Source organism: Rhododendron vialii, chromosome 8a (assembly GCF_030253575.1).
Source record: "Rhododendron vialii isolate Sample 1 chromosome 8a, ASM3025357v1".
Classification (NCBI taxonomy): domain Eukaryota; kingdom Viridiplantae; phylum Streptophyta; class Magnoliopsida; order Ericales; family Ericaceae; genus Rhododendron; species Rhododendron vialii.
In genome coordinates this window covers 23,388,253-23,510,025 of record NC_080564.1, presented here as the reverse complement: position 1 = coordinate 23,510,025, position 121,773 = coordinate 23,388,253, and the positions used below count along the sequence as shown (strand labels likewise).

The 121,773-nt window shown below is 40.3% G+C and overlaps 6 protein-coding genes, 1 non-coding gene and 2 pseudogenes across 11 annotated transcripts; 5 read left to right on the top strand and 4 right to left on the bottom strand.

Moving 5' to 3' along the window:
* Positions 1–1,378: 1,378 nt before the first annotated feature.
* Positions 1,379–2,442, bottom strand: LOC131298665 (GDSL esterase/lipase At5g03980-like; annotated as a pseudogene).
* Positions 2,443–13,349: 10,907 nt separating this feature from the next.
* On the top strand, positions 13,350–20,963 carry LOC131299173 (phosphoserine phosphatase, chloroplastic). 3 transcript variants are annotated; one of them, XM_058324780.1, is made up of 9 exons: positions 13,407–13,478; positions 13,520–13,564; positions 14,057–14,292; positions 15,846–15,978; positions 16,059–16,166; positions 18,823–18,916; positions 19,891–20,040; positions 20,120–20,173; positions 20,671–20,963. In XM_058324780.1, exons 3-9 carry the CDS (start codon positions 14,067–14,069, stop codon positions 20,794–20,796), a joined length of 891 nt encoding a protein of 296 aa, XP_058180763.1. In that variant the 5' UTR covers positions 13,407–13,478; positions 13,520–13,564; positions 14,057–14,066; the 3' UTR covers positions 20,797–20,963. The 3 variants fall into 3 exon arrangements, with proteins under 3 accessions (XP_058180761.1, XP_058180763.1, XP_058180764.1); XM_058324778.1 differs by having other exon boundaries at positions 13,350–13,564; XM_058324781.1 differs by having other exon boundaries at positions 13,408–13,564; positions 20,106–20,173; positions 20,671–20,766.
* LOC131299366 (small nucleolar RNA snoR100) lies at positions 14,559–14,666 on the top strand. Its single transcript, XR_009190751.1, has one exon. It is a non-coding gene; the product is annotated as a small nucleolar RNA snoR100 (small nucleolar RNA).
* A 1,967-nt stretch (positions 20,964–22,930) lies between the features above and the next one.
* Positions 22,931–34,838, bottom strand: LOC131299172 (glycine-rich RNA-binding protein 2, mitochondrial-like). 3 transcript variants are annotated; one of them, XM_058324776.1, is made up of 5 exons: positions 34,681–34,838; positions 33,042–33,179; positions 32,894–32,962; positions 25,642–25,748; positions 22,931–23,692 (listed from the first exon to the last, which is right to left on the bottom strand). In XM_058324776.1, exons 2-5 carry the CDS (start codon positions 33,175–33,177, stop codon positions 23,174–23,176), a joined length of 831 nt encoding a protein of 276 aa, XP_058180759.1. In that variant the 5' UTR covers positions 33,178–33,179; positions 34,681–34,838; the 3' UTR covers positions 22,931–23,173. The 3 variants fall into 3 exon arrangements, with proteins under 3 accessions (XP_058180759.1, XP_058180758.1, XP_058180760.1); XM_058324775.1 differs by having other exon boundaries at positions 33,042–33,186; positions 34,681–34,819; XM_058324777.1 differs by having other exon boundaries at positions 34,641–34,759.
* Positions 34,839–39,719: 4,881 nt separating this feature from the next.
* Positions 39,720–41,439, top strand: LOC131299171 (presenilin-like protein At2g29900). The gene has a single exon (XM_058324774.1). It carries the CDS (start codon positions 39,992–39,994, stop codon positions 41,276–41,278), a length of 1,287 nt encoding a protein of 428 aa, XP_058180757.1. The 5' UTR covers positions 39,720–39,991; the 3' UTR covers positions 41,279–41,439.
* Positions 41,440–53,353: 11,914 nt separating this feature from the next.
* On the top strand, positions 53,354–58,582 carry LOC131299170 (replication protein A 70 kDa DNA-binding subunit B). The gene is made up of 12 exons (XM_058324773.1): positions 53,354–53,927; positions 55,376–55,552; positions 55,654–55,872; positions 56,118–56,295; positions 56,414–56,684; positions 56,792–56,894; positions 56,975–57,099; positions 57,188–57,266; positions 57,352–57,496; positions 57,713–57,873; positions 57,967–58,087; positions 58,188–58,582. The coding sequence occupies exons 1-12, from the start codon at positions 53,797–53,799 to the stop codon at positions 58,386–58,388; spliced, it is 1,911 nt and encodes a 636-aa protein (XP_058180756.1). The 5' UTR covers positions 53,354–53,796; the 3' UTR covers positions 58,389–58,582.
* Positions 58,583–59,815: 1,233 nt separating this feature from the next.
* LOC131299169 (glycerophosphodiester phosphodiesterase GDPD5-like) lies at positions 59,816–63,179 on the bottom strand. The gene is made up of 3 exons (XM_058324772.1): positions 62,778–63,179; positions 62,096–62,206; positions 59,816–60,159 (listed from the first exon to the last, which is right to left on the bottom strand). The coding sequence occupies exons 1-3, from the start codon at positions 62,949–62,951 to the stop codon at positions 59,917–59,919; spliced, it is 528 nt and encodes a 175-aa protein (XP_058180755.1). The 5' UTR covers positions 62,952–63,179; the 3' UTR covers positions 59,816–59,916.
* Positions 63,180–63,949: 770 nt separating this feature from the next.
* Positions 63,950–92,094, bottom strand: LOC131298663 (187-kDa microtubule-associated protein AIR9-like; annotated as a pseudogene).
* A 9,932-nt stretch (positions 92,095–102,026) lies between these two features.
* Positions 102,027–102,986, top strand: LOC131298662 (protein MAINTENANCE OF MERISTEMS-like). Its single transcript, XM_058324138.1, has 4 exons — positions 102,027–102,185; positions 102,237–102,377; positions 102,473–102,640; positions 102,726–102,986. Exons 1-4 carry the CDS (start codon positions 102,027–102,029, stop codon positions 102,984–102,986), a joined length of 729 nt encoding a protein of 242 aa, XP_058180121.1.
* Positions 102,987–121,773: the final 18,787 nt, after the last annotated feature.

The window sequence follows — 121,773 nt, the reverse complement described above, 5'->3', positions numbered from 1 at the left end:
GATAGGGTAATGTTCACTTTTTTTTAAAAAGGGTGAACAAAATTGCACTCCTTGTGAGCATTGGGCATAATCCAAAAGTTGTTGACAAGGAAATGGAGGGTTGGTCATTGGTCAATCTATGCGAGTACCGAAAAACTCTTCAACTAGTCCTATAAAAACCACACTTGATCTGATTTTTATCATGGAGTTTTCATCAGTTGAAAATGTTCTCTGATTTTCTTTTCCTTTTTTTTTTTTTTTTTGTTGAAAGGAGGTTCTCTGATTTTCAAGCAAACAACTTTATGACAAAAGATTGCTGTTCTTTTCGTACTGCACCCTCTCCACGTAATCATTATTATTATCAATCATCATTGACCACCTTTGACAACAAAAAACCATATAGGAAGGCAGCCCAAAAAAGGGTGAAGAATGGTTAGAATGGGAAAAGGGATCCTTTTGATGGGATACAAAGCAAAGCAGTTTGAAAGGCATAGGCCCAAATAGAGGGAAGCATGAAGGGAAAATGACGGCCCATGACGTGTTTTGATAATTAATATCTATCAAAGGCAAGCTAAGAACATTTGTTAATATTGAAAATGTCATTAACGGGTATTAATTATCAAAACACGTTATTGGCCGTCATTTTCCCAAGCATGTGAAAGAGGATGGTGAGAGAAGTCGAGAAAATACCGTCTTTGTTTTTCTACGATACCATTCTGTTACTGTTGTTAGGGGTATGTGGTGGACAAGAAAACTGGTGCCAAAATGCAATGGGTAGCCAGAAATTGAACTAAAGCAGTACTCCTAATAGTGTATCCACCTCCACAACCACTTCTTAGAAATTTGGGAAAATGACGGCTCATCACGTGTTTTGATAATTAATACCCGTTAAGGACATTTTCAGTATTAACAAATGTTCTCTCAGCCTGTCCTTAGCAGATATTAATCTTTAAAACACGTCCTTGACCGTCATTTCCCCTAGAAATTTCAAATGAACCTGCTAAACTGATCTGCGAAAGAAACATAGTATTCGTGTCCGTTAATGGAGGTAACAGGGCAAGGCCCCATACATCACTATGTACCAAGGCAAGAGGAGCATTAGCTCCAGAAAAAGGTGAACGATACATCTTTCCTAACAAAGAAGATTCGCAAAAACTTCATGAAAACTCATATCTAAGTGTAACAGCACATTCACAAATAAAGAATATAACACACTCCATTGTAAACTAATAAATGCATATTTATTATAGTGCAAAAGGAAACTGTGAGTTTCAAAAAATTCTAAGTACGATAAAAATCACCCCAAAAAAACCATCTATAAATCTGAGTAGTAAGTCTACAAAACTATTAATAGAATACTACAACTAAATCCCCAGTTGTCTACTAACATAAGATCATTTTAAATAGAACAATGAAGCTTCGGCATGATATCATGAATGAGCCATTTAGCCATTCTCTTATATGCCTCTTCTGTCAAGTGAACTCCGTCCCAACTAAGGAGTTTGCTTGGATTCTAACACACTGAAATTCTTGGATCTCCACACATTTTGTTGAGGCTGAAATTGTAATCACCACAGGTCCCGCAACAAGCCTTTTGAGTAGAGTTAGTGTCAAATCCTAAAATTCAACAGAAAAATACAGCATTAGCCATGATTAATGAATTATACTCTACTCCAGACGTGCTCTTCTTCTTTATTCTTGCAAGGGGTAAATAGACTCACCAAGATATGCAGCATTCTGGAAAAGCCATTGGAAGGCTTGGTAGTAATCACCATAAACGATTACTGTATTCGGGTACTCTCTTTGCAATTGTTGAATGGCTTCTTGTAATTTATCGTTGTGATAGTTTGAGAAGCCGTTGAGTTCCTTTAAGCAATGATGTTCATCATAGTCATTTGGGTTATTGCTATGAAATGCAGTGAGATAGATGGGGAAGCAACCTATTGGAAAATTTCCCGGGACTAACCACCCTAGCAGCTACATAACCAATGACTTGCTGCAACGCATATAGAAAGATCAAAAATAAATTGTATTGTAAAGTAATCTATCAGATCTTGATGAAAATTTAATTAATTTTTTTAGTAAACTTACCCTAACAGCATTAGTTATAGTTCCAACAACTTCAGGTACCATGCTTTTTACCTCATCAATATTTTTTCCTAGCAACCTTGCATAGTTATAATCGTTCCCGCCAATCTCTCCAACCATAAAAAAAAAAAAAAAAGAGTTCTTTTAGTTTCTCCAAACAATCTGTTACACATTGCATTGAAATGTGTAGACATCCAATCAAGTTGCACATTGAGTGAGCTGCTCGTAACCATGGTGGGGATAAAAACAAGCAGAAACACTAACAGAAAGAGATTTTGAAAAAGAGAAACCAATATATATAGCCTTATTAATCCGAAAATCGGGGGCCTATCGCATCTTAATCACGGCGGAGGGTGCTGTGATACCATCCGGCATCGTTTAGACCTCTTGCAAACTTTCAAAATCCCCAGACCTTCTCGATCTCTTGTTTGGATACCAGATAGGCTAGGTAACCTTTAAGACATGTTAATCTGCTTTCTTTCGAAAGCATGACGGGGCAGAAAAAAGCTTGCGTATATATATAACTTCGAAAACTTGGCATATTTACTTTATTTCATTTTTTTCCCAATTGTTAATTTTGGGTCAAATTTTTATGGATTATTAGTTCGTTTTGGCGAGAGAAATCAGTAAAGTAAAAAAAATTATTAATCAAACTCAAAATTATGTGAATAAAGACAAAAATAAGCTAAACCGACAAATATTTATCTTTATTCACAAAATTTTGAGTTTGGAATTGTAATTTTTTATTTTTCGATTCCTCTCATAGAGACGAACCAATAAATTCACAAAAATTCAATACAAAACTAACAAAGGAAAAATATATATGAATAAAGACGAAAAAAATCAACTGGCTTACTAAGACAAACCACCCACTAATATTATTGAAATCTAATTAAAAAAAACAAAAATAATGTTAAAAAGCATGTAAAGAAAACGAAGCACATGATTTCCGAAAAAGAGAACTTCTTATATTGAAGTGTACTTCAAGTTCTCAATTTCTTTCATACAGAAATTTATTCAAAACATGTTACCCAAAATTAACCTAATACAAAGAAAAACAACAAACAAAACAGCAGGTTAAGGAAGACCTTGATGAATAATAAAGTTTTACGCGAATCTCACTTAGTTTTATCAAACAAAGTTTTGCAAAATCATAAATTACATCCAACATCTCGATAAATTTTTAAAAGGTGCAAATAGAAAAAATGGACAATTTTTTTGGAATGGATGGAGTAGACTCCATTAAACAATGCCACCTTCCAAAAAAATTACTCTATGTGCAACGATCCTGATTTTTTTTGGTAAATAAAAATTTCGTTAAATATTTGAATTTTTATTTTAAATTACTTGGTTTCTTTTAAAATTCCTTTTTAATTCTAAAAATCCATCATAATTAGATTTTAGTCCTTTAAAATTATTTCTTGGCTAGAAATCCTACTTGGCAAGTAGAATTGCTTTTTAATCGATTAGTTAGACAAACCGAACTACCAATTTACCTGGTTACAATCTCTTAACCCTAAATAGACCTTTTGACCATCTTTGAGCATTGTGAACCTTTCCAACCCTAGACTAGAAAATCATTATATCTTCCAAGTTTTTTTTTTTTTTTCTCTTTCTTTACCCTTGGGTCACTAATTACTAGGGAAACTTTTATCTCTTGGACAAACCTAGACTTGTAGCCCTAAATCTAGATTTTCCACCAAAGGTACCATCCTAGATTGTTTAAGTACATATATAAGATTATATATAGTCCTATGTACTTCATAGACTATTATTGTAATATTCCAAATTTTAAAAAAAAAATTTGAAATATTGTTTCGATATTCGATTAAAATATTTAGTTCTTGTTAAGTTAATTATGATTTAATTAGTTATTGTGCGAGTGCTTTTATATCCACGAGAATTTTTTTTTTGTGACAGTTAAGATTTCTCCTTCGTACACCGAGGCTGCTGTTAGACTTGGAATAATTTCAACATGTTAGGGTTAAATTCTTAGATTTTTCAGAAATTGAAAACTAGACTGCCAAACACCACGGGGCACGACGTTTTCACGACAAAAAAAAAAAAAATTTCTTCCCTTAGTTTCAAATTGCATCAGCACGTTTCTATGAAACTCACCTCCACCGACAGTTAATATATATATATATATATATATATATATGTACACACACACACACACACACACACACCACGGAACCAGTGAGGGATCCCTTACTAGTCTACCGTGCGGACCTCCCCTTTCCCGATCGAATTGCGACGATCCGAGCAGCTCAATGTGTTCAGAACGTGATTTTAAGGGTACTCACGAGAAATCAGCAAAAAAAATGATCGAGAATGGCAGTAAAAAACTGCTCGGATCAAGCCCTTTCCGATCATTTTTTTTGCTGATTTCTCGCGGGTACCCTTAAAATCACGTTCTGATCACTTTGAGCGGCTCGGATCGTCCCAATTCGATCGGGAAATGGGAGTCCCGCACGGTAAGCCCGTGCGGGATCCCTTAAGGGAACCGGACTATATATATATATATATATATATATATATATATATATATATATATATATATATATATGTATAGTTATATATATATATATACATACACATATATATAAAATCCTACCATAGCATTTATTCACCTCCCTTTCCCCCCATCTACCCGACCAACAGCCTTGCCTTAACTCCATTAGAGTCAATCTCTTTCCCACAGTCAACTCATTCAATCCACACCATTTATTCACTCCAAAACAATCTTTCCTCACTCTCTTTATATACATACGTATACCTATACACTTCTTTCATACACTTAAGTTACAACACACACTCACACCATCCCTCTGCTCCATTCTGTCCACACAAGAGAGAGAGAGCGAGAGAGAGACAGAGACAGAGAGAGAGAGACCACCATAACTCCTACAGTTTTCCTTGGCCGTGCAACACTCCAACCGCCGCCCCCACCTTTTCGGTTCACCACCGGACCACCGAGCACCACCACCCAAATTACTCCGAACCCAAAAAAAAATAATAATAAAGGTAGATATCTCTTTCTCCATTCTCCCTAAGTATATTTAGGTGTATACGACTTAGATTAGGGGCTTGAACAAAGCCCAATAAAAAAAAAATTCAGTTTCGGTCGAAGCTGCGAATCAGAGAGTATTAATGCTTTGTTTCTTTCTTTTCCAAGTTCCCCCAAGACTTCCTTCCTAGTCCAGCTCAACCGAACATTTGGATAAATAGTATTTTAATGCTTTAATAGAATTACATCTTAGTTGTCGGTTCTCTTTTTAAAAAAATATTGTGAAGCGGTCGACGATTCCTATACTTGGGATTAGTAACTGATTTTACTAACCAGCTTAATATTAGTTGTTACTAAGCTTCCTAAATTGTTTAGTTATAATACCTTGTCCTCATTTATTTTGTCTGACATCTTGATCTTTGATTAGTATTGATTAATCAACTGTTAATTGGAAAGTTTGTTTATATTGTGACTGTCTCACCATAAGAGTAGAAGTTTTGCATAAAGATTTAAATGCCTAACATCATTATCATGTTACTCCAAAAATATATAATGACCATTTATATTTCTGTTCTAAAAAAAAAAAAGGAATTGTTCAATTCATTCATTAAGTCCTCCCATGAATTGTTAAGTTTCTAAAAATTCCGTGATTTCTATCCAATAGTTTACTTAATTTTCTAAGATTGCTAATTTAATTACTCTGTACATGACTAATTTAGAAGGTACGGTCGTAATTAGTCACATGCTGACATATGGTCAAAACGTTTCTTGTTACTATTGAGCCGCTAGTGAATTGATTGTTTATGATGGTTTATCAATAAATTGATGTCGTGTACGTGAACGTAGAATTGGACAATAGGTACACTGGGTGGTACTCGAGATTGTGACTAAATTGATTAGACGTTAAAAATTAAGGAAAGTGAAATATTGGAAAGTCATTGTGGTGACAGTTTCGGTCAGGAGAAAACCAAAGTGGCCGAGAGCCCGGTGGGTCCTGAAACCATGGTCAGCGGAATTGGCACTTGTGGTTAAGGCCGGTAGATTATTGATTCGAAATCCTGATTATGGCACTGTAGGATTTATCTTCCGGATATTACCGGGGATGGGTTTATTTGGTTGGAACCGGAGTATGGGTATCATTTCTCGCGGTTGGTTGGTTATCATCGCTCCATGTGATGGTACAGCCGAGTTCGACCCGACATATAGTTTGGTCTTATTCGTTTGGGACCCCTGGCTGGGCAAGCAAGGAGAGGGTAAATTTGCAGAGTTGCCATAGTTCAGAGATTATTTGGGAGGAGTATTTCTCATGGTGGAGAAATCTAGAATTCACTTAAGACAAGAAATTCATAAAAGGCTACTTATTGCTAGGATTTATTTATTTGCTTATTTTTATTCCTTGAAATGTCATGTTGTTATTTGTATTTTATGGGTTATGGGTTTAGGGATATCTACTGGGTGATTTAACACTCACGGATACGTTTGTATCCTGGCAAATCGATTGCTTCGGCGGTCAATTTGCCAGAGAGTGCAGGATTCGGCAACGTCGAGGAAGAGCCTTACGAGGCGGTTCTGTATAATACAGGAGAGATCCCAGGAGCGAAGACTGAGGCAGAGTATGCTTGGAATCCGTATCAGAACTAGAAGTCACTCTGGAGTTGATTTCTAAATAAATGTCAGACTTTTATGTTTGTTAATTCAGTAACTCGAAATTTGGGTCTGTAATAAATAAAATTTTATTATGTAATAATCGTACTCAATTATGGTTATGAAGTTTGTTTAAATTAATCTTTTTATGGAAAATCACTAATTAATGCTTTCGAATTTCTTGGAAAATCGAGGCGTTACAACTATAAGCATGCTTAAAGGACTTATAGTCATTCTAGGTATTATTCAAGTATATATTATCTCACCTCTTTAACCATTGGTCAATAAATGTTAGGAAAAACTTTACCCCTTGGGTAATAAAGTTAGTTTACCAACAAGTACTAGGATAAATTAAATACGTTACTTCCTAGAATTCTCATGTGCTTGTATACTTAAAAATATGTATATGTATCATATAAATTTATTACCATAGATTCACTAGGTGCACAAATATAGTATTCTAAGTGGAGCATGTGCCTATTGGACTATTTTATTAGGAAATCTTGATACTTGAAAATCCTACTAGATTACATAGTACCTTGTGTACTTCTATATATACTTGGACATATATAGATATATGTACCTTATAAGATATTTTACTAGATTTTCTAGGTACACAAATAACTTTATATATAGATACATGTACCTTATAAAGTTATTTTTCCTAGATTTGTTAAGTACACCTATATATTTATATATAGGTATATGTACCTCATAGCCATTATTTTATTTCTAAAGGAATCCTAGACCATACTCCTAACCTTTGCCCATTGGATAATAAATATTAGGGGAATTTTTACCCCATAGATAATAGAAAACCTAGACTTGCCATTGACCTCCAAAGATATTGTACTAAGATTTTTAGGTACACATATATGGTTATATATAGATATGAGTACTTCTTAGCTTAATTTATTTCTAAGAATCTTGACCATATCTTCTCTAGATTAACACTTGAAAGCCTTACTTTTTCCTAGACTAGATCACATAGTACTTAAATATACTTATATATGCATAGTTATATATATAAGTACATTGTACTAGTGAGAGATGGAGAGCTATGGGAGAGATTTGGAGAGTACATTGACATGATTTTCTTACATCCTCACAACCCAATCTTTGAACTATCACTTCTTCTTCCATCAAATCTTCCTAAAAACCTAACCCAAGTACAAAATTTAGTCTTTCAAGGTCATACCTTTCATAATTGCCCATTTACCCATTGGACAATAATTGCTAGGAAAAATTTTATTCCTTGGGTAATAGCCAAGAATTTTGCTATAAATAGCACCCCATTCTCACCATTCAACTCACACCTTTCATTCTTCAACTTCTCTCTCTAGAAAGTCTTGTATTCTTGCCTTGTTCTTATTTTGTTCTTAGTGTTCTTGAGGTTTTTCTTGAGTTCTTCAAGAAACTCATCATAGGCCGCCACTAAACCACCACTCGACCACCCTTTCGATCCAAAAAGTTTAAATAGTTTGGTCAAGAACTAGTTTCGAGAGAACCCTTTCTCTTTCAAAGCTACCGGAAGCTCACCGTAGGAAGTTACTCCGTCCGACGTACTTACTTTTTCCGTAGCTGTACCTACCGCCAGGATGAACGGTAGAATACCTCTACTTACTCACTCTACGTATATTGTATGTTGTTTGTATATCGAAATGCATGGAAGTATTCGTATTTTGATCTTAAGGATGGTTATGAGCATGTATATATGATTACTTGGATTACCATTTTGATGTGTGATAAAGCATAAGTGGTATCCACTCCAAAGGCGTCCGTACATGTGGCGTTATGCTTTAAATTGTGATATGAGCATGATAGAATAACATAGAGTTGGATGATCTTGCTAGTTTAATTTCAAAATTACAATGAATGATTTATGATTACGTATGAGAAAAGTCCTGCCGCGGAGTCTTTGCATGAAAACGAGACACGAATATTGAGAAAATAGAAACATGGCACCTAGGGTGTGTTAATAGCAAGGTATGTTTTGAAACCGCAATGTGGCCGGACGTGGTAGCGCATTGTGTGTAAGAAAACCCGCAATGTGGCCGGACTTGGTAGCCATAGTGTGGATTTGCAAAAATCGCAACGTGGCCGAATTTGGTAGCCCGTTGTGTGAATGAAAACTCGCAATGTGGCCGGACTTGATAGCCGATTGCATGGATTATGAAAACCACAATGTGGCTGGACTTGGTAGCCCATTGTGAAGATTGCCAAAGGGGCCGAACGTGGTAGCCTCATTGGTAATGTGGCTTGATTATTCGCGGAGAGGAGCCAATGCAAATTTTGTGTGCCAATGGGAACCTGGTACGGCAGAACCATTGTGAGGATACTCGGGAGACCGGAACAGCAAAACCGAGATTGGATGTGTTAAAACGATTTTGAAAATGTTGATTTAGTTAATGAAAGGTAAAACTAGTGACACGATCTACGAAATGACGCGTAGGAGAAACTCAGAAATCTTGGACACCAACGATAGTGAATGTGAATTTATCATTATTAATTGTTAACTGTTTAATACACGTGTACTATGTGGATCTCACTGATTCTATGCCCTATTATGTGTAAGTTAAGGGTTAGTGGGTATGAGATTGTTCTGCTGAGCTTTCGTAGCTCATGGTGTTACCTTTGGTGACTCTGACATATTATACTGGTGACGACGCTGGTATAATGTGTCAGACTTTGTAGATGAACAGGGAAAACTCTACACCTTGGAGACTTTCGAAGCCGAGGAGCTGGCTAGGATGGAGGAGCAGACGGAGTAGTAGTAGGAACCCTAGTTTCCCCTCCTTTTGTTGAAAAAAAGTACTCTTGTGAGAATTATGATGTAATATTGAGTCAGACTCTATTTAGATTTTTAATAAAAATGTCTATTTAACGTTCCCAAAATTCGGAACGTTACACTATGAAATTGAGAAATTGAAGTATACTTTAATTGACAACACAAACTCTCTCTCTTTTTCCCAGAAATCACGTGCTTCGTTATCTTAACATGCTTTTATTTTTTTTTATTTTTTTCAGTTAGATTTTCGATTATAAGTTTTGAAAGTTACACAGATTAACTAACATCTTAAAGTTGCCTAGCCTATTTGGTATTCAAACAAGGGAGAAGGCCAGGGGTTGGGAAAGTTTGCAAAATGGTGTCGGATAGCATCACGGCACCCTCTGCCGTGATTGAGACGCGGCAGGGCCATGAATGTAAAAGAAATACTCCTATAATAGAAAGAAAAAGAACAAAAACAATTACAGTATTGATTGCGGACAACCATTGCGAAATATACAACAGTTTAATCTGTATATTCGGTTAGCTTTTTTCTATTTCAAACTGAATTACCAAAAAAAAATTAAATTCAAGTTTTTTGTGCGCTCGAAAAACCCTACAAAAACAAACTTTAATTCCACAATCAATACTGGAAAACAATTCTGGCAGTGATGAGAAGAGAGATGCAATAGGGTTGAAAAACTAGTAAAATATTGCAGTAAAAAAAGAATATTTAAATATAAATCCTCTTTATTAATGTCATGTAAGAATTCATCCCACCCTTTTTTCATGCTTATGTTTTCATCATCTTAGTGTGTGAATTATCTTTCTTACCATTTTCACTATGATATAAATATATTATGTTTATTGCTTTCCTAATTTAGTGGGATTGAATTGGATTATTTTTCCAATTTAGTGGGATTTGATTGGATTATTTTTCTAATTTAGTGGGATTTGGTAAATTTAAATATGATTGATTACTTTTATTTTTTTATCCTATTACTTTTATATTTTAAATTAAATTGCATCGAAACAATCATAATTCATGATTTTTTGGTAATTTTAATATGATTGATTATATCATGTTTATTAAATCGGTTTCAAGCTAGATTATGAATGGTCATGAAACGTTGAAATCGGTAATTTAACCATGAAACGCTGATCACGATAACACCTATTTTGATGGTAATTTAACCATATTTCATGGAATAAGATCAATTAAAAATATAACCTTTTTGGTTAATATGTGAGCATTTTAACATGATCAATACATGCAAATGTGGTCAACTTATCATATTAATTTCATAAAACATGGCCATTTTATCATGTCTGGTTGGCCAATACCTATAATCCACAAAACTAAAATGTGGTCAACTTATCATGTTAATTTCATAAAACATGGCCACTTTATCACATAGAAGCACGTAATACAATTCTTATCCACGAAAACATAAGAATTAGATCACTACAAACAAACCAAAGACATACCCACACCCAATCTTTTCCCTGGTGTTAAATCCCTCTAAAAGCACCAAATCCTTTCTCTGGAGCTAAATGACTGTTTCTTCATCGCCGATATCGAGCGCCTTTCTTCAGCGTTCTTCTTATTGTAGATCGACGACGAACACGTGCCACCACATCTAGTCCGGCGACGGCTAGGGCGGTGGCAAACAGTGGGGCTTTTCAACCGAGTTCGACGGAAGAAATGGAGTCTGATAGGTTGGGTTTGGGTTTGGGGTAGCTTTGGGAGTTACGGATCGATCGACGCACGAAATGGGGATTTCGTTGAGGATTTTCATTGCCGAAACTGACTGTATAAGCAGCCGGGAGGGGACGGATTGGGACCTGCCGTCTCGGGTTCTCCGTTTCCTCGTTTTCCCTATTTTAAAGGATAAGGAATAGGGAGGTTTAGGTGCGTATTTATGGGATGGTGGAGACCTTCCATGGATAAAGGATTAGATTGCAATGGGAGGTGTGTTTCATGTGCCTAATTCATTGCCGGGACTTGAAATCTTAGGATTTCATCCCAAATTTCGGTGCTATATATATATATATATATATATATATAAAAGTGTTCAAAATGAGCAGGATGAAAACGTAAGTCAGTTGAGTTCTGAGGATGAATATTTAAGTCTCCCAAAAAATATTGCGGTTAATAAAAATCTGAAGCAGATTTTTTTTATGGTTAGAAAGGATAGTGTAATAAATAATTTTACTTTTCGGAGTATACGTACGTATATACCTTACTATTACAATATGCGTGTACTATTAGAAGATAGTAATTAAAACCGTTACTATATTGCATACCAATGAAGTTAATCTTGAGTCGGCCGTTAGAACAACGACCAGTTGCGTTCTTGAAATAAGTTTCGCCATACGATATTTGTTGTAGGGCACTTGACATGCATGCATAAAATTGTGTGTCCTAACCAAAATCAAATCTCCGATAAAAAGAAAAAGACAAAAAACCAAAATCAAATTTTCTTTAAATTGCTTTATTAATAACACTGGTTTTAAAAGATTGTCAAGTATTCAATCGCCTACCTTGAGTATTTATTGTTGTCCAAGCAGAGTAAATGACGTCTTGTTGGGTGGAGCTAGGATTCTATGCTATGCTTGGGTGCTCGTGATTTTGGGTAGGGATGCGAATTTGATCATCAAGACTCAAATTTCAAATAATTTAATGCCTCAAGTAATTCCAATTCAATGATTGGATTAATCCCGCAGTCTTATACATGAAATATATATTTTGAAAGTAATGTTTAAAATTATGATATGTTTAAATTTCTCGCATGTCAAGAACAAAGAAATTTGATAGAATAAGTATTTAACAAGAGTTTTTCTTTAAAGTTATGCAGAGCTCACATGATTTAGTCCTTTTTTAAGTTCCACCTTGTAAAGGAACATACATTGCACTTAAGTCAACATCACAAGATATTTAGCATAAAAGTGAAACAAATATTGAACACAATATATATGTGAAATAAATTCTTCAAGAACTATTGGGATCGATCTACCAGACCGATCATATTCTCATTACATTTTTCTTTCATGAAGTTATACTAAAGGTTTAGGTGTCTGATTGAAGTTTTTCAAAGTTTAGGTGATTATGACACATTTGGATGAAAGTTTAGGGGTTATTCTGCAACATAAACACCCAATTCATTCTAATTTGTTGTTTATTGGAGTAATTAATTTTCAGTGTACCAGAAATTTAACAGGGCTTCAAGATTGAGGCCCCATTCAAGAACACCTTCTTAAAAAATAAATACTTATTTTACATTTTCAAACTTAAAAATAATGTAAATGAAAAATAATTTTTTAATTTTTTTTGCACCGTATTAAAGATCTCAATGAGATCTATCAAACAAGATCCATATTGATAGGAAAATAATTTGCGTAAGCACATGATTTTTGAGCTTGAAATTGCCTTCTTAAAAAATAAGTACTTGTTTTCCTTTCCGGAACGGGGCCTGAGTCAAATACAACCCCAACAGGTTTTGGCAAATGATTATGAGTAATCAATAAGTGTTCTTTCATAAAGTCACAGGTTTCATTTCTATAAAGGTCAAACATTCCAAACTTTAGGGTCACTGGGAGTTATGTCCGGTCATTACATTTAGGGCTCCGGAATTAATTTAGATGCGCGTAAGATGGCCCGAATATCCAGTTATAAAAAAAAGATTGAGTCAAAATTTATCTCTTAAAGAAGCAAAAAAAATTAATAAGAAGAAGAAAACAAATATGCGGATAAAAAAAATAAGAAGAAAACAAATACTACTAATTTTTTGATCCACAAAAAATAAATACTACTGTAGTACTAATAAGACAGCCTTCAAAATGCAGGGGGTCTCTGTCCCTTACCAACCCCCATTAACATTTCACTGCTTAAAAGAGCAAGAGCGAGCGCCAGAAAGAGAGAGAGAGATTTGCCAATTCCATTCGTACAGACGAGAGAGAGAGAGAGAGAGAGAGAGAGAGAGAGAGAGAGAGAGAGGAGAGAGGAAGGGTGGATTGGTTAAGGAGCACCATTTCTACGACTGCCCCAATCGCCGTCTTTGCATTGCCATATATAGGTGAAACTCTCTCTCTCTCTCTCTCTCTCTCTCTCTCTCTCTCTCCTAGATCTCACCAATCTAAGCAAATCAACACGCGTTTCCAATTGAATACGGATTTTGATTGCAGTAACAAACTCAGAAAATCTTGCGCCATTCTCACGTTAAAATCACATGATTCGCATCGGCAGGCAGCTCTTTATGTTTCCATCTTTCTATTCTCTCTAATTGAATCCATTTTACTCCCTACATACTCATTCATTCCATAATATTAGCTCATTACGTAAAAATATGTCATTTCTTTAATAAAAAATTAATCAAGTCCATAAGTTTTCTATTTTTTCACACTGATTCAAAGATTTCAATGAAAGAACCAAAAAAAAATGACATGTATGTCGAAGTGTTTTATTTTGGCATGTGTGTGTGTGTTTGAGAGAGAGAGAGAGAGAGTCTGTAACACACACTATTTCATACCCTAAGTTTTGAAATATATGCGGAATTTTCTGATGGCAGATTATATCTGATGGAAGGGTTGATCACTGCACGAATTAACCCGGTTCGCCCTTACTGTAGAAGGCATCAATCTTATTTTGTTTCATCATACACTCCACAAGTAGCGAAAAGAGTGATAGCAACTCCAATTGGGATGATGAAAAAACATCCGAAACTATTGCATTCTGTTGCTGCTTCAGTTCAGCCCCTGGAAAACTCAGAAGCCGGTTGCCTTGATAACACTCTACCATCAAAAGGTTATATTTAAGATATAAGTACTTATGCAAATTTTGTGACATATGGCCTGCATGTTCCATTGCATGATCCTTGAATAGGGATTGAAAAATTAGGTCGGTGTTTTGCCATGAACTATATGGATCCTTCTATAACCATGTTGTGTTCATACTACGGACTGGGTCTAGCCACTGTTACTGCTCATGGTACTTTTGTATATGTGAAATGTGCATTGCAACTTCTGTTTTTTTTTTTTTTGTGCATACCGATGCTCTGGAGTTTGGACTATCAATGAAGGAAGCATGGTAATGTGCACATAAATTGAAATGGGTCTCTCGGTCTACCCTCTCTGATGTCATTCGGCTTTGATTTGGTGGCATGGTTCCGCAGCAAAACAAGTATAGGGGAGCCACTGTTTTAGTGGTATTTTGAGAGCAGCCACTTAGTGCATATTGCCAGAGGTTAAGTCTGTCTCCAATCCTCCCCCGCCTATACCCCCAATGATTGGGGACTACATGGGTTCTGCTGTTGTTGTTGTCGTCGTCGTAGTACCTCATTCAACCTTTCTTTCTTTTTTTGAAAACCACATTCAGCCATAATTGATGTTAGCTTTTTTATATGCTTGGCATGCTATTTAAACTTAGGTCTGTTGGTTCTTCAATGTACTGACAATTCAACTATGTTTGACTTTGTACCTTATGTTTGGAACAAAGTTGTGGTTTGTGTATCTGACCTTCATTTATGATTTAACTACTTCTTGCATTGGGTTTATAACCGTCAAATACGATGCATTTTTTACTCCAGGTCGAGTTTTAAAAATTACATTTTAACCTTGTAATGTGTGTCCTTAGCATGTTCCAAGAGTGTCACCAATGTGTTCTAGGAGTATCCAAATGTGTCTGAGTAAAAGAAAAAAAAAATTGGACTAGTATTTAGGCATGTCCGACGCGTGTCCGGAGAGTGTCGTATCTTATCCGTGAGTGACACGTGTCGGACATGGATACGAGAGGCCGGTAGACGTGTCTGTGCTTCTTAGGAATTGAGTTGAATGCTTCAGCCCGTGTTTGTGAACAAGGAACAAATTTTCGTTTCGTTTCATTTCCATTGAAACGGCAGAATTTTTTTTGCTTTCCTAGGAGACTGGAACGGAACATTTGTGGAAATTCAAAATTCAATGCTTCCATTGACACTTAGGAAACAGACAGAATCGTATCTAAGCTCAACAAAAGTTACTGACCCATAGAGTTGTTTCAACACAAATTAGGGTTAAAGAACAATGACATTTTAAATTTTCCCAAGTTGTTTGACATTTTCGTTATGTTCCGACTACATTTTTGAAATGCTTGCACACAAACACAGTTTAGGAAACGTTATCTTTCCCTACCTAACTGAAACATCATACCGAAACAAAATTTTAATCCTTGGTTGTGAAAGGTTTTATTTTGCTCACTAAAATTAAAGATTGGTGAAATAAGTAACGGTTTTTAAGTTGTTGAAGCTTTACCTTACTTCATGGTTCTTGATACTTCAATCTTATGGTGTTGAAATTGCTAAATCAGTTTTTCAAAATTTGTAGACGTGCTTGAGGTGTGGCGAAATGCAGATGCTGTATGCTTTGATGTAGATAGCACAGTCTGCCTGGACGAGGGCATTGATGAACTTGCTGAATTTTGTGGTGCTGGAAAGGCTGTTGCGGAATGGACTGCAAGGTTTGTTGTCCATGCTGTACAACAATTAGTTGTTAATTTCAGTAAAGGTCTTATGACTTTCAAATCTGATTCTTCTGCAGGGCAATGGGTGGTTCTGTTCCTTTTGAGGAGGCCTTGGCTGCCAGACTCTCTCTATTTAATCCTTCCCTCTCCCAGGTTCACGAATTTCTTCAGAAGCAGCCCCCAAGGTATGAGAGCTCTATTGATTCTAAACCTTTTTTGCTTTGCTTGATCAGCCCATTTATCACGAGAGGCGCTACAGGCCATAGTCTTCAATGGAACTTTTAAACACTAAAATGTCTTCTAATCTGCTGGCATTACCTTTCTAATTGGTAACTCATATGATTAGATGATATCAATAAGAAGGAAGTAGACTTATCCTAGTTGAACACAAGGAACACACATTTAACTAAGCACCTGACATCAAAATGTACTCATCCAAAGCAGGCGAGAGCAGTTAGGCAAATTGACCACTCAACCTCTTCATCAGTTAGACCTCCTTTGCCAAGCTGTCTTGGGAAATTAGTCTAACACAATTTTATGTATGATCTATTTGTTATCATTTTCTTCTGATTGATCCATTTTCAACGTGTTTAGTAGCATTACATATTGTCGCATGGTATCTCACACTTAGTTGCAGGGAGCTTCTAAAGTGGTGCCGCTCCCACCTAAGGAGCGCGCTTGTGCGCCCCCAATTAAGGAACTTGACGGGAGCCTGCTCCCATTGTAATGGGAGCACACTCCTAACGAAGATGGGAGCTTTTATACAATCCTTATATAGAAAAGCAGGGATTTAACCCTTGGTTTATTGATTAGTCTTTGATGAACTCATAGATGTAGCCCTAGTCATGATATTTTGAAAAGAAAACCATATATCGTGACACTAGCCGATTTCTTAATGCTTATGGTGGACTTGGCACATATTTTTACTCCCTGAACTAATTGTGCCTTTAAAGTATATATACTATATTCTATGCTACATTGTTTTCGTCATATATGAACACGCTCCTTTCACGCTCCGAACCTTGGGAGCTTCTATATTCCCGCGCTCCCCCGCTCCCACTTCGTGCAACTAACATCTCGCACAAGACCAAAACATTTGTGTGCATGATAAAAGATGTAGCGTAATTCTTGTATTGATTTAGGTATCTCGGTTCTTCAGATTAGGCTCAGAGATGGCTGAGAATTGTGAGATTTTATTTTTGTCCTTTCATGTTCCTTTTTTTTGGGGGGTGCTTGTTTCATGTTCTTTGCTACATCTGAAGTTCTGTTTTTGGTAGACCACTCTAAGCAATGTTTTACCATCCGGACAGGTCAGGAGGCAGGTCCAATTAGTTGGGTTGGCAACCGGTCCTGATTCTAGTCCAGATCAACTCACAAGAAAACGTTTCAATTTCAAAACTGGTGTATCTATTTAAAAAAACCCACTGAAAATGGCAGTTTAACTGGCAAACCTTACGTACCCGTGGCACCATCCAACCCAGCCGGGTCTGTGGGCAATGGCAACTCTAGTCTGGCTGCTGCTTGACTTGGCTTGCCGTGTAACACACAACACTCTGCCTAGCCTTTGCAAGGTTATAAGGCTTCACAACTGGAAGATCTGTCCTTGAGTAATCGATGTGGTACTTTGTATCAGAGCAGAGCTTAGTAACACCGCCTATGCATACACGGCCTATGTAATGCTTATGATTGATCGGAAAACAAAATCAGTTTTATGTGCACAAAGTCAATTGACGCCGTTGGTATGGAACTTCCACATTGCGAAGCTATAGTTAAGGTGCACAGGGTCTTGAAGTTAAGAATCTTAGTCCTCTAGGTGGAATTGAAATTTTATTCTGATGCACTTACTATTTCGTTTTCTTCTTCTTTATTTTGCAAGTGAGGAAAGATTGTTTATTGAGATCAAAAGATATTCATGGATCTAAAGAAACCTATACAACAAATTGACACCCCAAAGTCGAAGATATCTGTTGATATATGGATCAGCCCAATATAGTTGAAGCATTTTCTTCATTCTAAGACCCCCAGTCTCTTGTTTGGAATGAATAAATATGTTTTGTGGTAATTATGACATCACAGATTAAGGCTGACCTGCTGTTGAACAGGTGACCAGTCTACCCAGTCCCTTTTCTTGTTAGCCCACCGTTCTAGTTTTGGAAACATTATAGTCAAGTGCTTGTTGCCCACTAAACTAGTAATATAATGTCTGCGATTTTGGATTGAGTCAGGCAATTACATTTGGCAAGGTTCTTTAGATATTAGATGAATCATGGTGGCATATGTGTCATGGAATTATTGCATCAACCTTCTCCCCTTCTCTTCAAGGCAAGTCTCTGTAACATTGTGAGGATAAATATTCATATGCATGCATGTGTCTTTGTGCATATATTTCTGTGCAAATATATATTTTGCTAATGTATTGGCTATATGAAGTGTGGATTTCGGATGCTACTGGGTACTTTTTCTTTTTTTTTCAAGTGAGGACTTGTATTTACACTTTCTTGATTTCTGTTTCATTAGTTTAACATTGTTAAATTTTTCGTTCCCACAATGTGATATACACTTCCACTCAATTAACAAGTAAAATACGTCTGATTTATACTAAAAAAAAGTTGCGGGCTGAAATGTTATTGAAACATTGAATTGCAAAACAAACAAGATAGGCAGCTTGATCCCAATGTTTGAATGTACAAAAAGAGTGTTATGACTTGAGAACATGACTCAAATGGTAGCTATATGTTCTCGGAACAATACGTAATGCTATGGTTGGCTGCCAATATTTTTCATTTTAACTGCAGTCTTGGTTTAAATATGGTTTCCCATTCGTAACTCTCTAATGTGTAGGATTTCTCCTGGCATAGATGAGTTGATCAAGAAGCTGAAGGCTAAAAGTACCGCCGTGTATCTGGTCTCTGGAGGCTTTCGTCAAATGATCAATGTATGTTTCTGAATTGCTTCTCTCTTATTTTTCCATTTGTGTATGCATTCAATAGGGGGGAAAACTGTAGTGAAGTAGCTTGCACTAAGCTTAATTCATAATTTGTTGTGATTCAGGTGTCTAGAGCATTATGATTGACAGTTGATTTTGGATGAGCCGATGAGCTCTCTAGTTTAAGAGTTATTAAAAAAAAAAAATCTGAGATGCTACACCATTGTCATTTGTATGAGAACTAAAACGGCTGGATGCTGCTGCACCTTAAATTTCATGGATTTCATTCGTGCACATTCACTCACTTCGAGCTTTGCATTTAAACACTCATTTCACACCACGTTTCTTGTGCTCAGTTAACATTAGACTCTGAGGTCCAATATAACAATCCATATGATGGCCTCTTTTTGTATACAGGTGGCATTCCCTTAATGCCTTCTTTCTAATATATTTATTTACTTATGAAAAAAAAAATATAACAATCCATATGATGAGTGGCAGATTGATGCTGAGGAATTGACCGAGATGTTAGGTGAAGCCCACAAGGGCATTTATGCATGTAAGAAGATCTCTCGATGGTTTGATATATGCTGTTCTGCTTATAGTCCTTGTACTTTCTCCCTTGCATTGCACATTGCCCAAAAGGGATATACCGGCTCTCTGTCTGGTGAAAAAGTTAACTGAAAAGCTTACATGGTATCGAGCAAATAAAAAGGAGACTGCCAATTCTATGGGAATCTGTGAGCTGATTTGTTTTTACGTCTCCCCGTTTGGCTAAATAATGGTACTTGAGACCCTAATATTAAGGTTTAGCAGGGTCATATCAGGTAACACTGGGCTAGAAAGCTAGTTCTGTGTTTAAGTTCTATTAGAATTTAGAAGTGAAAATCCTTGCAAAATATGCATTTATGAATTTGAGTTGGACATATATATTGCATTTCAAATTCTCGCCCATACTACTAACCAGATTAATTCTTTTGAAGCCTGTTGCATCAATTCTTGGTATTCCGCCAGAAAACATTTTTGCCAATCAGCTTCTGTTTGGGAACTCTGGGGAGTTTAGGGGGTTTGATGCAAATGAGCCTACTTCAAGGAGTGGAGGGAAAGCCACTGCAGTTGAACAGATAAAGAAGGTCAGTATCATTGCAGTTCCTTACAATACATGTGAGGCATCTGAAGTACATTGATTCTTGATTAGACTCAATTTTGCAGATTCGTGGATACAAGTCATTAGTCATGGTTGGGGATGGTGCAACTGATCTTGAGGTAAGAAAATTGAAGTGCTACTACTTTCTATTAAAGAACTATAGAAGTCCCTAGGATGCATATAATTTTTTTTACATTTCTTTGCTTGAAGATATTTTTCTGCTTCTTACGTTTCAGCATTTATACTGTTTACCAATTTTCCCCATAATCTTTCCTGTCCTTTTCCTTTGTGTATTTGTTTATTTTTCGTCTTGGTTGTGCATTTTCGAATACTTTTTTTCCTATGTAATGTGCCGCTGTGAGATACATGAGAAATTGCCTCAAGGTCTATGTTATTAACTTGGACTAAAGTGAAGGGACCTTATGAATGCCTTTCCAATTTTTTTCCTGTCGATACATGATGGGGTTGGGGACAATTGTGGGGTACCCTAATCGAGCAGGCATTTTGACAGCAACCTTTTTTTTTTTTTAAGAAGTGATGACATTCTGATGGAAACATGTGTTTTATTTTGGAGTAAGAAGTTTCTTTTTTTATATGATTTTACTCTTCTTTGTAGGCTCGTAAACCAGGTGGTGCTGACCTGTTTATCTGCTATGCTGGTGTTCAACTCCGAGATTCTGTTGCAGCAAAAGCTGATTGGCTGGTTTTTAGATTTACTGATCTGATAAATTCATTGCAGTAGTATGAATTTGGTTCATCTATGCCTTTATCTTATATTGTTGCTGTTTTGGTTGCTGCTCGCGGCAACTTCATTTTATAGTTGTTCCGCTCTTATTCTGATATTGTGTTAGTGGAATGTGTTGAAAACTCATCAAAATCTAATACAGAAATTGAGCTTTATTTGTTGCTTCTGGTCTGTGAACTTTGTCTCTCTGTTTCTTTATACTCTGATTGCTTACATGTATTTCACAAGGTTTGGTGATTGTCAATATGTTAGGAAATTGATTTTCACACTCCCCTTTTGTCTTTTGTCTACGTGCACTACATTTTTTGTTTTCATTCATGTAGAATTACAAAATTACCTTTGATGCATTTTTTCCTTCACACATGAAAAGGGTAATCATGCAATTTCACATCACTACAAAACAAAAAAAGAAGTGCATTTGGATGAAAAGGGAGTGTGAAAATCATCCCCTTTGATGGTGTCCAAGATAAATGTGAAATTGACACCGGATGTTACATCATCTGTCACGTGTTCCCCTATTACCGCTTCTCACCGCCAGCTGCCCCACAATCTGCCGCCTCTATAGTACTTCCCCGACGAGGAGACCTCATAATCAGATTGAGGGAGCACATAAAAACAGCCAGTGGGAGGTCCAATAAAGTGAAATAAGCAGAGCGGAAGATCTTTTGGTGGGAATATTCGGATGGTGAAGTGGGAGGATGTCCTCCCCAAAACGAAGTCCAATTCTGCTAACCTGATTGTATCAAGGTATTGTGGCTCAGTTAGCATTCGATAGGGGCTCGGGTAATGATATAGAGCTTTTGAGCACTTTGTCAATTTTTCTCTTGTTTGTCAATGTAGACAGTTCAAATCGAACCATGTATGCTTAGTTTCTCTTTTGTTCGTGTGTGTGTGTTGTTCACTGTGGATGCTTCGACTGAGATGGAGCAGTGGAAATATACAATGATGAATTCATGAAGATGAATTAGTCTGATTCAACAAGAGGGCAAAAAACTATAAAATAAAATTAAAAAAAAGTCTTCCCACTCTTTGATCATAATGTATACCAGGTGAAAAATGGTCTAAGTATCACCACCAATATAATTCATTTTAAGAACATTTTAGAGGAAACGAAACTTATTAATCTTAGGAAGAACATTGGATGAGAGAATTTTATTGCTTTTTTTTCTCGGCGAAAGTCATGTTAGTTGTAGTTAATGAGGTTTGAACTCCTGTCAAATGCATGAGAATACATTACCACTCCACATGTGATGAGAGATTGCATCCTGTGGTGTTGATTTTAGTGGATATGGAAGTCCCATCTGGGGCCGTTGTTTTTCCATCATACGAGCCTTTGTGGTATTTCTTCGCCATGTGTGGCTGTTTTCTAACTTCTTGTCCATTGGCGCTTAATATAATTGTTGGAAATTCTCATGCGCTTTAACATTTGATAAAAAGAATCGCCAGGGAAGAATCCTTCATTCGCGGGATTCCAACTCTGATTATGTAAACATTTCGGCAGAGGTGGATCGAATATATCATCCCCTAATGGTATGTTTAGATCGATCCAACGCTATGAAGAAACAAGAGGATAACAGATAGTACATGGAAAACATGGTCCAATTCGTCATCTACCAGCAACAATTGTCATTTCAAAAGCACTGAATACTGATATACGCCCCTGATGGATGATGAGCAGAAACCAAAGCTCTTGTTTCAATGATACGAAGAGGGAACCCAAGGATACCATATTCCAAACCAACTTCGAGTTTTATTAGTACCCCCACGAGAGATGGAAATATGCTGATAAATCAAATTAGCTCGAAAACATACGAGAGGTTCTTCCCTAACCTTTAATTCACCCCTTGAAACTTCAAACCCATGCATACCACATACATGTAGTAGTGCAACTATTTTCTTCGGTGTTAGTAACAATTTCTTACCGGTCCTTTTAACCTGCATTATCGGGCCTTGTACATTCTAAACCCCGGAAGACAGAAAATCCAAACTATACTGTGGTATTAATCTGCTAAAATATCTTTTGCAGAGTACCAACTTTTGGAAATAATACCAACTTTTTACACTGCAATTTCCCAGGTTGGTTCATAATACACCGTTACCGATAAATTATTTTCAGAAAACGAACTATAAAAAAAAAATTGTATACCTGAACCACAATATTCTACCACCACTTGTCAATACAGAATCTTACAACCGAAAATTGCAGCAAACTCAAGTTTACAAAGTTGAATCCAGCATTAACAAATGTAGTTCAGAGAGAGAGAGAGAGAGAGAGAGAGAGAGAGAGCGCTAAGCCAGTAAACAAGAAACATGGAAGTTCCAAGTATTCACTGACTGTGTATTCTTGCCATTTGCAAGTTTTCCCAAGTAGTCTTTAGGCCCTTCTGTTGGCATAATCATCAGGCTCAGCATCATCATCATCCTCCTTGTAGTTTCCCTCAATGGAATCTTCTTGGGCGTCAAAACCCCCAGAAGCATCAGCAATGTTGCTGTTTTCAGTGCTACCAAAATGATCCCCACCAACCCCCAATCCTGTATTTCCACCATCACCACTAACAAAGTTATCACTGCCGCCAGCACCTCCATCAACACCAAAACCCTGGTTGCTGCCACCTCCATAATTACCAGGGCTCAAACTGTCTGAACCAGTTCCACTTCCATAAGTGCCACCTTGCGCAAAGTTGCCTCCTCCATAACCACCACCACCTCCACCTCCACTTGGATAGTTGTTGCCACCATACCCACCCCCACCGTACCCGCCTCCATAGTTACCACCACCGCCACCATAACCACCTCCTCCACCATAGCCGCCGCCGCCATAGCCGCCACCACCGCCAACTCTTGGTGCTCTATCGTTTGCAAAGTTCACCCTCACCCTTCGGCCATGAAGTTCCTGGCACAGACATTCACAAGGATTACTATCAACCAAAGGCAAGGACTACTGTTAAAAGGCTAAAGCAATACACCAGATACAAAAAGGATCACTTCAAGTTCTTGCTACTAGACAAAAAGTCGAAAACACCCGCTAACAGACACTCTCTCTTATTATACGGGTTATTTATTCATCAAACACAACAAGGAAAATGTTACTTCTATGTGAAAATCTCTCAAGGTCTAGTTCGCCCAATTTATCTGCATTACCTACTTGTTTAAACACTGCCTAACAGCAAATGAGAAAAATGATGCATAGAATACCTTTCCACCCGGACTATGAAGCATGGACACAGTTACCAGATAAGAATACGACGATATGCAAATCTTATACAGTAGAATATGGATACGGCCAAGAAACGATTGTAAATAAGTTGTCTTCTAATTCTTAGAATCATGTTAAACTGTACAATGTTCTGTTTTGGGTAGACAACTTGAAACAGTTGAGGTTTATACCAAAGTTATCGATTCCATACCGAGATGTACCATTCCGGCAAGAAAACGGGATACCCAACTCTATGTTCCATCTCGGTAGAAATACTGTTCTAATCCGGCTGTTTCGGACTGTTCCGGGCTGTCTCGGGAATTTTCAAGATTCCGTCCGGTACATGACTCACGACTCCGGCGAACTCCTCTGAAAGTTGTCAGAGAGAGAGAGAGAGAAATCTATGGGATGTTCGTAAAGTACAAACCTGGAATTAGATTGTCATCATTTACTAATTCGATATTCATTCGACAATCCAAGACATCAGATCTGATCGTCTTCAGTTACGTGATGGATGGAGGCTAGGGTTTTCCTAAGCTAAGGGATATGCACTTCAGTCGTGGGTACTGGTAACTGGGTACAACACTACACAAGGCTACAACCCTTTATTCCTGATGAACAGTGGAGATCTCTTACAGATCTATTGGGTATTTCTTTTGTTTTTATTTCACATTAATGTTTAAGGAGTATTTATTTTTTCCATTTTGAAATCTTTCATTTTTTCCCTAGAATTAATGGTGAGGTGCATAAAAATGTTAGAACTTATTTTATTTTTCTATTTAAATTTTTTTACATCATATATAAATATATTGGAGAACATATAAAATATTAATTGCGGTAAATCCGAAACAGTACCGAGATATACTCCGGTACCGGTACGTACCATTCCAGTAATGAAAACGGTACGTTGGCCGGTACGGGATTGATAACTTTGGTTAATACGCATGATCTGTTGTGTCAGTAGTTCCTCGATTTTTCTAGGTATAGGGGGGCCACTATTTTGGTAAAACTTCCTGAGAGCAGCCACCCATACCCCCATCATAAAATTTACAACGGAGGATACTAATGTAACGTTACTATTTTGTTCCCCCATACAACGGAATTACGTAACCGAAATATTAGAAAACTAGTCTTTTTTTGGTCCACAAAACTTGAAAAACTCATACAATTATCACAATCCCAACTCCATAAAAGGTCAGATGTGTAACTTGGAGTATGCCAAAAGTATCCGATACTTGTTAAAATCAAAGAGAATTAACTTCAAGTATTGGATACGTATGAGAAATATCAGATACATATATGGGAGTATCTGAGGAGTATTGGTATCCAAATCGGAGAGGACTCCCTTCTAGAAGTATTGATGCTTCATAGCTCCCAGAAGAAATATAGAAGGAATAGAGCATGCTAAATTTCAAATATAACGGAAATACCATATAACAATTCAGTTTAAATATGTGGAGTTTCAACTATGAGCTATGTTAAAGAGGAAGCACAGACATATTGAAGACCAGGGCATGCCAATAAGCTTATTGCTTCCACTTTCTAGAGAAATTCCACTACTTAAGCTCTCCCTTATGGCAAACAAATTCCATCACCAACCTTCAACTCTACCAGGAAGATAGATTAGAAAAAATAGAAATCATTACCTGTCCATCCAAGGCCTGGAGAGCAGCAGAAGCCTCCTCACCACTACTGTATGTAACAAAGCCAAACCCTCTGGACCTACCAGTTTCACGATCCATAATTATTCTTGCTGCAAAAAATATAAATCACATCAGTGTTGATAATCAAAATTTCCTTCTCCTCATCCCACAGAACTTGGCTCCTCAAACACATATCTCAACCAAGTCTATAAACCGAATCCAAAGCCTTATACATTCTGGACAGCTGTCCACTTGAAGCATAGAGGAATAACAAGGAGAAAGAAACAAGTTCACAAGACAACAGTTTGCCAAGGGCGATTTACTAATCTTCCAGTAAGCCAGAAGACTAGCAGGTATTTTAACTTTACCCTTGATTAGTATTAGCAAGTCATCATAGGAGTTCAGAAAGTCATGCTTGTTTTTTTTGCTAGTTTTTTCCCTTTCTGTTTTGGCTTTTCGGGATGGAGATTCGGGCTACAGTTCCCTATGTCAGAAGTTTGACCATAAGTTGGTCAATGATCTTTCCTTCTGCGGCAATCCACCTTATATATCCCATAGACATTACCTACTTTGGTCGAGCTTCAATCATTAGCTGTATCCATATTGAGTGAGCCAATTCTAGACAAGTGTCTTTGTATCCTCAGGTTTTTTATATGCTATAATAATGAAGCCCTTCTTTTAATAGAAATTCAGAGTTCAATCAACAGCAAGATTTGACTCTTATTAGTGAAAACTGTTAGAATATTGAGGAGTTAGCCTTGTCCCACATCGGTTAAATAAGTCTTGTATCGAGTAATCAGTTACTATAAGTAATATGTCTTTGTGTTGGGTTCATTAATACCCTACACACTTTTCCTAAACAACATAGTATCATAGCGGGGTCTTAACCCTAATCTTAAACCACCACAATAGCCACATTCATCACGTCAGCCATCACCACCATCTTGCCATCAGTCCTCGCCACTCTTTGCCCAGTCCCGAAATCACCAACCCAACTCTCGCCAGCCCTCACCCAGATCTCGCCAGCCGTTAGCCCTTACCCAGTTCCAACGACTCAAGTCCCGACGCCGAAAACGCTTACCCAGTTCCAACGATCTCTGAAAACACACACCCAACGCTCGTCGACCACTGGCGACCCACGCCCAGCCCTCGCCGGCCACTGCCATACATTTTCCGGCCTCCTGCGACTCTGCCTGCACTCGAACGACCTCGGTTCCATGATTTCTGACCTGGGTTTCCTGATTTCTGCTATTTTCAGACTCAGATCTGTGGATTCGTTGCAGTTTTACACGATTCTTGGGGTATCTCTTCTGTTTTCGGACGTAATCTGTTGATTTGTTACTTCTTTTCTTTTTTTACTTCATTACATGCTCAGCTTCTATCTCCGTTAATGGTGTTTCTACCTCAGTCTGGTTCAAGTTTTATTGTTCATCAGTGGTTTATGTTGGGCTGTTGATATGCTCCTTTATTGGTGGAGCCATTTGTGTTTTTTGGATCACATGCGATTATAGTGGCTGCCTCTCTATTTTCGGCTGTTTATTGATTGTTGGTTTCTCTGGCTCTTGACTTTATTTGCAATGGGCTCCGGTACTGAGTCTGTCTCTAGTTCTACATCAACTGTTAGTCGTTCATCTGGTTCTTCTCGAGCTCGTGAGTGGTTGTCTATTACCTCCACACTTTTGAATGGTAGGAATTATGCTATTTGGGCTAAGGCTGTTGAGGTTTATTATTTGGGTGAGACACAATTCCATTATCTCACTGATGACCCTCCTGCGAAGACTGCATCAACATATGGTTCCTGGGAAGCTTAGGATGCTCAGATTCGGGTTGAGTTGTGGAATGGAAGAAAATATTAAAAATACTTTGGTTTTCTTACCTACGGCCAAACTTGTGTGGAAACAGGCTCAGGGGTTGTTTTCTGGTCTTAATAATCTTCATCGCACATATGATCTTCACGAAACCTTCTTCTCTCTTAAACTTGGTAATTTATCATTGGAGGATTATTATGCCAAGTTTCGTGGGGTTTGTGAGGAACAACATTTGTGAGCCCATCTCTTCCGATATTCAGATTATGCAGAGGCAGCATAAGCGCTTGCAAGTTGTGCGCTTTCTATCAGGTTTACCTACCACATATCATCCTATTTGGTCTCAGCTTTTGGGCACTCGGGATCTACCTTCTCTCAGTGAGGTGTTTAGCCGCCTCCGCCAGGCTTCTGTCAGTGATACTAGTTCTATTGATTTGATACCTCCTGTCCGGTCAGCTTTGATTACTATGTTTCCGAGTGGTGGTGGTTTCTCTCATGGTTTTGACCATAGTTGTCACGGGCGAAAAGTGCACCGAAGCGCAAAGTCCTGTTGGGCCTGAGGCGAGAGGCGAGGCGCGCGCCTTTTTGAAGCGAGGTGCACATATGCGGAAAAAAATAGAAAAAAATAGCACACACTAATATTTCAAGCAAGCTAATGAGTTTACCATCCAAAAGATACATAAAAATATTCATAAAATGTCAAATAGCCACAAATACATACGTATTTCTTATTTTTATCGGGCAAAATCAGCCATCTGTTTTCTATTCTCCTATTTTTATTTTTTCCTTCTCTGTCATATACTAATAGCATACATATATATATTAGAATAAATATCCTTCTCAGAATTTCAGTCATATACTAATAGCATACATATTATATATATATATATATATATATATATATATATATTAGAAATTTAGAAAGATATACGAGAGAGAGAGACCTCAGGTCAGGAGAGAGACGAGAGACAGAGAGATGGATGAAGCAGAGACAGAGATCGAGGACAGCAGCAGTGAACGACCGACGGCAGCAGCAGTGATCGACCGACGGCAGCAGCAGTGAGAGATCGTCGGTAGCAGCAGTGAGAGATCGTCGGCAGTTCGCTGGCAGCTCGTCGGCAGTGAGAGGTTGTCTGCAGTGAGAGATGAGAGATCGAGAGCAATGAGAGATGAGAGATCGAGTGAGAGAGGCGAGAGATCGACTGAGAGAGGCACTCGGCTGAAACCCTTTTGTGTTTTTTTTGGTTCAAATCTAACGGCGAGAGTTAGATCTTCAAAATCCTATGGCTGAGATCAAATTTTAAAAGAAGCGCGCTTTTCGTGCGCCTCTCGCCTTGTCGTTTTTCCTCGCCTCCTGCGCCTTAGCTGCGCCTTATTGAAGCCGCTGCGCCTGAGCTCCCTCAAGGCGCAACAGGTGCGCCTCGCCTCGCCTGGCACCTAGGCGCGCTTTTGACAACTATGGTTTTGACCGTGGTGGTCGCGAGTCAGGGGGCGTTAGTCGTGGTAGTTTTGGTAGCAATACTGGCAGAGGTGGTCAGAATCAGTAGAAGTGGTTGTGCGCTAGGGGCGGTGGTCGTGGCCGCGGTTGTGTGCCTCGCTACTGCACATATTGCCATGGTGATAATCATATACTGTTGAGTTCTGTTGGATTCTACATGGATCCCCCCTACCCATCAGGTTAGAGTTTCTGAGGACGATGGATTGGCACTGCCTCATACATTGCCTAGTTCATCGACCGACTCTACTTCACGTATTGTTACTATTCCAAAGGATGAGTACCATCGCCTAATTTCTCCGCAGAATTATCATTTGCCTTCTTCGTCCAGTGCTATGTTAGCTTAGAAAGGTTCCTCTTTTGCTAGTCTTGCTTCTAATAATCCTTGCGTTATTGATTCTGGTGCTTCCGATCATATGACAGGCCTCTCAACTCATTTATCTGGGTCACACCCCCTTCCGCAGTCTTCTCGTGTTTCCTTGGCCGACAGTTCCACTACTGATATAGTTGGTTTGGGTTCTGTTCTTTTAAATTCCTCTCTTACATTAAACTCTGTTTTACATGTTCCTCATTTTCCACAGTCTTATGCCTGTCGGTAAACTTACTCAATCCTTAAACTGTTCCGTCACATTTTTTCCTGGTCACTGTGTTTTTCAGGATCTCCAAACAGGGAAGAAGATTGGTAGCGGGGTTGAGCGTAGAGGACTGCAGTGTTCTAAAACTCGGTATTCCTCGACGAGTACTCGCTCCAAGGTGCCTGGCCGAGGGGACTAATCCCCTACTCGGTGGGCATTACTCGCCAACTAACGCCGAGTACTCGCTCCAAGGTGCCTGGCCAAGCGAGTACCGAGTTTTAGAACACTGGTGGACTGTACTACTTTATCAATGGCGAGCTCCCTACCTCTGTTGCCCTTCAGTCCTCTATCTCCCCATATGAGCATCACTGTCGTCTGGGCCACCCATCTCTTTAGAATCTCAAACAGTTGATTCTATCTTGTCGTAGAATTGAGTCTTTACCATATGAAGTTTGTGAGTTCAGTAAACATCATCGTGTTTCCTTTTCCCCTAGAGTAGAGAGTCGCTCATTTTCATTTAGTTCATTCAAATATTTGGGGTCCCATACGTGTTCCGTCGCGTAATGATTTTCAGTATTTTGTTATTTTTATGGATGACTACTACAGGCTTACTTATGTTTATCTTATAAAAGAACGGTCAGAGTTGTACTCCATTTTTAAATCTTTTTACATGGAAATAAAAACTCAGTTTGATGTTTCTCTTCGTATATTTCGTTCTGATAATGCTGGTGAAAATTTCTATAATGCGTTGTCTACATTTTTGGATGAGCATGGCACTCTTCATCAATCCTCTTGTGCTCGCACTCCACAACAAAATGGGGTTGCTGAACGCAAGTTGAGACATCTATTAGAGGTTGCCCGTGCCCTCTTATTCCAGATGCGGGTACCCAAATCCTATTGGAGTGATGCCGTTCTTACTTCCACCTATATAGTGAATCATATGCTCTCTAGAGTTCTTGGGGGCCAAATTCCCTAGTCTTTTGCATCCCGAATTCCCAATAGCCCTCTGCATTCTCTACCTCTTAAAAATTTTGGGTGCACTTGCTATGTCCATGCGCTTGATCCCGGTCGGGATAAGCTTGATCCTCAATCGATCAAGTGTGTTTCTTGGTTACTCTCGCACTCAAAAAGGTTACAAGTGTTATTCTCCTACTCTGCGTCGTCAATTTATTTGTGTTGATGTTACATTTAATGAGTCGTTACCCTATTTTTCTTCTTCCTCTCCCGAAGAAGAGTCTAAGTCTATGCACATATTAGTTCTTTCAAGTCTACCCCCACCCTCGCAGGTATATGTTCGCCCTTCTAAAGTTCCACCGGCACCACCTCAGCCTACCGCTCCATCTCCTCCTCTGTTGCAAGATCCGGTTGCCCCTCCTCCAACTTCTCCTCCCATTGCTCTTTGTAAAGGCATTCGGACTTGTACTACTTCTCATCCTATTGCTAAGTTTGTTTCCTATGATCACTTGTCCCCCTCCCTCCGTGCTTTTACCACCACTGTTTCTTTTGTCTTTGTTCCTAACACTGTTCAGGAGGCCTTGTCTATTTCTGAGTGGCGGACCGCTATGGAGGAGGAGATGTCTACTCTACATGATAATGGGACTTGGGAGTTGGTCCCTCTTCCTTCTAAAAAGTCAACTGTGGGGTGCCGCTGGGTGTTTATTATAAAATATCACCCCGATGGTTCTGTTGAACGTTACAAAACTCGCCTTGTTGCTAAAGGCTACACACAGACCTATGGTGTTGATTATGCCGAAACTTTCTCTCCTGTTGCGAACTTGGTTCTGTTCATCTACTTATTTCTATTGCAGCCTATCTTGGTTGGCCCTTATTCCAGCTCGATGTCAAAAATACTTTCTTACATGGCGACCTTCTTGAGGAGGTTTATAAAGAGCAACCACCTGAGTTTGTTCCTCAAAGGGAGCGTTCAAAGGTATGTCACGTTCGGAAACTCTTTATGAACTTAAACAATCTCCTAGGGCCTGGTTCGGCAAGTTTAATGATGCCGTCTTGCAGTTTGGGATGCGCCGTTGTCAGTCTGATCATTTAGTTTTCTCCCTCACATCTGATCGAGGGAAAGTATTATTGATTGTGTACGTAGATGATATTATTATTACGCGTGATGATCACAAAGGTATTGATGAGTTGAAGGTATTTCCATAGAATCAATTTCATAACAAAGATCTCGGAAAATTGTGATATTTTTTGGGTATTGAGGTAGTGCGGTCTAAAGAAGGCATTAGTTTATCACAGAGAAAATATGTGCTAGATATTTTAGATGAGACTGGTTTATTGGGGTCGAGACCTGTTGATAGTCCTATGGATCCTAATGTCAAATTGTGCGTTGATCAGGGGGAGTTACTTTCTAGTATCGTCGCTTGGTTGGTAAATTGAACTATCTTACTATTACACATCCTGATATCTCGTTTGTCGTTAGCATTGTGAGTCAGTTTATGTCTGCTCCTCGTCTTCCACATTGGGAGGCCGTTCTTAGAGTTGTAAAGTACCTCAAGGCTCATCCAGGACGTGGTCTGTTTTATCAAGCGAATGGTCACTTACGTATTGAGGCGTTTCCTGATTCTGATTGGGCGGGAGGACCTTCTAACAAAAGATCCACTACAGGATATTATGTTTTTTCTTGGTGAAAATCTTGTTAATTGGAATAGTATGAAGCAAATAGTGATTGCACGGTCTAGTGCAGAGGCAGGATATAGAGCCATGGCCCACACAACATGTGAGATTGTGTGGGTGCGATCTTTACTTGAGATAGGATTCAGTGAGTGCAGTTACCTATGAATTTGTATTGTGATAATCAAGCAGCAATTCACATTGCATCCAATCCGGTATTTCATAAGAGGACTAAGCATATTGAAGTTGATTGCCATCTAGTGCGTGAGAAGTTAGCTGGTGGTATGATAGCTACTCCCTTTGTGTCTACAATCGCCCAGTTGGCTGACATGTTTACTAAATTACTATTCAAAGCCCTGGTTAGAGTTGTTATGTAACAAGCTGAGACTTTGTGACATCTATTCTCCAGCTTGAGGGGGAGTGTTAGAATATTGAGGAGTTAGTCTTGTCCCACATCGGTTAAATAAGTCTTGTATCGAGTTATCACTTAATATAAATAATATGTCTTTGTGTTAGGGTTCATTAATACCCTACACACTTTTCCTAAACAACATAAACTAGTTTCAAACTGTAGAGTCATGAATCACATGATTCTGGCCACCGTGAGCATTCATTTTATGCTCAACAGCAATTTTATGGCAAGTATAAATCATCCCGAAGAATCTCACAACAGTCCAGCAAACTAAGGACAAATCACATGAAATCCTCAGGCTAACATTTATGATGTGTCATCTACCAAATTCATATATACAAACCTTCAACAACTTCTCCATACTTCTCAAAAGCTTCTCTCAAACTTGTGTCATCTGTGGCATATGAGACTCCTGAAAGTCAAACAAAACCAATATTAGCACAACAAACAAAGATGGGGTAATAACTGGAACATCGCAGAACTGGATGCACCTCCAATAAAGAGCTTCGAAGATGACATGCATCGTATCATTTGGAAGATAGAAGAATTGGATCCACAAAGTTCAGTATTGATGTTCTTGCTCACAGTCTGCTTCAGTATATTCCCAACTTTACTAAACAGTGCCATTGCTGCGACCTCAGAAACAACACAAAACCTTTTAAGTTCCCCATCATTAACTTTGTAAGGATATAATATCTGCTATCAAGATAGAAGGACAAGAAATCCAGTTACCGGGCAAAGGCAGCTAATTCCAAGGGATTCACAAAGTACTTAGCAAATTCACATGAAATGGGTTAAAGAATTCACATCAAAGTGTTCCTTCTAATGTCTAAAGTACAAGACTTCGTTTTAAGTGTGCCCTTTTACCGTGAAGTGTAGCAAAAATCAAAGATTTAAACTGATCCCAAACTCAGCCACATGTTAATGGAAATCCTTGTACGACATGTACTGCTGATACACCTCCACGCTTGGAAATACAATCTTTCAGCTATAACTATCTAAGAGATATCATACATAAAGCACATACAAATCCAAACCTGAAAAGGCTGCAGAACCAAATGCTCATCAACTTCAAATAGGCAAATGAACTTCGAGAGATGGTAACATAAAAGCAAAAAAATAATCTAGTTCGAAAAGATATGAAGAGAGAGCTCCCTATCTAACATATACCGGATTACTTTAAAGTAAGAGTTATTATAAGTGTCAGCCTCTTTTCTATCACTGGTTCTCGGAGAGTTAGACTAGAGTCCCAAACAAAACCACCGTGTTAATCCACCCAATACATGTAACCCTCAAACTAAAGGCATTTTGACAACCCAAAACTTTACATGGTCTATCCCTCCACAATATACGGTCAACCAAAGGAGGGTCAAATTGGATAATTTGAGCATCCAATTTTATCCTTGGAGACAAACAAAGCGAAAAAATATGTAGGAATCAAAGCTACAAACGCGGACGAATTCCGTTCTGCAGTAACTTGAACTGGTATTTGATACCAATGTTAAGTTCCTTTTCATGGCTTTGTGACTCTTCCATTGTGAAGGTGCAGCAGGTGCTTTTGTAGACCAATAGCAGAAGTGCAAAAAGTGTTTGTTCATAATGATATCTGTCATCTCTTTATTGTTGGACTGCAATAAATTGCAGATGATTTTGTGCTTATATAAAATGTTGCCTGGTGCTGTGAATGACTCTATAGTATGTCCATGGAGTTTATGGGATACTAACAAACTGCATACAATTTATGATTAATTCAAAATGTCAGTGCGTTATTGAGTTTGTGGGGTCTCTCTCCAACTTGAAACTGGAGATACAAAAAGCCCCCTAATGATTAACAAAGAGGCAGGGCAAAAATGTATCGAAGCCTACAAAGGACTATCTAAAACAGACTACGGAAAACGGAAGCAAGTGTAAATCAACAACAGTTTATAAAACATATCGAACCCTAAGAACAAATCAGTCCAAAACAAACTATAGAAAATGAATCAAGCCCAAAGAGCTCAGAGCTATCTCTCCTTATAAACGAGCATTCGCACGTGTGTGTATGTATCGTGTACATACAGACATAGCAAAATCGGAGGAAAACAATTTACAGGAGACAAATATCGATTGTGTGGACCGAGAAGAATTGACCTTTCCGGTGAGTTCTGATACGATCGACTTCTTCTTCTCTCTGACTCTATGGGGAGATGCTTTAAACCCTAGAAATGGGGTGGGGTTTTACGAGAGGGACGTTTCGGGACTGAAATACTACTATAGGGAGTGTTGAAATAGTTGTGAACCGCTGGATCGTGTTAGGGAATGTGTAAGCCGTTGGATAAGAGGATGGGGGCAGGGGAGATTAGTATCATCATCAACGTTGGGGTTGATGTTTAGGAAAATTTTAGTATTAACCATACAATTCCAGCAAAACTAAACTCTTTCTTGGTGGAGTTTTTTAAAATCCGAACCGTCCAAGACATTTTTGGACGGTGAAATTGAGAACTGTAGAAAAGGCGGTGAATTTTGAGTGCTAGGCATAGACTTTCGCAATGGCAATCTATTTTCGTTTATTTAACTTGAAGCATTTCCGATTCTTACCCTTTTAATTTACTCTAAATCAAATCCGAGTAAAAGCCCTCAGGGCTTGATTGTTTGGGATGATTTGAGACTGGGTTGGATAATTTTTGAAGTTACTAGACTTTTCGATACCTAAATATTGAACGTTTCTGATTATCGAAACGAGCCCAAAAGGGACCCAAATAGGTGGGAATGTCAAAAATCCATCAAATGGACCGGAGATAATCCTAACTAGCCCAACAGGCCCAACACTACATAAAAATGGGGTTCTTCTATGGGAAATCTATTGACAACCCAATAAAATGGGTGTATAAAAAAAGAGAAATGCGGGTGCAAAGAATTGATCTTTAAAGTGTATATGAACGGTTCAGATGCATTGCACAGTGAATCTGAGCCGTTCATGTACACTTTAAGGGTCAATTCTTTGTCCATTTTCTTTGTCCCTAGCACTCCTCATAAAAAATACATACTTTAAATACACTTTTTACAATGCAATTGGACACACCTCTATATATAATACTAGTGTTTACCCGTACTTATAGCACTATGCATCCCGGTTGAAATTACTCGTGCCTACGGCACTTGCTACAAAAAAATGTGAAAGAGGATGACAGTTGTGTGATTTAGGTAAAAACCATAGGCACTTAACCAGGAAGTGGGAGGATGCATTACAGTCTTTGGATCAAATGAATCTGAACCGTTACAACAACTTGTCCCCACAACCTTGTATTTTATTATATAGACTAGCGGATGCCCGTGCATGAAGGCACAGCGCAGCGCATTCTTAACCCAAAATTGAATAAAATTAAGTAATAGATGACAATAGGTACCCCATTTGTTAAATTTCAAGGGAGCCCATCTACGTTAGAGCACAATCGAAGTCTAAGAAAAATCAAGTTCAACGTAACAATTTATTAACTCCAACACGTGCAATAAGACCACATGCGCGCCCTGGCCTGCACGTTTTATAGCTAGGCACAACACAAACAAAGATGCCAAAAGCCCCAAATTACCTTGGTAGAGAGGAGAGTCAAGTAACCCATAGCAGCTATATCAACTACAACTTTCCGGCAATTATCAATAAAGTAACATATTCATGTCATCAAATTGTTAGGGGTAACATATTCATATCTCTTTGAGGCATTGTCAGTATTGAGTACTCTCTGCAACTCCCTGCAAATGGGCAGTGGAGCTCTCAGGATTAGTTGAGGTGCTCAAAAATTGGCATGGGCATCTGAGTTATCAAAAAGGAAGCACATGAAAGGAAAATAAAAATGTTCTTTTTTTTTACTCCCATTAACAAATAACATCTTGGACTACAAAAAAAACTTCAAGTCCTTGCCCTTGATTGACCAAAACCGACAATGGGTTAGAATTATAATCAGAACCCCAACTATATTTGTAACGTCCCAATTCGGGTCGTTACAATATTAATCATAATTTAGCGAATCAAAATCTGACCGACAACCGGTCTCACAAATTCCTAATCCCACAATTAACTCATAATAAGTAGTAAAGCCTTCATTGTGGATAAGCAAGATTTGTATTAACAAAGAACTGGAAGACATGTGCAATTACGTAGGTCATACACCAAGCCATACACATTTATGAATATACAAATCAATATCATCACAAACCAAACCTCTAATTCAATTAATAGTAATACTGTCATGACCATAGAAAAGCTCCAAAAACAGTATCATGGATTTCGTGATTGCCCATGCCTAAAGGCACGACACAATACGCCGATTAAAAAAATAAGGCGCGACACAACATTTTTTATTACAACTTTAAAAAAAATTATCCATGGAGAGAAACAGTGTACTACTCCAGATAACATGACTCCAAATTGCCTCAAAACATCTAACCTAGAGAGAGGGAGAGAACATGTACAAACATTAGAATAACGAAAAAAAATAAAAAGATTTGATTACTTTTTGTTCTGACAAAGCAAAGGTAATGACCTTCTCTCTTTCTCCAATCAAGGTAGAAAGGAAGTTGATTTCTTCTCTTCTTAGAGAAACTTATGAATTAGATTATTAAGGAAAACGTAGATTCATTGTTGAAGGAAAACGTATGTGAATGCTACCCCATTTTAAAGAAACAACAATTATCAACTTTAAAAAACAAAGAATGTTTCTTTTTAGTGTATGAATCAAAAAGTGTTTGTTTCCTTTTTGAATGTAGAAAAATCAACCTAAAAGGAAATTATTGAGTTGGATGTAAAAAATTTAAATAGGAAAATCTTGTTAAGGAAATAACGTAAAATCAATCAATTGAAAAGATTTACCGGTCATAAGGTTAGGGGAGTTTAGATTAGGAAGTATCCTCTCGATCGGACGGCTACAACTAACATGAAATATTGATCGGACGGTTGTAGAGGGTGCTGGGTTTATATGTATAGACAAAAACCGCTCTATTTTATAATATAGATTTCTCACTTTTTAATACACTTTTCATACTTCAGCAACATCCCAGTGAATTTTTAGCGTTTTCCATAAGAAAATGACTTGTTGCAGTCCACATGCAGTCAAAAATGGTTCGGACTTGTCAATGAATCATTAATTGTCGAAATGAACGGCTGAAATTCAACTGCATATGAGAATGCTAATTAAGCCAAATAGAGTATTGCTTAGGCTTGGCCAAACTCCCTTTCACACGTGTTCAAAGCTCTTCAAGCTTGAAAATTTTTGAAGACTAATTATTCAAACTTGGGTTACATTTAAAGTTTTGTGATCGTAATAAGCTTAGCTTGGCTCATAAAATATGCAAGTCAATCTTGAGCTTTCAGGTCTGAGCTTAAACTTGTAAAATTTTGAACTGTCAAATCTGAACAGCTGAACTTAAGCTCGTGACGTTCCAAAAGAACAAAAGTTACGCACCAGAACAAAAATATTGTTCCATAGAAATCCTAGCCATGAGAATGCGATGGCAGGTCCGTGTTTTTTCCATAAACCCCTATGAATTGTTCCAAAGATTTTTGTCAGTCTATAAACCCATTTGTTTTGAGATTTTAGATTTGAATTTGTAGGTAATGAGTGTAGAGAAAAATAGAGCAGTGATTGAAAATATGAGTAACGATTGGAGAGACGTAAGGAGAAAAATGATAGTAATAATTAAAAAAAAATATAATAATAATTAGAACCCAAAATCCAAAATCCTAAAATGAACGGGGTCATATCTCACTTACAAAGTTTTCAATGTGGATGCAAAACTATTAGAAACGTATCGGTGATTGGTGAAAATATGTAAATGGAAGGGAAGATTTAACGTATTTGGAATATTTTTTGATTTATTCTTATTTTTGCAAAAGATTAAATTATTTCCACCGATAGTGAAAAATCCCATTTTTCCACCGCTCCCTTTTTCGGTTCTACCGTGTGTTTATTATTGATCTGAACCGTTCATCTTGTAGACCCCACATAATAGTATATCCATGCAAAAAATAAAGTTGATCGGACATCAATAGGAATGTCAAAAATTTAATTTTGCTTTGTAAAATGGACAGTTTTTGGATGTGGTCAAGAGGGTAATTCCACGTACCAACTCACCTAGGCAATTGCTGTAAAATGGACAGTTTATCTTTATTATTATTGACAAAAATCAGATCGTCCATTTTATAAACCAAAATTTAAATTTTGATATATTTATCGACTTTTGATGAAGCTGATTTTTTGCATGGCAATACTATACTGCGGGTCTTATAATATGAGCAATTCAGATTATAATAATAGGCGCTCGATGGGGCCCATAATTTAACGGTGGTAAAAAAATGAGATTTTACACCGGCAGTGGATAAAATTTATTCTCTCTTTGCAATATTACGGGATGACCCTTTTTTCACGAGCCTATCAAATCAAACACTCATTCGCTCAAACTTAGGTTGAATTTATAAACAAACAATAGGTGATTGAGTTTGGCTTATTCTTTGTTTCAACGAGGTTAACTGAGGCAAAAGTCGAGCCTAGTATACTACAGTATTTGGTTCATTTTGACTTTAGCAACGGGAGCAGATAATGCCAAAATCATTTTTGTTCCAACCAAATCCCTTTTTGTTTCTGCCAAAACTCATTCATTGCATGACTTAATTGCCCTTCACTATATTATTTACTTTACGAAAATGCCCCTTCAAATCCAGAGGATTATTTTTATTTACGTCTCTTCTCAAATTACCTCTAGTTTTGCTCGTGAGTTGCATTTTTGTTTGATGTCTAATTTTTGTTTACTTCTCTTCTAAAATTAGCTTTAGAATTTGCTCATGAATCCTTGCATTTTTGCTTGAAATGTGGATCTGGAGAACGCATTGCACTTATGGGATTTTAAAAGGTATTTTCGTAAAGCAAGTGATGTAGTGAAGGATAATTAAGATATGCAATGAATGAGTTTCACAGAAACAAAAAAAAGTTGTGACAAAAACTAAAAGGGTTTTGACATTATCAATTACCTTAGCAGCCCTAAATTTGCGAACAGATAGAATCCTTAAAATAAAAAAAATAAAAAACCCACATGTCCTTGAGCCATTTTGGATACTTGAGGAGGCAAAGTTACCTTTTGCCCTGACCAGAAAATTGATCTTTGATTAGAACATTGGTACCCAAGTCATTTTCATTTGAGACGTGAGAAGTCGTATATCGTATATCGTATATCTATCTCTCGATCAGGCGCTCTCTCTCTCTCTCTCTCTCTCTCTCTCTCTCTCCCGATTTCTGCAAATCTGCTATTGCCCATCGCATACTTCTCCCACGCTCACCCAAACTTCAATCAGGCATGAACAATACCCAACCCTCTCCTTCTACCCTCCAAACTCCCACCAAATCTTAACTACCCATTAACTAATAACTAACCCCCCAAAACACCACCAATTCAGATTTGACCCCCCCAAGAAATGGACCAAAACCCAAGACCCAAAAGCCTCCTCGACTCCGTCGGCGAAGAAATCATCAGAATCGTCACCCCCGTTTCAATCTGCATGCTCCTGGTGGTCATTTTAGTCACCGTACTGAGCGACGACTCTGAATCTCTATCATCCTCAATGACCACCGTAGCCACCGTAGCCTACACCGAGGACAGCTCAGACTCCACCTGGGACAAATTAAAAGGTGCCCTTTTGAACTCTCTCGTTTTTGTTGCTGTTGTCACTGTCGTTACCTTCATTTTGGTCCTCCTTTTCTACCTTAGATGCACTAAGTTCCTTAAATACTACATGGGTTTCTCCTCTTTCCTTGTCCTGGGTTTCATGGGGGGTGAGATTGTCTTGTTCTTGATCCAAGATTTTAATGTCCCTATCGATTGCATCACGTTTGCGCTGGTTCTGTTTAACTTCACTGTTGTGGGTGTTTCGGCCGTGTTCTTGTCGAAGATGCCAATCTTCTTGACACAAGCTTATTTGGTTGTTATTGGGGTGTTGGTTGCCTATTGGTTTACCCTGTTGCCTGAATGGACCACTTGGGTGCTTCTGGTTGCCATGGCATTGTATGATCTTGCCGCCGTTTTGTTGCCCGGTGGGCCGTTGAGGCTCCTTGTGGAGCTCGCGATTTCTAGGGACGAAGATATACCAGCTTTAGTTTACGAGGCTAGGCCAGTTATTCATAACGATTCGGTTCCGGGCGGGGGTGTAGTTCAAAGGCGAGTATGGAGAGAGAGGAGCAATGTTGGTTCAGAGGGGATTGGAAATGCAAATTCTGGCAGTAATACTTCTGATTTGAATGTCGGAACATTTCTGGGTATTGGAAGTGGCCAAAGTGAGACCAATTTGGTCGATGCCAGGGAGGGGCTGGTTTCAGGGGAGGACTCTCAGCTCACCGCACCATTAATTGAAAGAAGAATAAACATTCATATGCACTTACAAGAGGATACCTCGTCCACGGAAAATTTGGCTCTCGAGGGAATTGGGCTGGCATCATCTGGTGCTATTAAGCTGGGACTGGGGGACTTTATATTCTACAGTGTTTTGGTTGGAAGGGCAGCAATGTATGATTTTATGACGGTTTATGCGTGTTATCTTGCAATTGTAGCGGGTCTTGGTATTACTCTGGTGCTCCTGGCATTTTATCAGAAAGCTTTGCCTGCTCTTCCGGTGTCTGTCATGTTAGGCGTGTTGTTTTACTTATTAACTAGGCTGTTACTTGAAACTTTTGTTGTACAATGTTCTGTGCACCTCTTGATGTTCTAGGCATGTTAAAGTAGGAATGGAATACATTGTTCTTTTGCAGCAATTTAATCCCCCCATGTGCAAATTATGGGTAATCCAATTTGTATTGTACTCAATGATGTAAACTGCAAAGTTACTTGCCTTCCCTTTGGATGTGATTGCTTTAGTCTGTTAGCATGTCATTTTTTTCTCGCATTGCTTTGCCAAAGGGCTAAAACCAAATAACAGTTATTTACAGGAGCTTTATTTGGTTATGTATAGGAGCTAGAAATTCACAGGCGTTCACAAAAGAAGAAAAGAACTATTCTTTGTTCTGGAAAAAAAATAAAATTAAAGAGAACGAAGAAAAAGCAATGCATGATGTAAAATCATGGTATGTTGTACAAGTGGGTTTGGGAGACAACAGGTGCTAAAAAACTGTGACCTTTTATGTATTTGTCATGAGTAATCTAAATTGTGGACATTTTGAGTATTCTTGTAACCTTTTAAGGAAAAGTTCAAGAAAAAAATGCATTGGCGGGGAACTGTGGTGGATCTTAGCTCTTCACTCTTATGTTAATCTAAAGTTTTTGTGAGCAAGATCTTCCCAAGTTCTTCGAGAGGTATCTATCAATCTTCAAGTTTTGGAGAAATAGAAGGTGGGATGTGAGATGGTTTCAGGAATGATACGGAGGTCATGGAGCAGATGAGAGTTCTTAGGTTGAAGACTGTTTTCTAGGGGTCCAAGTAGGCTTTTTTTAATAGGAAAGTTCTATCTACTCTTACTTGTTTTTGCTTGCACTTCACTATTTCTAGTTGGGGTTTGGGAAGCTGCTGCATTTGGAAGCTAATTTTCTTAGGTCGTATGGTGCTGTTATAACCAGATGTTAAATTGTTGATAAACTGTGTTACTTGTATCGACTTGTGATATCTGTGAAAGCATCCAACTGAAAACTAATTGTCAATGAGTGGATAGGCAGGCCGTCTAAGCTAGTATTCTTGTTTTGGAGGTGATAACTATACACCGAAAAACTTCAATACTCCCCTACACGCGCGACCGTTGACTCATATGTAGAGTGGTTAAAAGAAGATACAGAACATAGGGATCCCAAAACAAAGTAAACTTTTGGCTCAAAGAAAGGGGGAATCAATCTAGAGAGTATTCGACTCTCGGCTAAAAGCCTTCTGAATTACTAGCTCTCATTCCAAAGCATCCAACTCAAAGCTAATAGGCAATTCGAGGAGAGGCCTCTCTTAGTTGATACTGGTATTAGGGGTAATAATCAAGCGATATCGGACAATCTCTAACAGTGTCTATGTACCATATAAGTTGTGTTGCAGGTCTCCTATTTGCTTACTATGTATTTGAGTTTGAGTACAATCTATCTTTTATGTAGCATTACAGAGATGCTTAGTAGCCGTATGGTAATGATAGTGAAGCATTAGGGTACTTCAGCAGAGGATATGCTTAGACAGTTTTTGAGTTTGAAGCAACTGTGGGATTGTGAGATGGAATTTAGTTACAGGGTTCATGCCTCTGAAACCTGGTGCATTGCTTATAGTTTCTTGTTTCTTCTTAACTCTTGATGCTGTAAGCCTTCAATGCTCTAGAACCAGATTGTAAAAAGTGTGTTCAACCCAATAAACCATCTCAGAACTCTAATTCATTCCATTAGATTAGACAATGCCTATTCCATTAACCTAAAAGAACACACACAAATTTACCTTAAGCTCTTTGCAAAGGCATTGATGAAGCCATAAAGAACACTCAGAAAGCCTTATGTTTATGTTGTAATGTTCAGAGCACCCAGAACAACCCCAAGATTTATGTATTTTCTTTCTCACAGCCCTACCCTTTTGCTGCCAGATATAAACCCTAAAATCCTCTTGATATCTACCATCTTAGCCACAAAAAGCAATTGCAATCAGCACAAGCCTCCTTTTTCTACATTCATTGAGGTTCACTATGTGGGAGAGTCTTTAACACATTCACCCAATATCAGTATCTCCAGAAATAGTATGGAGTTTATTTATGCAGCTAAACGTACAATGCATCGAGTTTCAGACTGTTAGTACAATCCCTCAACTTTATCCCCCAACACAAATTTGACTGTATTGAGGTCTTAGTTTAAGTAGTATCTGCTGCCACCCCACAAGAGGCTGCTGCTGGCTTACTGCCTGTCGCATCACGTGTTGTATTAACTATGAGAGATATGGGGGAAAATGTCTGCAAAAGTATTGTTTTGCAAACCATTCACTTTTCTCTAGGCTATCTATTTCTAAGGTGAAGCTCTAAAAGGGAATAATTTGGAATGATGATGTACTAAAGACCATCAACTTAACATCAAGAATCTTTGACCAAGTATTTTAGTAGAACTTGTTGCATTACCAGATCAAACAGGTAGATATCTGTTTAATGAATCGTCTCCTTACCCTTTCAATGATGATAAATATTTGCAGATGGGGAAAAGAACTGAACATCAAATTAGTCAAAGCCTTGAATATAGACATTATCATGCCCTCACTGTCCTTGAGTAGTTAGTATGCAGGGAAAAAGCCCTTGCTGTTCTTACCTGAAGACTGAAGTTGATTTGTAGGACACAGTGTTTCATAGTGTATACTGATGGTATCCTAAGTGATTGGAATGTTAGCATAACAAGAACAATACGAATGAGTTGTTTGGGTAGTTCTTTGAACAGTCTTGCCTTAGTCAGTAAGCTCGTCAAGTGTAAACATTGTTAGACATTGTTATAGCTTTGGAGAATATATCAAATGTTTTATAAAGTCATGGAGCTCGTTGTGTATACAACTTTACTTTTTTTTGCAGCACTACAAATTAGTTACAAATATCAGTACATTGGCCCCCTAGGCAAGACTATTAACAATGCAAGTGCGTTTTGTATTTAGATTGAGATGTATTTAATTTTGGGTTTTGATTCTTCAAGTTGTGACTGTGTTGCTCAATTTTGTAGGGGTGTGGTGATGCTTTGACTTTAATTTTCTGAGAGTTTTATTAGTATGGTTTGTAACAGGTCTGTCATATCTAGTAGTGGTGACCCTGTGTCCTTTTGACATGTTCGTTGGATGAATCTGACATTAAGACATTTAGACATTTAAGGTTCAAAATTACTGGCTTGTATATTAAACTTCGTCGAGTTTCCATTAAGCACCTACTAGCTATGAAGCACTAACACTTCTAGAGGCCGGTGTTCAACACGGGGACACGGCAAAATATGTATGGGACATGCCACGTGGCATGTCCATTAAGTTTTAGGGGGACATGCGGGGAGATGGCAGGGGTTAAATATGCAATTTTAAAATTTTTGTTGAGAGTAAATGTGTATTACTGCGCGGATCAAAAAAAAAAAAGTGTATTACTACATATATTATGGGTTAAAACTTAAAAGTGTAGCATGATGTGTATATGATGCTTGTTTATGTATATTGATGCTTCTTTTTTTTTGAGATGGTATATTGATGCTTCATGATTCTATATATAACTATATTTCCATTGGTATAAAATAAATATTTATTTTTTCCATGTCCCCTACCTTGTCTGTGTTCCTATTTTTTAGGAAATCCCGTGTCTGTGCCCGTATCCGTGCTCCATAGGCACCTAAAGTAAATGCCTTATTCTCTTACCTAAGCAGTATTGAAGTTTGATTTACCATTTGAAGTTTGATTGCATTACTTGACAAAGTTAGTTACTCATTTTATTTGTCTCCCGATGAACGTGGCTTGCTTTATGTCCATAAAAAACTTGTACGTTAAATCCTTCATCTTTGTGGTTGAGGTTTCAAAAGCTATATGATTGTAAAGACAGGGCAATTTCCAGAATGTAGATAACTTTTTCTTTCTGTGAGATACAGACAGAACTTGATAGTATTTCAAATGTAGCAATATCCAACTTTAGATTGTCTGACGGGTTTGATCCTTGAAATGCTGTTGGAGAACTTTCATTTATGGTCATGATTGCTCTAGTGCTCGATTGAAATTGAGGCTCAGGGTCATCTGTACCTATTTTTGGTTTGCTCATGATCCTACGCATTTTTTGCCATTAGATCGTGTCTCAAGCTTATATATTACAGTAGCAATGTTTAAAGATTTTCAGCTGATGTAATGAAAAAACAAAAAATACGTTTGCCGTCGGTCTGTTGGAGCATGGGTACACCAAAAAACTTGTATAGAGAACCTTGAGCCATCAAAATCACACAGTCGTACCAAATGTACCAATTGCCAGCAAACTTGTCTTTTCACAATATGTGTACATAAACACAATTGCACATGAATTTTTGCCATAGCGTAATATGAAAATGGGCATTATTCTCTATGCATTCCTAGTTATTTGATTCAAGTAATTAGCAAGTATCGGTGGCCAAACTTCAATCTTGCAATTGAGATACATTCTATGCTATAGTCATGTTAATATAACTCTAAACCAAACATGCACGTATATGGTGCAACCGATTGCAAGTTGATGTTTTAACTAGGATTGATCAATACGCACAATTCGAAACAAGACTGAGCAGTTGCATATTCCATCACCATATCGAACAATTTGGTTACTTGCAGGTTTACGGCTAGTGATGGAAAGATGAATCTCAAAGCACTTCTATAATCTTCTCTGTCATCTGAAGTTGATTCAGGAAATATTCGGAACTTGGGTCTCATTTGCATTCTTGATTACGTGATCTATGAAAGAGTGAGAAGAGAGAATCACTAGCTCCAGACTGTGACCCAAAAAAAAAAAATCATATCTTCCACTACGCTTTTGTGGGATTGAAGTAAATGGAAAACATCGTGGACGTTCTACTTTTTTGGCAGGTTTGTAATTGTAACTAAATGTGCGATGATATCTCTGCTCTTGAGGCAGAGATTTAGGCTGAGGGGAAATGGAAGAATCTGGCATTGTTCTGAAACCAAAGCCAGAAATTTCTGTCACAAGCGCAAGGGCAGAGGAGCCACATAGTGTCAACTGTCAAGCGTGATCAACTCACTTCAAAAATTTCTCAAATATTGTTATAGATTTTGATTATTTATATGAATTCGACCCCACAAATATCAAACGATTGCCCCCAAGAAATCCATTTAAATTACAACAGCTGTAATTTTTTTTGAACATTGCTTATGTTTTGACCCCATTGCTTAATAATTCTAGCTTTGCCCCTGCACAAGTGAGGTTTATGTTGGGATGGTTCAAATCCCAGATTAATTAAAAGTCTTGCACATGGTTTTTTGTCTCTGGAACCAAAGTGATGCTGGTGTTGGCTGATTTCCTTCATTGCCGTGTGACCTTCCAACTTCCTTGATGAGAACATGTAATATGTTATTAATGCATGGGTTAATTGGTATGTGGTTAACTGATTATATAATGGCATGAGAAGTGTTTTTCGGTAACAGAGAGGAAAAGAAAAACAGTGTGTGCAAGTGTAAGTCAAGTCTTGTACTTGGTGTGAGAGTGGGTTCTTGGTGAGAGTGGGTGTATAAGGGGTTGGGTTTGGGTTTTCAAATTCGGGTGTTCTCTTGTACTAATTCTCTCATAGTGAAAGAACGAGATCCTCTCCGTGGAGTAGGCGTGTTTTGCCGAACCATGTAATTCTTGCTTGTCTCTCTCTATTCTATTTTTTCATTGTACTTCCATTGGTTGCAATTGTGGTTGCGTTTCGAATCTCTATTCTTGGGTGCTTCCGCGTTTAATCCCAACAGTTTACAGTTAAGAGGCGGGCATAATTTTGAAGCCAAAGCTGGAATTGGTAGTGATTAAATCGGCTGTTCAGATAGTGCATGAATACAATGGGAAGTATGTGAATGCTCGATAACGTGCACTTTGCCTCCTTGACAGGCAACTCAAAATCGGTTCTAAAATTCTACATTGACAGCGGGCCTCGGAAGGATTAGTTGACAGCGGGTCGGCCCAAAATCGGTTCTAAAATGCACTGGCTCACGAGGGTCGGCCCAAAGCCAGTGCATTCACTATAACTGGAGCATAAGGCTTGCTTGCTTCACTTGTTGCTCATTTTGAACCATGCTCTTATGTTAACGTGATTGCCTGTCTAGCTAGGGCTCCCGATTTTAGGCTTAAATAAAGGGTTCTCAAATAAGTATTCAATCAATGCTCCTGTGGCATTGCCAAGTGTTACCTCAAGCCCTTTAACACCATACGATTATGTGGGGTCAATGCCCAAGTGTGTGGATCCCACATGAATGAATGGTGGAGGAGAGGCTAGAGACATCACGTGATGGTGTCCCAGAGACATTAAATTATTAATCGCATTAAACATGTTATTTTATTGCAATCATGCAGCGACGGATGGTTTGTAAGTGGATTGCATGATACATGACATGTTACGAATTTTGTTGTTGCATTACCGGATTTTTTCAGGTCTGATCTCCTACGTATGGAACAGAAAACCAATACGTATACCCTCGTCGATCATTAACAGAATAAATACTTGTAGACAAAGCTTTTAGAATGGGTGTTGACGTCAACAAGATGACTCTTTACATCGTGGACAATATTGCCTTTTCATACTTTTTTGTTAACGGAGTAAGTAGGAGCGAGTCTGATATCCAGTAGTTCAGTTCAGGGGGTCATATTGGTTTATTAACTTTATTTCAAAGATGATCAGGGTGGTTATGCAATTCTAGGTGATAGGTTAGTGGGTGTCTGGAAAATTAAGCCAATGTTTTACTATTTGTTTAGTTACTAAGAAAGTTGTAGGATTCATAATTTCAACTTTCCCATTGAGAAATACTTTCCTGCAAAATAGGTTTTGCCAAAATGAAAAAATTCTTGTTTTCCTGCAAGATTTCTATCAAGCGAACAAACACAAGAAAATAAATTTCATTTCATTTAATTCACCTCACTTCACTTTTTATAGGAACCAATTTCTCACACAATATTTTCGACAATTGAATGGAGCCTTAGGGCCTAATGTTAGGCAAAAATACATGTTTAGAGTCTGGCCTTGTTCTTTATGGTTCTAGTTCAGTGCATAAGGTTGCAAAATACGTCATTAATTATTTTGAAATGGTTAAACACATTATTTGATTTAATTTATTCCGAATAGTTGAAGTTATTTTTTGCCTCAAATATAAATGACATGTATTTTTAAACTTCTTAGGAACATGAAAAACAAAATCGTATCGTAATATTTTAATTCGTGGGTTTATTTTTATTTTATGTTTTCTTACTCGTCATTCTTTCAATCCAAGTGGAACCCGAGGAAGATGGATTTGGAAGATGTATGCTGTGTTTGGATGAGTTTTTGAGAATTTTTGAGTTTGATTTTTAGCATAATGAGTGAAGAGAGAAATATGGTAATGATTAGAGATAAGGGTAATGAGTGAAGATAGATAAAAAAAGAAATGAGAATAATGATTGAAGAGTAGAGACAGAAATGAGAGCAATAATTGGAAGTATAAGTAATGAGTGTTTTTTTAGTTGAATTTTTTTTGCCAAAAAGGAAACCAAATAAAACAGTAACATAAAAAACAAAGGATTTAGAAGAAAATACAAGGGAAAAAAAGGAAATGGGTAAAGTTAAGTTAAATTTTAGACATTTCAAAATGGGCGCCAACGTTTCAATATGTTTTCTATCCTCTCAATGCACGAAATAGTTCTCCGGCAACATCCAAATCCTCCCTGGCACAAAAATTTGGCCCGGCATTTTTTTAAGAGAAATTCCAATTCCAAAACCCAATTTGGCGCCAAAAACCAGCCTCTTTTTACACACTGCGCCTCGTTCCATTATAGAGAGAGAACCAGAGAGAGAGAGATGGCGAAATCGGTGAACGCAGAAGGTGTTTCCCATTTCCTTTTTGTTTTATAAGCCCTTCTGTTGGATTTGATCTACTTATAAATTGCGGAAAAAAGAAGAGATTTCTGGTATTTTCAACTTTTTAATGGCGTTTTCGTTTTCCGAAATCAAAAACTTGATCTGACTAACATCAGTGTAGACTTGTGGGTAACCTTTCATTTTAAAGGACGACAAACAGTAAAGTAATTTAATGGAGTAGAATTTAAATATCTCAATTGATCTAGGGCCGCAAACAAACCAAGTACTCGTGAGTAGCTTGTTAAGGCTCGGCTTGTTTAGTAATTGAGCTAAGCTCAAACTTGAGTTTTGGGCTTGTTTATTAAATGAGCCGAGCTTGACACTCAAAAGTTTGACTTGGTTTGTAACAGCTCGTCTTGTTTGTATAGGCTTAGCTCGTTTAAAGAGGCTCGTGTCAAGTAAAATTAATCAAACTCTGCTCGTTTACAGAGGAGCCAAGCTCGAGCTTGAGTTTTAGGCTTGTACAGCAAATGAGCCGAGCTCGAACACTATAAAGCTCGGCTCGTTTATGCTCCTAAATTTCGATCTGTCGAGCTCATGGCGGCAATGTGGCCGATTTACCTTACCATGCGACTTATATCTAATCTGAAGTTTAGGTTCTAAAAGATCGACATGTGCTATTAAAGTGTACACCTCCGGTCACGTTCTACGAAAATATAATAGTTTTGGTCGTGACCGTTCTGATGCTATATTGAAATTGAGGCTCAAGATCATCTGTAGACTGTACCCATCTTTGGTTTGCTCTTGTTCGGACGCATCTTCGGCATTAGGTACCGTTGAGTCTCAAACTTATCGTGTTTTATAGGTTGTCACCTCATGTAATGACCAAAAGCCCATTGGAGAATGGGTACACCAAGAAAATACCAACTTCTATGGAGAACCTCGAGCCATTGAAATTACCGTTGCATTAGTTCACAACATACGTATTTTTTTCACAAAATGTGTACTTAAAACACAAATGCACATGAATTTCTGCCATAGAGTAATACGAAAATGGGTATTATTCTCTATCTATCTTTAGTTACTCCTATTTGATTCAAGTAATTAGCAAGTACCACAATCTTGCAATTGAGATATATTCATATTGATTCCTAAGTTGGACGCAAGGCCGGCCCAAGCACAAGGCCCAAGAGGCTTGGGCCTTGGGCATCCCAAATATTTCAAATTTTTGGGGCACTAAAATTATATGTTATATATAAGTTTTTCCGTGATATAACATAAAATGTATTCCACTCCAGTGGTGTTTGTAACTTCAACAAAGAGAATGGGGTACTCAGTTCGAAACCCCAAGTCTCTTTTTTTGGCACTATTTGTTTTTTCTTCATATTCTTGGCCCTTGCACTTCTTAGCTCTTAGCCTCCTCCTACTGCACATAAGTTTTTCTTCATATTCTTGGCCCTTGCACTTCTCAGCTCTTAGCCTCCTCCTACTGCGCATAAGTAAAAAGAATACTCTATTTCTTCCGATCAAATTGCTCAAAAATTTTAGTGGAAACCATGGACTCTTGCATATAATATGATGACTCTTACTTGTCAAAATAAATCATGGATTTTACACCTCTTATATTTTTAACTACTTAAGCATAGTGACTCAAGATCAAAGTTCAAACGCACCATAAATGTTTTGGTAAGAATTTTTTGTTTGTTTTAATTTTTCTTTTAAATTTGAATATTAAATTCACAAATAAAACGTACAAATCTATATGGTGATTGTTGCTATAAAAATTGTTAAGTACTCTTTAGGGCACACTTTTTTTATTAGGCCTTGGGCACCTAAAACCCTTGGGCTGGCCCTGGTTGGACGTGTATCTATAAACTCTAAACATACATGCACATGTATGGGTCACTGGTGCTTGTGTGCAAGACATCACAACTTCACAAGTGGATCTTCTCATTAGGGCTGTTCACTATCCGCAGTTCGAAACAAAGACAAAGCAGTTGCGTATTCCATCACCGTATTATGTGCTGAACAAATTTGGTTGCTTGCAGGTTTACGGCGAGTGATGGGAAGATGAATCTCAAAGCATGCAGTTTTACGATCTACTTTGTCATCTGAAGTCGAATCGGGAAAAATTCAGAATCTGGGTCTCATTAGCATTCTTAATTATACAGTCCATGACATCCCAATGAAGAACGGGAAGTGAGAATCACTAGCTCCAAACTCTGACAAAAAATGACATATTTTTCTGAGAATTTATGGGATTTGAAGATGATCTCATGGGCGTTCAACTATTTTTGCAGGTTTTTAATTGTAATAATAAAATGAGCAGCGGTATCTCCAGCACTTGAGGCAGAGATCAAGGCTGAGGGGAGAACGGAAGAATCTGGCATTGTTCTCAAACCAAAGCCAGAAATTTCTATCACAAGTGTAAGGGCGGAGCCACATAGTGTCAACTGTCTCGCTTCAAAAATTTCTCAAATATTGTTATAGATTTTGATTATTTATAGGAATTTGACCCCACAAATATCTAATGATTGCCCCCAAAGAAGGATAAAGCTATGGTATACAGGATATACCGTATGTTTAAATTATGACAATATATGCCCCAGAATAAATATTTTTTGGTGTTTTGTTGTATAAAAAATAAGGAAAACATTTTCTACTAATTGGATGAAAATGATTTATCTTAAAACTTTCGTAAGTTATTTTTCGAAATGAATCTGTTGCCTTTTATTACAATTTTCACTGCTCAGTTTTCTTGATCGTTAGTTCTGACCCACGTTTTAATTTCCTCTCTCTCTCTCTCTCTCTCACTCAACATTATTTTGTTGATTTTTGAAAAAAAAAATTCATTTGCCAACCAAACACTATAACAAGTTTAAAGTTTGTTCTCTGAAAAAACATTTTACATAGAAATAAATAAAGCCTAAAAGAAATACTTTGCTACGATCTTGTGATTAGTAGACATTGATGGAAGATGTTAGAATTCTCCACTTGTCCCTGGATCAAGATAAGTTCAACTGCAATTACGAGCAAAAATTCATGGATTCAAACTATAGACCAAAAAGGTTGAATTTAAGCTCAAACTTTACAACTAAAGACTATACGTGTTAGCTGCGATTCTGCGAATAGCTTATGCGGACAATGAAGAGCCAAGAAGAGGGTTTTCTTTCAAGTGTTGAAACAAGAACCTCCAAAAGAAGAAGCTGCTAACGGATGAAATAGAATTCTTCAGGTAATCGCAACATTAGCCAAAAGAAAAGAAGGCATCAACCATGCGAAACACTTCTTGAACTGCTTGGTTTCTAGTTTAATTATTGGAATTTGGGTTTAGAGGCACCTCTAGGTCCACGTACACTCCACAGGGTAAATCGTGTTGCCGCAATGATTGATCTATTTGATGGGTTGAAGAATTTTTTGGAGCGTTCTTTGAAGGATAGATGAATGGTTGGTTATAGACTTTGTCAATTTTGAATGGGTGTTGACATCAACAAGATGACTCTTTACATCATGGACAATATTGTCTTTCCATACTTTTTGTTAATGAAGTAAGTAGGAGTCCGATATCCAATAGTTCAGGGGGTCATATTGGTTTATTTCAAAGATGAGGGAGGTTATGCAATACTAGGTGATAGGTTAGTGGGTTTCTGGAAAATTAAGCCAATGTTTTAGGGCCTGTGTTAGGAAAAATATAGGGTGTTGTTATTCGTAGCCCTTTATTTTCTTCCATAACCCGTTAAAAAATTTTAATTATACTTGACAATTAGTTACTGAAATTGAGATATGTTTTCAGCATCCAATTATCGAAATATAATATTTTTTTCAACAACTATTTACCGAAAATGTATGTTCGGTAGTTATTTTCCGAAAGTTAAACATATTTTCGATATGTAATTACCAAAATATAATCTTGTTTTCAACAGCTATTTACCGAAATGTTATGTATGATTTTTAATAATCATTTACCGAAATGTAGTGGGCTATGGGAGAAAATAAAAAGTTGTGAATAGTCGTGCCCAAAATATATGTTCAGAGTCTGGACTTGTTCAAATAATGTGTTTTGATTAAACACATTATTTGATTTATATTATTATGAATCATTGAAGTTATTTTTCGCCTCAAATATAAATGATGTGTATTTTTAAACTTCTTAGGAACTTGGAAAACAGAACAGTATTGTAGGAGTATCTTTTTGGGATTATTTATATTTTAAAGTTTTTTTACCCGTCATTATTTCAATCCAAGTAGAACCCGAGGAAGAAGGATTTGGAACATGTAAAGAAAAAGTACTACAATAGAAAGGATTTGGAAGAAAATACTCACTCCACTGTAGAAGGAAATGGTAAAGTTAAAATTAAATTAGGCATTTCAAAATGGGCGCCAACGTTTCAATATGTTTTCATTAACCACTTCACATCGTTATTTAGAACACCTAGTAAAAAAGTTTTGCCGCCAAACCCTCCGTCACGTGAGACCTGATTCTAGTACCGAAACAGTTGTGTATTTTGCCAGTAAAACGTACAACCTCCCAAAGCACCGAATAGTTATCTGGCAACAGCTAAATCCTCTCTGGCAATAGACAAAAATTTGGTTCGATTTCCAACTTGAAAATTCCCGGCATTTTTTTAGAGAAATTCCAAAACCCAATTTGGCGCCAAAACCACACGCTACAAAACACCCCCCCGCCTCTTTTTACACACTGCGCCTCGTTCCATTATAGAGAGAAAAAGAGAGAACCAGACAGAGAGAGAGAGAGAGAGAGAGAGAGAGAGAGAGAGAGGAATGGCGAAATCGGTGAACCCAGATGCGATATCGTTCCTACTGGCGAACCCATCTCCGGATTTTTCGTCGGACGCTCCGACGGACATCGTGGTTCAAATCCTCGATCTGAAGAAAGCTGGAAATAAATTCTCGTGAGTCCTCTCTCTCTCTCTCTCTATGTATGTGTTCATCTCTCTAAAACTTGCTTTTATAATATTTAAATTAGGTCGATTGAAGAAGGGTTTTCCCATTTCCTTTTTGTTTTATAAGCCCTTTTGTTGGATTTGATCTACTTTTGCGGAAAAAAAGAGAGAGATTTCTGGTATTTCAACATTTTGATGGCGTTTTGGTTTTCCGAAATCAAAAACTTGATCCGACTGACATAAGTTTAGACTTATTTTAAAGGACGACAAACAGTAAAGTACTTTAATAGAAGAGGGTTGATAGAGAGCACGAACATTTTCTATAAAAGTGAACATGAAGTTGAGATGAACGGCTGAGCTGTGAATCTCAGCTGTTCATCTCCGTTTTTCATGTTCACTTTCATGGAAAATGTTCATGTTCCCTAACATTTTCCTTAATAGAATTTAGATCTCTCATTTGATCTAGGGCCGCAGACGAACTGAGTGCTTGTGGCTCGGCTCGTTTAGTAAATGAGCTGAGCTCGAGCTTGAGTTTTAGGCTTGTTTATTAAAACAAGCTGAGCTTGATACTTGAAAGCTTGGCTTGGCTTGTAAAAGCTCAGCTCGTTTGTATAGGTTTGGCTCTTTTAAAAAAGATTGTCAAGTAAATTAATCAAGCTTGAGTTTTAGGCTTGTTTACACCCTTAAATTTCAATCTGTCAAGCTCATGGCGGCAATGTGGCCGATTTACCTTACCATGTGATTTATATCTAATTGAAGTTTAGGTTCTAATAGATCTACTACATGTGCTATTAATGCGTACACCTCCAGTCATGTTCAACGAAAATACAATAGTTTTGGTCATGACTGTTCTGATGCTATATTGAAATTGGGGCTCAAGATCATCTGTAGGCTGTACCCATCTTTGGTTTGCTCTTGTTCGGAGGCATCTTCAGCATTTGGTTGTGTCTCAAACTTATCCTGTGTTATAGGTTTTCACCTCATGTAATGACCAAAAGCCCATTGGAGCATGGATACACCGAAAAAAATACTAAGTGCTATAGAGAACCTTGAGCCATTGAAATTACCTTTGTACCAATTCACAACATACGTGTTTTTTTCACAAAATGTGTACTTAAAACACAAATGCACATGATTTTTGCCATAGAGTAATACGAAAATGGGTATTATTCTCTATCTATCTTTAGTTACTCCTATTTGATTCAAGTAATTAGCAAGTACCTGTGGCCAAACTTAGATCTTGCAATTGAGATATATTCATATTAATTCCTAAGTTGGACGTGCACCTATGAACTCCAAACATACATGCACATATATGGGACACAGGTCCTTGTGTGCAAGCCATTGCAAGTGGATCTTATATTTAGGACTCGTTGATATCCACAACTCGAAACAAGACAGAGCAGTTGCGTATTCCATCACTGTATAACATGCTGAACAAATTTGGTTGCTTGCAGGTTTATGGCTAGCGATGGGAAGATGAAGCTTAAAGCACTTTTACAATCTACTTTGTCATCTGAAGTCGAGTCAGGAAAAATTCAGAACTTGGGTCTCATTAGCATTCTTAATTATACCGTAAATGACATCCCAATGAAGAATGAGACAACCTATTCGACCCAGACGGTTTTTTCTAAGTGAGAATCACTAGCTCCAGACTCTGACAAAAATTACCATCTTTTTCTGAGAATTTATGGGATTTGAAGATAATCTCATGGGCGTTCAACTATTTTTGCAGGTTTTTAATTGTAACAAAATGTGCAGCAGTATCCCCAGCTCTTGAGGCAGAGATCAAAGCTGAGGGGAAAATGGAAGAATCTGGCATTGTTCTCAAACCAAAGCCAGAAATGGCTATCACAAGTGAGGTTAAAAGTGAAGGGACAGGCATAATTTTAAAGCCAAAGCAGGAACTGGTTGTGAAATCAGCTGCACAGATAGTGCATGAGCAGAATGGGAAGTAAGTATAATGATCCATTTAAAAGTATACATATCTGTAATGGTGCCAAATGGATTAAGCTAACTGTTCCAACAGCCATGAGGAGGCATTTTATTGGATTTTAATCTTTATGAATATTGTTAATTATTTTTTCTTTGTTACTTATTTTCAGTTGGTTAGACACTGCCATTTTATCTATGGTAATTGAACAATGAACTTGAGAGCTATTGGTTTCGGGGATTGACGTTGTATCTTCTTAATTTCAGTATGGCACCCGCTGCACGAATGGCAATGACAAGAAGAGTCCATCCCCTTGTTTCTTTGAATCCTTACCAAGGGAACTGGACCATAAAAGTCAGGGTTACAGGCAAAGGAAATATGAGGACCTATAAAAATGCCAGAGGAGAAGGTTGTGTCTTCAATGTGGAGTTAACAGATGAAGATGTAAGTAAACACATAACCAGTGTCAACCAGTGTTATATGTTTAATGATACTTTTGAGTATGTTTTCATGGAAAATAATCAAACTTTGCCGGCTGAATAATTGAAAATCTTGGGTGCAGGGCACACAAATACAAGCAACAATGTTTAATGAAGCTGCAAAGAAGTTTTATGAAAAGTTTCAGTTGGGGAAGGTTTATTACATCTCAAAGGGAACACTTAAAGTTGCTAATAAGCAGTTCAAGACAGTACAAAATGATTATGAAATGACCTTGAATGAATACTCTGAGGTTGAGGAAGCAAGTAACGAAGCTACTTTTATTCCTGAAACAAAATTTAATTTTGTCCCGATTGATGAGTTGGGTCCATATGTCAATTCAAAGGAATTTGTAGGTAGGATTCCTTCCTCCAACACTTTGTCTTATTTCCTTCAATTCTCAATCCTTTTTTATTAATTAATGGTATTGGTATTATAATTTGCACATTGCCATGAATTGCAGATGTCATTGGTGTGGTTCAAAGCGTATCTCCGACAGTGAGCATTCGAAGGAAAATTAATAATGAGACTATTCCAAAACGCGAAATAACTATTGCAGATGAATCGTAAGTTGGTTCATGAATTATGAAATTCACCTTTGCTTTTTCTTACCTGTTATACTGAAGCTCTGAGTAACATATTTTAGGAAGAAAACAGTTGTCGTGTCTCTATGGAATGATCTTGCTACGACTGTTGGACAAGAGCTGCTGGATATTTCTGATAAGTCCCCAGTAGTTGCAATTAAATCCCTGAAAGTTGGAGACTTCCAAGGTTCAACTCCAAGTTTTTTACCTTCCAGTTTTTCGATACCAATGAAAGTAATAGGTTAGATCACATTATTTGTTTATTATTGTTTCAGGTGTATCTCTGTCAACCTTGAGCAAGAGCATCATAGTAGTAAATCCAGACACCCCTGAATCGAATAAGTTGAGATCCTGGTAAGTCATGGCCCTTTAGTAAACTTAAAACTTGTTTTTGTTTTTGTTTTAGAATTGTCTAGTTATAGTATCTTTTTGTATACAGGTATGATTCTGAAGGCAAAGAAACTTCAATGGCATCTGTTGGCTCTGGAATGATCACTGCAACCAATAGTGGAATGAGATCCATGTACTCTGACCGAGTCTTGCTTTCTCACATAACCCGTAACCAGTCCTTGGGTGAAGAAAAGGTAATCATCGCATCAACACTCATGTCATACCCATTACAGAAACTTCATTTTTATTCCTGTGATCATGATACAAGCAAGAAAATTCTATCCAGTATCTACCCTAGTGATTTTATTTGGAATTACACGTCAAAGCATGAACAAGACTCTTTTATTTTGTAAACATAACTGGATACTGAACTCTGAGTTCTGACACTGGATTTTGTTCTATGTGGGCAGCCTGCATTTTTCAGCATAAAAGCGTACATTAGCCTCATCAAGCCTGATCAAACAATGTGGTATCGTGCTTGTAAGACATGCAATAAGAAAGTCACTGAAGCTATTGGATCTGGGTATTGGTGTGAAGGATGTCAGAAGAATGATGATGAGTGCAGTTTAAGGTATGGTTCTTTATAGGAAATTAGGATTTCCATATTTCCAGCTATTTGACACATGCTTTATTACATTTTTGTTTCCTTTACTATGATTTTCAGATACATAATGGTAGCGAAAGTAGCAGATGCAAGTGGTGAAGCTTGGGTGTCGGTTTTCAATGAACAAGCTGAGAAAATTATCGGGTGCTCTGCGGATGAGCTTGATGTACTGAAATCCCAGGTTAACCAAATTGATTCAAAACCAGAAGGGAAATTTGATGTATGCTTGAAAGCAGTTCTGGGCTGATTTTGTTGGTTTTATTTTCGTTTTCTATTTTCAGGAGGGCGAAGGAAATGATTTCCAACTGAAACTGAAAACAGCTACATGGGTTCCTCATCTTTTCCGAGTCAGTGTTACACCGCATGAATACATGAGTGAGAAAAGGCAGAGGATAACAGCCAGAACGGTTGCCCCAATCGATTTCGCTGCTGAATCTAGGTTTTTGCTGGAGGATATATCAAAGATGAAGGCCTCTCAATGATGAACAAAGTTTTATTGAAGTTTGGAGTTTTGGCAAGCAGGCCTTCACGTCTTAAGAAGCTATCGTTTTTATTTTTATTTTTATGTTTGAACATGGGTTCCAATTTAGTTAGGAAATGACTATTGACGTCTAGACCAGTTCTTGTAATATATGGTTTAGTTACTTAGCTTAATGTTTATTTTTGGATTCACCCAGTTATTGCTCATATCTGCTAATTCAGCTGGTAGAATTTTTACATGTTTAAGGGTGACAAGTTAAAAATCCTGCAACCCCATTTCCCCTCAGGTTCCATTTTAGGAAATTTAACCTTGTCGCGTCCATGACTCAAACATTCACATGTTTTTCGGTGGTCAGAATTTTGTTTTCTTTTTCTAGCTAGGGACCATAGTGAAACATATCTTTATGACTTCTCAGATGATTTGGAACATGAAATATTTACTTCCATAGTGCACTGACAATGGAAGTTGAATGTGGAGATATTTTGGGGTATTCCATAATGTACCCCAGACAGCCTATCAGCCTAAGGCCAAAATGAAATTGACAATTAAGAGACTGTAAAGACATTACAAAGTGCTGTTTCAAGACTGCTAACAGCTAAACCACACCTTGGAAATGCTTTCTATTGAATATTTTTCTTCACCCGAACTGAATTTTTGACAGGAAAATGATAAATGCTATCAGAAGTGGCTGACTATAATACTCTAGTAGCCAAAGGGGATTTCACGTAAACTTTTACTCCTTCCGTTCCAAATTGAGAGTCCGAGATTCCAACTATTTAAGGAGACATGCAATGATTACATTTACAATGCCTATCATTTCCATTATTACTCTTATATTCCACCTATTTTATACTCCGTAACACTTATATTCATCTGTGAAGGACACTTTTGGAAAATCACTAAATTTTCCCTTCCTTTTTTTGAAAAGGACAATTATTTTGGTACAATCCAAAATGGAATAATAAACTCTCAATTTGGAACGGAGGAAGTATTTATCTATTGAAGTTCTTACTCTTTCTTGAAAAAAAGGGATTTACTCTGACTAAATTGAGGTCTTTTAGCTGGTTTATGGTATGTCAAGCATAGCACATGGTCAAAAAAGGTTGAGAATATTCTTCGTCTCAAAAACTAACAAATGAAATAAAGGAGGATATTTTCACATGACAATGGGTGGTCAAAAATAAAATGAAATGGAGAAGGATATTTTCCTTTGACAATGGGCGGTTCTAATTTTCTTCTACATAATATGAGAACCAAGGCTAGGATGATCTTCTGAATGAGAAATCTAAATACTACCAATTACCAAATACTCGGAGAATCTATAATCCTCCTGAATCCTCTTTTTTTCGTATTTCTTTTTGTTTGATTTGGGTTTGTTTGTGTGTAAGTATTGCATAAAACCATATTATTCGCGGAAAGCTTTCCAAGGACGGGAATGAACAGAAATTTATTAACGTTATTCTTTATAACAGATACAATTGAAATTTAATGTGTAACAATTAAAATAATAATTGATACAATCAACCATTTCATTTCTTTCCATACTTAGAAATCAACCGTGCAATCTCATGCAACAGTGTTGATGCCGCATCATCATCTTTACAAGAGAAAGGGGAGTTCCATTCCTGAAACTGATGGAGACTACCGGTGAAGTCTGTAAAGAGTCCATCCACTCCCATCTTGTTTACCCAGTACTCATATTCATTATATGGGTCTTGATGAAAGTCGAAGTGTAAGAACACATTCTCATCCCGAAAAGTGTATGGGTGAACCTGGAATGAAATAACAGAACTAGGTCAAGTTTTGCTCATACAAAAAGTTCTCAAATCAGAAATAAATCTCAGCTTTACCCTAGTCAAGAAAGTTGGGAAGGAAAAGAAAGTACGACAACTTACAATACTGCTTAACATGATTTATGATTCGTACGAGTCCAGAAGTTTAATGCAAGTGGTAAATCACATCTAGTTTCTTACAGAAAGTAAAGAAAGAAGTAGAAAATCTTGTATAGACTGCCTTTTATTTCTTGCGAAATTCAGTCAAATTGACTTTGTTCTGATTCATATATCATAGGAGTCCCATTAACCCTCACCGAACCAAATGGTAGAGAAGTGGATATCTGGAATGATAAATGGATTCCGGCTTTGGAGCCCTTCAAGATCAAATCTGTCAAGCCATAGCAGTGTTCAATCCAAAAGTTTAGTGATGCCATAGACCCTATCTCACACTCTTGGGATGTGGGAAAGAGCTTGATTCTTTTGCAACTCAAGAGGAAAAGAAGGCAATTCCTGCTATTCCAGTGTGCTTGGTACTTCTCGCCAGAGGGCTCATACTTGGCTGGGACATGTCTCGAGAAGAAAAGGATGGTGAAACCATCTTCTTCTTTCTGTCTCGCCTCCTAGTGTTCGGAAAGCTGTCTGGAATTTGAAGGTCCAACCGAAAATTAAGGGTGGAGGGCGTGTCAAAACCTTCTTGCAACAAGGGACAACCTTCAGGAGAATTCACACTGGGTCCAAGGAGTGCGAAATCTGCCACAAATTCCCAGAGTGAGTGGACACATGCCGTGTGGTTTGGTTGAGAAATGAACTTCAGAGTTGATCCTCAGAAGCTTACATCGTTAATGCAATGGACAGTTGGAGTGCTTCCCAAATGAGAAAGAGAGGAATGAATTTCTGGGCAAGGCAACAACCATTGGCTGGTTTATTTTTTAGGAGAGGAAGAGTAATGCTTTCAGCCACAAAATAGAAGACCCTCTAGTTGGGAAGGTAAGCTAGTTGATGGTTTTGTATAAAACAATATTGCTGTGTCATTTATTCCATGTTTTGCCTGCAACAATATGTTTATTTCTTTGATGAATCGATTGAGGGGTGCTCTTAAGTAACGTTTAAGTGGTGCACCCTTTTGTCCTAAATCCAAGAGATCAAAGCGTCAATATTGTTCTAGGCTTCCTTCGTCAGGCATATTCTCATTACCATCGAAACTCTGGGTAGTATTTCCAGATTTGGGAGGGTGCTGCATGGGTCTCTTAACATCAATTGCACAATGGTTCTTGAGGTGAACATTGAGCAATGTACTTCTCGAGCATATAAAGACCCTTCAATGACTAGTAAATGAAAAATTGCCAGGTTCCATGGATACTTTCGCTTGCTTGTACAAGTAGAAAGAAAAGCTAATATCAAGGGTGCTGAAAACACTGATATGCGTCTATGCCTTGAGATGCAGAATTAATCAGCAGAATCTCAAATAATGAGTGGATGCCTATTTTACCAAAAAGTGTATTATATCACCCTTGTGCTCGGCAACCTGAAACCTGTTTCATATCTAATTAAACTGCCCCAATTTAGTTTACATTAATGGGGGTCTAGGAGGGTCAATTGTACAACCTAACTTCATGTCCAAACCCAAACCACTGACCTAGAGTCCCCTTGTTTGAATCACATGATCATGTCTTCTTTTTTTTTTTTTTTTCTCTGGTTGCTTGTTGCAAAAGTAGCAAACAGCAGGCTATTCAGCTTCTATCTACTACATGGGCACTGTTTAACTGTCAAGAACATTGCCAGATGCAAGGAGTTCCCATATCAAAAACAAATGCCACAGATGATTCTCTCAAGACAACACAATATATCTAAGAGGCGTGGATCCATGATACAATGCATTATAATCTTGATGAAACTGCCCTGCAGATGAACTTCACAAAGATAGCGTACAAACCTGTAGGTTGGAGGCATGCGCTCTGGCGACAAGATCAGTAGGTGTTTGCAAATAGTTATTCACAACAGGAATGATTGTATCCTTCCAAGGTCCGATTCCCACTACGTAATCCTTAATATAGTTAAAATAAGCATCTGAAGTGATTTCCCAATATAGTCGCATGTATCAACAATAAATTACTTCTCCAGCAATACAACAGTTCATGATTTCAAATTAAACAGGTCAATACGTAAAACAAAGATCGGGGACATGCGGAAATAGCAAGTATTGTCTAATACCTGATAAGAGAAGATTCATTTAAGGGTTCAAGTTTGAATCTTAGTTATGTCAAATCAAAACACCAGATTACAAAACTTTGTATAAACTATAAGCTTCTTCAATAAGGGATCTCAAATTAAACCATGACCCAACAAAGAAAAGAAAGCTAAAAGGTTAAAGAGAGTTTAAACCCTCCTAGGTCCAAAGTCCAAATTAGATGTCGCAGAGTTCTATAGAATGCATAGATTTTGAACTTTTATGTATGAAGTTTATCTTTTCCAACTTTTGAGTATGATTTTGATGCTGGAAACTTGATGAAGCAGAGACAAATAAATATTACTACTTCATTTACGTCTTCATACAAAAGTTGGGGTTTTTGTAACTGATTTCTGGATCCAACGATGCAAATAGAATAAACAGAAACCTGATTTGTGTCCTGGGTTGGTACTGTAATGTCATCAATTAACAAGATTTTGGGCAGATCTGTTTGGTTTGAGACAAAAATAAGCGATGTTGGAGCAAATGACTGGATAAATGCATGCTGTTTCAACCAATCTTTTGACAAATATGAACCTTTGTATCCATACTTCTTAAGCATCTCCACAAATTTGTTATCGAATCTCTTACCACCAGGCCATTTCACCTGTTGCAAGGCAGCAGTTTGAACATAGGCAATGTAAAAACAACATTTTCACAAATAGAAGCCACCTGGCCATTGACTCCTTGTCAATGTCATGCTAAACCAGCATTTTAGTTTTTGCGCAGTCATTTTGGTAGCAGGATACCAGATGAAGCTTCACTCACATGTTGGTTAATAAGTACTGAATTTTGGATTTTTAATCTCTAGATATATTCCAACAACTCTTGATGCATCCAAAGCAATTGAAACGTACTCCTCAAATGTGATGATCTGAAATTTTCCTGCATTTTACAGTAAAAAAAAGAATAAAAGATCTGACAAAACACAGGTTCCTTCAACATTTGCATAGAGAACATATACCTGACATAAAAAATTACTTGAATTTGAATTCATTGGTTAATGGAAGATTTAGTAAAAGCTACTTGTACAGCTACAATCAAGATGCTAAATCTACTCAGTTAATAAAGAAACAATCGCATCTCCACATAAGAGACCAGTTTAAAGACTATGATCTCTCTTTCAAGAGGCCATCCTATTCAATCAGAATTCAAGAAAAGTTTGATGCAGTTTTATCGAGTTAAGTTTGACTTCTTTGAAATACAGAGGAAATGGGTCAAACTGAATTCTCCGATATAACTTGTTCAGAGAATAATCAGACAAGTAAAGGAGATAGAAGTGTTTAACTTTACATCATGCCATTTTGGTCATCAGCCATAGAGAAACATTTTTCACATTGCACTCTTATTCTAGCAACGTGCAATGGGAGCATGTTGGGAATACATATACTTGCACCAACTCTAACAGAGTAAGCTTTTAGTTGAGTTAGCCTAACACATTGATGTTTGATTAACAATTGTTTACAGTGTTAATCTTCGACAACAAGATGATGAGTAAAGTAACTATATTACAATATTTAACATGTAAAAGGTTCCTAGATTCCTTGCAGAGTTTAGAATCCTTGAAGAGTTCTATTATATTTCCCAAATTGTGGGCGTGGCAGGGAGGCACAGTGGAGGCCCCTATATATATGCTTTCTCTACTCGGGGAATGTTTTTAGCTAAATGTCAAAAGAACAATCACCAAAGATTTTATGCTTCAATAATAGTGCTGAGACTTCCATTTCAAGGAACTACTTACCAGGAGAAACCGCAGCAGACAAGACACACGTAGCACTCCCTTTAACACCATCTTTACGAACAGGTGTGTACACAAGGTCTAGACATCTTCCTACATCCTCCAAATGCAAGTCCAAGAACTCTGCCGGAAAAGCATATCCAATCAGAAAGATTTAGACCAGGAAAAATAACACTTAAGACAAACAAACAAAAACATATCTCAGAGGAGAACAAACTTACTGCCAGCATTTAGCTTATCCTTGACGCCATTACTTTCCAATCTAAACCACTCATAGAAGCAATCTCCTTTGTCCCTGAATCAAGATTTAGTTATGCTAATTTGAGAACTACAAATTAAGGCGAGAATTCCAGGATTTCCAGAAATGATGGTTGACAAATGTTCACCCTCCACTATAAGAAGCAATGAAACTCAATTGTTGTCCTTCCACGAATGATCCAAGAAATTTAAGTGACTGGCAAGTAGGTGGCCTTGTAGTAGCACGTCAAATACAAACGTACTTTGATTTCAATTTAAGTGATGAGTTTCCTGGAAGGAAATATATTTAGGCACCAAAATAGACTAGCAAACTGGATTGAAGATAACTTGACTAACTAACCAATTCACCACGTTTATAAAGAAAATTAAGATTTGATATAGCCCTAGGATAAAATTCCCAAAAACTGCTCCAAAGTAATCATTTTCATGCCAGGAACTACTGGTCCAATTTGTTAATGAAAGGACCATGGGGTGCCCTTTTCTTATCTGACTACAGGTTGGTTGGATAGATACAATTATCAAAAGTGCTGCAATGAAACATTTTGCATACCTGGTATTATTGGTCCAATTTGTTCTGAAAGCACAATAGGACCACGAGCCCAATCACTTTTTACAGGTTCACATGAAACAGATACAAAGAAGCCAATATCATCAACTGAGAGTATGTATGATGCAGTAGTAGCATCTTTTAACTTCAGTTTGGTTGCCATCGGAACTAGTTTGCAAAAATGATAAAAGTTATTCAGCAAATATATAACTTGTACAACAAAAGCAGTACAATTATATCTCGATTATCTTCCAATGCTTTAAAATCAGATAACAAAAATTCCAAGCTGTTCCTATACTCTAATGGGTAACATCAAGCAGTAATCAAGGAAGCCCAGATCATTGGTTTGTAAGACCAGACCAGGAGAAAGATGTACAAAAATGCTTTCAAAAGGAGATACCTGGAACCACCGGAAAACTGATTATCTTCCAATGCTTTAAAATCAGATAACAAAAATTCCAAGCTGTTCCTATACTCTAATGGGTAACATCAAGCAGTAATCAAGGAAGCCCAGATCATTGGTTTGTAAGACCAGACCAGGAGAAAGATGTACAAAAATGCTTTCAAAAGGAGATACCTGGAACCACCGGAAAACTGAGTCACCCTCTTTGCCACCTCAATACTTTTTATCAACATTCAGGGTACTGCCTTCAACCGTAGTTCCGACTATTTGCAGAGAAAGCAATCTCGGGCTCCTTGAAAACAAACAGGCAGTCACAACCATGCCTACATTCTCTCTCATGCTTCGTAATTCGATCTTCACAGTACATCATACTATGAGGCCGTGGGCTACTGGGCATTAAGCAAATATTGTCAATAATTCTTGGTAACTACAAGCACAACATCGTGATGGACGACATACGGTTACCGGGTTGAACACGTTCCTGCCCCATGCAAGTTCTTGGCTCACCCACAATCCCATCATCACGTATTGGGATACATTTTAAGGAAATTAATTTACCGAAGACATCTTCAGTAAGACGATATTGAAGGAGACTTGAAACCTTCGGTATAAGGGTGCCAGAGTCAGTCTCAACCTGCATATAATGGGATCGACATAAATGTGAGATTTGACGTCTAAGGTCATACAATATCAGAGCCAAAACGAATCATATCGCATAAGATTTAGAGTAACAAAGCCGATGTAAGAAACCAGGTCATGCAAGATGAAAGCTTCCCACACAATTCTATCATCACCTCTCAAACAACAGTTAGCTGATTTCATCTATCAGTATGTTTCTAGGATAGCTTACCCATTAAATGAGCTCGGCATGGAAAGCATTTAAGATAAAGTAAAATACTAAAATGTCCATGCCAAAATGTCAAGACATAAACCGTTCAACGCAATAAAATAATAGAGACAATGGTACCTCATGAATGAAGATACCAATTGTAAGTACTTTTTCCTACATGCCCCCCTATGTAGCCATATGAGGCTGTGAGTATTCCACCTTCACAGTAATCGCCGGTGATACCACCTTCACAGTAATCGCCGGTGACAGACAAAAAAATTAGGCTCGACAGAAGAGCTGCAAGATGATTACATGCACATTAGAAGCTTACAATCGTTAAAACAGAATACCAAAGAACAAGGATCAAACATATGCTAATGGGACAATGGAATCTCAAATACTTGAAGAACTTGCAAGTACTAAGGGTTCTCTTTGAAATTAAGCATTCAAGCTTGACCAGACACACCAGCGGAAGCTAGTCTAATGGAATAAAACATAGACAACACCCTATAGTATACATTATTACCTCCCTAACGAATGTTAGTAATTTATTTTAATCAACGGGTATCTGTAATTTTAACGTCGGGAGATTAATAAGTATTTAATATCATGGAGTTCGTAATATAATTGAGATAAGGGTGCAATTATAATTCTGTAGTGGAGTGAATTATAATTAGTGAAATAAGAAATAAAATCCTGGTGGGATTAAGTTTTCTTATTTACACTGGGAGCCCAGACTTATTACTCTTTGGGTCCCTATCGTAACCCTATATATACACGTTATGCTCTCTAGGTCAGATGATGTTTTTCTATTATTCAGAAAATAGAGGCAGGCTTAGAGAGAGCAAACAGATCACGAAAGAGTCCACACTCGGTTCGTGTTTTAGACGTGCGGGGAATACGGTTGAAGATCGTAAGGTACGGTCGAGCAGTATTCGTGGTTTATAGCAAGGCGTGCTATAACAAGTTTAACCAGCGTTCGTGTCGCAGAGGTAGAACCCTAATTCCGCCTTGTAGGGTTTTTACAATCTTTGTTATCTAATCTGTACGCGTCATTATTGGGTCTTGGGGATTCGGTTTCCCAACAGTGGTATCGGAGTAGGCTGTAATCGCACGTATGGATTAAACAGGCCATGTTGTCCGTAGATTATAGAGGGTAGAACGTAGAACTGTGCTAATCCTTGTTTTGCAGCGTTCTTATCCAGCTATTATGGTCACATCTTTTTTTGTTGATTTTGTGTGATTGGATCCCACGATAATTTTTTCGTGGATATTGTTATTTATTGGGTACCACGATTATTTTTCGCGATTGTAATAATTAACGTAATATGTGTTATTTATTGCGTGCCACGATTATTTTTCGTGGTTGTAATAATTAACGTAGCATGTGAACTCCAATGGAGGCATAAGATCGATGTTTGTATGTTTCTTCGATTGTAATAGCATTCGACGGTTATTCGGAGATCGAAGATGCTAGATACAAAAGATACAAGTTGTTTGGCTCGCAACAGATTTTTTCCAAATTCATAGGATCTGATTGCAGGGCTATTTCGACCCAGTAAACGTTGGAATTAGAAAATCTGTTCTTCACAAAAGTTGTATATAATTGAGTTTCGAATCCAACCAAATTTGAATCACTTAAATTGGAGGTCGGATGAGGAAGATATGACCAAAATACTGAAGGCTGTGCAGTTTACGTGGGAATATGTCAAATCCGAATTTTCTTGCCTAAGCACGGTTGGATTTTGGTTTCCTTGATTGATTCAAATTATCTCAGCCTTCCACACAAGTATAGCTGAAGGATTTCAAGTTTGGAAGGATTGCTTAAGGATTTCAAATTTGGAAGGATTCCTTGTTGCTCAAGGATTGCATCTTTGACTATAATAGCTGGATTCTTTATCTTGTGTTTCCTTATTATTTGTGTTTTCATATTGTTTGCATATGTGATAGTTTACCATATTGGGACAACATGGTAATATATGGCCTTTGACCTAGATCACGTTTTTTGCAAACTCGAAAATTTTGATGACCCTCACAAATTTTTTTTTAAATAACTAAGTGGGAGAGGGAGTTTATTTTTAAATCCCACGGTCTCCATTACTAGTATGTAGATGATGTAATTAATTTTTTGTGATGGTTTTAGAACCTTCCCCCCCCATCGGGCAAAATTAATTATGGCCTCATCGGTACAAATTTCCTTAAAGGATAGGTTTATGATAATTGTTGTGTGAATTACTTCTCCATCAGATGTAATTCATAACGGACAATGGGTCATGGGGTTAGGTAATGGTATACACTTAGCTGTAAACAATAGTATCCTCACAATCTGAGTCACTATTATTATTTATAGGACTAAAGCTATATTGGCTATTTAATTTTGCTTGGCATGGTATAGTGTCTAGATAGTTGTAACGCCCCGAATTTTGGGTACGTTAAGAAGACAATTTATTGATAAAAATCTATAACGCCCTGAATTTTGGGTACGTTAAGAAGACAATTTATTGATACAATCAAATGGAGTCTGGCTCTTATTACAACAACTACTCTCACAAGAGTTCAATATTTTACACCAATGGAGGGGGATTCTAGGATTCCTAACTACAGCTCCTCAGCTCCTCTATTCTTGCCAGCTCCTCAGCTCCAAAGCCTCCACGGTGATCTGCTAACCCTGATTATTTACAAAATCTGACACATTATACCAGCGTCGCCACCGATATAATATGTCAGGGTCACCAAAAGGCAACACCGTGAGCTACAAAGCTCAGCAGAGTAATCCCATACCCGCTAACCCATAACTTATAAACAAGCTATAATACAACATCAATTTCCACATGATAAGTATATACACAGTTAATCAATGACACATCCACATTCATTAATCAACTATCGTTGGTGTCCAAGATTTCAGAGTTTCTCCTACGCGACTCATCGTAGACCGTGTCAACATTTTCATTTACAAAACAACCTTTCAAAAATCATTTGTTTACACAAAATATTTGCATTGGCTCCGTACCGCGGATAACCAAGCTACACACTTTCAAAATCATTTGCATTGGCTCCGTACCGCGGATAACCAAGCTACACACCCACCCTTTTTAAAATCATTAGCATTGGCTCCATACCGCGGATAACCAAGCCACACACTTTACAAAATCGTTTGCATTGGCTCCGTACCGCGGATAACCAAGCTACACACCCAACCTTGGTTCCGCCGCGCCGGGTTCCCAAGTATCCTCACAATGGTTCCGCCGCGCCGGGTTCCCATTGGCACACAAAAATATTTGCATTGGCTCCGTACCGCGGATAACCAAGCATACACACCCAACCTTGGTTCCGCCGCGCCGGGTTCCCAAGTATCCTCACAATGGTTCCGCCGCGCCGGGTTCCCATTGGCACACAAAAATATTTGCATTGGCTCCGTACCGCGGATAACCAAGCTACACACACCCTACCTCGGTTCCGCCGCGCCGGGTTCCCGAGTATCCTCACAATGGTTCCGCCGCGCCGGGTTCCCATTGGCACACAAAAATATTTGCATTGGCTCCGTACCGCGGATAACCAAGCATACACACCCAACCTTAGTTCCGCCGCGCCGGGTTCCCAAGTATCCTCACAATGGTTCCGCCGCGCCGGGTTCCCATTGGCACACAAAAATATTTGCATTGGCTCCGTACCGCGGATAACCAAGCTACACACACCCTACCTCAGTTCCGCCGCGCCGGGTTCCCAAGTATCCTCACAATGGTTCCGCCGCGCCGGGTTCCCATTGGCACACAACCTCACAATGGTTCCGTTTTTCCCGGATCCCATTGGAACACACACAAAACACACACCACACAATGGGCTACCACGTCCGGCCACATTGTGGTTTTCACAATCCACGCAATGGGCTACCAAGTCCGGCCACATTACGAGTTTTCATACACACAACGGGCTACCAAGTCCGGCCACGTTGCGGTTTTCAAAACATTTCAAAAAAAAAAAAAACCTTTTCAAATGTCTCTTTTACACACGCACACAACTCACATAATGTCACCCAAAACCGGTCATTATGTTGTTTCAAAAATATTTCCTTCATCGGAAAACATTTCTTTTAATTAACCACACCCTAGGTGTCATGTTTCTACTTTCTCGGTTCTCGTGTCTCGTTTACATTCAAAGACTCCGCGGTAGGACATGAATCTTTCTAACAAGATCATCCAATTCTATATTACTTTAACACGCTCAATCACTACTTATAGCATAACGCCACATATACGGATGCCTTTGGAGTGTATCACTTATGTTTTATTCAAAGCACAACGCCACATGTACGGACGTCTTTGGAGTGAAATCACTTATGCTTTATCACATACCACAAGTAATACAAGCAACTCATATACGCATACTCATAACTATCTTAAAGATCAAAATACGAATACTTCTATACAACGATAAGTACGTAAATAAAGATAACCTACTTTCTATCATACAGTTCTATACGTAGAGTTAGGGTCAAGGGGTTCTACATTATACTTTCCAACATACAGTTCTACGTTATACGTTGAGTTAGTGGACGAGGGACTCTACCTTACTTCTTGGCGGTAGTCGGCTACGGAAAGTACGTCGGTGGTCGGACGGAGTAACTTCCTACGGTGGTCTCCGGTAGCTTCGAAAGAGAAAGGTTTCTCTCGAAACTTCTACTTGACTAACACTACTACTACTTTTGGATCGAGAGGGTGGTCGAGTGGCGGTTTAGTGGCGGCTTAGGTTGAGTTTCTCGAAGAACACAAGAACACTCAAGAACAAAGGAAGAACTAACAAGAACAAAGAAAGAAACAAAGAATTTTAGAGAGAAGGAAGAGCAAAGCTTGAAGGTGTGAGTTGAATGAGAAACATGGGGTGCTATTTATAGGCAAAACCTTGGCTCTCCCCCTCTCTCTATGGCCGGCCCTCTCTCTCTCTATATCTCCCATGGATTTTGCTCCATCAAGTCATCAAATCAACCTTTCAACCAAGTCATAGCTTGTCCAATCTAAATCTTAGGTGTAAGGCTATGTAATCAACTAAGATCTTAGGCTTTTTAGGTAGTCATAACCTAGGTTTAGCTTGTAGTCAAGGTCTAAGGCTAATAAAGGCTAGGATTGTGTCATAATAGTCCATCATAGGTTGTCATTAGGCATAAAAAGACTAAGGCCTAATAAGGTAGCTTGCAAGGCTAGGTTTAGTCCTTGGATTGGACTATGGGAGATTTGTTGCAAGGAAAGGAGACAAGGGGTACAAGATTTGGGTACTAAACAAATCATAAGTACAATGGAGAGTTATGTTTGGTTAGGAAAAAGATTTACCCAAGGATTTGAAAGATGAAGAAAGATCATGGAAGGTCAAGCAAAGTACAATCCCATCTCTCTCTCTCCTTCCTCTCTCTCTCTCTCTCTTTCTCTCTCTCTCGGGTTCTCTCTCTCTCTCTCTCTCTCTCTCTCTCTCTCTCTCTCTCTCAAGTACACACACACACACACACACACACATATATATATATATACACATATAAAAGAAAGAATAAGAAAGTACAAGATTATAATAAACAAAAGGTACTTTTGGTACTTTGGAATCAAAGAAACTTAAGGGCTAATATTTCCAAATAAATAAGCACATGTGTACTAATGTACTCTAGGAAGATCAACTCCCCAATAAATTAACCCAATTGGGTACAAAACCCCAATATAAAATAATAACAAAGTACTTAGGAGAATATTAGGCCTTAAAAGCTACAAGGGCTACTAAGTACTTTTAAAAATAATGTGTACTTTCATCACATGGGTTTTTAAGAAAAAGACTAGTTAAAAGAATAACTCTTTTACCCAATGGATAATAAATACCCTAACTTTTATTATCCAATGGACAATAGCTACAAGGAAACTTTTATAGTAAAATAATCAAGGAGTACTTTTAAGCATGTGACAAAAGCCCTATATTAAATATAGGTGTGGTACCAAGTACCCCAATTAAAAAAAAAAAAATAAAAAAAAATAAAAAAATAAAAAAATAAAAAGGCTAGGATTCTCCCCATTTAAATAATAATAAAGTACAAGTCAAATCAACTTTATTGGAAGGTTCCCTTGTCACATCGGTACTTTATTTGGTCAAAAAAAACTTTATTACCCAATGGTTACTAACTTCCCTAGCGGTTATTACCCAATGGATAAGAATTTCCCTTGCGGTTAATAACCATTGGACAAAAGAGTACAAGTACCATTTATTAAAATAAAATTTTGAAAGACTACATGTACTTTTATAATAAAAGGTTTATTGTCCAATGGACAAAAATTACCCTAACCATTATGAACCAATGGGTAAAGGCAAAAGGTTCAAAAGTTTCAAAAGGTCCAAAAGGTTCATCTAGTAACTAGGTAAGTCGGTTGCTCGGTTCCTCCAAGTAGTCGGTTGGAAATTAACTAAATTGGCCACGTAGGTTTTTCTAGTCAAGAGTTTAACCAAGGACCAAAATCTAATTACGACGAATATTAACAAGAAATCATATAATACTCAAGAGAAAATAAGTAATTTAAATAAAATTCAAATATTTAACGAAATTTTTACTGACCAAAATTCAGGGTCGTTACAATAGTAAAATTGAAAGGTTGTGCCTATCTACACGAATGATAAAGAGTAGAGGACTTTCCATCGAGGCATACTCTTCACGGTGTGTAGGGTTGCCAATGTTTTTCTTTTAACATATGGTAGAGGGAACCAATATTAAAATGAAATTCAAAGTTTTTATAGCCCTTCATAATTGTTTGTTATGTTATTTGATTCTCAGATTCAAAAAATGGGCTCTTTTAATCCACTTGCTATTATTCTCAAAGAAAATAAACTTACTAGACCAAACTATGTTGACTGAAAAAGAAACTTGGATATTGTGTTAACTGTTGAGGGCCACAAATATGTGCTATCTACGGCGTACCCTCCTATACCTAATGAGAATGCCATAGAACAGGAAGCAAAGCCTTATAAAGATTGGGTTAAGGCTGATGAGATGGCGCGGTGTTATATTCTGGTTTCTATGTCGAATATATTGCAACATCAGCGTCAAGCTATGGAAACTACTTCCAATATGATGCTGAACCTCAGAGAAATGTTTGGGGATCAGAATCGAGCAGCAATGCTATTTGCTATGAAAGAATTGGTGAGCATCACCCAAGTTGAAGGGACCTCGATTAGGGATCATGTTCTAAAGATGATAGCTCTTCTTAATGAACTAGAGATCCTTGGAGCTAAAATTGATGGGGAAACCCAGATCGATTTCGTTCTTAACTCGTTGCAATATGAGAGTTTTAAGCAGTTTTGCTTGACTTATTCTATGAACAAAATGCATTTATCATTGGTGGAACTTCTTAAGGAACTCCAAACAGTTGAGGGTCTTTTGGTTGGGAAGAAACCACCATCAGTGTTAGTGGCTTAGAAGGTTTCTAAGCCAAAAGGCAAGAAGAAGCAGAACAAGGCTCAGAAAAAGGTTGTGGAGGCAGTTCATGCATCTCAAGGTGGAGTGAAAAAGCCTGCGGGTAAGTGTTTTCACTGAAAGCAGAAAGGACATTGGAAGAAAGAATGTCCGGTTTTTCTCAATAAAGTGAACAAACAAGGTAAATTTTTTTCACTAGTTGTTGAATCATGTTTAGCGGTGGTACTACTTGTACCTGGCGTGTAGATACGGGAGCCACTAATCATGTTTGCAATTCATTGCAGGGGTTCCAAGAAACTAGAAGACTCAGTGATGGAGAGATTTATCTACATATGGGAAATGCTACGAGAGTGGTAACAGTTGCAGTAGGAAATATTTTTTGAAATTTTAGTAGCAATAGGAGTTTAATTTTGAGAAATTGTCTTTATGTTCCTACTATTAGAAGAAAATTGGTTTCAGTTTCTAAGTTAATAAAGGATGGATATTTAGTTTATTTTAGTGACTCTGTGGTTATTAAGTTAAATAAATGTTTTATCTGTTTTGGTTCATTGGTGGATGATCTCTACATTATTGATCCTATATTTCCTATAGTGTAACTGTATGAATTGAATAACACTAATAATTTACCATGTAAGAGAAAAGAGCCTTCTAAATTGAACCAAATGTATCTTTGGTACTTACGTCTTGGTCATATTAATCTGAATAGGATTTCTAGGCTGGTTAGAGATGGACCTTTAAGTTCATTAGAAGTTAAGGAACTTCTAGTTTGTGAATTCTATTTGGAAGGTAAGATGACCAAAAGGCCTTTTACAGCAAAAGGACATAGAGCCAAAGAGCCGTTGGAATTGGTTCACTCTGATTTGTGTGGGCCTATGAATGTCCAAGCTAGAGGTAGTTTTCAGTACTTTGTCACTTTTATTGACGATTACTCAAGGTATGGATACATTTATTTGATGCACCGTAAGTTCGAATGCTTTGAGAAATTTAGGGAGTATAGGGCGGAAACGAAAAAGCGTTTGGGTAAATGTCTCAAGACACTACAATTTGATTGTGGTGGTGAATACCTCTTGGGAGAGTTTAGGGACTACTTGTCAGCTGAAGGGATTACATCCCAGTTGTCAGCTCCAGGTATGCCACAACAAAATGGTGTAGCAGAGAGGAGGAATAGGACTCTTATGGATATGGTAAGATCAATGATGAGTTATTCAGATTTACCAATTTCGTTTTGGGGACATGCACTAGAAACAGCAGCGTATATTCTTAACTTGGTACCATCTAAGTCAGCATCATCTACATCCACAGAACTATGGATTGGGCGCAAACCTAGTCTACAGCATGTTAGAGTTTAGGGTAGTCCAGCACATGTGCTGAATGGGAACGTAGATAAGTTGGGATCGAGGACAGAAGTTTGCTTGTTTGTAGGGTACCCTAGAGGAACGAGAGGTGGACTGTTTTATAGTCCTATGGATAAGAAGGTCATTGTTAGCACTAATGTCCGGTTCTTAGAATAGGACTATGTAATAGACCACAAACCCAAAAGTAAAATTGTTTTAGAGGAATTGAGAGGAAAGAGACCGGCACAAACTTCTTTACCACCAATAGTGCAGAAGGAAATGTCACAAGAGACATCTGTACAGGCACCTATTGACACATTAGTACCTCGTCATAGTGGAAGGGTTATTGTTCCACCCTGTCGGTATATGTTGTTGGGAGAGTCTTTTGAAATGATCCCTGATGATCAACATGCCGAACCCTATAACTACAATGAGGCACTTCAAGATAAAGATGTGGAACTTTGGCAAAAGGCTATGAAATCAGAGATGGAGTCTATGTACTTTAATCAAGTCTGGGATCTTGTAGAACCACCTAAAGGGATTAAACCCATTGGATGCAAGTGGATCTATAAGAAGAAGAGAGGGGGCGGACGGGAAGGCGTATACCTTCAAAGGTAGGCTTGTTGAGAAAAGGGTATACTAAAAAAGAAGGGATCGACTATGAGGAAACTTTTTTGCTAGTAGCCATGCTTAAGTCCATCCGAATTCTCTTATTCATTGCGGCTCATCTCGATTAAGAGATTTGGCAAATGAATGTCAAGACCGCATTCCTTAATGGAAATCTAGATGAATGTATCTATATGGGGCAACCAGATGGATTCATAGCAAAAGGTCAGGAGCACATGTTGTGCAAGCTCAAGAAGTCTATTTATGGGCTTAAGCAGGCATCTAGATCTTGGAACATTCATTTTGATCAAGCAATCAAGTCTTTAGGTTTTGATCAATGTCCGGATGAGTCATGTGTGTACAAGAAGCGCAACGGAAAAGTTGTAGTGTTTCTAGTACTATATGTCAATGATATCCTGCTCATCGGAAACGATGTGGGAGTGTTATCTTCAATGAAAATATGGTTATCCGGCCAATTCAAAATGAAGGACTTGGGAGAAGCTTGTACATCCTAGGGATTAAGCTTATACGAGATCGCAAGAATAGGATGTTGGGCTTATCATAAGCTACTTATATCGATGTCATTCTAGCCCGTTTTAGCATGCAAGATTCCAAGAAAGGGTTCATCTCTTTTAGACATGGAATCAACCTATCCAAGGATCAGTGTCCTAAAACACCTGAGGAGATGGAGAAAATGAAGGCAGTTCCTTATGCCTCGACAGTAGGAAGCCTTATGTATGCTATGTTGTGTACTAGACCTGATATTTGCTTTGCCGTTGGCATGATCAGTAGATTTCAGTCTAATCCAGGGCAAGAACATTGGACTGCAGTGAAACATATACTCAAGTATCTGAAAAGAACTAGAGATTATATGTTGGTGTTCCTGTCAGATAGTCTGGTACCTCATGGGAACACAGACTTAGACTTTATGTGGCAGCTTCGGAAGCAGCCTAGGAGGCTGTTTGGCTTAGAAACTTTTTGTTGGATCTGGAAGTGGTCCTTCAGTGCAATCAACCATTACACTCTATTGTGACAATAGTGGTGCAGTTGCTAATTCGAAGGAGCCGAGGACTCATAAGAAGGGCAAATACATCGAGCATAAGTATCATCTGATTTGAGAGATCGTACAGATAGGTGATGTTGTTGTGACCAAAATTGCATCAGCGAACAACCTAGCAAATCCTTTTACGAAGAGCTTACCGGCTAAGACTTTTAATAGTCACGTAGAGGGAATGGGAGTGAGATGCATGGCAGTATGGTTTTGAGTCTTAGTGGGAGTTTGTTAGGAGGTTATGTAAAAGTTATGTTTTTATATAGTGGATTAATATTTAATTATTAATTAGTTTTATCCATTTTTTGATGAGAATCTTTTATGGGCAATGTTTGCATAATATTATTGTTTGTTGTGCATGTGCGTCTTTTATTTTACAAAGTAGATGATCCGGTGTGTAGAGTTCGGCTTACAAACAGAAGATCAGATCATCGGTTCTTGTGAAATATAAGATATGGTTCATAGTCTTAGATGAAACTGGACACACCATCGGTAGGACTGTAGTACAATGTTTAGTAGGTCTGTCTTGACTACAGGGAACGGTCTAATTCTAACTCATTGTGCTAGTACACTTTGTGTGTATTGAACGGGACCGCATTGAGGTAATTGTCGTTATACTAACTTTATAAGACAATTGGAACCTCATGGTTATTATGAATGCCTATGCTCTTAATCCAAAAATAATTATTTGAAGTGTATATTTAATGTTGCGACTTTGATTCATTAAAGAGCGAGATCTTTATACGGTCAATAGTCTCGGCGAGTTGGGTAGCAACATTATGTATGTGACAACTTTTAATTATTGATGGAATCCACGTCCCAGTAGGGATTGATGATACTCCTTGAGTAAGCTTATAAGTTTTGATTATGTCAAACCCTGCAGGTAGATATTTGTATCCAACATATCGAATAAATTAAGCGGATAGTCTCAAGTTAAGATGTTGATTAAGTGAGAGATTGTTAGTAATTTATTTTAATCAACAGATATCTGTAATTTTAACGTGGGGAGATTAATAAGTATTTCATATCATGGAGTTCGTAATATAATTGAGATAAGGATGGGAGTGCAATTATAATTCTGTAGTGTGGTGAATTATAATTAGTGAAATAAGAAATAAAATTCTGGTGGGATTAAATTTTCTTATTTACACTGGGAGCCCAGACTTATTACTCCTTAGGTCCCTATCGTAACCCTATATATACACGTTATGCTCTTTAAGTCAGATGATGTTTTTCTATTATTCAGAAAATAGAGGCAGGCTTAGAGAGAGCAAACAGATCATGAAAGAGTCCACACTCGGTTCGTGTTTTAGATGTGCAGGGAATACGGTTGAAGATCGTAAGATACGGTCGAGCAGTATTCGTGGTTTATAGCAAGGCGTGCTATAACAAGTTCAACCAGCGTTCGTGTCGCAGGGAGTTGAGGTAGAACCCTAATTCCGCCTTGTAGGATTTTTACAATCTTTGTTGTCTAATCTGTACGCGTCCTTACTGGGTCTTGAGAATTTGGTTTCCCAACAGATGAACCCATTAGCCAGTAGTTCACAAACATCCTGTTTCATTTGCAGCCCAATTTGGGAGCATGTTTATACTTTGAGGTATTTAACCCACAGCATGAGGGCTTTTGAGCTCACAACAGTACAACCACGCAACAAAAATTTTCTAAAAAAACATGCAAACCTCTGAAACTATACTTCCTCCAAGTAGTAAGTTTTGAGGAAGGTAGAAGCAAACCATCTTTAATCTACTGATTGTAACCACCTAGATTTTCTATGAAAGTAAGTTCCGTTCGGTTTGTTCACCCAAGCATATTGGACGATAAGAAAAAGAGAAATCATTCAAATTAATTAGTTCGATAGTAATTCCATTCTTCCAATAGAGAAATAAAAGATCAGATAATGTAAGTTAAACTGTCAGAATAGAAGTCACTGGCTACAGAATAGAAGACACTGATGAAAAGATCCATTCATATGAATAGACCATGTCTACCACAAAATCCAGTATTAACTCAGACAACTACATTGCATTATGTATGCCAACATTACCAAGTTGCAAGATCACAAGTGTGAAACTCAATTGCTAGATCGTGGTTAAGGCCCCGTTCGGCTAAATAAGCCATTTGGCATATTTTTTTGTTTTTATTCAAATTTTTTTTTCCGTATTTGTTAGTTTTCGTCAATTTTTTTTGGGGATTATTGCATCGTCATGACGAGAGGAATCTAAAAAGTAAAAAATTCTGATCGAAATCTAATTTTTTTAATAAACATGAAAAAATTGGCTTATTTTTGTCTTTATTCAAAAAAATTAGGTTTCGATCGTATTTTTTTTTACTTTTTAGATTCCTCTTGTCATGACGATGCAACAATCCCCAAAAAATTGACGAAAAACTAACAAATACGAAAAAAATTGAATAAGGACAAAAATAAGCCAGTTGGGTTATTTAGCCGAACGGGGCCTAAATCTAATACTACAAAACAGAACAGAAGTGGAAAAGAAGAGAGATTCGCTGTTATTCGGACAAATATCAAGTATTTATATCAAGGAATGACCATTGATATTTCCCACATTTTTTTTCATTTTAACCTCAAAGTTTAAGGACAAATTTACCCCAAAAAAATAACGTACTTTCAACTGCTCTTCCAGATATAACATATGCCGATTCACCAACTTGCCATTCAGAGTCATAGGAGTAAATTTCGCGATAATTAAATAGCCAACAGCTCCCAATGGTATGCGAAAAGCCTAAACGAAGCATCTTGATTGGGATTATGCATAACAATACAGAGCAAGAATACAAATGACTATATATACCACATCCCACCTTTGCAATCTTTGAAGTGCCTAATGTATCAAGACCATTCTCACCCTTTAATGTTGAATAAGTTGATTTAAACCGTTGAACTCTGCTAGATGCTTCAGTTCCTCCAGTGATAGTTACCTTATTTCCTTCCCTTATGTCACCAATTATATTCAAAGTTGTTACTTTTAGGGGAGCTATAATTGGGTTATGAGAAAAGCATAAGATCATAATCCCTTAAGTGACAATTGCAATAGAAGTGGAACACCAAAGCTTAAACGCACAAGCACCTCATCTCCAATTAAATTGTAAATAAAACTGAACAGATCATAAAAAGTAAGAGAGAAAAGAACACATATGCAAAGGAAATGGAGCTTTCCATTCATCGATACAACTATGTTTCGCAAGAGTGTGATCCACATTATTTGTGTAGGCAAATTTTGGTGCAGATGATTCAATTTATACTACGAAGAGCTTGTGGCGTTAACTGAAGCATTCAAATTGAAAACTGGAGCCCCAAAGAAAAAAGAGCGTAGCTCTAAAAAAATCCAATGAGAGATGTGAAAAAGATTTTGATGAATCTTTAGTCGAGGCAGGAAAGGCGTTACTGACTAAGAAAGTAGAAGAGGAGAAACCTAAAGCCTCTAGAAGTAAAGATGGGTCCACGGAGGGACTGATATTGTGGGCTCCCCGACCGGCGCGCCCGAGAGAGTCGCCACCCGGATTTTTGAGATGGATGATCCAAGAAAACGATGACTTGTTTTGAAAAAGGCTTTTGGTCTAGCGAAAACATCGAGACCTTGGATCCGGGAGCCACATTACGAATAGGGAAGGTTTTGTCGAAAAGCACCCCACTCGCCCGGTGAAACCGGTCTCTACTAAACATTTTCAAAAAGGAAACTCTTCATGAATCTTTTGGAAAATAATGCTCTTTTAATAAACAAGTAAGAGGGGAAGGGACATGGGAAAATATATCACATTGATGTGCGTGTGGTGCTGTCTGTACAAAGGTGATAAAGATGATACAGTGCATAAAAAAAAAGAGAAGCTTCTAAATAAATTGCCTGAGTCACTGTAATCCCCTTCACGGCATGCTGTAATGTCACGCACGACTTTACAGTACGCCGTGCGGGGTTTCTGTTCTGTTATCAGATCGTCATCAGCTCTCAGAGTATAACTTTCACCACTTTTGACAAGCATCTGAAGATGCTCAGTCATTAGATCACTTTAGAACAGTACCATTTCATCAAGCCATGGACATAAAATAACTTTTAGTATGTTTAATCGCTTGAAATGATTGAGAAAGCTTTGTTTACAAACGGAACATGGCTCGTAGATATGGCCTCATTCTGAGAACGCTGACAATTGGTTTCTTCTTAACAGAAACATGCCTTATAAAAGATGACTTTGAGGCAGACAGTTTGAACAAGAAAAACAATAGCTGATGAAACGTCGTGCGTGTGGGCAGCATGCCCTTGAAAATTTCTGAATTTCCAAACGCGAGGGCCCGATATCGAGGGAGCGTAAGCAAAGGTGGCACGTGCTAAAAAATACAGAGTCGCCACTCGGGCTTTGAAGGTCCGACACCCAAGGAACAGTATTTCGAAGCACCTGCCGCGCTAATTTGATTTGAAAAAGTTAAGGAACCAATCTGTCATAACCATATCTGGGTTCGGGAGCCAGGTTACGAGAGGGAAAGGGTTTTATGGCACACCTTTCGCCCAATCCGGAGATCGGTCTCTACTTAGGCATTTGCAAAAATATTTGCGATTCTATTTGATTAATCAATTCTTTAGCCAATTAGGGGCCGAAAAACAGTTTAAGGGGATTAAAACTGTAACATGTTTGCAGGATGTGATATGAGAGATAGCATGGATGGATGATATGTTAGAAAATAAATGAGATAAAATCCAACACTATGACTGGATATCAAAACAATGCCTTTGTATGATTTTGACACAAACAGTGGCCAACTTGCATGCATGGATCTACGTGCATGCAAGCCCATCATCGCGCGACAAACCCATACAATCACTCGATTGTATATCCTAACATCAGGTTGAATTTTGTCTCCTTCTGGGCTCTGGAAGGACCAGTGCACACCAGGGTCAAACTAAGCAGTTTATATGTACTGAAAGTAAATAATTATTACAAACAAGAATAAGATGCAATCCCTAAACAGTGGGGGTATTAAAGCAAAGGTCGTGGACCAAGTTGCCCTTGCAAAGGCAATTTTTGAAAATAGGCTAACCGTCGCGTGATGCAGTGAGATCGCCGCGCGAGAGTTTTGGACTTCCAGGAATTGCTTTTGCATGCTTGGGCTCTGAGACATCTTCAGAAGCAACCCGGGGGCATTCCAGCGTAACTGAATGAGCAATCTAAGCTAAGCTATGGATTTTTAGCATGCAAAAACAGTGAGTCTGGTTTTATCATACATCACAGCGATCTATAATATGACAAAACTGAAAATAACTAGCATCCTCATCCCCACGAGGAGCGTCGCGCGCTGACTGGGACAGTCGCGCGCGGGAATGGCTCCATCGCTTGTAGGTGTACCAGTTACACGGTTTTTGAAACCTTGCTAGCTTTAGGGCCAAAGCATGGTATTGATTACCAGCCTTGACCCTGCCGGCCCCCCTCAGGGATCAGAATAGAAAAGCAGTAGGTATGCTATACCTTTGCTTGAGTTTGAAAGAGTGCTTGAGCTTTAAGTTGAGTTGAGGTTGGATGCTTTTGAGTGGTAGAAACAAGGTGGCTTGTTCCTTGGTATTAGAGTTAGGATTTTGTAACCTTTTTCCTTAACCTTTCTAACCCAATTTGTATGGATTTTTTGAACCCTTCAAAAGATGAACCATGGGGGGTATTTATAGGGCAAGACCCTTCCATTAATGGAAACCCTCCATTAATAGAAACTATTCCATTAATGGAAATCTTCTATTAATGGAAAGCATTCCATAAATGGAAATCTTCCATAAATGGAAATCTTCTAGAAACCTTCCAGAAACCTTCCAGAAGTGGAAAGTACACGTTCGGTTGCAACTTTAACCAGTGCACGTGGATCGCAGACTGGTGCGCGCGAGCAAAACCAACACGTGCCAGTAGGATTTTTGGCTTTTTGAAGTGGCTTAGGATTGGTAAGGTTCAAGGGTTTTGCAAACACTCAAAGCTCAACCACTCGACATTCCCGGGGTGTTCTTGATCCAATTCATCATCGGGGAATCAAAAATCGAAAGTAAACTAATCTGGAAGCCCAGATTGGGGTGTCTACAGTGCGTCTGAACACACTACACCGTGCGACGCATTAAAACGCTGCATGACGTGGTGCCTTCAGGTCAGTGGCTGCTTTGTTTTCTAAAAATGGTTTTTAAGTCAAAGCTTTACCAAATGAGGGTTAAGTCTGACAGCAGAAGAAGCTCCCTCAAGGTCAGGACTGAGCCTAACCCAAGGAAACTTGGTTTTTACCTTTGATCTTGCACTTGGACAAGGACGGATGATGGCGGATGAGCATTGGTGAGGTCGGTTGAAAGAAGAGAGGTATGGATGTGTGTAATAGATGGGTATATTGGGATCTTAAAGTGAGTAAAAGGACTCACTTTTAATGGTGAAGAGAAAAATGGGGACTTTGAAAAAGGAGAAGGCCAGAGAATATTTTTAGAGCAAACTTTCTCAAGACTTGGAGGTGAAGAGTGGGTGTGAAAGCATGATGAGAGAGAAAGAGAGTTCAAGGCCCCTTTCCCTTGAGTGGAGGGGTGTATTTATAGGCAAGAGCGAAGGATTTTCAATTCAAATGGTGGAGGTATTTTCTGGGCAGGCCAGAAGTGCCTTTTCAGCTTAGCCAACTTTTAGCTGTGGCTCAATTACGCGTGGCCGACAGCTAGCTGAGCCAGTCAGAACTTTATCCAAAATGTTGTGCGGTTTACCTCATGACCTCGTGCAGCATAATGAATTCTATTATGCCGTGCAGTGTAGAATTGTTCCCGCGATATTTTAGGTCCAGTTTAGGGCTTTTGGGCTTTTGGTTTGGACTTTGAGGTTTTGGGCTGAAGGGTCCTTTATCCAAGCTCGCAAAGGTATCGTTTCCTTTATTTCATCATCGGGATGTTTAAAGGCCCTCCGAGGTCCGGATTGGGGTATCTACAGTAGTCCCTCTTTAACGTAACTTAGACACCATTGATTGGTGCGAGTGATGCTTAAAGAATAGGCATCCCAATCCGTTGCTCTAAGATCTCTAAACAGAGATAAAAACGAATGAAAACTAAAATATAAGCAAATGATGATGGTGGTCGCGCTCATGGAGCTGCCTACGTACCTCGTTGTAGGGATCAGACCAACGTAGTTCAATCGGGACAGTGCAACTAAAATGAGTCCCAGGAGACGAATTTGTGAAACCATGCAATAAGCTTTGAGAAGATTGAGTGTCTGTGGTGCTGAGTGTTGTGAAATAACTGTGTGTGTGTGTGTGTGAGACGAGCCTTTGGGAGGCAGAATTGAAATGAAACGAGCCCTCGGAGAGCGAAAATTTGAAACGAGCCTTCGGGAGGCAATAGTGAAGTGAGACGAGCCCTCGGAGGGCGAAAATTCGAGACGAGCCTTCGGGAGGCAAATTGAAACGAGACGGGCCCTCGGAGGGCAAAAATTCAAGACGAGCCTTCGGGAGGCAAATTGAAACGAGACGGGCCCTCGGAGGGCAAAAATTACAGTAAAATACAGGAGTTATTATGACGACCTCCCCCTGGAGGACGAACACAATAAATGCGAATATGGCGGGTCCCCAGGGGACGAAAAATTTTGCGAGTCACGAAGGATAAAAATTAAAGAATCCTTTAAACAAAGCACGACATTCTAATGGATTTTTCTGCAAAACGGCCAGAATATTTGAGTCCCAAGGAGATTTTTGCGGCTGATTTGAACAATTTTCAAGAAAAAGATTTTATCCATGCAAAACCAAAACGCCGCACAGCTTAGCACTGTGGCGCACGGCATTTCAATTTCCTATGCAACTCTTCGATTTTCGAGAGCAGTCGGCTGGTTTAATGGTGCCCATTAATACAGGCGTGCCCTTTTGTCGGCTAACGTCTTTATAAAGGGAGGGTGGTGCCTCATTCCATGCACCACCACCAAAAAAAACTCTCAAGTCCCTTTGAATTCCTTCTTTACTACAGAAGATTTATGAGCACAAGAATGGCAGATAATAGCCTTATCGCGCGAGTCGCTGTCTTGGACGCCGAGATGGCTTCATATTGGGAAGAAATCGAGATTGCGAGGCTGATCTCTACCATCCGAACCCTCCGTCGCGCGGTCTCCAACCTCTAGGACTTTGCTTTCGACCAACTGGACGACAAGCACGATCCGGAATATGCGCCGAGGCACGAGTCGGAAGAGACTACGGAGGACTCGGAGGGGAATCCGAACGGTTCCAATAATCGTTCGGACGGAGGGAATGATGCTTCCGACGAGGGGATTGATTGAAGATGAAGAACGAAGAAAGGGGCAGTATGAGTTTTCTTCTTTGTTTTTGTTTCTTCTCCTCTCTTTTTTTTTTTGAACGAATGTAATGATAATCCTGGGGGTTACCCCGGGTTTTATCAAATAAAAAAGTCCCCGTTTCTCTTGCATCTGCTTGTTTTTCTTTCATTGTCTATGAACAAACTCAAACGAGCCCATCACGGCTTTGAATGTCCGGAAACTGTTTTGAATCTGAACTGTTGGAATAACCTAAACGTCGTGCGTAACTTGCGAAGGGGTGCATGACATGATAGTTCGAAGAATTCTGCATGTTTGATTATTATGCCGCGCGCCGTAACTAAAGCGCCGTGCGGCCTTATAGGTTTTGAACCCGGTCCAGATTTGATCCCACTGTTCGAATTTCCCTCTCTCTCGTCTCTCCCTCTCTCGATTCTCTCCTTCTTTCTGCTCCTGACTCTCTCTCTCTCTACTCTCTCTCTGTTATCTCTCTCTCTGCTCTCTTTCTCTGCCCTCTCTCCCTCTGCTCTCTCTCTCTGCCCTCTCTCTCTGCCTTCTTTCTCTCATAATGCGATCATGGATATGTGGGCAGCGTGCTCGGAAAAAGAAGGGCAGATCGATGAGCACGCGCTTTTGACAGATGAATGCTCAATTCAGAGTCGCCATTTGGGTTTGAAGGTCCGACACCCAAGGAACCAAACTTGAAACGCTCGCTGCGCTATTTGATTTGAAAAAGGTGAAGGCATCAGTACATCATAACCATATCTGGGTTCGGGAGCCAGGTTACGAGAGGGGAAGGATTTTATGGCACCCCTCTCGCCCAATCCGGAGATTAGTCTCTACTTAGGCATTTGCGATTCTGTTTGATTAATCAATTCTTTAGCCATTTAGGGGCAGGGAACAATTTAATGGGGATTAAAGCTGTAACACGTTTGCAGGATGTGAATAATAGCATGGATGAACAGTTAGTATAGGATGAGAATAGACTAATGTGGGAGTTTAAAAAAACTTGGAGGCCCCTATTTTGGAATGGCGTGCGCAGGAAGAAACCAGCATGCACTGAACAAGTCACTGCATGCTGTTCACTCCTGTGCATGCAACTACAAGACATGCGCGCGCTAGAGAGCTCAAACCCATAACTTTTATTCTCAAACCTTCTGGGCTCTGGAAGGACCAGTGCACACTCAGGACAAACCAAACAGTTTATATAGCAGTTATAATATACAGTTCTAAGCAATTAAAGGCTAAAAGCCTTACAAATTAATAAAACACCCCATAAACAGTGTGGGGACAAAATAATGGCCTAAAGCTGAGCTACCCGTGCAAGGCCACTCACTGGTCAGAAGCAGACTGTCGCACGATGGAGCCAGTCTGTTGCGCGATGGAGTTAGTCTGTTGCGCGATGGAGTTAGTGTGTTGCGCGATGGTCTGTTGCACGATGGAGTTAGTCTGTTGCACGATGGAGCTAGTGTTTGGTTTATATGTTTCTGGGTTCTGGTACATATCCAGAAAGATCTCAGGAGTTCTCCAAAACAGCAGAAACACAAACTAACTACATACTAGCAGTTTATACTAAGGAAAGTAGTAAACAGGTTATTATCATGCTTGCAGAGTGATCTATAGGTAAATAAATACACAAAAACAGCAAGACACCAATCCCCACGCGGACCATCGCGTGAGACCTGGTATGGTCGAGTGCGTGTCTGGGTCCATCGCGCGCTGGTTCTTACCACTGCAATTTTTGAAATCTTGCCAGCTTTAGGACCAGGACTGGTATTGATTACCAGCCTTGGCCCTGCCAGCCCCCCTCAGGGATCAGAACAGAAAGACAGTAGGTATGCTATACCTTTGGTTTTTGAGGTTTGAAAAGTGTTTGAGCTTTGATGTTGAAAGTGGTGTGAAAATGGGGTGTAAGATTTTGTAACCTTTTTCCTTAACCTTTTTAATCCAATATGTATGGATTTTTTGAACCCTTTAAAAGATGAACCATGGGGGGGTATTTATAGGGCAAGACCCTTCTATTAATGGAAACTATTTCATTAATAGAAACTATTCCATTAATGGAAATCTTTTATTAATGGAAAGCATTCCATAAATGGAAACTATTCCATTAATGGAAATCTTCCATTAACGGAAAGCTTCTAGAAACCTTCCAGAAGTGGAAAGCTTCCAGAAACCTTCTAGAAGTGGAAAGTACAAGGTAGGCTGCAACTTTAACCAGTGCGCGCGGATCGCAGGCTGGCGCGTGCGAGCAAAATCAACACGTGCCAGTAGGGTTTTTGGCTTTTTGAAGTGGCTTAGGATTGGTAAGGTTCAAGGGTTTTGCAAACACTCAAAGCTCGAACACTCGACATTCCCGGGGTGTTCTTGATCCAATACATCATCAGGGAATCAAAAATCGAAAGTAAACTAATCTGGAAGCCTAGATTGGGGTGTCTACAGTAGCCCCTCTTTGATGACACTTGAATTACCATCGATTTGGTACAAGTAACGTCAAAGAATTCTAGACACCTCCAAGGCAATCTAGAACAAAGCATACTAGTAAAGTAGACTTGTAAACTTAAGGAACCTGATTGGTGGAATGGACGGGCAGTCCATTGCCGGGGATGGAAGTAGAAGTGGATGAGTGAATCGCCGCTTGTTGATCGAATTTGGACATGAAAGACTGTTGTCGCAGATTTGGATAGGACAGGCCGTCATTGCTGGGGATCAAGCTATCCTTGGCACAAAGCATTCCAACAAACACGGGTAGGTCGTGTCAGGTAGGTTGAATTCCATCTGTTGGGAATCAGAGCCAATCTCCTTATCAAGGACTATCCGAGGCAGAGCAATAAGGTTGCTGAAAGATGCACGTGAAGTTAGACTGATGTAGAGGTAATCGTTCAGGGCAGTCTGAGGCGGACTCTCCTGGGGAACAATTAGTTGCGGATGGGTGGACCATCAAACGATATTCAGATCGTCGTTGTGGGAGTGAACGCAGATGATATTCTGATCGTCGTTGATCGAAGGAAAGGACGATATGGCTCTTCGTTTTTGATGGTATGGCTGATCATCGCTGAATGGACTGAAACAGATGATATGGCTGACCGTCGTTAATGATATGGCGACCATCGCTGAATGGACTGAAACGGATGATATGGCTGACCGTTGTTGATGATATGACTGACCATCGCTGAATGGAGATGGACGATATGACTGATCGTCGTTGATGATATGGTGGATCACTATACAAAATGATTGAGCCATAGAAAATTGGACAGGACAGGCTGTCGTTGACTTGAACAGGTGGATCATTATACAAAGTGATCGAGCAATTGGAAATTGGACAGGACCGGCTGTTGTTGATTTGAAGAGGCAGATCACTATACAAAGTGATAGAGCCATTGGAAAATGGACAGGATCGGCTGTCGTTGATTTAAAGAGGCAGATCACTATACGAAGTGATTGAGCCATTGGAAAGTGGACAGGACCGGCTGTCGTTGATTTGAAATTGGACGGATAGATCGTCGTTGATTGAAATTGGACGGATAGATCGTCATTGATTTGAATTGGACGGATGGATCGTCGTTGATTGTGATCGGATGGATAGATCGTCGTTGATTGGAAAATGGACGGATAGATAGTCGTTGATGATATGGCTGACCATCGTTGATGTAGACAGACGATATGGCTAACCGTCATTCGAAGTGGACAGGACCAGCTATCGTTGATTTGTTCCGCAAAAGATTTTATCGCATTCTACTATGAGAACAATGCCGCAAGAGATTTTCAATCGCATCCGTCGGCAAACAAATCGTGGATTAAGGAGATTTCCATTGCCTCCACTAAACAAACAGAACAACACCGCAGGAGATTGCATTGCATCCTTTGGGGAACAGATCGAGAGTTAGGGAGATTTCCATTGCCTCCGCTAACCTATGAGAACAAAACTGCAGGAGATTGCATCGCACCCTTCGGTTTTTAGAGAGATTATACCTGCTTTCAACATATGACATACACAATATGCAAAGATGTATAATAACAAAATGTACAAATTGAAAATGCAGACCCTAGTTAAGGACGGCTCCTAGGAGGACAACGATGCTTAAGGACTATCACTGAGCCCCATTACTGTACTGCCTGACACTTCTGAGATGCGCACCCAGACAAAGAGACATTGAGTGGGCTAGTGTGCCCAATTGATATAGTAACGGCATTGGGCCTGCGCGCCCTTTCTTCGATGCTTAGGTGGATGAGCCCCATAGATGTTTTGCTTGGCCTTGGGCTGACATGCCCTTGCCTTTCATGAGTTTCCACAGCTTGTGGATTTCAGAAGCTAGGGTATCAATGCAAAAATTGCATTTTTCCAGTTTATCGACATATAAACCATGAGCTAATATCTAATTTGCATTGACAAGTGAGCTGAGTCGACAGACAGATATGCGCACATGCACAAACTCGCCTAGCTCAAACGAAAAGGTAGAAAGAGCCCCATGATACAACGCGAACCCTTAGACACATGGAACATAATGAAATTTTGGGCATTAATGTGCCAAAACTCACAATACCCCTTTAGACATGCGAAACTGACACTTGCATAAGGTCAAATAGCTGTACAATGACCTGTACGAACCAACAAGAATCGAGAAAAGCATCTCGATGCGACAATGGATTGGAAAGTTGGAAAAATGTCACAAAACAGACATAAAGACACAGGATGACTCGTATAGGCCCGGACTGAAATCGACACCCCTGTGTAGTACATTAGGTCTGCACGGTTTAGCAAAACTTGGCAAAAGCCCCTTGAACAGGACTCGAAGGCAGTAGCTGACTGCTATTGTTTGCTGCTGGAATTGAAGCAGCGCGCGTAGGGTTGAGACCAATGCGCATAACTATGAACAAGGGCACGTGAACCTCCAACTAGCGTGCGTGAATACAAACCTGCTGCGGCTGCTTACACCAGACTTCACTGAACTTAGAATAAATTGTGAGCCATTAAACCTCGCTAGCATTTCGTTCTGTTTTTGATGCTTAAAATCTTTTAAGGCTTTTGCTCAGCTTTGAAATTGAAGTAGTAGTTTGAAACAAAATTGAAAGATGAAAGGTTTTCCCCCCTTTCTGCATAGATGAAGCTCGTCTTCTTCTCGACCACAGTGATGCACCAAAGCCTTAGATCAAATTGATAGATTGTGACCGAGTCTCGAAGAGTGACTGCCTACGTATCCCTTTTTGGGAATCAGGTCAAGACGTAGTTTAGGCTAAGGTTCACTCGTGTGTTTTACCTCTCCTTTTACGCTCTAACTTTTGCCTAGAACCGCCCATTCGGGTTTTCGGTCTAGCGAGCTTTTAAATATTGCCTATGTACTTTTGCCTAGACCGCCTTCATAGGTTTTCGATCTTGCAGGCTGCTCTAACTTTTGCTTGGAACTGCCCACCCTTGGGGTTTTCAGTCCAACGAGCTTCTCTCAGGGAAAAGGCTTTTGAATTTGATCCAGGCTAACCAAGTTATTGGATTTATTATTGTCGAGATTGATGACCTTCGGCCACAGCCCCAAATTAAGTGGCTTTGATAGCACAGGATCCAGAGTGCTTTAGTTGACATGCCTCACTCCAGGGCAATTTGAACTTTCTAACTTGTGCTTGGCGGACCGCTGTTCTTGCAAACTTGAACATGGTATGTGGCGTTGGACCTTCTGAGCTTTGCTTTACATGGTTTGGCACCCAGTAACAAAGGGATTCGATGCTTTTTTATCTCAGGATCAACACCAGGCGTGTCTTTGCCAATATGTCGATGAACTCTTCGAGCCTGCTTGGCACAATGCTCCTCTAAGGACAGTATTTGAACCAATTGGAACCATTCGAGGGTCTACCTCATCTTTCAAGTTTATTTGAAAACTATTATTTCAATTAATAGGCTGAGCATGCCTTTCGTCTTCCCTTTCGGCGAGGGAACATATTTCCTTGGGGATGATCCCATTGAAATCTATCCCTTCGTCGTTAGGGTCGACACAGTTTATTCAAAAGCCAGCGGAGTACATAGAAGCAGGATAATGCATATCATAAAGAAAGCCCCTCGGGATTGCCAAGTACAGTAGACTCAAAACTTGAAACAAAAGCTATGACATGAGGGCCAAGAGCTAGACTTGACAGACACTGTGTCAGACTCAGACTCAGATGTGTCAATGCAAAATAGACGCGATTTGAAAATGCAACCTTATAATTACCCTTGACTTCCTCACAGAGAGGTGGAATCTAGAGGATATCAGGCCCAAGCAACAGCACTTCGGCTTCCTCAGCTTCTTCGACCAAACCTACTCGGTGCTCTCATGAACAATGGACTTCAGCCCGTCAGCCCGCTCCTTTATAAGCTCCTCATTACTGTCAATCCAGGTGTTGACGGTGAAGACCTCAATTGCCCAACCTACAGCCATCATGTTAATCTCCGGTTCGAACGGGATGGATACAATTGGTTTGGGTTGGCTATCTGGGATGATATAGTGGCTAGGGTTGAATATGGTGGAGCTAGGGTTGATTTGAGTGGAGGTGATAGATATCTGACCAACCAGAGGGTCAGAGTGGTGTTCAGGCATGGAGATGGAAATGACGTTGGGCTTTGGTGGAACTTGAACCATGCCATTGTCAATGAGATCTTGAATCTTATGTCGAAGACAGAAGCACGCGTCAGTGGGATGGCCAGGCATTTGGTGGAAGGCACAGAAGAGGTGAGGCTTGTAACTAGAAGGTAGGACTTTTGGCAGAGAGGTTGGGGTCAAAGTTTTGAGATGCCCGGATTTGACGAGTTTTTCCATCACTGCGGACAGAGGTGCCTCGAAGACAGAGAAACTCCGAGGTTGGGTTCGGGCCCGGTAGCTTTGGGCGTTTTGAACCTGATTGACATCGACAGCGCGATTGGAGTAAAAAACTGGAGCATCGCTCCCACTTGTAGCTGTATTAGAGTAGTTGCTGTTACCAAATAGCACACTACTATTTCCAAAGTAAGCCCTCGGCTTAGCTTTCTGTGAGGAGGACTCTCCCCCAGGCAGAATTCCAATCTGCAGTGCATCCTCAATGGCCAAACCAGACTCAAAGAAAGTCTCAAAGTTTACAGATGCTTGAACCAACACGAGGTGCTTGGCATAGTCGGGCTGAAGATTGCATGAGATGATGCAGAGTTGATCCCTCTCGCTCGGGCGATCAGTCATTAATGCAGCTTTAGCTCTCCACCTCTTAACGAAATCCACAAAGGACTCCTTTGCTTCCATTTTGGTGGACTCCAACTCATGAGTAGTCATCTTGAGTTGAGAGTTGTAATTGTACTGTGCAACAAAGGCAGCCCCAATGTCCTCCCAAGTTCTTCTTTTGGAGATGTCGAGCGACAGAAACCAATGGAAAGCAGGCCCTGAGAGAGTCTGTGGAAACAGCTGAGACATAGCCGCACTTTCCACACCCAGTAGCTTCATTGTAGCATGGTAGCCAAAGAGGTGAGTCTTAGGATCACCGCTCCCATCGAACTTAACCAAGTCGGGCATCTTGAATTTGTCGGGAAGCCTAGCATTGGGGTACAGGCAAAGACTATGCAGGTCAATTCCTCCTGCGCTGATCTTCTCAGATTTTCAGACAGCTTCTTCTAGCTTAGCCACCTTGGCCATGAGAGCTGCCATGTCAGGGTTTTGAATAGGCCTAACAACAGCAAGGTTTGGGTTTGGAGCAGGCACACGAGCCTCTCTAGGGATGGGCTGAACAATGAGACGCCCTGCATGGTTTGAATCCTCGAGGAAGACAGGTTCTGCATGAACATCCTCATCTTCCTCGCCTTCCTCTTCAAGCACTGGCGCTGGTGGAAGATGAGTGTTGATAAGGTCATTCAGGCGGGTGATGTTAGCATCTGTCTGAGTGGCCCTCTGCTGCATAGCAGTGATACTATTTTGGAGGTTCATGAACATGGTTTCTAGAGTGAGCGGTTGCTGCTGATCTGCCATGACAGATTTTTCAGAGAACCTTGACGAAGAAGCTGAAGATGGGGAAGCCGGCGGCGTGGCCTTTTACAAAATCGATGGCGAATCCGACTGTAGGGCGGCCAACAATGATCCTGGAGAAGCCTCTGTTGCAACTAACTGGGTTTCTAGCCTGACAAGCCTTTGAACCGGATTCTGAAGACGTTCCCAAGTAGGTTTGGCTCTTCCTTTTGATACTCTCTTGTTCGGTGCAATGGTTCCAAACTAGATAGTAAAGTAATTGAAAGCTCAGTGACGTTCCTGCAGCAGCAGTTAATTGCAAAAAGAAATGCAATATACACGTCATTGTTGTCGGTGTCCTCTTAGACTCTATAACTAAAAACAAGTCTGTCTCATGACGTTCGGATGCTGCCAAAATCCTCGGAATTCTTTTCGAGGGTGTATCCTTGTTTGAATTGACTAACACTAAGAGATGTCAAAATAGTCTAAGCCTTTGATTACTCCGTTCTCGAAGTTTTAACTTTGGAGTCAGAACAACTCGGTGTAGATGACGTGATACCGGAACCAGGGCGGCGTAGGCGACACAGCGCCATAGCCTAAAGGTGTATGTGCTGCGCACGATAACCAAGGTGGTATAAGCATCACGACATTCTCTCCGTTGTTTCTTGTTTGAAACCTCGATTGGATATGTAGACAAAGACTTAGAAAGTCTTGATTTCCCAAAGTCTTGTTGATCTAAGGACTTTGAAAATTGATAACATGCACTATCGAGATGCATGACTCTTCATCAGGCCATGACAACGTCCTAATAAGCATAAGACAGACTCGAAAGAGAGACAACCTAGAAGCCGCCCTAAACATGCTCCTACGTAAAACGGTATGTATGTATAGTGCATGCGATAGGAAAAACAGTAACACGTAGACAGTATATGGGGTTAGATGCAAGTAAATCTTACCCTGCAGGTACCTGTCTTAGTTTGGAGAGTTCTAATGCTTTGTATATGCAAAGGCTGGTTTTGGCTTATAACGGGTTCCTCGGACTAAAGCCATGATATAACTCCCGCTGCCCGCGTAAATGCAGAGCAATAGTCGAACGGTAGAATGACTTATCATCGTCGAAGGTTGTTGGTAATTCAGGGTCACCGAGCTCCGGTAAACCGTGCCGGATTGCCAAAACGATCTAACGAGGCTTATCCCACATCGATGCAAATGAAAAATGCTAAAAATTGATTAATGGAACAGAATCGCAAATTCGCAAATGCTTTTTCAAATTCGGCTCTCTTTATTGATCAATACTTAGAAGAAATTACACGAGAGAACAATCAGAAAAGCTCCAGTCAGGATGGCCGGACACGAGATCCTGTTAAATCACCAATCCTTTCTTTAGCAGCGTGAAGCACACTATTTTGACAGATTTTTGTGGGATTGTTCTCGAGCGTATTAAAATCTAAGTATAGACCAATATTGATTCGATCCCCAGCGGAGTCGCCACTGTGGCAGCGTGCTCGGAAAAAGAAGGGCGGATTGATGAGCGCGCGCTTTTGACAGATGAACGCTCAATTTAGAGTCGCCACTTGGGTTTGAAGGTCCGACACCCAAGGAACCGAACTTGAAACGCTCGCTGCGCTATTTGATTTGAAAAAGGTGAAGGCACCAGTCCGTCATAACCATATCTGGGTTCGGGAGCCAGGTTACGAGAGGGGAAGGGTTTTATGGCACCCCTCTCGCCCAATCTGGAGATCGGTCTCTACTTAGGCATTTGCGATTCTGTTTGATTAATCAATTCTTTAGCCATTTAGGGGCGGGGAACAGTTTAATGGGGATTAAAGCTGTAACACGTTTGCAGGATGTGAATGATAGCATGGATGAGCTGTCAGTATAGGATGAGAACAGACTGCTGTGGGAGTTTAAACAAACTGGGAGGCCCCTGTTTTGGAATGGCGTGCGCAGGAAGAAACCAGCATGCACTGAACAATTCACTGCATGCTGTTCACTCCTGGGCACGCAACTCCAAGACATGCGCACACTAGAGAGCTCAAACCCACAACTTTTATTCTCAAACCTTCTGGGCTCTGGAAGGACCAGTGCACACTCAGGACAAACCAAGCAGTTTATATAGCAGTTATAATATACAGTTCTAAGCAATTAAAGGCTAAAAGTCCTACAAATTAATAAGACACCCTATAAACAGTGTGGGGACAAAATAATGGTCTAAAGTTGAGCTACCCATGCAAGGCCACTCACTGGTCAGAAGCAGACTGTCGCGCGATGGAGCCAATCTGTTGCGCGATGGTCTGATCCTTTTAACCAGTGTTTGGTTTACACGTTTTTGGGTTCTGGTACATATCCAGAAAGATCCCAGGAGTACTCCAAAATAGCAGAAACACAAACTAACTACAAACTAGCATTTTATACTAAGGAAAACAGTAAACAGGTTATTATCATGCCTGCAGAGTGATCTATATGTAAATAAATACTCAAAAACAGCAAGACACCAATCCTCACGCAGACCATCGCGTGATACCTGATATGGTCACGCGCGTGTCTGGGTCCATCGCGCACTGGTTCTTACCACTGCAATTTTTAAAACCTTGCCAGCTTTAGGACCAGGACTAGTATTGATTACCAGCCTTGGCCCTGCGAGCCCCCCTCAGGGATTAGAACAGAAAGATAGTAGGTATGCTATACCTTTGGTTTTTGAGGTTTGAAAAGTGTTTGAGCTTTGATGTTGAAAGTGGTGTGAAAATGGGGTGCAAGATTTTGTAACCTTTTTCCTTAACCTTTCTAACCCAATATGTATGGATTTTTTGAACCCTTTAAAAGATGAACCATGGGGGGGATATTTATAGGGCAAGACCCTTCCATTAATGGAAACCCTCCATTAATAGAAACTATTCCATTAATAGAAACTATTCCATTAATGGAAATCTTCTATTAATGGAAAGCATTCCATAAATGGAATCTATTCCATTAATGGAAATCTTTCATAAATGGAAATCTTCTAGAAACCTTCTAGAAGTGGAAAGTACAAGGTCGGCTGCAACTTTAACCAGTGCGCGAGGATCGCAGGCTGGCGCGCGCAAACAAAATCAACACGTGCCAGTAGGGTGTTTGGCTTTTTGAAGTGGCTTAGGATTGGTAAGGTTCAAGGGTTTTGCAAACACTCAAAGCTCAAACACTCGACATTCCCGGGGTGTTCTTGATCCAATTCATCATCGGGGAATCAAAAACCGAAAGTAAACTAATCTGGAAGCCCAGATTGTGTAACAACTCCGATTTTTCGTGCAATAAAAATCTCGTTGTTATTTGAAATTTCTTATTTCTCGTTGATGTTCTTATTTGATTTCCTTGTGGTTTGTATTTAAACAATCGATCGCCTTATCATCGTATTTCTCGACTAGAAATCCTAATCGCACTTTGGACCCTCAAGAATCGCTTCTTGACTTATATGCCCTACCTAGCAAGCCTAGTTAGCTTCTAACCGGCTTGATGGAGTAACCAGACTAGGAAGTCACCTAGTTACGTTTTCCTAACCGAAGATGGACCGTTTTGCCCATCTTGAACCTTTTGAACCTTAGACTAATAATTGTTTTCTTTTATTATTTTGATTTTATTCTTTATCCATTGGACGATAATTGTTAGGGGAACTATTATCCATTGGATAAAAGAAACCCATTTCTTTATATTAAAAGGATTTTGAAAGATTTAAGCAAAGTACTATGATTGACATTTATAATTATTTTGAAAAGTACTTTTCAATTACTTTACTAATAAAAGTACCCAAGTAACTATGGACCATTGGATAATAACCATTAGGGTAATCTTTACCCATTGGACAAAAGCATTTTTCTTATTTTATTTTGTAAGTACATATATATATATATATCACATGTGTAAGAATAAAAAGGACATGTAGTCATTTCCAAAACATAGTTTAATATTTAAAGTACCCGTACCTTATTATCCATTGGATAATAACCATTAGGGATTCTATTAACCATTGGGTAATAGGCTCATCTTTCAACCAAAGTACTTAACCCATTAAAATAATATTTTGTTAAGATTCCCGGGGGTACAAAAGTACATTATTTTATTAATTTAAGTACTCGTACTTTATAATTGTTTATTGGGGAAATCTTGACCCTTTAAAAACTAAATTACCCTTTTGTACCAAAAGTACCTATTGTTTAAATGTATTCCTACATGTTAGTACATACATATATATACATATATAGTTAGTACATGAGAGAGAGAGAAGGAGAGAGAGGAGAGAGAGGCCGAGAGAGAGGAGAGGAGAGAGAGGCCGAGAGAGAGAGAGAGAGAGAGAGAGAGAGAGAGAGGGAGAGAGAGAGGAGGAAAGTGGAAGGAAGAAGAAGATGGATTTGATGTGTGACATTAGTCTTTCAAAGTACTTCAAATCTTTGGTGATTCCTTTCCTATCCAAATCTTAACCCCATTAACCTCCATTGTACAAAACTCAATAGTTTAAGCCATGAATCTTGTACCAATGTCTCCTCCATTGCAACATATCTTCCAAGAATCCCATCCAAGGACTAACCTAGCCATGCAAGCCTACCAATTTAGCTTCCAACCTTTCAATCAAACCATGTCATGTGAAATAAAGTGTGACATAGAGAGAGAGAGAGAGGGGCCGGCCAAGAGGGAGAGAGGGAGAGCCCTTGCCTATAAATAGAAGCTCATTCCAAAGCTTAAACTCACACCTCAAACCATTGCTCCAACTTCTCTCTAGAAATTCCAAAAGTTCTTGCTTTCAAAGTTCTTCTTTTCTTGTGTTCTTGAGTGTTCTTGAGAGAAACCACCAAACCACCTCCCAAAACCACCGTTAGATCTTTAAAAGTAACGTAGTTAGTTAGAAAGTTGTTTCTAGGAAGAGAAGGTACAACTCTCTTCCTTTCGAAGCAAACCGACGCCGTTACGCCGCCGAAATCCAAAACCAACGACCGAATCTTCTTAGCCGACTACTACCGCCAAGAAGCAAGGTAGAACATTCTTATCGTCCACCCCAAATATAGTGTAGGAACTTCTTATCTCTATTCCTAAGTATAATTTAGTTTTGTATCATAACCCTAAAGTAAGTTCATTGAAAGTAACTTTGATCATTAAGCTTATGTAGATAAGGTTATCTTTGTTTAAAGATGCATAAGATGCATGATGTTGTTATTGTGATTCAAGCATGTTGTGTGTCAAGAGTTGAATAATATTGTTGTATTCATTTTGGAAATTTATAAATGCTTGTTATGTGGAAAGTCCTACACCACGGAGTCTATGTATGTAACGTGACACGAAAACCAAGAGAATAGAGACATGGCACCTAGGGTGTGTTAACGAAGATAAAAAAAAGTGTATCCGAGGGAGGAAATATTTTGAAACTACATAATGACCGGTTTTGGGTGCATTATGTGAGTTGTGTGTGTTATGCCAACGGGAACCCGGCGCGGCGGAACCATTGTGAGGATACTCGGGAAACCGGCGCGGCGGAACCGAGGTTGGTGTAGACACCCCAATCTGACTTCCCGATCGTTTTACTTTCTTCTTCGGTTTCTTGATTCCCCGATGATGAGTCAGGTCGAAACAGTCCCGAGAACTTGGAATGGCTTGAGTTTGGCATGTGAGGAACCCATCCTTAGCCTTAAAACCTTAAATCAGAACCTGAACCTTGGGTTTGAATGTCGCGCGACATATTGGAACCCTCGCGCGATGGTTCATTTGCCAGGTGGTGGTCAAAGTCAAAGCTTTGACCATTGACCATCGCGGGGTTGGCTGGACCCTCGCGCGATGGTCTCACTTCATCGCGCGATGGTCAACACCTGTCATTTTCACCCAGATTGCGTGTTGGTCAGGGGGCTACAGACCCACGTGACCCCGTTTTCTCGGCTGAACAGCGTTCTGGGGGGGGGGGGGGGCTCCCCTTGCACCACCTCACCCCCCATTCTCCCATCACCTTTATCACCCACTCCTCCACCAAGCATTTGTAACCAGCATTGTTGGCTGGTTACAAGGGCTTGGTTAGCCATCCACTAACCCCCTTCTCCTATAAATACCCCCCCCATGCTTCCTTGCAAAGGGTTACAAAAAAAACTCCCTAAGAAAGAAGGAAAAAAGCTCAAGCACAAATACCTCACACAACTCAAACCCACATAGTCACCCTCCAAATCTCACCATCTCATCATTCAAGCCATTTCCAAGGCACTCAAAGCAAAGGTATAATATCTTTCTGCTCACTGTTCGAACCCCTGAGGGGGGCTGGCAGGGTCAAGGCTGGTAATTGATACCAGTTCTGGCCCTAAAGCTGGCAGAGTTTCAAGAGTCTGTTGGCTGGGAAACCCTCGCGCGATGGTCCTGTTTCCTCGCGCGACGATTCTGTCTGCGTGAGAATGGACCACGTGGGGAAGGGACCCTGGTCTTTACGTTTATTATTGTGCATATAGCTCTTTTAAAAGTCTTTAAAGGAGATTTAGCTCACTGCTTTGCTGTTTTGCATGTTGAAAATCACTATTAGGCTTAGTTTATAGCACTTCTTGGTTTGGAATGCTTTTGGAATGCTCCTGAACATGTCTCAGAGCCCTAAGTATGCAAAGCAATTCCTGGAAATCCAGTCAGAACAATCGCGCGGCTGTCTCATACTGTCGCGCGATGGTTCTCTCTCTCCCAGGGAATGCCCTTGCATGAGCAGCTTGGCCTTGGCCTTCGTTTAGACACCCCCACTGTTTAGGGGTTGCTTTTTCATAATATTTCTATCTGTTGGCTGTAATATTGTTTACTTTCAAGTACCCATAAACTGCTTGGTTTGCACCTGGGTGAGCACTTGTCCTTCCAGAGCCCAGAAGGGAATGAAATTCAAACCATTGGTGAAACATGAACACTCGCGCGAGGGTATGGGAATGTCGCGCGACGGTTTGCTTGCATGCGGATGAACTCACGCATGCAAGCTGGCTGTTTCTTCGTGCCAAAATCATACACAGCGCTATCTTGATGTATGATCGATGTTTTTGAACTTCGTTCCATTTATTACTTGTCATCTTACTAATCCATGCCATATCTTATCACATCCTGCAAACTGTTACAGTTTTAATCCCCGATTAACTGTTCCCCCGCCCTATTTGGCTAAAAACTGATTAATGAAACAGAATCGCAAAACAAACATTTTCGCAAATGCCTAAGTAGAGACCGATCTCCGGATTGGGCGAGAGGGGTGCCATAAAACCCTTCCCCTCTCGTAACCGGGCTCCCGAACCCAGATATGGTTATGACGGACTGGTTCCTTAACTTTTTCAAATCGAAACAGCGCGGCAAGCGCTTCGAAATACGCTTCCTTGGGTGTCGGACCTTCAAAATCCAAGTGGCGACTCTGTATTTTGCGAGCGCTTGCTTCCCCGCTCGCGCTCCCTCGCGTTTCGGAATCCGGAAGTTCCGAAGGGCACGCATGCCCACAGTTGGGTGTGTGCTTGGTTATCCGCGGTACGGAGCCAATGCGGTTGTGTGCCAATGGGAACCCGGCGCGGCGGAACCGAGGTTGGGTGAGTTAAAAAGGAGTTTTTGGGTAAAAAGGAAAGTGAAGTAATAACATGGTTTACGATGAGTCCAAGTAATGAACACAACGTTAGTCAAGTAAGGATTGTAGAATCGAATATTTGTATGGACTATATGCATGATCTAAGTGGAATTGTTGTTATTATGTTCTTCGTTCATAAGTTAAGGGTTAAAGGGTTTGGATAGTTCTATTGAGCTTTTTGGCTCAAGGTGTTGCCTTTTTGGTGACCCTGGCATATTATACCGGTGGCGACGCGGGTATAATATGTCAGATCTCATAGATGAGCAGGGCGAGCTTTACACCTTGGAAGCCTTCGGAGCCGAGGAGCTAGCTGTGATGGAAGAACAAGCAGAGCTGTAGTTAGGAGCCTTAGTTTCCTTCCGTTTGTAATAAAAGTACTCCTTTTATGTTTTTGTTGTAATAAAAGAGCCGGACTCAGCTTTTATTTCAATAAAATGTTTTATTTAACGTACCCAAAATTCGGGGCGTTACAGATTGGGGTGTCTACAGGATAGTAGGGAGATACCTGGTGGTGATCATCCTCCACGGGTCGAGGTTACACCGCCCCCGGTCCCTCTGGAGAGTGATGCGGTGATCGAGGAAGTTTTGGAGCCCATGGGGGGCTCGGTTTCGGCAGCCATGGTCGAGGAGGCCACAGCCTCGGCGGCTGGCAGTGGTGACGACATGGTGTTGTCTGGCTATGGCCAGGGGACCGAGAGCTCGGGTGCAATGGAGTCGGGTGGTGAGGAGGCGGCCGCGGGCCAGTCGAGAACCGTTGGTGGCCTCTCCCGTGAGAGAGCCTCGGGCCAACTTGGGGAAGGCCCCCGTTGTCGAGGAGGAGCCGGCCTGGGAGCCGGAGACACCGGCCATGTTCGCAGGCAGTGGCGTGGGTGCAGGGTCATCATGGCCCATAGGTGTAGGTGACTATCTAGAGACGGCGTCTTTTGAGTACTTAGTTGAGACCCTATGAGGGATGCCTGGACTGGCAGAGGCCTTGCTCGAGTCCCGTGAGCGGGAATTACTAGCCGAGCTTGAGACTGGAGCGGCCGAGGGGCCACGGGTTGAGGAGGAGGAGGTTTCGGTCCCGCGAAGGACCATGGTGGATGAGGCGACAGCTGTTTTGGGTGAGGGCCATCCTTTTATCGAGGAGTCCTACGTGCCACTTCGGCACATGGTGGTGCCTTCGTTGTTGGACGCCTACAGGCCAGAGAGGACTACCTACGACGAGGCTTTGGTTCTAAGGGACCCCCAGCAGCACCTGTCCTCGCAACGAGATGAGGTATGCCTTAATATTCGTATGTCAACACAATGTATTTATGCTTTTCAATTCCATACCTTTGAATATTATGCCTATTTTTGAGTACCGTGCCTGTTTATTGAATGCCATCAACTTGTTGTAACAGGCGATCACAATCTTGTGTTACGGGGGTGCGGTCGATGTGCCGAAGTTTTATAGGAGGCTCCCAGAGGCCTCGAGGGAGATAATGAGGGTGGCGGGCTTTGGAGAGTTCATTAGCGTGTTGACGAAGGTGAGTAATGATCGCCAGGTGGTGAGGGCACTCGCTGAGAGGTGGTGGGACACGACGAACTCGTTCCACTTATCTTTCGGCGAGATGACAGTGACTCCATTGGACTTTGCGACGATCATCGGGCTGAGGGCGGAGGTGACCCTATCCTCTATGATGCTATGACAGGGAGAGACCCTGAGTTCCAGAGGCGTCTCCTGGGGCGCAGGCTGAGGGCGGAGAAAGGGGACGCGCCGTATGCTCAACTGTTGGAGTTTTGGACGGAGCCCCCGGAGGGTAGAGTTCAGGAGGAACAGATGGCGAGGTGTTTCTTGTTGTACGTACTCGGTGCGTCTCTGTTTCCCAACAGACGCAACCGAGTGCACTTGTAGTTCATACCGGTCTTAAGGAATATCGGGGAGATTGCCCGTTTTGACTTGGGTGGCGCAGCTTTGGGGGTGTGCTACGCCTTCATGGGGTCTCTTTCTCGAGGAGCTGGGAAGAGCCTTGGTGGCTATTGGCAAGTCTGGGAGGTATATCTTGAATCCTTGCTTTTCATTTTTAGTTAGCTTTCCATTCAAGCATTTATATCATTTCGTGCTAACCCTTGATGCTTTGAATTCTGTAGCTTTGGACATATGAGATACTGGACATGTACCCTCCCACGATGTCGTGTCTCGATGATACGATACTCCCTCGGGCCCTCCGTTGGTCGAAGGAGTATCGAGGAGTGAAGAAGGGAAATGGTGACCTGAATGCCGATCGGCTGTACTTGGACGAGCTGCGTCCCGACCGGGTATCTATGCACCTTTGGCTTCTCAATTTACATTCCCCGTGTATTTCCATTAGATTGATTTCCTGATGCATGCTTCCCGTTGCAGGTACACTGGTGCATCTGGGATCGTTTCGAGATTCCATATGTGGCCCAGAGCAGGGAGGTGACGAGAGGGATGGTGCTGCTTGAGTCCCCTTACGGCTCGGAGTGGTACCTGGGTGACCGGGTATCACGTGAATCATTAAGGCTAGACACTTTATTAGTCCTTGGGCCGCTCCTTCCTCTCGTGCTGACGATGAGTGAGTATATGCTGGAGGAGGTGGAGCGGTTCACGCAGCCAGACTCTCAGCTCAAGCCATTGATTTAGGCTGGCGCTGACTATGCAGAGTATCAGGCTCAGCGCCTAATGTGGGGCTTTGGGATCCATGCTCCCTGGGAGGCCTGACGGTAGGTGCGAGGTGCTAGAGGTGGTAGGAGAGGTAGGGGAGGAAAGAGAGGAAATGGAGGCAGATGAGGCGAGAGCTCCTGTGGCGGCGATGCAGGTCAGGCTAGGTTGCCTGCACTGTCCTGGTGGAGGTGCCACGTCCTACAGTCGAGCCTCCGGAGTTCGTCGCTCAGGTATGTCTTGTTTTTGTTTCCTTCGTTCGTTTTATCATAGTCATTGCACGTTTTGATTCTTTCTTTTCAATGTACAGGTGACTCCGGAGTATGCTAGGGAGATGGCGGCGGCCATGATGGGCCTGGAGCAGCTTGTGCGGCAGTACGCCATGGGCACTCCCTATCTGTACTGACTCGTGCTAGAGGGACGATGGTAAACCCTTTTACTCTTAGTCTCCCTCTATTACCCTTATTCATGATTATGATGCGAATGCTTTATGAATGTTATTGCAGGCTAAATGAGGAGCGGCTCGGGGGTTACGCAGGAAGTTTGTTCGCATGCCTACGCAATGGGCTTCTTCTGCGAGCTCTCGAGAGGAGCATCCGTCAAAGAGATAGCGGCACTCTGACGGCATTGAGGAGGAGCTTATTGCCATTTCAGATGAGACTGAGGAGCCTACAGACATTGATCTGGAGGATACCTCTGGCAGTACTGTGCCCAGAGTGACTCGTACTCAGGAGGTTGTTAGCTCGGAGGCGGAGGAGGAGGTCTCTGAGGAGGACGAGGGTAGAGATGAGTATGAGGACTAAGTTTCCTCTTTTGCTTTTGTCTTTTGATGGAGCCTACGTGCTTCCTTTTGTAGGGTGCCTATTTACCCTTAGTAGGTAGGATTTTGAGCATCAGGCTTGCATGCCTTGTCTTGGACTTCGACTCATGGATCCCTTTGGGATTGTATATGTAGAGATTACCTTTTCATTGTCTTTTGTCGTTCAATTTCTTTTAATGCTACTATTTAAAGAAAATTGAGTAACCAAGACTATTACCGTAATTTGCAACTAGCCAATTATCCAAAAATGAGTCGGGCACGCAGTTTTTGCAAGGATAGATATGCTGACAAAGAAGTAGAATTCAAAAAAGTGAAATATGACTATTTTTGGAAAAATTGATGTTTCATCTGAGAATTTACACAAATGCCCCTGTCAAGGGTTCGAATATGACTGTGACTGCCCTTGAATTCTTGACATATAACTCAGAAATTCATCTTTATGTTTAGAACATGTTAGAAAACTAAGGAAATGTTGACTTTGGAGGGTGACAACTTAGAATTTTGACTCGGGACTTAAACCGGAACTCAAACCAAGTTACTTTTGACCATAGTGACCTGTGAGATTTGAAGAAATGGCTTGAAACGGACCGAAACGCGATTTGACACTTTGACATGACTTAAGAACGGGACTATGTCGACTTTCTGTACTATGACCTTGAATCTCGGGAGTTAACTTGAAACGAAATGTCCCTGAGGTCCCAAATATATGTTGGAGTGTGTTCTAGTGGTCGTTAGTGCCATGAGATACCTCAAATCCATTACATGCTCTTGCCGTCAAAAACTGTAGAAATGCAGATGCAGTATGCCACGCGGGCTTTCAAAACGCCGTGCGTTGTGTCATAAGATTCCACGGTATATTAGTGAAATACCGTGATGATTTTTTCGGTTTGGATATGCCGCGCGTGGCTTCATTATGCCGTGCGTGGTTGTTTTTCTGACAGCCTGCATTTTGTTGTTTCCCAAGACAGATTTGCACGATAGTTGAAGTTTGACTTGTGTAGTGGCATTTCTGAGTCAGTGCATGTTTGTATTGTGTTCCCATGCTATGACCAAGCCTTTTCTTATGCAAGACTCATGGGAAATTTGCACTTTTGAAACCCGAGGCTCTTTGAAAGTTGAAATTGTGTCCTTCATCCTTATAAATTCTGGCCAAATTCTTTCTATCCCACTCGGCTCTTATTCTTCTGAAGCTCATTCTTCCTTCTGATGGCCCTTTCGCTCACCGGTTTGCTCCGTCCATGGCTAGCTTCAATGGAGGGTGTTGATTGGCTCAACTTCCGAGCTTATGGTCTTTACTCTATGAGGTATCTTCCTAACATTCGTCTTTGCCCCGAGCTTTTGAGGGCAGCTGCGAGTTTTTAGGATCCCGAGGACCATGTGTTTCGTTTTGGCGAGCAAGAACTTTGTCCTACCATGGAAGAGTTTCGTGCCTACCTTGGCAGCTTCGGCTCGGGAGAAGTCATTATCCTTCCTGTTCATGAGAGCATCCACAAGGTTCTAACCACAGTCCTTGGATTGGGTAGTGGTGCTGTCCGGGTGATCTTGCAGACATAGCTTATGAAACTCAGCACATGATTGCCCTTTGCATGTGTTTGCTCGCGGTCTATCTTTTGGTACCCTCCACTGGTCATGCTAGCTCAGCTCTGGTCAGCATTGCCGTTCAAATTGAGGCTCGGAAGGACGTGATCCCCGTGGTTTTGGCTGAGACATTGATGGGTCTGGACAAAGTTTACTCTGGAGAGGCTGAAGCTTTCGGGGGTAGTCCTCTCCTCCTACAGGTTGGCTTATCACTCAGCTCTCCTTTTTCGGGTCTCTCCCACGTTCTCATTTTACCTCCACACTCGGTTTAGCTTTCTATGGTTTTTTACTTGTTTTTCTCTCTTTTGTGGATCTGGCTTTATGATAAGGTGAATGTACTGACCATTCCTCCTGGCAATTGGGCATATGAGGCTAGGTAGTTGTCCCTCCGATGCTTTGAGTTCGAGGACAGACGAGTTCCTTAGTGGGTCAACTTATTTAGGCATCGGCGAGCTGAGACAGTTTCGTGGAGGCGTTTGTCACACCCTCGATTTTCAACATAAATATAAAGGGGTTTTCCACAATAAAACCTCACGATTAACCGTACCATGCCCCAAAAAGGGTTTGACATTTCCATTCCCATAAATTACATTTCTTTGTCCAAATGTTTACAGAAAGTACATCATCGGCTCAACGGCCCCCAAAATATACAAAAGTGTCAAATGGAGTTACAAATACATCTTCCAAAAATAGGTTTACAAAGATGGTTAAGTAACTCTTCAATGTTAGCTTTCAAAACCGTGTCCACATCCAAGCACTCCAAACATGTTGCTACTGCCCTGTGTTAGTACCTGAAAATGATGGAGGGTTTGAGCTACACTAGCCCAGTAGAAAGCTCTAATCTAACAACGTATGCATATGAAATGTAAGAATAGTCACGAGATGAACAATGGTAGCAAGATCAAACGGATGGACAATAATAGCAATTTGAATCCAACACTCCATTTCAAACCAATCGTGAGTCTTACCGAACAAACTTTGAAAAACACCATATGTCAAGACGTGTCTCGTACATGTGTCATGAGCCGAAGCTCTAACTGGGCCAATTAAAGGACCCCAATGTCCTCTGCCAGGCTCTTTACCCTTTCGGGATGTCCTGAAATATCAATTATGAGCTTATAACTCATACCGGGCCAATTAAAGGACCCCGATGTCCTCTGCCAGGCTCTTTACCCTTTCGGGATGTCCTGAAATATCAATTATGAGCTTATAACTCATACCGGGCCAATTAAAGGACCCCGATGTCCTCTGCCAGGCTCTTTACCCTTTCGGGATGTCCTGATATGTTCTCGTCGTCCGCAAAGTTTCAAAATCTATTTTCCATCACATTTATACCGTTCAACCCAACTTTGATTCATAAAACAATTTTCGTAAAATCATGTCCAAACGAACATTTGAGTCATGGGAATGTTCAATGAGGTCTATGAATACAAATGATCAAGTTAGGGGTCGTTTGGGGAGGTGTTTGAATGGGTTGGAAGTGATTGAAAATCAAAACGGTGAAGTTTGAAGCAAAACAGTAAAAAGATAAGCCAAAGGTATCGATACCATGGAAAATGGTATCGATACCATTTGGTCCAGAGGCATTCCAGACGCAAGGGTATCGATAACAATGGCTAAAGGTATCGATAACGATTGATTTTCTAAGTTTTGGAACGCAAAGGTATTGATAACAATGGCTAAAGGTATCGATAACGATTGATTTTCTGAGTTTTGGAACGCAAAGGTATCGATAACAAAGGCTAAGGTATCGATAACAAAGGCTGTTCGAGCAGATTTTCTACAGATTTTCATGGATTTCTCAACAACAACAACATCAACAACAATAACCACGATCAATAGCACAACTCAAGCGATAGAAACAAATCATAAGCATATATTGAAAGTTAGAACTCCCTACCTTAAGATCAAAGGACGAATTTGAATGATTTTCCAAGCCCTAACTCCAAATTTGGAAACGGAAGGATTCGGCCTCCATCGAGCCCAAACCGGCGATATACGGACGAAAATACGCGAAGGAGGTGAAGGATTTGAGGTTGCTTTGATGGGGTTTTGGGTTGTTTGGGTGAATTTTGGAGAGAGTGTAAGAGAGAGAGATGGGAGCCGAGAGGGAGAGGGGACGGGAGAGTGAGAGAGTGGAGATTGGGGAATTTTATTCCTTATGCTCACACACACATATGTTATACACACTTAGCACAAATCACACACTCACCCTTCAAATGCAACACTTTAACACATTGACCCCAATCCTCAATTTTCCAAATCATTTTCCTCCTTTTATTTCTCGTAAAATATTTAAATCAATTTTACAAATTTACGGTTCTTTACAGCGTTCGTGGTTAGATCTCCCTCATATGACTGTGCACTTCATGGGCCCCCAGTGGGTTGTCCTTACTAGTTGATGCTTCGGATCAACTGGATTGCAACGGCTTTCTCATGCCTCTTCACCGGAACCCTAATTCGTCGTCGGAACCCTAATCTGCAAAATAGACAGGGGGTGAGCGCACCTCTGCCTCTCGTGGCAAAGGCCCTCCGATGCCAAAGTTAGTATCACGTACTAGCAGTCAAACCCTAATTATCAGTAGGAAAGCAAGAATGCAAAGTATTGCGTACCTTTCACCTCTAGTTTTACCTCATATTTATAGATTTATGGATGCTTGCTGCCCAAGTATCCACATTGCCATAGGATTCCTAACTCATATAGGAAACTCAGGATATCAAGGAGTCTCGTTTCCTTTATCAGTTTATGGAAAAGAATCCTTTTAAGATTCTTTTCCATTACGGGCCGAACATCCCATTCTCATTGGGTATCTTAAACTGATCCTATATTCCCGGGATCTTTATTCCTTTACGGGATATGACTACTCTGGAATCTTCCAGAGTATTCCCTCTGCTCCAACACTTGATTGGAGTTCTTTCCTTGTTCGGCCATCTCGTTGCCGAACAGACTGCCTGGACCAATGACTTCTCATGTTACTGATCCATATCGCCGAACACCATCTTGCACGGCGACTGTCTTGTCTATGTTCAAACTATGGTCCCACGTACCATTTGTTCGGACATCAATTGCATCGCTTTCAACCCATTATCCCTCGTATCACGTACTCGGTTCTTACTTTAATTGTTCGGCTGTATCGTAACCGAACAGTTTTGTTTGGACCAGCTACTTCGCATGCAACTTGGTCCAAGGTAATCGGAATGTCACTATCTGCTGATCAGTCAGCACTGACCGGCGATCAGTCATGTTTCAATTTGAACACGTGTTCTTATACACCACGTGTTCGGCAACTAAATGTATATGCTCGGGAATACCTCCCTACAATTGCTCCCCAGCTTCATTCATTTACCACTGTTCGGGGGCAATATATGAAGCTTTAGAAACAAAAAATTTATTTAGATCAGACTCTTCTGATCTCGTGCGGTCACTGCTCTAATATTCATTTGATGCTTTGGCGCTTTTTGCCTTCGTGCCATCCCGAGGCATCGATTCCACGTGGCACATTTCGTATGCCTATCATTAATCTCGAACTGACGTTCTATGAAACGGCGTCAGAACGGTTTTTGCTTTCCGTTACCTTAACCTGCAACGGCGTGAGAGGAGACGTTTCATCTCCGTCTCTTGCTTTTAAACCCCTGAAAGGGCGCTGTTTGGGTTTTTACCCAAGATACAACTCGAACTTTCAGTTTCTTCTCTCTCTAAGCCTCCCGCCATCGCCGCCGTCTGCAAACTCGATTGCATTCTAGGAAATCGTCACAGTATTCTTGTAAGATTCTCGTTCTTACTCCATTTCGTTTGCTTAGGTTTCCATCTGAGATCTCATTCTCAGATTCGTGGGTTGTTTCTAGGGTTTCAATTCGTACCCATTTCCAGTTTTTCTTCTTTTCTGAATATACTCATGGTGGATAACAACCCTCATAGACCCAGTAAGTTTAGGAAGCTTTGTGATACCCTTGCTGCCATGGCGGCATTTAGGTCGGAATATGCCATTCCAGATAACGTAGGACTCGAACTCGCCCCTCTAGGAGCAGATAGGGATGGTGGCTCCTGGGATAGAATGTGTATCCCTATTGTGGCCATCGTCGAAGGTGGAGTCCGATTTCCCCTTCACCCATTACTCCGCCAGATCCTAAATTGGTATCGTCTCACCCCCATGCAAGCATCAACAAACGTCTTTAGGCTGATAATGGGTGTAATAGCTTTGAATAGGATTTTGGGGACCCAGTTAGGAATTTGGGATATTCAGTGGTGGTACAGTATTGTATTAAACCCTGAGTATAATACCTACTATTTCAAAGTTAGAAGGGCAGAAAAGCGTCTCGTGCTCAACCTGCCAGACTCCGCTCGGGATCATGAGATTGATTTCCTTTATGTCACTGGAGCCTTTGAGCCACTAGGAGAGGATGGCCAAGTGCTAGGGCTCCATTGCCCCCACATATGAGGCTATCCACGTATGCTCTTGCTTTTTATCTTTTGCAATTTCTTCGTTTACTGCTCTCTCATAGCTTTCTATGTGTCTAATTTTGGTTTTATAACTCCGATCTTGCAGCTGAAAACGTTAACAAACGTCCTAGACGTGAGCCGAGCTACGTCCGAACAGAGGACATAAACAGGATCCTAAAATACACAAGAGAACCAAGTACCCGAACAGCTGGTCGGGGTCGAGACGCTGATATACTGCTGGGATACGACCCTTCATACAGAGGGGTCATTGATAGAAGACTTGCCCATCCCAGCACCAGTGCTGCTTCTACTTCCACATCAACTGCTCCTCAACAACGTATTTCAAGACTTCAAGCTGGGGTTACTGTTGCTGGTCAACCTGGTGAAGTTCCCATTTCGGAAGGCGTGCTGCTTCCTCGTTTAAGACTCAGAAGATCTACACGTGGACCAGTTTTTGAACTGCAACAGCTCGAACAACTGGTTTTAAATCGTGATACCAGCCAGTCTCCCTCATCCGGTTATTCTCGATCACCAGGTACAATGACCCGTCAACCTCTTAACCTGAGCTCTCTACTTATTGTCTCCACACTGGGACGTGGTGCTACCAGCAGGGTAGCATCAACTGGCGCCCCACCCCCACGATCACGTCACAATAGGGGGGGATCAGCAAGATCGTCCTCTTCTCCTCGGGAAGAGGATGGTCCCCTTGATGCTGCTAACGCTCATCGGGACAAACGACCTAGGCCTGAGGACCCTGCTGGTTCTGTTTCACAAGCTGATACAGAAACCCATCTCCCTGTGTCACCAACTGCTCAAGTGCTTCCACAAACATGGACTCCTTCATTCACTAAGGGTGACCGTCCTGTTCATGTTGGGGATAGTGCTTGTTCATCAGAACAGCATTTGCCCTAGCTCAGGGGTTGCTGCTCCCTGTGGACATGCAGAAGGAATCTGGATCTGCACCTGACCGGCTAGTATCCACTAGTCTCGTCAGTGGTATTAAGGTAATATCTAAAAACCTTTCCTCAAATAAGTTGCAAACTTAGTATTGTACTTTACTAACTCTCTCTGGTAACCCATAGTTTATTCAAAAGATGGTTGTATTGAATCAAAAATTTCAAGAGGTTGAACAAGAGCGCAACAGGCTGTTGAGAGATAACACAAGGCAACTTCAATCAATAACAAGGCTGGAGAGAGAGAGAGAGACAAGGCAAAGGCGGAAGTTGCAGCGACCAAGGAGAAACTCGAAACTGCCAAGGAGGGTCTCAGTCAGGCACTGTCCGAAATTGACAATACAAAAAAGGCGGCCTACGAAGATGGATACCAGAAGGGCTTTGATGCTACCACTTCCAGTTACGTGGAGCAGATGCCTGCCATCCAAGATCAGATCTGGGCTGCCTGCTGGGAGGCTTGTTTGACCAGAATGGGGGTTGCAGAAGATTGGCCCCTCTGGGAAGATAATGACTTGCCGAGCACCCGTGCCCAGACCATTCAACAACCAGCGGAGCATCCAGTAGATGACATTGAACAGCAGATCGAAGAATTTGCCAATGCTGAAGAAGACACGGCTGTAGATGTGCATCCTGCTCAATCACCTGCTCGGGTTTCAACCCTAGAGCCCATTGACTTGGAAGAGAACGCAGTCGAAGATGGTGCTGATACTGAGATCAACAAACACTCCAGAGGTCCAGAATGTGGACTGATTTGGTAAGTATATGAACTGTTTTGGTTGCTGGTCCTGCGTGACCATAAGCGTATTTTGGCCCTGTGAGGCACCAGTACAGTTAAATACTTTGTTAACACAGGTATTCGGCCTTTCGTGGCATAACTTTTTTTTGCTCGGCTATCCTCATGTTTGCATCTGTTCGGATGCAAATAGTTTTAATCTTAAGTATTTCGTACTTTGATCCTGTTTTGCTGTTAATACGTAGCAAATTTTGTGAATCATCATGGCCCGTACTTTGTCAGGTACTTTTAAATGTTCTAAGTATCTCGTACTTGATAACAGCAGTTAAGTTTCACGTACTCACACAAAAACTTCTAAGTATCACGTACTTAGAACTACTTGTGTTTGGATAAGGTTTAAGTTTTCACGTACTTTAAAAATCCATACAAGTGTTTCATACATGTTAAGTATCACGTACTGAAAAAATGGACTAAGTTTCTCGTACTTCAATAGTTGTGGCCATCATATACAAGCCAATTGTTTTTCCAAGTGTCTCGTACTTTAAATTCCATACAAGTGTTTTCATACTTGTACTTGTTAAGTTTCACGTACTTTAAAGAATCATACTTGCGTTTAAGTTTCACGTACTTTAAACAAGGCATACAAGTGTTTACAAATTTGTTTTTATACTTGTATTTGTTAAGTTTCACGTACTTAGAACATCACACAAGTGTTTCGTACTTGTGTTTTAAGTTTCACGTACTTAGAACATCACACAAGTGTTTCGTACTTGTGTTTAAGTTTCACGTACTTAAAGTTTTGAAAATCTTACAAGTGTTTCATACTTGTGTTTCAGTTTCACGTACTTAAATGTATACCCTATACCCTGCTCCCCAATACGAATGAGGGAAACTAATCTCGTAGTTCGTATTTAAAACAAATACCAAGAACACAACAGTTATACTAAAAAAGTAACTTCATTCATAACCTGAAAAACTCAAGAGGGCGTTATTCGTACCCCTTACAACTTAGAATAACAAAACTAGAACATAAGAGAGTTTTATTCGTAACTCTCACACAATCACGATGTGCAAATCTAAAACAGAACTGAAATGATTCTTTAAACAAAGAATTTTCGTAGATTATGGACATTCCAAGGCCTCAGAAGTGGATGACCATCCAAATCTGCCAATTTGTAGGCCCCTATACCAACAATCTCGGTAACTCGATAAGGGCCTTCCCAATTGGCCCCCAACTTACCTTCGTTGGCCAACTTGGTGTTGTCGAGCACTTTTCGTAGTACGAGGTCCCCAACACCAAACTCTCGAGGGTGAACATGCTTGTTATAGCTCTTCATTAGCTGCTCTTGGTAGGAAGCCAGATGGACCAATGCCCTTTCTCTCCTCTCCTCGGCGAGATCAAGCTCGATTTCAAGGGCCTTGTCATTGCCTCCACTTTCAACCAAAACGGTCATGTTGGTCGGCAAACCGACTTCCAAAGGTATGACAACCTCTGTTCCATAAGCTAATGAATAGGGGGTCTCTCCTGTAGACCTCCTAGGCGTTGTTCGGTGTGCCCATAAAACCAATGGTAACTCGTCAGGCCACTTCCCCTTAGCTTTGTCCAGCCGTTTCTTGATCCCGTCAAGGATAGTTTTATTAGACGCCTCTGCTTGCCCATTACTCTGAGGGTAGGCTGGGGTGGAATAATAATTTTGTATTCCATACTGAGCACAAAAAGCCTCGAATTTCTTCTGAAATTGGGATCCATTATCTGTGATCAATGAGTATGGGACCCCAAAGCGAGTGATGATGCTTTTCCACACGAACCTTTCTATCATAGGTTCAGTGATTTTGGCCAGTGGTTCTGCCTCAATCCACTTAGTAAAATAGTCAGTTGCCACAAGCAGGAATTTTCGATTCCCAGTCGCTTTGTGTAGTGGACCCACGATGTCCATCCCCGATTGAGCAAACGGCCAGGGACTTGTCAAAGGCACCAGATCCTTGGTGGGTGTTCGAATCATTGGTGAGAATTTTTGACACTTTCACAAATCTTCACATACACCTTTGCATCTTCCTGCATGTGTGGCCACCAGTAGCCTTGGGTAATTGCTCGGTGGGCAATGGATCTGCCTCCAGCATGGCTCCCACTTGTTCCCTCGTGGATTTCATGAAGAAATTTCTGCACCATCTCAGGATGCACACATAGCAAATATGGGTCTGTAAAGGATTTCCTGTATAACTTATCCTCTGGGGACAGCCAGAACCGAGCAGATTTGATTCTTATCTTGTAGGCCTCCTTTTTGTCAGGAGGGAGTATCTCATCTCGTAAGAACTCCATGATTGGGTCCATCCAACTTGGTCCTTGGTTCACGTCCAAGACCAAGTCTATGTTCCTCCCAATGCTCGGCTCATTCAGATATTCTACTGCCACCTTCCTTTTGAACTCAGTTGGGACAGCTGCAGCCAACCAAGCTAATGAATCTGCATGAGCATTCTGTCCAGAGCTTATCTGTTCAATATACACCCTTTCGAAGGTATCAAACAGGTCCTTGGCTGCCTGCACGTAGGCCACCATCTTTTCATTTCGAGTTTCGTACTCGCCGGACAGCTGGTTCACCACAAGCTGTGAATCACAATACACCCTTACCCGTCTTGCTTTTAGGGTTTTTGCACTCCTCAATCCAGCTAAAAGTGCCTCGTACTCTGCCACATTATTTGACGCACTAAAGCCTAGCCGAACAGATAGCTCTAACATCACTCCATCAGGGGGAAAAAGCACAATCCCAATCCCTGACCCTGTGTTACATGCTGATCCGTCAACATACAGCTTCCGTTCCATGGGATCCTGTTCGGCTGGGGGTTGATTCTTTATGGGTGATGTCTCTGTTGCCTGCTCCTTTCTCGTAAGAGGTTGGGGAGCCACCGTGGGAGAAAACTCCGCCACAAAATCAGCCAACACTTGGCCTTTGATTGCTGTGCGTGGCTGATAATCGAGATCGTATTGACTTAACTCCATGGACCACGTCGAGATCCTTCCCGAGAAGTCTGCTTTTCGTAGCAGTGATTTCAATGGAAAGTCAGTGTAAATCACAACCTTATGGCTTTGGAAGTAATGTGGCAGCCTCCTCGTGGCTGTCCTAAGTGCCAGGACAAGCTTTTTTGAAGGCAGATATCTCGTTTCCGCATCTAGCAATGTCTTGCTAACATAATAAACAGGGATTTGTTCCATCCCTAAGTCCCTTAACAGAACTGCACTTACTGCATGCTCGGAAACAGCTAAATACAGAATTAAAGACTCACCTTATTGCGGTGTTGACAAAAGTGGGGGCTCGGCCAGATACTTCTTCAGGTTCTGGAAGGCTTGTTCACACTCTGCTCCCCATTCAAATCCTCTTTCAAATAAGCTATATGCCCCTGTTTATCTCGACTTTTTACCACCATATCATCTATGTAAACTTCCATAATCTTTCCAAGCAATTTCTTGAACATGATGGTTGCAAGCCTTTGGTAAGTTGCCCCAGCATTTTTTAGCCCAAACGGCATAACACTATAGCAGTACAACCCTCGTGGCGTGATAAACGAAGTCTTCTCCTGATTAGGGCCGAACATAGCAATTTGATGATACCCTCGATATGCATCAAGAAAACTCATTTGTTCGTAACTAGCGGTTGCGTCAACCAATTGGTCAATCCTGGGCAGAGGAAAGCTATCCTTAGGACATGCTTTGTTCAAGTCTGTGAAGTCTACGCAGACTCGCCACTTCTCATTCTTTTTCTTCACCACAACGGTGTTAGATAACCATTCTGGGTAGTAGACCTCGCGTATCGCTTTAGCCTCCAGTAAACGATCGACTTCTTCTATTACTGCATCCACATGCTGAACGGCTGCCCTTCATTTTTTCTGAATGACCGGTTTATGCTAGGGATCTATGTTCAAATGATGACAGATCACATCTGCATCCACTCCGGGCATCTCCTCTGGTACCCATGCAAATACATCGACATATTCCTTCAGAAATCTTATTGACTCAGCCTTTTCCTCTGCAGGTAATGATTCCCCAATTAAAAAATATCTTTCAGGATCAGTTTCGCTGATCTGAATCTTTTCCAAACCTTCAACCACTTTTTCAGCCGGGCTTCTTCCAACATTCTCGATAGTTGGTTGATCCGGTGCTTCTAACGTATGAACATGGTGGACCTTTGGGGCTGTTTTAATGATGGAGATCAAACACTGTTGAGCCACTTTCTGATTGCCTCTGAGCACTTCAACCCCATTCGATCCTGGGAACTTCACCATCTGATGATAAGTCGAGGATATCGCCCTCATCTTGTGCAACCATGTCCTTCCTATAATCGCGTTATAGGAAGAGGGAACATCGACTACTAAGAAATCTGTCCTCAATACCACGGTTCCAGCCCGAACAGGTAGTGTTACCTTTCCAAGGGGCCAGACTGCTCCTGCACCGAAGCCGATCAGGGGTGTTGTAGATTGCTCTAAATCTATTTGGGCCAATCCCAGCTTCTTGAACGCATCGTAGTACAACACCTCTGTACAACTTCTTGAGTCCACAAGGATCCTCTCAATGTCATATTCCCCAACTCGTAGGGTTACGACCAATGCATCGTTGTGGGGTATTTGGACCTCTCCTAGGTCATCATCACTGAATGCCAAGCTCTCATTGCATACATTAGTCTCTCGCCTTCTCTTGTTTCCCAATCGCATCACGTGCTGATCGTGCTTAACTTGCCTTTGTAACAGCCTAACCTCTTTTCTCGTATAAGGTGTGGCCAACCCATGTATCATATGGATTATTCTTTTAGGGTTTTACTCGTAACCCAGCTCCATAGCCTTCCCTTTCTCCTTAGGATCCTCCTGGATAAATTCCTTGAGATAGCCCCGAGAGACCAAATCATCAAGGTGCCTCTTGTACATCTCACAATCCTCGGTCATGTGGCCCCAATCTTTGTGGTAACTGCAGTGCTGATTCGTAGCACGTTTTGCATCCTTGTCTCCGCCTAGACTCGGGGGCCACTTGAAATATGGCTGATTCTTTATTCGATAAAGAATCCTGTATATTGGTTCCTTCCAAACCGCAGTGATAGAAAAGAAAGCTTTTGGGTCAGGAGCTTGCTTATCTTTGTACGGCTCTTTCTTAGCCTGCCCATATTCCCTTCTCTCTCCATAAGTCTTGGGCTCTGGCTTATCCACCTTTTTGGCAGGTGCCTTCGGCTGTTCGGCAACCGTCCTGCCATCCTCACGGAGTATGTCATCCTCCATTCTGGCGTGTTGCTCTATCCGTTCCATCAATTTAGCCAAAATGGCTACTGGATGTTTATTCAATGATCGGCGTAGCTCCCCCCGAACAGGTAAACCAGTCTTGAAGGTGGCTATTGCGTATTCCTCACTGCAACTTTCAATCTCGTTGAAAGTTTCCCAGTACTTCTTTGCATAATCCCTGATTTGCTCGTTCTCCTCCTGTTTCATGGTGGAAAGGCTCTCAAAGGTCTTTGGGGCTTTCCTGCTTGTCAAGAACCGAGCAGTGAATTCCTCGGCCAACTGCCTCCATCCTCGTATGGATCGTGGGGCCAGTTTGTGAAACCAGGATAAAGCCACTTTGCCAAGACTGGAGGGAAACATCTTGCACAAGATGGAATCATCCCCTTCATGCATAAACATAGCCTGTTGATAATGCTGTATGTGAGCCACGGGATCCGTATTTGTCTCGTAAAGTACGAACACACCGTGCTTCACTATGCTCGGCAACCTGGCCTCTTGCAGCCTTTTTGTAAATGGGGAGGCCGCAATATTACTTAATGCCTTGCGTGCTGCTTCTCGTGCAGCCACTGTCCCATCCTCGAACTCCTTTGATTTGTGAGCCGCGGCTTTGGCCCAATCAGTGTCAGGTCTCTCGTACCTGTCTCGATGGTGTTTCCTTGTTCCCTCTTCTTTGGGGGTGGAACTTCTGTCTCTGCTCCTCCCTTTTCGTGAAAAAACCCTTCTCTCGGGTGTTCTGGTCTTGCTCCTCTCTTTTCGTGGAGAAGCCCTATGTCGCTTTGGGGTTGGACTTCTGCTTCTGCTCCTTCTCCCTCGTGAAGGAGCTTTTCTGTATTGTACCACAGCATACCCATTGCCTCTAGAATTTCTTCGAGATAGTCCGGAATCCTCTGGATGTTCCCTGATTCTTTCTAATTCTCTGATCTCATGCTCTCATTTTTTAATCAGACGAGCATACTCCTCGACTTCTTGCCTCTTTTTATCAAGAAGGTCGTCGCTACGGTGCTCACTCTTGGAGTGTGCGACCGATCCATCCCTCCGATGGGATTTACTCCTTCTCGTGGATCTCGAAGCCGTCTCTCCATCTCCTCTATTTTTGGAGTTGTGATGGACGGTAAGGGGGCGGTCCTTACTCGTGGTCCTCCTGTGCCCACCCTGGGGCTTTCTCGGAGCCCCAGGTGGTGATTTGTCCCTTCCTTCATCTAACACATCTTTTGGGTCATGCGGTGTTGCTGGAGTTACTTCCACCATGGTCGTATTTCAAAAGCGAACTCGTTCGTTTTCCCACAGACGGCGCCAATTGTAGGGGGATGAAAACAATTGATGCTTCGGATTAACTGGATTGCAACGGCTTTCTCGTGCCTCTTCACCGGAACCCTAATTCGTCGTCGGAACCCTAATCTGCAAAATAGACAGGGGGTGAGCGCACCTCTGCCTCTCGTGGCAAAGGCCCTCCGATGCCAAAGTTAGTATCACGTACTAGCAGTCAAACCCTAATTATCAGTAGGAAAGCAAGAATGCAAAGTATTGCGTACCTTTCATCTCTAGTTTTACCTCATATTTATAGATTTATGGATGCTTGCTGCCCAAGTATCCACATTGCCATAGGATTCCTAACTCGTATAGGAAACCCAGGATATCAAGGAGTCTCGTTTCCTTTATCAGTTTATAGAAAAGAATCCTTTTAAGATTCTTTTCCATTACGGGCCGGACATCCCATTCTCATTGGGTATCTTAAACTAATCCTATATTCCCGGGATCTTTATTCTTTTACGGGATATGACTACTCTGGAATCTTCCAGAGTATTCCCTCTGCTCCAACACTTGATTGGAGTTCTTTCCTTGTTCGGCCATCTCGTTGCCGAACAGACTGCCTGGACCAATGACTTCTCATGTTACTGGTCCATATCGCCGAACACCGTCTTGCACGGCGACTGTCTTGTCTATGTTCAAACTATGGTCCCACGTACCATTTGTTCGGACATCAATTGCATCGCTTTCAACCCATTATCCCTCGTATCACGTACTCGGTTCTTACTTTAACTGTTCGGCTGTATCGTAACCGAACAGTTCTGTTTGGACCAGCTACTTCGCATGCAACTTGGTCCAAGGTAATCGAAATGTCACTATCTGCTGATCAGTCAGCACTGACCGGCGATCAGTCATGTTCAATTTGAACACGTGTTCTTATACCCCACGTGTTCGGCAACTAAATGTATATGCTCGGGAATAACTCCCTACACAAATGATACACATGAGCATGTGAATGACGCGCTAACACTCGGGGCCCATCGACGGGTGGGTGCCTGGCAAGGGATATCAGGGTCCCATAAATAGCCCGGCAGGAGCTAATGCTCGTACTAAATATTCAAGGCCTTACCTACAAGGTGGGTGCTTGGTAAGGGATATCGGGGTCCCATAAATAGCCCGGCTGGAGCTTCGGCTCAGACACGCAAAGGATACGACATGTTGAGACATGGACTGAACGAATATGACTTATGAGTTTGAATAAAAGGAGGAATGGAGATATTGGGACACATGATCATGATGGTTGTACTTCCTCCGTTGTCATTTGATCTCCCCGTCGTTTGTTCTTTCATTTAGCTCATTTGCATATAGAGTTTGCGTAGACTTTTCCACTAGGCTAGTGTAGCTCAAGCCTTACATCATTTTTAGGTGCTAACCCCGGACAGTAGCTTGCATGTATGCAGTGCTTGGAATGTGGAAATACTTTTGAAAGCTAACAGAAGGAGTTACCAATTCATCTTTGTAAATTTCTTTTGGAAGATGTATTAGTAACTTTAATTAAAATTCTTTGACTTGGAATATTGTGATCTTTAACTCTCTCTCTCGACACTTAATACTTATGTTAATTTGGGCCGTTGAGCCAATGATGTAATATTTTGGGAATTATTGGACTTTGAAATGCAATTACGGGAATGAAAATGTTGAATTTTTTTTTTTGGGTATCGTACGGATTAATGTGAGGATTCTTATTACGAAAATCATTTATATTTATATTGAAAATCGAGGGCGTGACATCGAACTTCGCAGGCTCTTGAAGGTTAGGTTCTTTCCCAATCCCAACCCTAGCATGTAAGACATTTTCTTCATTATCTTAATGGCGACATTGCTGATGACAAAGTCATTATCGATTCTAACCGAAAAGACAGAGTTAGAGGTATCTAGCGAGAAGCCGCCCAGAGTGATATCTTCCTCCCCATGCTGGATTTCTAAGAGTGGGGCATTGTCTTCAGTAGGCGCATGGATCCCAGAGTCTCTGTGAATAGTGAGCATTCATGTCTTAAGTCCCAGACGGATTTTCTGATGCATGGTAGAGGGTACAGTCATGATATCGGGTCGATGCAGCCAGGGTCTGCCTAATAACAAGTTGAAAGAAGCAGGGATGCTCACTACGTGAAATTCCACCTTCGTTTGGTATGGTCCAAAGGTCATAGGAAGCATGAGGGTTCCAACCACATCCCGGCGGGTGTTGTCATATGCTCGAACCTTGACCTCTGAGGGAGAGAAGTCCTTATTTTTGTACCCCAAACAGTAAGCAACACGGAGCGGGCAAACATTGATAGCTGACCCATTGTCGATTAAAATCACTGGTACTCGTTTATCACGACATTTCAGAGTGACATGGAGTGGCCTGTTGTGATCTGTCCCCTCGGCAGGTAGATCTCGATCGGTAAAGATTATGGCATGCTTGATGGATATGGTTTTAATGAGTGCCACAATATGAGTGCCACAAGCTCGTCTGGGGTTATACCAGAGGGAACTTCCAAGTGGGAGAGGGCTTGGATGAGTCCTTCTCGATGTCGAGTGGAATGAACGAGCTCATCCCAAACAGACATTTTAGCTTGAGTCTGTTCGAGCTGTTGCTTGACCATTCCGGGAGGGTTCTTTGGCTGGTGGGGCGAAAGGTTCGAAAGTGTTTTTGGTCGGGGTAATGAAAGGGTTTGAAGACTCTTTGGCTAGTGGAGCTGTGGGATTAGGGGATTCACCAACTTGGAGGTTAAGAGGTTCGTATACACGGCCACTCCTGGTCAAGTGATTGATCTGACGGTACTTCGATTCTTCACTCCATAAGTCAATATGGGCCTTGCGCTTTGCTCTAATGGAGGTATCCTGAAGGTTAGAGGCTAGATCAGCGATAACCAAATCTTCCCAAAGGTCCTCTGGTTTCCATTGTTTAGCTTCCATTACTGCTTTGTTCATGGTCCATTCTTCATTTTCCACTTTTATATTGATAACTTCGGAGTTGGCCCATGGTTTGGCTCTTCGTTCGTCTTCCCATAAGTTCATCATGGCAACATCGACATCCTTCAGGAAGGTGACTGAAGGTTCTGACTCTGTTTCTTCTGTAATGTAATTCATGGGGTTAAATTCACTGCTGGCTACCTCTTCTTCAGGCTATGGAGGTTCGTAGGGGAGGTTTGGGTGAGCTGGGGCAAGCTCCGGCCATCCATAGGCTGGTATTTCAGGTTGGTATTCTTCAACGAACATTACAGGTAGGGAGAACGCATCCAAAGGGTCATTCCAGGCTAAAAGTTGATACTCGCTCGGGGTTGGATCCCATTCCCACTCAAAAAATCCTTGAGGGTTTCAATCACCTTATTGTCGATGAGGTTTTGGATCTCATGACGAAGGCGTATGCAATTATCAATGGTGTGGCCAAGCATCTGGTGGAATTCGCAATAGACACTCTTGTTTAGGTTTGGTGGAATGGTTTGTGGGGGCGAAAGAGGTTTTAATACCCCGGCTTCTGCCAGTTTCTTAAGTAGGGCAGACCTGGGGGTACTGAATTGGGTGAAAGCTCGGTTCTGGGTTTTTGGCTTTTCAGAAATTTGGTTAACTTCTGCGGGTTTAGCGGATGAGGTCCCAGCCTGATTGGTATTCCCGAAAAGAATGTTACTGTTGCCAGAATACGCTCTTTTGGACTTCGATCCTGCTTCCTTCTTTTCCAAAGTATCATCCCGTAA

Coding starts and splice junctions, on each gene's coding strand:
- LOC131299173 (XM_058324778.1), top strand. CDS start 14,067: ATGGAAGGGTTGATCACTGCACGAATTAACCCGGTTCGCCCTTACTGT. Junction 14,293..15,845: donor TAACACTCTACCATCAAAAG/GTTATATTTAAG, acceptor CAAAATTTGTAG/ACGTGCTTGAGGTGTGGCGA. Junction 15,979..16,058: donor GTTGCGGAATGGACTGCAAG/GTTTGTTGTCCA, acceptor ATTCTTCTGCAG/GGCAATGGGTGGTTCTGTTC.
- LOC131299172 (XM_058324776.1), bottom strand. CDS start 33,177: ATGGCACTGTTTAGTAAAGTTGGGAATATACTGAAGCAGACTGTGAGC. Junction 32,963..33,041: donor TTCGAAGCTCTTTATTGGAG/GTGCATCCAGTT, acceptor TTTGACTTTCAG/GAGTCTCATATGCCACAGAT. Junction 25,749..32,893: donor GTATGGAGAAGTTGTTGAAG/GTTTGTATATAT, acceptor TATTTTTTGCAG/CAAGAATAATTATGGATCGT.
- LOC131299171 (XM_058324774.1), top strand. CDS start 39,992: ATGGACCAAAACCCAAGACCCAAAAGCCTCCTCGACTCCGTCGGCGAA.
- LOC131299170 (XM_058324773.1), top strand. CDS start 53,797: ATGGCGAAATCGGTGAACCCAGATGCGATATCGTTCCTACTGGCGAAC. Junction 55,553..55,653: donor ACCCAGACGGTTTTTTCTAA/GTGAGAATCACT, acceptor CTATTTTTGCAG/GTTTTTAATTGTAACAAAAT. Junction 58,088..58,187: donor TTGATGTACTGAAATCCCAG/GTTAACCAAATT, acceptor TTCTATTTTCAG/GAGGGCGAAGGAAATGATTT.
- LOC131299169 (XM_058324772.1), bottom strand. CDS start 62,951: ATGCTTAAGAAGTATGGATACAAAGGTTCATATTTGTCAAAAGATTGG. Junction 62,207..62,777: donor CAACCCAGGACACAAATCAG/GTTTCTGTTTAT, acceptor AACTATATTAAG/GATTACGTAGTGGGAATCGG. Junction 60,160..62,095: donor CGCATGCCTCCAACCTACAG/GTTTGTACGCTA, acceptor ATTTCATTCCAG/GTTCACCCATACACTTTTCG.
- LOC131298662 (XM_058324138.1), top strand. CDS start 102,027: ATGACAGGGAGAGACCCTGAGTTCCAGAGGCGTCTCCTGGGGCGCAGG. Junction 102,378..102,472: donor GCTATTGGCAAGTCTGGGAG/GTATATCTTGAA, acceptor TGAATTCTGTAG/CTTTGGACATATGAGATACT. Junction 102,641..102,725: donor ACGAGCTGCGTCCCGACCGG/GTATCTATGCAC, acceptor TTCCCGTTGCAG/GTACACTGGTGCATCTGGGA.